General features: G+C 41.4%; 2 protein-coding genes across 6 annotated transcripts; one reads left to right on the plus strand and one right to left on the minus strand.

Moving 5' to 3' along the window:
• Positions 1–22,796: 22,796 nt before the first annotated feature.
• LOC122457973 (zinc finger and SCAN domain-containing protein 29-like) lies at positions 22,797–24,510 on the minus strand. The gene is made up of 2 exons (XM_043504645.1): positions 23,794–24,510; positions 22,797–23,127 (listed from the first exon to the last, which is right to left on the minus strand). The coding sequence occupies exons 1-2, from the start codon at positions 24,275–24,277 to the stop codon at positions 23,030–23,032; spliced, it is 582 nt and encodes a 193-aa protein (XP_043360580.1). The 5' UTR covers positions 24,278–24,510; the 3' UTR covers positions 22,797–23,029.
• Positions 24,511–25,433: 923 nt separating this feature from the next.
• SCEL (sciellin) lies at positions 25,434–109,482 on the plus strand. 5 transcript variants are annotated; one of them, XM_038387653.2, is made up of 20 exons: positions 25,434–25,816; positions 34,143–34,222; positions 47,525–47,597; positions 52,647–52,743; positions 53,450–53,512; positions 53,881–53,949; positions 57,616–57,684; positions 59,553–59,615; positions 61,016–61,081; positions 63,141–63,194; positions 69,722–69,793; positions 88,701–88,757; positions 91,628–91,684; positions 92,179–92,238; positions 95,148–95,231; positions 96,938–97,030; positions 98,788–98,862; positions 101,024–101,132; positions 104,641–104,743; positions 105,464–109,482. In XM_038387653.2, exons 3-20 carry the CDS (start codon positions 47,555–47,557, stop codon positions 105,478–105,480), a joined length of 1,251 nt encoding a protein of 416 aa, XP_038243581.1. In that variant the 5' UTR covers positions 25,434–25,816; positions 34,143–34,222; positions 47,525–47,554; the 3' UTR covers positions 105,481–109,482. The 5 variants fall into 5 exon arrangements, with proteins under 5 accessions (XP_038243581.1, XP_043360578.1, XP_038243580.1 ...); XM_043504643.1 differs by having other exon boundaries at positions 25,435–25,816; positions 52,623–52,743; XM_038387652.2 differs by lacking the exon at positions 34,143–34,222 and having other exon boundaries at positions 25,435–25,816.
• The last annotated feature ends 19,268 nt before the right edge of the window (positions 109,483–128,750 follow it).

Raw genomic sequence — 128,750 nt, forward strand, 5'->3', positions numbered from 1 at the left:
TGTAGATCTCTTCTATTTTTCCCTCAGTTGATTACTGAAAAATATCTTGGATGGAGTTCTTCTGTGGTTCTCCAAATACATGTCTATGGTAATTGATAAATCAATATTCTATGTAGCAACAGAATATTAAAAATGCCTCCTATATAGAACAAGACTGTCTCTGAGTACCCAACCCACAAGAAATTGTACTCTGTTACATGGCACCTGTAGCAGGCCTTGCATGCCCAATATGACAATAACAATACTATTGAGATTACCAAAGATCTTCTCTTATAGGTTAGAAGATACCTGTGATAATACTTTAAAAATGGTGATATTTTAATAGCTTTTACTCAAGGTAGGAATGTGGGGGGAGGTTCATAGAATCATAAAAGATTAGGGTTGGAAGAGACCTCAGGAGGTCATCTAGTCCAACCCCCTGCTCAAAGCAGGACCAATTCCCAACTAAATCATCCCAGCCAGAGCTTTGTCAAGCCGGGCCTTAAAAACCTCTAAGGACGGAGATTCCACCACCTCCCTAGGTAACCCATTCCTGTGCTTCACCACCCGACCAGTGAAATAGTGTTTCCTAATATCCAACTTAGACTTCCCCCACTGCAACTTGAGACAACTGCTCCTTGTTCTGTCATCTCCCACCACTGAAAACAGCCAAGTTCCATCCTCTTTGGAACCCCCTTCAGGTAGTTAAAGGCTGTTATCAAATCCCCCCTCATGCCTCTCTTCTGCAGACTAAATAACCCCAGTTCTCTCAGTTTCTTCTCATAAGTCATGTGCCTCAGCCCCCTGATCATTTGTGTTGCCCTCCTCTGGACTCTCTTCAATTTGGGGGGACCAAAACTGGATGCAATACTCCAGGTGTGGCCTCACCAGTGCCGAATAGAGGGGAATAATCACTTCACTCGATCTGCTGGCAGCGCTCCTACTAATACAGGCCAATATGCCTTTGGACTTCTTGGCAACAAGGGAACACTGCTGACTCATATCCAGCTTCTCATCCACTGTAATCTCTAGGTCCTTTTCTGCAGAACTGCTGCTTAGCCAGTCAGTCCCCCGCCTGTAGCGGTGCATGGGATTCTTCCTTCCTAAGTGCAGTCCTTGTTAAACCTCATCAGATTTCTTTTGGCCCAATCCTCCAATTTGTCTAGGTCACTCTGGGCCCTATCCCTACCCTCCAGCATATCTAGCTCTCCCCCCATCTTAGTGTCATCTACGAACTTGCTGAGGGTTCAATCCATCCTATCATCCAGATCATTAATAAAGATGTTAAACAAAACCGGCCCCTAGACTGACCTCTCAAACACTCCGCTTGATACCGGCTGCCAACTGGACATCGAGCCATTGCTCCTACCCATTGAGCCCGACAATCTAGCCAGCTTTCTAGCCACCTTATAGTCCATTCATCCAATCCATACCTTTTTAATTTGCTGGCAAGAATACTGTGGGAGACCGTATCAAAAGCTTTGCTAAAGTCAAGATATATCACATCCATTGCTTTCCCCATATCCACAGAGCCAGTTATCTCATCATAGAAGGCAATCAGGTTGGTCAGGCATGACTTGCCCTTGGTGCATCCATGTTGACTGTTCCTAATCACCTTCCTCTCCTCCAAGTGCTTCAAAATGGATTCCTTGAGGACCTGCTCCATGATTTTTCCAGGGCCTGAGGTAAGGCTGACTGGTTTGTAGTTCCCCAGGTACTCCTTCTTCCCTTTTTTAAAGATGGGCACTATATTTGTCTTTTTCCACTCATCTGGGACCTCCCCCAATTGCCACGAGTTTTCAAAGATAATGGCCAATGGCTCTGCAGTCACATCAGCCAATTCCCTCAGTACCCTCGGATGCATTACATCTGGACCCATGGACTTGTGCATTTCCAGCTTTTCTAAATGGTTCTTAACCTGTTCTTTCACCACTGAGGGCTGTTTACCTCCTCCCCATACTCTGTTGCCCAGGACAGCAGTGTGGGAGCTGATCTTGTCTATGAAGATCAAGGCAAAAAAAGCACTGAGTACTTCAGCTTTTTCCACATAATCTGTCACTAGGTTGCCTCCCCCATTCAATCAGTACCTTTCTCTGACCTTTTTCTTGTTGCTAACATACCTGTAGAAACCCTTCTTGTTACCCTTCACATCCCTTGCTAGCTGCAACTCCAGTTGTGCTTTGGCCTTCCTGATTACATCCCTGCATGCTGGAGCAATATTTTTATACACCTCCCTAGTCATCTGTCCAAGTTTCCACTTCTTCTAAGCTTCCTTTTTGTGTTTAAGTTCACCGAAGATTTCACTGTTAAGCCAAGCTGGTCGCCTGCCATATTTTCTATTCTTTCTGCACATCGGGATGGTTTGTTCCTGTGCCTTCGATAAGACTTCTTTAAAATACAGCCAGCTTTCCTGTACTCCTTTCCCCCCCCCCCATATTAGCTTCCCAGCGGATCCTGTCCATCAATTCCCTAAGGGAGTCTAAGTCTGCTTTTCTGAAGTCCAGGGTCTGTATTTTGCTACTCTCCTTTCTTCCTTTTGTGAGGATCCTGAACTCAACTATCTTATGGTCACTGCTGCCTAGGTTGTCACCCACATCTGCTTCCCCTACCAATTCTTCCCAGTTTGTAAGCAGCAGGTCAAGAGGAGAATGCCCCTCTTTGGTTCCTCCAGTAGTTGCACGAGGAAGTTGTCCCTAACACTCTCCAAAAACTTCCTGGACTTCCTGGTTCTAGGACTTAGACAAAAGGTGGCTTACTGGGGGGAGGAAAAAGCTAGCAGGAGAGGCTCTCCTTAGAGGAGTGCTTGCCAAAGCTTGGGGCATACCCTTGAAGGACTAGCTGGGGACATATGGCAGACCTCTTAATTGTTCTCCAGAATCTCAGCTTTCTTACTTAAAAAGAAATGCAGGGAGAGAGATCAGAGTATATCTAAACACTGGAAATGGTTACTTGTCTACATGGAGCAGTTCTGTGGACTAAGAGGGAATGATTTCTAAAGCACACTAATGTGCTGCATGCTAATTGGTCCCTATAAACCCTGCTAGTGTGCTTTTAAGTAGAGCTGTTTGAAAGAGAACTAAAATCCACAGAGATCATTACAAAGGGATTACTATTTAAGTTATTCATGATGGGGTGTACCTGGCTTTTTGAGGCCCCTTCTTGGAGGCCCCAAGGTCCTACCTCAGGAAAGGAGCAGCAAAGGTAAGTCTTTCCAGCCTGCCTAGAGAGGCTGCACAGAAGTCCAGCAATGGCCCAACAACTGCAGGGCCTGAGCAGGTAAGTTCCTGGCTGGGATGAGAGGAGCAAGGAAGGGTGCTCCTTGCTGGTCACAGGCATTCAAGGCATGCCGGAGCCCTGAACCCACCCCTTAACAGGAGGAGCCCTGAGGGCCCACCCGCAGCTGGAGGAGCCCAGGCCTGCCCACCCCAGCCATACTGGGCCGAGCTGCGAGCCCGGCCTCACTGCTGGGACAAGAGCCCCCTGTCCCCTCAAGCGTGGGCCAAGCTGCCACCCACAACCCCTGAAGCTCACCCCAGCTTGGCTGCTGGTCCCCCGAGTGTTGGACAGCTGTTCCAGGCCGAGCTGAGCACAGAGCTGAGTGCCAGGTCAGGCCAAGCTGCTGGCCCCCCGGCCCCTGAAGGCACCCCCCCGGCTGAGCTGGACCGGCTCCAGCACTGGGCCGAGCCACCAGTCTCCTCCCCAAGCCACCAGCCCCACCCCCAGCACCAGGCTGGCTCCAATGCCTGGCCAAGCCACCTCACTCCCCCACCAGATGCCCCCACCTGCTCGCTGCTGGCTTGTCTCATCCCTCCTCACTCTCCCTCCCAAGAGAAGGGATGTGGCGAGCAGCGGGGTCTTCCAGGGTTGGGGTAGTGGAGTGGAGAACTTACTGGCAAGCAGCAGCTGCAGGCAGTGGGGGCCTCGGGGAAGGAGCAGAGCCACTGCAGCCCAGGTGTCCAGCGTTGGATCGGCGGCAACTGCACCAGGGAAGGCTTAGCCTTCCCTGGCCTATTATACCCACAGCCCATGGTCAGTTCCAAGCTCCAGTACCGGGTGGTAGATGTCCTTCTTCTCCAGGAGCTCATCTCCAAGTGAGCTGGAGGGCAGCTCACGTTTTATATTTATGGTTCCTGTCCCTCCCCTCTGCTTCTGTCAGGGTAGGTGTCCTGGCTATGCCCACCAGCGGACAGTTGTGGCTCTCCCTCCATCTTTCTGGAAGGGAGGCCAGGCCCCCTCACTACAATGATTCTTTCCTATCTGTTCTTGGCTATCTTCTCTCTCCTATAGCTCTCTAATCCCTTTAGCACTCCTCTATACGTCAGCTTCTCTTTGATCATCTGCTATCTGTCCCAACTTCATGCCTCCTCTTCCTGCAATGCCTTGCTTCTTCTAAATGTTAAATCTCCCAAGTCACATTCTCCCTAGAGTGCTCACTTCAGGAAGTAGTTTTAGTGTGATTAGCAGTGATTTTCTATGTCAATGGCACATGCTTATTACCTCTGAACTATGTGCACTTTCTAAAATTTAGAAGAGCTACAGTCATAGAAATTATTCATTTTTGAATAGGTATATTTTAAACTTACAAAGCTTCAGTTGGTTTAAAAATGACATGGTGGAAGAGGACCAAGTTCTAGCTTCTCTGTCAACTGAAAACTTATATTTTATTTTAAACTGTCCCTTTGAAAGTACAAAAAACAGAGCCCTTGTAAAATGGGACTGTTCTAATGTTAGCAATATAGTAGCTCCCAGTCTGGGTTACCCAACCTCAACATGCCTTTGGGCTGAGCTCATGAATATCATAACATAGAAATGTAGGGCTAGAAGAAACCTTGAAAAGTCATCCAGTCCAGTCCTCTGTGCTGAGGCAGGACCAAATAATCCCAAACCATCCCTGGAAGGTGTTTGTCCAACCCGTTCATAAAAATCTCCAGTGATGGGGATTCCACAAACTCCCTTGGAAACCTATTCCAGAGCTTAACTACCCTTAGAGTTAGAAAGCACTTCCTAATACCTAATTTAAATCTCCTTTGCTGCAATTTAAGCCCATTACTACTTTTTTTTTTTTTACCTTCAGTGGATATGGAGAACAGTTGATCACAATCCTCTTTATAACAGCTCATAACATATTTGAAGACTATTATGAAGTCTCTGCTCAGCCTTCTTTTCTCAAGACTAAACCTGCCCACTTTTTTTAACCTTTCCTGATAGATCTGTGTAATGCTGGCAGACCAGGTACCAGATCTTACAAAATCTGTAGGTGCCACCTGAGCACCGACAAATTCATAGCTGGAAACCAGATCAGCTCACCTATATGTTAGTATTCTTTGAGATAGGTGTTGACTTGTAAGGATGTGTTTAGACTCTATAAAATGCATTAAGTTTCCGCATGCATTAATCTAACTCATAACATCTGTATCCTATGTATAAGGTAATATGAAAGTTTTGCTTTATAATTGTAAAAATGCCTGCTCTGAACTTTTGAACTCAGACAGGAGGAGTGGTTCCCCCACCCATCAAGAAGAACTATCAAAAGTAAATGGGTCATTGTAGGACAAAAACTTTGATTGCCCCATCCACCATGAAGAAGTTACCTGCAAGAGCGCTCATTCCATCGGTTTGAACTCTGGGGGATGGGCATATAAAGATGCTCACCAAAATAAATAGCTATCTCTTTGCTGTTTGGACTCTCACAAGATCTGGAACTAAGAAAAAAAAGCAGAGCTCCCCAGGGTCAACCTTGGTAAGCCCTAAAAGACACTCAGAGGATAGATTACTATATCGGTCTCCTTTTGGAATCATAGACTAACTCATTTGTACAAATATTGGCCTACTTTAACCTGTAAATAACTCTCACTCTTCTTTTTCCTAGTTAATAAATACTTACTTAGTTTATTGTAGAATTGGTGTGAGATCAGAGGTACAAATTTACCTGGGCAAGTGACTGACTGGTCTTTTGGGGCTGGAAGCAACCTGAATATTTTGTGATCTTTGGTGTGAGTGACCATTTATCACTCAAGTTGGTCCAATAAAAGATATTACCTCACCCACCTTGCCCTGCTTTTTGACAGTCTTCTCTGACGTTGGCATGCACAGTTGTGAACCACTCCAGACAGTGTGACTATCACGTTTTCAAAACCTTTTATCATTATGTTGCTGTCTTCTGGACTCTCTGCAGTTTGTCCACATCTTTCCTAAAGTGTGGTGCCCAACGAAGGTCTCACACTTCACAGTGGCATTGTACTACTGTGCAGCTTCTTGTTCCATTCTTGTGAGCCTATAGGTATTTGAAACTGATATTCAAGCCACCACATGTGGAACCAGATGCACACCAATCCTGGGTGGTGAAAGCCAGCATAGAACAACTGTGCCTGCTGCTAATGGAAATCAGTACCTCCATTAGAGAAAGGAACCTGTCAGTCTTCTTGAAAAATGCCAAAAGATCACCCAGTTCTGAAAGCCAACACTGTATAGAAAACCTTTCTATCACCTTGTTTCCAAATAGCTTATTCTCAGCTCCAAAAGAATGACATCAGCCAAGAGTCTGGATTCTTGGTTGTCAGGCTTCAGATTGGGGTACAGCCTAGAGACAGCTCTGGTAACACTAAAAGACAACCTCCTTATGGCAGTGAATGTCGCAATAGGTGTATACATGCTCTTTAGCCTCCCTGCAGCTATTGACACACATGACCACAAGGTTTTGCTGACCTAGTTGCGTGATCTGTGTATTCTGGTCTCTGAGCACTGCAGGGAACATCAGTTTTGTTAATTTCACTTACTGACTGGTTGACAAGAAGAGCAGAGAATCAGTATGACAAAGAGATGCGAATTTGTTAATCTGAATTTTGCTACATCACTTAATTAAGGAGCTAGTGTGCGTTCCAGTGTATTTACTTTCATGGGGACAGAAAATGTTGTTTTTAACTGAAGAGGAAATTAATCAAATCTGGTGTGTTTCAAACTTGACAGCATCTCTTTAAAATGTACTTGAACCTGTTTTACCCATCCCTAGTTTTCACCACTCCCTGGGAACATGCACCACTAATAGTATCTTGTAAATCAAGAAAAACCAAACTCAGCAATTTATCATCCAGCGTAGTGTGGGCATTTTAACACACACCCAAGTCAATCGTGTAATTAAGGTGCAATGCCAACTCAGTTTTCTTATTCAGCTTAAAATAGTAAAACTGAAAATTCAAGGGGCTCAAGCATTTCAGACAGTGCTTAATTTGTAATGAAAATGGTGCCGGGCCTCAAGCAACCTTTTTACTTTCATAACTGACATGGCAAGCCCAGGGGTTTCTCTCCAGGGCTATGAACTGCCAAGCCTAGAGGTGCCAGGCCACAGCCCTGGCAAGCCCTGGCACAAATTAAGCACTGAGTTCAGATCCCAATTAATTTTAAATTAGAATGAATTTAAGGACAACTTAAAGAATTAGGTTGTGCACAGTGTCATGGAGGTGCCCCTCACATTTCCATAGCTAAGGTAAAGTCCATTTACATTGGTTTATCCACAGCTGATAGATCTGAACTAATTGTCTTTGTTTAACTGCAGCCAAGACCTACACATTATCCGACAATCACTGCCTGAAAACCTAAATCTTCCAGTTATATGGACAGAATTCAAATCTCTAGAGAATGACCTGATTTATAGAAGAACCTTATTCAGAGATAGAAGGACTGTATATTTCTATGCCCATGTGTGGAGGGGTAAGTACTCCCAGGTTTGTTTATTTCCACTGTCATCCCTTTCTGAGCAGTAGGGGATGCAATGGTGCAGACCTTCATGAGATCATGGGCTGTAGAGCACATGGAGACTAAGGGAAACACAGGATTAGCAGAGGAGAATCCATTCCATATATTTTGTACACAACGAACTTGTCTTCATGACCATTCTGTTCCCCTTTCTCAGCACTTTCAATAGAAATGAAATAAGAGTCATGCTGCCAGTGTATTTGCCCTGTTTAAAATTCTTGTGACTTCTCTGGTGGAGGTCACAGTGTGAAGAGGCTACAAGATCTGCCATATTCCACCCAAAGTAGCTGTTTCCCAACCGCTCTCTGCTTTTTCCAGGCTGTTCTCCTTTATCAAGTTATAGATGACAAGTAATTTGCTCAGAAGGGCTGCTGGCAACTAATCAGGAAGGGGAGAGCTTATCATATAACCACACTTCCTCTTCACGTTCCCATGCCAGCTACTCTCCAGGACTTTCACTTTCCTCTGAGATATGTGAGCGAAGGGGCATATTGGAAAAAAATTATAAACAAACAGCAATATAAATCCCCCCAATTGTTCCCTGACCTATGCATGCTCAACTCCTACTGACTTCCTTTTGCTTGTGGATGCTTGACACCTCTGAGAATTCAGACCACTTATTTAGGTGCCTAAATCTGGATTTGGGTGCTTCATGTCAAGTTCACAAGTTTGAAAAGTTTAGAGGGGAAATGAAGGCTGCTACATACATTATTTTTATAACAAATGAAACAAAGAGGAAGTTGATAGTAATGAATATAAAACAGAAACTAGAAAGTCTAGAAAGCTGATGAGGAAATCGAGAGAAACAAAAAGAAATCTATGGCCAGCAGAATTAAGGACAATAATAAGGAGTCTTTTAAGTATATTAAGAACAGAAAGAATCCTGACAATAGTATTGGTTCATTAATAGAAAGAAATAGCAGAACTATAAATAATAAGGCAGAAGTGTCAATAAATATTTCTGTTCTATATTTGGAAAAAAACAGATGATGTGGTCTTATCATATAATGATAACACTCTTTCCATTTCACTGGTATCACAGGAGGATGTTTAACAGCAGCTACTAAAGTTAGATATTTTAAAATCAGCAGGTCCAGATAACTTGCATCAAAGAGTTTTAAAAGAGCTGGCTGAGAAGCTCACTGGGACACTAATACTGATTTTCAGTATGTCTTGCAAAACTGGGGAAGTTCCAGAAGAGTAGAAGAAAGCTAATGTTGTGCCAATATTTAAAAATGGTGACTGGGATGAACCAGGTAATTATAGACCTGTCAGTCTGATATCAATCCCAGGCAAGAAAATTGAGCAGCTTATATGGGTCTCGATTCTTAAAGAATTAAAGTTGGGTAATATAATTAATGCCAATCAAAAGGTGTTTATGGAAAATAGATCCTGTAAAAGTAAGCTGATATCTTTTTTATGTGATTACAGATATGGTAGATAAAGGTAATAGTGATGAGGTAATGTACTTAGGCTTCTGTAAGGTTTTTGACTTAGTACTCCCTGATATTTTGATTTAAAAAAACTAGAATGATATAAAATTAAAAATGGCATATATAAGTGAACTAAACGCTGGCTAACTGATTGATAGGTCTCAAAATACAATCGTAAATGGGGAATCATCATTGAACAAATGTGTTTTTTTGTAGAGTCCTGCAGGGATCTGTTTTTGGCCCTGTGCTATTTTAACACTAACCTGGAAAAAAACATGAAATCATCACTGATAAAGTTTGCAAATGACACAAAAATTATGGGAGTGGTAAATAATGAAGACGACAAGTCAATAACACATTGTGATCTGAATTGTTTGGGAAGCTGGTCTTAAGCAAACAATATGTGTTTTAATATGGCTCAAAGTAAATGTATGCATCTAAAAGTGAAGAATGTGAGCCATATTTGCAGGATGGGGTATGCTATCTTGGGAAACAGTGACTCTGAAAAAAGATTTGGGGGTCATAGTGGATAATCAGCTGAACATGAATTCTCAAGGTAACGCTGTGGCCAAAAGGGCTAATGCAATCTTTGGATACATAAACAGGAGAATCTCATGTAGGAATTAAAAGGGTATTTCACCTCTGTATTTGGCACTGGTGAGACCACTGCTGGAATACTGTGTTCAGTTCTGGTGTCCACAATTCAAGAAGGATGTTGATAAATTGGACAGGATTCAGAAAAGAGCCACAAGAATAATTAAAAGTTTAGAAAACCTGTCTTATAGTTTGGACCCAAGGGGCTCAATCTGTTTATCTTAACAAAGGGAACGTTAAGGAGTGAGTTCATTACAGTCTATAAATATCTACGTGGGGAGCAAATATTTAATAATGGGCTCTTCAATCTAGCAGAGAAAAGTGGAACAGAATCCATTGGGTGGAAGCTGAAGATAGACAAATTCAGACTGGATATAAAGTATAAATTTATAACAGTGAGAGTAATTAAGCATTGGAACAATTTACCAAGTGTCATGGGAGAGTCTCCATCCCTGACAACTTTTAAATCAAGATTGGATGTTTTTTTCTAAAAGATATGCTTTAAGAATTACTTTTGGAAAGTTCTGTAGCTGGTGTTTTACAGGAGGCCAGACTAGATGATCACAATGGTCCCTTTTGGCTTTGGAATCTCTAAAAATTTTGACCAGCATCCAGAAAAACTAGCAATCAAAACAACACCATTTATTCTTGATACTGATATGCGCTACTGCTTGATATTAGTACTGTACAAATATTAGCTAATTAATTGAGATTACTAATTGTCTGTAGTAATGTACTTCAATACAACTCATTATTTATCTATATGTTTGTGAGTATATAGTGAACAATATAAATTGAACGTTAGTACTCAGATTAATTGGTATCCAAAGAGATTCGAGCTGGTTGGAGAATGGAAGAGGGGGAGTGTCCCCTGCAGCAATTTTCAACTTTTTGGCAAAATCCTGAAAACCAAAATCTTTTGGCTGAAAACTGATTGTAAATGTTGCTGCCTTAGGGCAGTTGCAGTATGAATGCCTCATCTTTCCCCCATTCCCTCTTCTCCTCTGTGGGCTGGGCACCCTGGTCAGTTTACATTGATGTAGCACAGTTTCTTCTCTGGCTTGTGTTGCTGCAGCCCATGATTGGAGTCCCTGGCCATGATGCATTATTGAAGATGTAGAAGAAGTTGATCTATTTACAGTTGTTGGGTCTAATGTGTGGGATATACAGGAGATCAGACTAGATGATCTGGTGATCCATTGTGACCTTAAACTCCATGACCCTGGGTATATATTTTCAAGCACAAAGATACATAAAACAACTTTCATCCCCCTTGTATGGTTGTATTTTCATGATGAGTTGGAAAATGGAGTAAGAGTATGCTTACAAAATTTGCGTATGATACCAAATTGGGAGGGGTTGCAAGAGCTTTGGAGGACAGGATTAGAATTCAAAAGGACATTGACAAATTGGAGAATAGGTCTGAAATCAATAAGATTAAACTGAAGAAAAACGAAGTGCGAAGTACTACATTTAGGAAGGAAAAATCTAATGCATAAGTACAAAATGGGGAATAACTGGCTAGCTGGTAGTACTGCTGAAAAGGATCTGGGGCTTATAGTGGTTCACAAATTGAACACGAGTCAATAATGTGATGCAGTGGCGAAAAAGGCTAATATCCTTCTGTGGTGTGTTAATATGAGTGTTGGTTTATGTAAGATACAGGAGGCAATTGTCTTGCTCTACTCAGCACTGGTGAGGCTGGAGTACTTGTTCCAATTCCGGGCACCACACTTCAGGAAAGATGTGGACAAACTGGAGAGAGTCCAGAGTTTAATGATAAGGGTAGTGAAACTCTGGAATAGGTTTCCAAGGGAGGTATGGAATAACATCTGTCAGGCACAGTATAGGTTTTCTTGGTCTTGCCACAGCACAAGAGGGCTGGACTTGGTAACTTCTCGAGGTCCTTTTCAGCTCTAGATTTCTGAGATTCTATAATTCTATGATTGTTTGTCTAACATTTTAAATTTGATTAATTTCACCATCTTGTTTGCTTTAGCTCTTCCCAAGGGCTACCAACAACAATTACACACACCTGCAAATTCTAAGTTCTGCTGCCCTCCATACACATACCTTATCCAGTCATAACTCTGTCACACTCCACTATTACCTGGTTTGGAACCCAGAATCCTGAGAATTTAACCAATCTAACCTTCCTTTCTCTAGCCACACTCTTCCCACATGCTTGATGTTCATTATACCAGATGGCAATAAAACAAACAAATAAGCTGTTTATCAATAACATAAGCTACAAATGGGCTCTACCCATTCAGCTGCTGTCTAACTGATGTCTCTTGTCTCTGCCAGTTTTCAGCACTTTTTTCCTTGGACAACTATGGTTTTATCAATAACTCTCTTTGTATTCTTTTAGCTAGTGTTGCAATGATAGTGAGCTAAATGTAAACATACAAATGGAGTACAGCATGAGCTAGCTTGCCTTGCTCCTTAGTACCTTACTCATCTGAGCAGTCCCATTGATTCATGGAGTAAGGTAGTATCCAGTGTCAGCGTGGCAGAAACTGGCCCTAACTTAACCCATTTGCACTGAAGATCACATACCTTCATGAAACGTGCTTTAAAAAGGAAAATAAGAGCCTGTATAGCAGTTTTCTGATGAAACTATGAGCAATGAAGGTGTTAAGACATTTTTATGCATCTCTCTTAGAGCAGCTCCTCCTTGCTATCTCTGGTATATGAACTTCTCCACACCTTCTCTCAGTGCCACACCTTGTAGGAGAATAATACCCTGCCCGATACTTTTTCATTGTCACTGAAGGATTGCTTGGCATCTAAAAAATGTATTTGCAAAGCTTTGACAGCTCTGGCAGTGCTCTTTCTTTTGCTTAGAAAGGTGTGGTACAGATATCATGCTACATACCTTAAACTTCAGAACTGGAATGTCTTCCCTGAAAAAGGCTATGTACAATAACAGTGGTTACTAGTGATGCAACTTATGTTGCAAGAATTAATCCATGAGGCAAGGCACAGCCACTGGTGCATTTTTCAGAGTGCATTTCTTATCAATTTATGACCCCCTGAAATATATTAATTTTGATAACTGCAAACATCGAAAGCAGCCTTAACTTGTTTGCCTCTGCATAACAGCTCCTGTCACATGATATTGCTCCTCTCTCTCTACCCTTGTTAACACTCCAGTGGACATGCCACTGCAGAGGAAGACACAGAAGAGTGTGGAGTCTCTATATAGCTGGAGATTTACTTCTTGGAAAAGGAAGGAGAAGAGAGAGGATTTTTGGGAAGAGTTAAAGAAAGGAACGCTCTCAGGATAAAACAGTTGCATGGTTGGAGGACAACATACTTTTCATTCTACATAGACACATATACATAGTTATAACATATGAGAAAAGGCTGGCTTCCAACTGAGGCTAGTTTAGCACTGCTCCTACTGATTTAGGCCCAGATTTTTAAAGTTATGTAGACAATGCTGCATGAAGTGATGCCTAAATATCTTTAAAAATCTGGGCCGTAGTCAGAACCAAGGTCGCTACTGGAAAATAAGAATTTCCACACTGGATCAGGCCAGTAATCCATCTAGTCCAGTGTTCTGTCACTAGCAGTGGCAGTGCCTGATACTTTAGACGAAAGTTCAAGAAATCTCATAGTTAGGGCCCTACCAAATTCATGGCCCATTTTGGTCAATTTCATGGTCATGGGATTATAAAAACCATAAATTTCATAATGTCAGCTATTTAAATCTGAAATTTCATGGTGTTGTAATTGTAGGGATCCTGACCCAAAAAGGAGCTCTGTGTCTGTGTGGTGGTGGTGTGGGGGTGTTGCAAAGTTATTGTAGGGGGGTTTGTGGTACTGCTACCCTTACTTCTGCACTGTTGCTGATGGCGGCGCTGCGTTCAGAGTTGGGCAGCTTAAGAGTGGTGGCTGCTGGCTGGGAGCCCAGCTCTGAAGGCAGAGCTGCCGCCAGCAGCAGTGCAGAAGTAAGGATGGCATGATATGGTATTGCCACCCTTACTTCTCCTCTACTGCCTACAGAGCTGGGCCCTCAGTCAGTGTTGGATCATATTAAAGAAGTTCTGTATTAAAATCACAAATGAGTTTGATTCCCCATAGTTTAAATCCCAGGGTATTACTAATTTAGAGGTTTCTTGGTTTTCGGTACTGTTTCTATCCCTCTATGTGTGAAACTTGCAAGCTGCTAATTGTGTTAGTACATTCTAAGACAGAGTCTGTTCTCAAAGCAATTCTTTGTAACAACAACTACTCACACAGAGAGAGACCCAAAGCAATACTCTGTAACAATAGAAACAGCATCCAGAGACTCCCCACCCTTTTGTTGTATTCATCTCACTTTGTTAACAATTGTGATTAAAATAGAGATAGAGGATGTATGTGGATGGATGCTTGGTGTGGATAATAACTGAATGATCAGGGAGCTGCCAGCCTAAGAATCCAGTGTCCATCGGCTGAAGAAGGCATCAAGTGGAAATAACCAGAGGACCCCCCGGAGGGCAGACTGGAATCCACCCAACAGCCTCAAGAATGGGAGAACCAAAGAACAAGATAACATCTGGCAGCATGGAGCCGTCAGGAATTTGCCATCTGCTGATTGATTCAGCAACAGCATGATGAAGCAATTCCCATAGACCGGCATAGGAAGAAATTCCTATAAAAATGGACTCTAGAAAGTGAGAACTTTGGGGTCTGATTCTGCCAACCAACTTCCAGGAGCATCATATGAGCATCTGACAAGGCCCTGTTCCCTCCTCATGTCCAGGCCACCTGGCCAGTGGCTGGCATGAGCAACTCTAAGGCTGGTAACTATGATAACAACCTTGCAGAACCTGTGTGTGTATGAATGTGTGAATAAATATGAGATTGAATGGAATGTTATAGCTATAACTAACTGCTTACTATGATTCTTTCTGTATTCACAATAAATGTGGCATTTTGCCTTTTTCCCCTTTAATAAGATACTGCTGGTTTTTATTTTATTGGTATAACATCAGCAGCCACCACTCTCTGCTGCCCAGCTCTGAAGGCAACAGCGCAGAAGTAAGTGTGGCATGGTATGGTATTGTCACCCTTAATTCTGTGCTGCTGCTGGCAGGGTGCTGCCTTCAGAGTTGGGCGCCTGGCCAGCAGCTGCCGCTCTCTGGCTGCCAAACTCTGAAGGCAGCACAGAAGTAAGGGTAGCAATACCATGACCCTCCTAAAATAACCTTGTGACCCCCGTGCAATTCCCTTTTGGGTCAGGACCACCAATTTCAGAAACTCTTGTCTCCCCTGTGAAATCTATATAGTATAGTGTAAAAGCACACAAGACCAGATTTCATGGCAGGAAACCAGATTTCATGGTCCATGATGCGTTTTTCATGGCTGTGAATTTGGTAGGGCCCTACCCAGAGTGGACAATTATGGAACACCTGCCCACAGAGAAATTTCTTCCTAATCCTGTCAGTTGTCAATGTATGCCCTGAAGCATGAAGATTTATAGCCATTGTTAAGGTTAACATTTTGGCACAGGAATTTTTATTAAAATTCACAGGCAGGATGCAGGCAATAAACCATAAATCATGGAAATTGGAGTGCTGAAGCTGAACCCTGCACAGGGGTAGGGAACTGATTGCCTGAGCCTCGCTGGCCCTTATGGGGGTCTGAAGCGGAAGTTGCACATGGGGATCTATTAAAATTACAGAATCCTTGACCTCCATGACCAGATTGTATCCTTAACCATTGTTTATTTCCTTTCCTCTCCAATGTGACTGTGGATGTTCCTATTATCCATATAAATGTCCAATCCTTTTCTGAGTCATACTTAGCCCTTGGCCTCACTGATGTTTGATGGTAATGAGTTGCCAAAGTTAATTAGGCATTGTGGATGAAAGCCAGCCCTGTGTTTAGGACTTAACTGGGACTTAGATGTTGAATAGGTCTTATCCTGATTCTCTGGGAGAGATGGCTTTTTTAGTGGTTTGGTATTTGTTGTTTTTCAGTTTCACTGACTGCCCCCATATGATACTTGAAAAGCTGCTGCCTGCAAACCTTGTAGGTTTAAAATCAGATTTCAATTAGAAAAATGTGCCACATGCATGAACAGAGTCCAGCCACCAGATGGGGATTGCACTAGTTAGTTAACTCTGTTCTAGTGTCTGGCCATTGGCTAGCACACACAACAGAGATGCTATATGTATTTCTAGAGAATTGAGGTTTGGTTAGCACACTCACTTCAGCAACAGTTATGGCAGCACTTCTGAAAAATCAGACCCACAGTGTCTTAAACTGAGGCACCACAAATTAGTGATACTTCTGAAAATTTTGGCCATAATAATGATAGGTCCTGGAGGAAATAATGTACAAATCCAACCTGCAGGATTCTGAATAGTATGGGAATCTTTCTTGGAAGACTGCAGAAAGGAAACATTACATCAGACAAGTAGCTGCATACTCCATATTTTGGGATTGTCACAAATGATACTCCTCCTAAGTATTTTTGGCTGCAGGATATACCTGGTGAATCACTTGTCAAACCCCTCCCCCCCTCATACATTTGTGTAACAGCTGTACTGCACTAGACTATATTCTGGTGTTTTCATATGGCTATCTTGCTAACCCCTTAGCAAGAATATGGGGTGGGAACATGAATTTGTAATAGATTTTTATATTTAAAAACACAATAGGTAAATCAAGTACAGAAAATACATCTTGCTGAATATCAAGACACAGTGACCTCACAGGAAAGGATAGGTTAAAACTAACTAAACAACACAATACCATCTTGTTAACTCAGGGTAAAATAGAAATCAGGAAGCAATACAGCATATTAACACTGTATGGTGTGAAATCTTTTGCTACACTAATAGTACTACAGTGAGGTTCAATCTCTATAAAAACCCTAATGTTCCTATACTGGTGTCATTAGAGGAGGTTTTGGAACAAATTGATAAATTTAAACAGTAATAAGTCACCAGGACCAGATGGTATTCACCCAAGAGTTATGAAGAAACTCAAATGTGAAATTGCAGAAAATATCATGTTGCCTCTATATACAGTAGAACCTCAAAGATACGAACACCAGAGTTATGGACTGACTGGTCAACCAGACACCATGTGGAATTAGAAGTAACCAATCAGGCAGCAGTGGAGACAAAAAAAAAAAAGCAAATACTGTCCTGTGCCTGTATTGTATCTTAAAGGTAGGCACATCTGGGCTGCCTGTCTTTATCCCTACCCTTATACCCACTCTCATGCATGGGGTACCCACTTACAGCTAAGAGTTGAAGATGTTGAGATTCCCAGGCAAAGCTGCAAGGCCCTGCAAGGCAGGCGGAGCAGGATCAGGATTGGGGTCTGCGCTGCTTTCCTGTAAGCCATGTGTGCTGTTTTCATTCCCCTCCACCAGCTGGAGGGGAACACCACCACTTTCTACCCTGAGTTGGGAGAGGGACAAGCTTGCTCAGGCTGGGAAAGAAGCTGCCTAGTTGCTTCTGGAACCTGGCCCAGAGTGTGAACTGCTGGAGCCGGAGCTGCGTTTTGTTCAGAGTTACGACCATTCCTGAAGTATCCATAACTCTGAGGTTCTACTGTAAATCCATGGTTGGATTTGAATACTGCATACAGATGTGGTCGTCCCATCTCAAAAAAGATATATTAGCATTGAAAAGGTAAAGAAATGGGCAACAAAAATGATTAGGAGTATGGAACAGCTTCCATATGAGGAGAGATTAATAAGACTGGGACTTTTCAGCTTGGAAAAGAGACAGCTAAGGGGGAATATAATAGAGGTCTATAAAATCATGACTGGTGTGGAGAAAGTAAATAAGGAAGTGTTATTTACTCCTTCTCATAACACAAGAACTAGGGGTCACCAAATGAAATTAATAGACAGCAGGTTTAAAACAAGTAAAAGGAAGTATTTCTTCACACAACGCAGAGTCAACCTGTGGAACTCTTTGCCAGAGGATGTTGTGAAGGCCAAGACTATAACAGGGTTCAAAAAAGAACTAGAAAAAATCATGGACGATAGGTCCATCAACGGCTATTAGCCAGGATGGGCAGGGATGGTGTCCCTAGCCTCTGTTTGCCAGAAGCTGGGAATGGGTGACAGGGGATGGATTGCTTGATGATTGCCTGTTCTGTTCATGCCTTCTGGGGTAACTAGCATTGGCCACTGTGAGAGGACAGGATACTGGGCTAGATAGACCTTTTGGTCTGACCCAGGAAGGCTGTTCTTATCGTTATGAACAGTTTTATCTTAGTGCCACTGAATTTTAAAAGTCAACAGCCATTACTGGCAATTTCCCAGAAGCCATTTTAACAGCTCTTTGAAGCATAAGTATCCACTGTTCACTTTTGATCAATTATATTTAAATTGAAGCTGATTTACATGGTTTCCTAAACATCTGGTCAGTTAGGGAAGCTGACCTTTGATTACTTGTTAATAAATTCTCTATGCTGGTTATCATTAGGAAATTATGGAAAGTGTCTGCAGATAAATGGGTCGTATCAGAGACCCCTAAGTCAGATGTTCTCAAGACTTTTTCTTGATTCCTCCCTTAAGCCTTATGCTTTTGGTATACCATGAATTTTTTGGGCCAGATTCTAAATCAGCATAATACTATTAACTTCAGTAGAGCTGCACCAGTTTACACCAGGTGAGTACGTGGCCCCTTATTCATATGCTTATTTAGGGGACTGCTTCTCTTTTGTTTTCTAAGATTTCTTGTAATGTTCTAGCAATTTAACGCTAAGTGCATGCCTTAGTATGCTCCAGTCAGTGGTATTTGATTATCTCCTAAGAACAATGAACCATGACTGTTTACAAAAGGCACCAAAGTAGTAGATAGGGATCAAACGGGGGCTGTTATGAACAAACCACAGGACTTTACTGCTTGAGCTAAAGGAGAATTCCTTAGCTCTGAGTTAAATAGCAGGCTCTTGTTGCAAAACATGATCCCATGCCTTAAGCTAGTGTATTAGGTAAGAGATGAATCAGAAATTATGTCCTTTGGGGAAAAAAGCTATTGGTGGGTGACATTTAGGTATGTGATCCTCTGCATTTGTTGCGCTGCTCTATAAACCTGAACTGGGAAGAACACACAACATGTTTTTGTCCTCAAGGTTACCTAACTCTGGGAGAACTGCAGCAATTTTGAATGGTTCTTGTCTTGTTTTGGTGGAGGAGATGGAGATGCTGCCTGTGCGGTGAGGATGCACTATGATAATTGTGTGGATGGGTTTTCTTCTCCCTTCTACAGCTACTTAGGCTGGGCATGTCTACAAGGAGACCTATTGCATGGCAAGCTGGGAGCTAAATCTACCATGTGCTAGCCTGCGACGCACTAAAAGTTCCGTAGTGCACTTTGTGTACTGCTGTTTCAAATAGCAGTAGAACAAATAATATGATAATACAAATAATAATTAAATAATCTATGAAGCACTGTATACTAGAAATAAGCAGAGTTCAGAACTCTCAGTGAGCAGTCCAAAATGTCTGGGGATTTGTGATCTTGGTTTGACCTCTCATATTGAGATCCAGACATAAAATATGTGTCCTAATCTGAATTTCCTCAAAGTTTGGGGATGTTTGTTTCTGAGGATGGATTTGGATCATTTTTATTGTGTATATATTTTTAAATATTTATTTTTTGGCATACTGTGTGGGTATTTCTTGTTGACCAGATAGTTTACTTGCACATGACAGCAATAGAGGTAGAGGAGAATGGCTGGTAATCTGTGTGGTGTGCTGCTGTCCTCTGTAGAAGTGTGTAAAAGTTTTCTCTCTTTTCCTTCTTCCAGTTTCAGCCTTGAAATATGGGTAAGCCACACTGTCAACTTCTGTAGCATTCCTTTTTATCAAACAGTCCCCATTTATTGAATCTGCAGACAGCACAAGATTAATTTTTGTGATAGGTCTACTCTATACTTAAGTGAAGCCCAGTATCATTCCATATTTATCTTATATTTATCAACATTTTCATGTACAGCTTTCACTTGTTGTATCAGCACCTGTTCAGGGAAGCTCTGCTTATGGTTAACGAATAGAGCCCTGCATGGATACAAAAATTTGGATCTGAACCTGATCTGCATCCGTGGTAATTAAATTGTATCCAACCCATGATCTGCACTCCACCTTTTATATAGATCCGCATCTGCACCCACAGCAGCATCCTCTACAACAGCGATTCTCAACTGGATGTCAGTTGAGCCCCCTGTGGGGCTGTAAGCTGGTTTCAGGGTGTCCGTGGTCCCACGGGGCTGAAGTTCCAAGCCCCGGTGCTCCCCCACCCTGGCAGGGCTAAAGCCCAGAGCCACAATGTGCCCCCCCCACGGGGTTAGAGCCTGGAGCCTCAGCGCTACCCACTATGTGGGCCACCAGGGCTTGGGGCTTTAGCTCCACAGCGTCACTAGAGCGTCACTAGAGCTAGGCTTCAGCCCCGCAGGCAGACCCTTGAAACTGTGGCCCCCTTGAGAACTGCTGCTCTAGATCTGAGCCCCAATGTCTCCTCCTCTCCCATGGGGCTAAAGCCCAGAGCCCACTAGTGCCCCCCTCCCGCAAACCTGGAGCTTCAAGCCTCAGCACTCCCTTCCTGCAGAGCTCCAAGCTTTAGCCCTGTTGGGGATGCCAGCTCTCGGGGCTTCAGCCTCACGGTGGGCACCAGTGCTCTGGGCTTTGGATTGGAGCCCACATTGAGATCCACTAATCTAGAGCCCTGCACAGAATGAAAAAAAATTAGATCCACATCCAATCTGCGATCCGCAAAGATGGGAAACAAATAACCAATAACAAATAACGGATATCCGCAGATTTGCAGGGCTCTGTATGCTGTCTGTTTGTCTGTCTCTGGCGCAGTTTCTTCTCTGAGTTTCAAAGCTGTGATAAGGAGCATGATCTTTTTGAAGCTGGATGTTAATTTTTCCAAAACTCTATTGGAAACTGTTAGCAGTCTTCTGAAATTTTTGGCTAAATGGGGCAGAACTGGAAGACAGTTGAAGGTTATCTCTATGTGCTTTGTGAGCAGCATTTGACTAGCAAATGTAGAACGATGGCCAATGAATCTTACCCAGCACCTGAACTCTGAGTTAGAATCATAGCAATGAAGGACTGGAAGAGACCTTGAAAAGTTGTCAAGTCCAGCCCTCTGTGCTTGCGGTAGGACCAAGTAAACCGGTCCTAGACCATCCCAGTCAGGTTTTGTGCAACCTGTTTTTAAACACCTCCATTGACGGGGATTCCACAACCTCCCTTGGAAGCCAATTCCAGAGCTTAACTACCCCTACAGTTAGAAAGGGCATGGCTACACTTGCAGATGTAGAGCACTTTGAGTTAAACCCGCCTTCGGAGAATGCAGTAGGGAAAGTGCTGCAGTCTGTCCACTCTGACAGCTCCAAGCGCACTGGCGTGGCCACATTTGCGGCACTTGCAGCGGCATTGGGAGCAGTGCATTATGGGCAGCTATCCCACAGAGTACCTCTTCCCATTCTGGCACTGTGGCTTGTGGGAAGGGGGCAGGGCTGCGGGGCATTCTGGGTCCTGTCCCAACACTCCACGATGCATCGGTTCGCATCCCAGCAATCCCTGTGCCTCCGTCCACATTTGGTGCCATCTTTCAACGTTTTTTGTATTGTGCGCTCTGTCTGCCCTTTCAGTCTGCAGGAATGGAGCCTGAACTGCTGAGGAGTATCCTGACGAGTCTCGCCAGCACGTCACGTTTGGCAGTCGAGTTAGTCCTTAAGATCTAAAGTGACACTGAGGGCTCCATCAATGATATCGACTCGAGTAACGCATATGACACGAGTTTGCTTGTGGCATTCATGGACATGCTCACCACCATGGAACGGCGCTTTTGGGGTTGGGAAACAAGCACTGAGTGGTGGGATCACATTGTCATGCAAGTCTGGGATGACAAGCAGTGGCTGCAGAACTTTTGGATGAGAAAAGCCGTTTTCATGGGACTGTGTGAGGAGCTCGTCCCCACCCTGTGGCGCAAGGACATGAGATTGAGAGCTGCCCTGATGGTAAAGAAGCAGGTGGCTATTGCAGTCTGGAAGCTGGCAACTCCAGACAGCTACTGATCAGTCGCTAATTAGCTTGGAGTGAGAAAGTCGACTGTTGGAATCATCTCATCCTGCTCAGAAGAACCATGACTCTGGGTAATGAGCATGACATTGTGGCTGGCTTTGCACAAATGGGTTTCCCTAACTGTGGAATGGCGATACATGGCACACATATTCCAATTCTGGCACCAGCCCACCTAGCCTCCGAGTACGTTAATCGGAAGGGGTATTTCTCTATGGTTCTCCAGGCGCTTGTGGATCACCGTGGGCGTTTCATTGACATTAATGCAGGCTGGTCCAGAAAGGTGCATGATGCATGCATCTTTTGGAACATGGGCCTGTTCAGGAAGCTGCAAGCCGGGAATTTTTTCCCAGACCAGAAGATCACCATAGGGGAAGTCGAAATGCCCATTGTGATCTTTTGGAGACCACGCTTACCCTTTAATGAGGTGGCTCATGAAACCCTACACAGGGAGCCTTGACAGCAGCAGTTCAACAACAGTTGAAAGCCACCAGTAATGTCTGGTGGCCTGCACAGGAGTGAAGTGCAGCGGTTCCAATGTTAGTAGGAATCTGTGTTTGCTACACTAATTTGCAGTGCCTGTTTATTTCCGGGGCTAAGGTATCTTTTACTTTATGCAATAATAAAGAATGTTTTCAAAGGAAAAAATCCATTTATTGAGAAGAAAATGCATTTATTGAAAATAAACACAACTACTTGGGAAACAGAAAGGGCAAGAGGGTGGGATGGAGAACAGTACAATCACAGATTTGCATATGTCCTGTTATCATACTCAGCCTTCCTGTCTGGAGTGCTGTGTAATGAGTGCTGCATTTCAGGATGGCTATACAGCATGGTGATGGGGGTTGAGTGCAGTGGGTAAGGGTCATAGTTTTCAGGGCTGGGTGGTGAAGCTACAGGTGTTGGAGGCAGCTGGTGGTGGTAAGAACCTGGATGTTGGGGAAAGTGGGTTGGAGGTGACAAGGGAGCGCAAGGGAAAGAGTTTTGGGACAAGGGCTGCAGGGGGGGATGGGCGTGGTGGTGCTCCACCTGCATGGCTACGAGCGCCTGGATAGAGTCCGCTTGGCGCTCCATTATGCTTATCAGCCAAGCCGAGCTTTGCTGCTGGAGCATTGCGCTTTTGTGCCGGCGTGCCTCATTCTGCTGGCGGATCCTCCTTTCACTCTCCCTCCACTTCTGCACTTTTTGATTTTCATTACTTGAATGCTGCATTTCTTCATGCAACGTCTTCCTTGCTTCTACGTGGCCTCTTTCTGATTCTTTGGAGTCTTTGGGCCAGTGATAACATGGACGGCTGCGATCTCAAGGTTGCATCTGTAAAGGTAAAATGCAACACTTAACAAAGGCAGCCTTGTTCACACCAGACAGAGCAATGATTCCCCTGTACTTAAGGGCAAGCACAGTCTACACAACAGCATAATTTGCCCGTTCCAAAGCGAGCGCACATAACCCACAAGAGCCCCAAAATGGTGAGTAAGCACAGGGTCAAGCGTGACTGACTGTTTCACGGCTGTACTGTCCTCTGGGTTTCTGTGTCTTGGGGAGAGCCAACAGCGGCAGGGGGCCCCTATACTGAACACTGTCCCCACATTTTCCACAGGAGTTTGTCCGGAAGATATCTCGCTGCTGAGGGTGACCTGGGAAGCAAGGGAGGGTCTTCTACTGCAATGCGGATTCCGCCTTGGCCCATATGCAGCTTGCCTGTGTGCAGCAATGGTCTCCCCACCCCTCACAGCACAGTGGCGTGGACATGTTAGTCTGACTGGGACAAGGACCACAGTGGCTCCCCCATGAAACCTGTGCAAGCGCATTGCCCAAGTTCTGGATGAGACCTTTGAAGAGATCACTGAGGCCGATTACCACGATGTGAGAGAGCACATCAATGCCCTATTCCTCATCTAGGCATGCATACAGCCCTAACCCTCCTCACCCCAAGAGCCCGCACTGAATAACTTCCTTCCCAAAATAAAAGCCACTTACCGGGAACCTGTTCTGGTGTTTGTCCTTCCCCAAGCACCGGCTGCCATGACTGGCTACCTTCCTTCTGGCTTGAGAACAGCTCCTGGCTGCATGCATCTAGGGTTTCCAGCGTGTCTTCCTCCGCCTTAGCACCCTTGCTCTCACTTTGCTCCTCCTCCCCCTCCTCCCTCCTTGTTGGACTGGGCTCTGAAGTGTCCATGGTGGTACTTGGAGTGGAGGTGGGTTCGCTCCCAAGTATTGCAACCAGCTCTTTGTAGAAACTGCAGGTCGCAGGGGCAGCACCGGAGCGGCTGTTTGCCTCATGGGCTTTGTGGTAGGCATTCCACAGCTCCTTCACTTTAACCCTGCACTGCAGTGCGTCCCGGTCATGGCCCCTTTCCAGCCTGTCCCTTGATATCTGCCCGAAGGTATCGTAATTCCTATGGCTGGAGCGTGGCTGGGACTGGACAGCTTCCTCCCGCCAAACACTGATAAGGTCCAGCATCTCGCCATTGCTCTATACTCGGGATCACCTGGCGCGTGGAGGCATGGGCACCTGGAAAGATTCGCTGAGAGCCCTCCATGCCTGGCTGAGCAAACAGGAAAGGGATTTTCAAAATTACCAGAATTTAAAAGGTGGGTCTGACCGTTGGTCACCTGAGGGCAGGGCAGTAGAGTTCAAAGTGATGACCAGAGTGGCTAGAACAGGCATAGTGGGACACTTCTGGAGGCCAATCAGAGTACACTAGCAGACCAGGGCGTCCACACTGGCGCTGCAGGGCTCCAGTGGGGGCGCACAAAATGTTATTCCACTTGCCGAGGTGGAGTACCAGGAGCACTCTATCTGCAGAGTCAGAGTGCTCTACGTGCCTTTCCAGTGTGGACGGGTCATGAGCTAGTGCGCCCAGGGCTCCTTTAATGCGCCCTAACTTGCAAGTATAGCCAAGCCCAAAGGTTTTCCTCATATCTAACATTTATTTAGAAGGATGCATTCACTCAGCAGTTTGTTTGATCTTGAAAAGATAAACATACTGAATAGTTTCCCTGAACATGCCCTATCTCCTGTAAATATTTCACCTCTAGAAACCAGGTAGTTCAGAGGTATAGAAAGGCACATTAGCTTCCATTAATTAATTCTGAAGTTTGTGGTGGTTGGCAACTTATATACTACTTTTATTTTTCAAGAGCTGCTTAAAGAGTGTTTAATATGCACTTTTTGTCACCCCTAGATCTTGAGCGTGGCCGTTTCAGTGCTATAGAATCCTGTGTTCCTTTGTCCCTTGTTCATGGATAGAGCCTCTTCTTAACATACAGAGTAATGAATTGCAACAGCAGAGGAACATGGAGGCAATCTTTTGCCTTTGCCCTGTTAATATTAGCAGTAATAAAATGAAACACAAATAGACACTGATGGCAGGGATTTGCAACAGGTTCTGGCGTGAGATTTTTTTTTCTTGGCTGGTGGTTTTTCTCTCCTAATATAACAAAATGAGACAACTATTTAATGGGTGTCGGATTCCAGTGTACATTCTTTACATAACACTTCTGGAGACCTTTCCTTTATGAAAGACGGTGCTTCCTCACATACTTTTTGCATGTAAATATGTGTATTACATTCATTAAAACCTCTATTTGAGAGGCAGGTCCATTGCCCAGTGAGCTTTTATTTGCGTGGAGAATCCAAACTAAATCATGTATAGTATAGGTATCAATAGCCTGTGGGCTATTTCTGGATCCATGAAAGCATTTTTACTTTGTGAACCCAGCCCTGCTTTACGTAAAGAATACAGAAGTACAGGAGTACAGCAATCTCACAGGTATTTTTAATTGAATTAGTATTTGTACTGGGTGACGCCCTTTTCCACACCTCCCACCTCCTCCATAAGTGACTCAGCCTCTGAAGGAGAAACCTCTGAGCCTTTCAGACAGTCAGATGGAGTGTGATTCTTCTCTCTGTGAACTTTAACTACACGTCAGTTCCAGGTGACCACCAAGACAATCACTGGAGTGGGCCAGCTACAAAGGACTTATTTATCATATAGAGGTAAGCTTTATTTTTTAAAATATACCATATGTTTAAAGTGCAAGATTTTAAGAAGTGTGCAGTAATATAGGATGCCCAATTTGTGCCCCTTAAAGGGGCCTGATTTTTCAGAAAGGGCTGAGTACACGCCCTGTGAAAGTCAAGCAACTTTATGGTGTCTCAAGCTGGGAACCCAAAATCACTGTACACTTTTAGAAATCTTGGCCACAGTGTGTGCATTACATTACATATTATCATTTGTTATCTTGTGTTTTTGACTGATTTTATTTAATTATATTTTTTATTTCTCAATTGACAAACTGGCTGCTCACCCAGCTTTCAATGAGAGGTGTTTTACTGGTATTTTCCCTTTGTTTTGATGCTTCTTTATAATTACTATGGCATTTCTTCTTTAAAATGAAAATATCACAGGAAATAGAGGTGATAAAATAACAGATCTCATTTTACTTGAACTTATGGTGAATGCTGAAAACACCATCAGTAGTTAGCCTTTTAGGGGTAAATTATCAGTAAAATATCTAGAAAATACTAACACACTTGCAAAGTGTGTATAAATAGTAAAATAACTGTTTAGATAAAAGACAGTAATTTTAGTGCATCATGAAATGAAACATATGCTTATGGATAACAAGGCATTTAGTTTCTTCACTGAAAATATTTCAGAGATATTCAGGTTGCAATAAAAGGTATACAGTTGAAAAAAAACCCTGCTGCACTGTGTGAAAAATTTTAAAATTCATCTTTCATATATTTCTTAGTGAAAACAAGGTGCATAAAACTCAGTGTTCTGACCTTGTAGGGTGATTTTTCTACGAGTGACAATTTCAAAGCTTAATTTCTTTCAAAACAGAATCTTCTCCACCCATGTCCTGAAAAACCAGTTTTGGTAGCTCTCTGTGCTGTGGATTGACAACTTATTTCTGTCTTACACTCATATGCTCTTTAGGTAAACGTTTTCCTTTTTAACTTGTAATTTTTCCTGTAATTCAGATATATGGGATATTAATGACCTCTCTTAAAGTTATGAGCAACCCCTCAGCCCAATCTAAATGTTAAAATATCCTGTGAAGTACACGGACGTGTTTTTTGAACTGTGCTGTAACAACATTGCTAAAGCCTGAGTCTTGAGAAGAAATTTTGAGCCTGGGAGTCATTTTCTATTTAAATTTGTGTAAAATGTGTGTGGTTACTTGGAAGTGTGGCTCTCAACAATAAGGGCACTTGAAATAGTCAGCCCTTGCTAGGTAACTCCAATTTGGGATTAAAAAAATTCTGAGTCAATTTCTCAAGGGTGTAAATGAGGATGGAATTTAACTGTGTGTATTTATTTGCTCGGCACAACAATGTGCTAGGTATTGTGCTTACTTAGCAACTGAATTTCCCTACTTTTAGTCTCCTTGTCTCCACTTCAGAATTGAAGGCAAGGTTCTGCTCTGGTAATAGATTGGGGAAAATAGCACCTGAACAGCCCATCTTGTGCAGGATCCCAGATGAAAAGCTGGAACTCTGACTCAGGCCTTGTCTACACTACCAAGTTTGATTGACAAAAGTGATGTCGACACTCAAAAATAATAAAAATCAGAATTGTGATGGCTTGGATCACAGAAACCCCATTGGGAATTGCCAAGTGATGTGCTGAGACTACCCAGGTCTGAACCACACTCCCCAGCTACTGCAGGCTTAACTGAAAACAGCTTAGAAGTGTTCCTGTCTCCAACACTCAGGTACCCAGCTCCCAATGGGGTCCAAACCCCAAATAAATTTGTTTTACGCTTGTCATAAATATAAAGGGAAGGGTAAATTCCTTTAAAATCCCTCCTGGCCAGAGAAAAAAGCCTTTCACCTGTAAAGGGTTAAGAAGCTAAGATAACCTCGCTGGCACCTGACCAAAATGACCAATGAGGAGACAAGATACTTTCAAGCTGGGGGGAAGGAGAAACAAAGCCTCCTCTCTCTCGGTCTGTGTGATGCTTTTGCCAGGGACAGAACAGGAATGGAGTCTTAGAACTTAGTAAGTAATTTAGCTAGATATGTGTTAGATTCTGATTTCTTTAAATGGCTGAGAAAATAAGCTGTGCTGAATGGAATGTAGATTTCTGTTTCTGTGTCTTTTTGTAACTTAAGGTTTTGCCTAGAGGGATTCTCTATGTTTTGAATCTGATTACCCTGTAAGGTATTTACCATCCTGATTTTACAGAGCTGATTCTTTTTACTTTTTCTTCTATTAAAATTCTTCTTTTAAGAATCTGAATGCTTTTTCATTGTTCTTAGGATCCAAGGGTTTGGGTTTGTGTTCACCTATGCAAATTGGTGAGGATTTTTATCAAACCTTCTCCAGGAAAGGGGGTGTAAGGTTTGGGAGGATTTTGGGGGGAAAGACGTTTCCAAACGGACTCTTTCCCAGTAAAATACTGGTTAGATGTTTGGTGGTGGCAGCGATAAAGTCCAAGGGCAAAAGGTAAAATAGTTTGTACCTTGGGGAAGTTTTAACCTAAGCTGGTAAAAGTAAGATTAGGAGGTTTTCATGCAGGTCCCCACATCTGTACCCTAGAGTTCAGAGTGGGAAAGGAACCTTGACAACCCTGTGTAAAGCTTAAACAGGGCAAACTCATAAACTGTTCACCTTCTATAACACTGACAGAGAGATATACAAAGCTATTTGCCTTCCCCCTCCAGGTATTAATACATACTCTGGGTTAAATTAATAAGTAAAAAGTGATTTTACTAAATACAAAAAGTGGGATTTAAGTGGTTCCAAGTAATAACAGACAGAACAAAGTGAATTACGAAGCAAAATAAAATAAAACACCCAGGTCTAAACCTAATACAGTAAGAAAGTGATTACAGTTGAAATCTTTCCTTCTAGTCTGAGTCCAGCAATCACTCATACCCCTGTGGTAACTGTTCTTTGTTCCGGTTTCTTTCGGGTATCTTTTGGGAGTGGAGAGGCTATCTCTTGAACCAGCTGAAGACAAAATGGAGGGGTCTCCCAGGGGCTTAAATAAACTTTCTCTTGTGGGTGGAGACTGCCTCCTCTCCTATGCAGAATCCATCTGCAAGCTGGAGTTTTGGAGTCACATGGGCAAGTCACATTTCTATGCATGACTCAGAACTTTACAGGTGGCAGGTGTTCACATGCTACCTTGAATGTCCCTAGGTAGACTTCTTATATAGATTGGAGTCTTCAAAGGTTCCATTGTCCATTAAGTGTTTCTTGATTGGGCACTTAACTTACAAATTCAGTTCTTAAGAAGCTGACCAAATACCTTACTAGGGCTATTTAAAATCAAACAAGTACACAGTCAACATTCATAACTTCAAATACAAAAGCGATATATGCATAAAAATAGGATGAATATATTCAGTAGATCATATGTATGTTTACAGAGATATGTTACATGGCAAATGTAGCATAAGACATATTCCAGTTATGTCAGATATACATTCATAAGCATATTTCCATAAAGCATTATGGGGTGCAACGTCACAGGAATGTCATGTTCACACTCGCTCCCTCTGTTGGCAGAGCGGGTACCTATCCCACAGTCCAGGTCGACATCTTCTGTCGCTTGGTGTTGTGGGAAAGCGGAGTGGATCATGGTGCATCTTGGGACCAGGCTCAATGTCTCATGATGCATTGCTTTCTGTCCCAGCACTCCATGGCCTTCTAGCTATCTTTCATGGCATTTTTCAATGGCCCTTCTTTGCTGTGCACCCCAGCATCTTTGTGAGAAGAGATGGATCCCACTCTGCTCTCCTATGATCTGATAACTGTCATGAAGACATCATGGATAGCAATGCAATTAATCACGAAGTTCCTAATTGAAGAAGACTCCCAGTTGCTTGACACGCTGCATGAGATGGATAGGAGCAACTTTAGATTGCTTTTGGCATTCACAAAACAGCTGTATAGGATAGATGTTGTTTTTGGGCTGGGGAAACAAGCACTGAATGGTGGGATTGTATCGTCATGCAGGTGTGGGAGGATGAGCAGTGGCTACAGAACTTTCGGATGCAGAAAACCACTATCCTGCAACTGCGTGCAGAGCTCGCCCCAGATCTGTGGTGCAAGGACACCAGAATGAGAGCTGCCCTATTGGTAGAGAAGCATGTGGCAAACGCTGTGTAGAAGCTGGCGACTCCAGATTGCTACCGGTCAGTCACAAATCAATTTGGAGTGGGGAAGTCAACCACTGGGGCTGCGTTAATGCAAGTGTGCAGGGCAATTAATCACATCCTGCTACGAAGGACCATGACTCTGGGAAATGTGCGGGAAATAGTGGATGGCTTTGCAGAAATGGGTTTCCCTAACGGTAGCAGGGTGATAGATGGCACACGTGTTTCAATTTTGGCACCAGACCACCTTGTGACAGAGTACATGAATAGGAAGGTACTTCTCCATGGTGTGGCAGGCACTTGTGGATCACTGAGGGCGTTTCACTGACATCAGCATAGGGTGGTCCGGGAAGGTTCATGATGCACACATCTTCAGGAACACCAGCCTGTATAGAAAGCTACAAGCAGGGATTTTCTTTGCAAACCAGAAGATTACAGTGTGGGATATTGAAATGCCCATAGTGATCCTGGAAGACCCGGCTTACCCCTTACAGCCATGGCTCATGAAACCTTACACGGGACACCTGGATAGCAATAAGAAGCAGTTCAACAACAGGCTGAGTAGGTGCCGGATGACAGTGGAATGTGCCTTTGATAGATTAAAGGCACGCTGGCAATGCCTTTATGGCAGGTTAGACCTTAATGTGGATAATATTCCCATGGTCATAGCCGCATGTTGTATGTTGCATCATCTTTGTGAAGCTAAGGGTGAAAGGTTTGCTCAGGGGTTGAGTGTTGAGGCAGACCACTTGGTTGCTGATTTTGAGCAGCCAGATACCAGGAGTATCAGAGGAGCCCAGAGGGGGGAAATTTGAATGATGGAGGCTTTGAAGCAACACTTTGAAAATGAGAACCAGTACTATATCTCTGATGAGTGCTGCAATGTTACATCACAGGTAGTTTTCCTAGGAAGGAATGGTGACATTTGGGGCTTTATATTCCAGCAAGCACAGGAATAAACTGCCTGTGCATGTATTGGTAGCACCTGCAATCTCAATTTGTAGGAAACAAATAAAGCTGAGTTACCATTCAAAAACTTTGCTTTTATTGCACAAGAAGCAACACACACACACACACACACACACACACACGCCTGCTGGGAAAGGAGGTACCAGGAAAGGGCAGACGTTTAAAGCTGTGTGTAGGTCCTGCTATCGCTGTGAAAGTTGTCCGAGAGGGTGGAGTGAAGGGGAAACCAAGAAATCCCGGAAAGTGGAAAGGACTGCGTGGGTGGAGTTTTGCGGCTGGGGGGGGGGCATGGAAAAGAATTCTGAATGTGCTGCAGGGGAGGGTGGGCACAGATCTGCTCAGTCTGCAGCATTATTAAGGACTTCAGCATCTGCGTTTGCTCCATCCACTCAGTTGCATCCTTAACAAACTATTTTCTTTTCTGCCCTGCCTTTCAGCTTCCCACCACTCCTTGTATTCCCTTTTCTCTACATTGGAGTAGTGCAGTACCTCTCGGAACATGTCTTCTTTGCTCCATCTTGGGCACTTTTTTATTTGGAAGAGAGGCTCAGCCCATTTGTGGGGGGTGTTTCTGAAGGCCACATCCGTAGAAGCACAAGAAACAATACACAGAAGCATGATTGTTAAATTTATGCACAGCATTGAAACATTTCAGTAAAATACACCTCTGGTAACATAACAATCACTTTCTCACTGACCCTTGGCAAGCACACATCTCTGCGAACACTCAAAGCATACTGAGTTGGCGGGGGCGGGAAAGGGGTGCTCCATATGCGGAAGAGAGCACTCACTCTGCAAGGGTTGTGGTGCAGCCAACTAGGGGAAAAATTCTAAAATTCTCCCACACTTTTCCATAGGCAGGGGTCATTCAAGCAGATATCTCACTGCTAAGGGTAAGCAGGGAAACCAGTACATCTGCTACATGCTTGTGGCTCCTACCCTGCTCCCTATGCTGCTCACCTGTGTGCTGCTTTGGTCCCTGCACAAGTGATTGCCGAGTACCTCCAGGAAGCTTTCATAGATTCATAGATACTAAGGTCAAAAGGGACCATTCTGATCATCTAGTCCGACCTCCTGCACAGTGCAGGCCACAGAATCTCACCCACCCACTCCTACGAAAAACCTCCCGTATGTCTGAGCTATTGAAGTCCTTAAATCATGGTTTAAAGACTTCAAGGAGCAGAGAAGCCTCCCCCAAGTCACCCATGCCCCATGCTACAGAGGAAGGCGAAAAACCTCCGGGCCTCTCCAATCTGCCCTGGAGGAAAATTCCTTCCCGACCCCAAATATGGCAATCAGCTAAACCCTGAGCATATGGGCAAGATTCACCAGCCAGATACTACAGAAAATTCTTTCCTGGGTAACTCAGATCCCATCCATCTAATATCCCATTTCAGGGGATTAGGCCTATTTACCCTGAATATTTAAAGATCAATTATTTACCAAAATCATATTATCCCATCATACCATCTCCTCCATAAACTTATCGAGTAGAATCTTAAAACCGATAGATCTTTTGCCCTCACTGCTTCCCTTGGAAGGCTATTCCAAAACTTCACTCCTCTGATGGTTAGAAACCTTCATCTGATTTCAAGTCTAAACTTCCTGGTGGCCAGTTTATACCCATTTGTTCTTGTGTCCACATTGGTGCTGAGCTGAAATAATTCCTCTCCCTCTCCTGTATTTATCCCTCTGATATATTTAGAGAGAGCAATCATATCTCCCCTCAACCTTCTTTTAGTTAGGCTAAACAAGCCAAGCTCCTTAAGTCTCCTTGGAGATCTCTCTGGAGGATTCCCGTGAGAGCTCGGCGCACATCAACCCCCTGTTCCACTGTACTGATTAGCTACGCAGGGAAATGTCCAGGTCACAGAATCACTGCCAGCCTCCCACATTTCTGTGCCCTGAACCCACCTCCGGACTACACAAGCCACAGCTACTTATCATCTCCTGCTGCTTGCTCACCTGGCTAGACACCTCTGACGTGGAGAACAGTTCCTGGCTGCCTGCCGCCCCGGCCACATCTTCATCTAACTCCACCTCTTCATCAATAACTTCATCCTCCAAATTAGGTCCTCTTTCCGCCGTCTCTGTGCCCTCCAAAGTATCCATGGGGCTCTTGGCGATGGATAGGGTCACCACAGAGGATAGCGACCAGCTCCTTAGAGAACCGGCAGGTCTTAGGAGCAGCTCCGGAATGACGTTTTGCCTCCCTTGCCTTATGGTACACCTGCCTCAGCTCCTTTATCTTCGCTCTGCACTGCAGTGTGTCCCTATCACAGCCCTTTTCGCACAAGCCTCAAGAAATGTGCCCCTAGGTATCCCAATTCCTATGGCTCAAGCACAACTGGGACTGCACAGCCTCCTCTCCCAATATACTAAGCAGCTCCAGCAGCTCCACAGTGGTCCAAGTGGGACAGTGTTTGCTGCAATAACCTGCCAAGCTCACCTGGGAAGATGTGATGAGACCTCTCCATGCTGAGCTAACAGGAGATGGATTTCAAAAATTCCTGAGGCTTCTAAGAGGGAAGGGAAGACGGTTGTTTATCTGGCTGCAGGACAGTGGAGTTCAAACTGCTGACCGGAATGGTCACAATGGGCATTGTGGGACACCTCCTGGAAGCCAATGAAAGTGATAAAATCAAGCGTGGTGCCTATACTAGCATGTTGTCAACAAACATTTAGAGGAAAAAGACTTATGTCTCTCATCAAGGTGGTTGTATTTTGTTGCCAAAACAGGGCATTTTTGCTGCCAAAAATCGCATTGTAATGTGTACGCGTTCACTGTTTTGTCAACAAAACTTTGCAGTGTAGACGAGGCCTCAATTAAGGAGAAATGTTTCCCCTCTTATCACCCTACCCTTTCCAAAAGAATTAGTTTTGGAATGAGTCGGGGTGGCACCAGCGTGCCAAATGTTGCCGATCCCTGGCCTGAACAGTTCTAAATATATCTGATAACAAATAATATTGGAATGTTACATACTTTAGAAACAGTAAGTATGGAGAGGAAAAGAGGGGAAAAAGAGAGCAACCAAAATCCTTATACCACAATGCGGGAATAGGATTTCTTGGATTTGTAATGGAATAAATGTCCAGTTTCTACTCTGATTGGTCACAAGGCATTGGAGAGACAACCTAGTCTAGGGCTGAATATCGCCTCAGGGAAGTATAATTTTGTGGGGAAATTCCACATTCTGGACAAAGCAGAAAATAATTATGTCTACTTTATTCTTTTTAACAGCAAAGTTTTAAAGCTATTGAGAAGGCTGGAATATTAAAATACAATAGTTCCTGGAAGACAGATTGCTCGACAGAATACAGGTGAATAATAAAAGCAGTTTATCACAGAATTCTGCATAGTTTTATGGTGTGTAGAAGGAGTCTGCTTTATTTCATATGGGACTCTAAAAGAGGAAATACCAAAGTTAAAGTTTACTGTACAACTTTAGGGAGGACTTGTCTACACAGGGAACTGTTCCTGGTGAACTATTCCCAATTTATTTCAGAATAAAGAGTGTCCATAGAGGAAGTTAATCAAGCCTATTTAATCCATTTTAAATTCACCTAATCTTGTACTGAATGAACTTTCATGTGCAGGCAAGCCCATAGTCAGATGAGAAGAAAGATGACAGGAAAGGCCCTGAATCTCTTTTTTAACAAGGCAACAGTTATCCTCTGCAAACTGGAATCTGCAGCATAAACACAATTGACCTCCACTTTTTATGTGCTGAGTGTGTACCCCACATTAAGCCTTTAGTAAGAAGCCATATTTCCTCCTCCCCGCTTTGTGAATGGTGACATGCTCATGACATGGTGTATTGATGTGCAGTACCTTAAAGATGGAAACTGAAACCTTGTCCATTAAAAGCAAAAAAAAAAAAAAAAAAGTATCTCTAATCTAAGTATTTATAAATAAGCACTTAATCATTGTCATATCTAGATGCTAAAGAACAGAGAAACTTTCTTGTGAGTAAGTACAATTTGACATGGAGAAATGTGAACCTGATTTAGATTACTTGTATTATGAATATTTTCAGATGAGGGATTTGGATAAGTGTCACATACACGTGATGTATGGTTACATTTGTTTATGTGCAAGACGACTTGAACATCCATATTCTGAACTGGAAGCTGGCTTTGAAATTCAGCCTTGTGCGTAGAGGAGGTCTAGGAATCACTTAAGCCCTACTTTGAGGGCCTTCCATTAGCTGTCTGCACTAGGGCACATTCCACCCTCCGTGGGGAGCAGATGTGGAAGTGTCAGGGCCTCTATGCTGCCTGAGGGGTTGCAGCAGAGGGCCGTTTGTTGCCGCTGGTCTGAGAGTGATTACCTAGCAGCGTGGAGTGGCTTTTGGGCTCTGCTATGGCTGGTTTTGTACTCAGATGGGGTCATTTTGAAGTTTTGCCTGCATTTCTTTGGGATTTTATTGGGGGGTGAGGAGGAAGAGAGAGATATTTCTAAGTATTTTGAGGGTTTCTGAGTCCAGCAGAATCTTTTTTTTAAATTCGTTGGAGGCTGCTTATTGGCCTGTCTGGGGCTGTTTTCATTTTCATTTAAAGTATCCTGGAGTTGTTTTTAAGCTTGAATTTCATTGAAACTGCATTCCAGTTTGTTTGTGTAGTGCTGGTGTTTTTCCTGTTTGAGTAGTTCTGCTCTGCTGGTTGAAATCTTACTGTGAACATCTGATACTTAATTTACTGCTACACTGAAATTGAGCCAAACTTTTTTTTCTCACTTTAACTTAGTTTTTCAAAAATTCTTTCTGATGTCAAAAACATAAGAACACAAGAATGGCTATAATGGGTCAGACCAAAGATCCATCCAGCCCAGTATCCTGTCTACCGACAATGGCCAATGCCAGGTGCCCCAGAGGGAGTGAACCTAACGGGTAATGATCTAGTGATCTCTCTCCTGCCATCCATCTCTACCCTCTGACAAACAGAGGCTAGGGACACCATTCCTTACCCATCCTGGCTAATAGCCATTAATGGACTTAACTTCCATGAATTTATCCAGTTTTCTTTTAAACCCTGTTATAGTCCTAGCCTTCACAACATCCTCAGGCAAGGAGTTCCACAGGTTGACTGTGCGCTGAGTAAAGAAGAACTTCCTTTTATTTATTTTAAACCTGTTACCTATTTTCATTTGGAGGCCCCTTCTTCTTATATTATGGGAACAAGTAAATAATGTTTCCTTATTCACTTTTTGCACACCACTCATGATTTATATACCTCTATCATATCCCCCCTTAGTCTCCTTTTTTCCAAGCTGAAAAGTCCTAGCCTCTTTAATCTTTCCTAATATGGGACCTGTTCCAAACCCCTAATCATTTTACTTGCCCTTTTCTGAACCTTTTCTAATGCCAGTATATCTTTTTTGAGATGAAGGGACCACATCTGTATGCAGTATTCAAGATGTGGGTATACTATGGATTTATATAAGGGCAATAAGATATTCTCTGTCTTATTCTCTATCCCTTTTTTAATGATTCCTAACATCCTGTTTGCTTTTTTGACTGCCGCTGCACATGCGGGGACGTCTTCAGAGAACTATCCATGATGACTCCAAGATCTTTCTTCTGATTAGTTGTAGCTAAATTAGCCCCATCATATTCTATGTATAGTTGGGGTTATTTTTTCCAATGTGCATTACTTTACATTTATCCACATTACATTTCATTTGCCGTTTTGTTGCCCAATCACTTAGTTTTGTGAGATCTTTTTGAAGTTCTTCACAGTCTGCTTTGGTCTTAACTATCTTGAGAAGTCCTCTAAACAATGCTCAAAAGACTCATAGAATTACTTCAGAGTAATGTGATGTCTCCAGTTCTTCAGCGCTGGAAGCGGGAGCCTAAAGGAGGACTTTAGCATCCCTCACTTCCACCATCTATGGTTCACATTGGTGAAGGACTAGTTGAATAGTCTCTCTGTAGCATACACTGTCTCTTTAGGCTAGATCTCCTCCACACTATTAAGAGTCTGGATTCTATCTTGAGGCTGGAGGTGTAATTTCCAGCTTGGATATGTATCATGATCAGTGGAATTGAAGTCAGAGGGTCAATGTTCCTTGGAGGAACTGTTATTGATGAGACATCAATGGAACAGGCAATGCAGAGAGTTAGTCTGGGAGCAACTTATGACATGAATAGAATAGTCCACAGGGTTTATTAAAGTTTCACTTGTTCAACTTAATCTTCATTTAGCTTCACTCATTGCAAATGAAACATGGTGGCAGTATCTGAGCTGGGAGTTTTCTGAAGTGCAGCAGCTGGCAGCATAAGTCATGGAACTTGGTCTGAAGCCCCCTGGAATGCTTGATTTTTAAGACAGAAACCTAGCCCAGCAATGGACCTGGTGGAACAAGGTGGGATCTACATCTGGCCGTACAAGAGGATGGCAACAGCAGGAAAATAAAACTCTGACTTTACCTTATTGGGAAAAAAGGCAGAGAGATCTGCAGCACTTTGAAGCTCACTGTAGCCTCAAGTCTCACAGTAGTGCTAGGAGCCATGAGGACATATTGCTCCCCAAAGCAGAAGAAAACTATGGAGTGACACCGGTTTTTCACTAGACACCAATCTGAAGAGGAAGGCATACACCTCTGTGCTACTGCCTTATGGACACTGGCTGCTACATACCATTTTGGGAACTTGACAGACTCCCTCATTTGGGGCAAGGTAGTCTGTGGCACGTGGGATCACCACCTGAAGAAGCAGCTACTCCGGGAAAGTGATCTCACATTAGACAGACGCCTAGACGTGGGGCATACAGCGGAAGCCTCAAGAGAGAGGATGAAAGCCTAGAAATGCATGCAGGGAGATGACAGCAAAAGAGAGGAGCCAGGGTTCTATATCCATAGGAAGTTCCATTGGGGAAGGACAGCATTGGAAGGAATGTGGAAAGTTGAACCATTTTAGCAGTGTGTTTAAGAGTAGAGGAAGGTCCCAGCATGATTCAGTCAGACTTGTGCAAGATAGGGATGGCGCATTAGACAGTGGTGATGACATCTTGAGTCTGAGAGCATATCAGGTTCAGACTAATGGAACAGGGAAGCAACAAGGGACAACACTAACCTCTGTGCTTGCAACAATATTAATAGGGAAATCCCCCATGTGATTTCAGCTGGACAGCAGGGCCTCCTGCAATATGATTGCTCAGGCACAATCTAATAATGTACAATGAGAGCATAATGCAGTCCATAGGAAAATGTGACCTCATAGTAACTAACTTGAAAAATAACAGGCAGTACTGACTGAAGTTTGTGGTGGTGGATAGTAAGCACCACAGATCCTTCTTGGCCATACGTGCCACGGATCTGATCAGGATGCTGTAGTGCAAGAACCAAAAGGGGAGTTCCATGGATAATGGAGACCATTTTAAAAGCATATGGGGATGTTTTCAAAAGTGACAGGTGCCTCAAAGGAAAGCTGTGATGTTTGACCTGACAGTCAAACCTGTGTGCTTACCACTAAGGAAATTCCGGTGGCACTATGAAAACCAGTACACAAAGAGCTCAAAAGTTTGCAGAGCAGGACTATCATAGCACCTGGAGATGACAGTCGGGCAAATTATGCATCTGCACAGACCCAGAGTCACTGAACCAGGCATTGAAAAGACAGAAAATTACATGGTTTTCTAGACTGATACAGGGACAAGAACATAAAATTCAATCCAGAAATAATGCAACTCAAACAGCATGAGGTGGCGTACATTGGACATGTGCTCACAGCGGAGGAAGTGAAAACAGATCCCAACAAGATCAAGGCAGTCAGAGATGTGCCGGCTCCAGTGGATGTGAAAGGGATACAGCACTTTATGGAAATGATTAATTTTCTGTCCAAGTTCTGTCCACATGTGGCTGCAGTAACAGAACCCATACATCAGGTCACAAGGCAGGATGTTGAGAGGGACTGAGTAGGTCCCCAACAGGAAGCATTTGACACACTGAAACAAATGATAATGGATGTCCCCTTCCAGAACTACTACCAGCCGGGACAGCCACTGATACTCTAGTGTACTTCTGACCCTAATAGCACCCCAATGGCAGAGGGGAAGGGGCTCTTCGGTATGTAGCAGTGAGCCACAGCTGGCCAGACCAGCTCAGTGTACCCCAACTCACAGCTATCCTCTGTCATGTTAAGATATCATAAGCAAACTGGCTGGTTATTAATATTATTGTGTAGTGTATGTATTCATGATGTTTCCAGCACACATTTATAATTTTTCATGTGTTCTTAAAAGGTGTAAGGCAGGGTGGTCTTAAGTTCCCCATCCTAGACAAAGGAATGTGGTTCTGTCTGCTTGAATGTGTCTCCAATGTAAATTAAACAAGAAGAGACAACGAAATTACGTTTATATGCAAGGTGTAGACAAAGCCATCTGGCAAACCAGGGTCGGGGAGGGCCACTTAACACTCTCAAGAAGGGCAGCGGAGGGAGGGGGGAAGGGGCACGGAATGGAAGCTGCAGCTCCAGGAAACCTTCCTGCCTCCTGAAACAAGGTCATTGAACTGTGGTAGATATAAGGAGAGAGAGAGAGAGAGAGAAATTTTGGCATCCTTCATGTGAGGAAACAAAGAAACCAACTGCTTCGTGCTCTGCATGTTGGATCCTGGCTAAGGACTGGCCAGCCATACTGGGAGAAGGACTGTGGTGAGAAAATTGCTGTAAACAAAACACTCCAGTTTGCTAAGTGAGGTTTTAGTCTTAGAAGCATATTTTTACTTTTGTTTGTAACCATTTCTATCCAAATTACTTCTACTTGGTATCACTTACATATCTGTTCTTTGTTAATAAACTTCATCTCAGTAACTAGCTCAGTTTAGTGTTTCAAATGGAAAAGTGAAGCCAAATTAACAGGCTGGTGCTGTGTTCTGTCTCTTTAAAGGAGCAGTGAACTTGTAAGGTTGGTGTGTTCCAGTGAGAGGACTGGACACTACAGGGGAGATGGTTTTGGGGAAACTCGGGGTTGGAGTGGCTGTTGATGTAACCCTGCAGAGGAGTAACCAGGCTGGTGGAAGCCAGGGTGAGGCCATTGTGCTGTGAGCAGGCTGCTGGTATCAGGGCTCTGAGCCACAGCTGCCCAGAACAAACAGCCAGAGCTACAGGGCAGGCGATTACTGGACTGGTTTGAACCCCACCCTATCACAGTGATGCATCAGAGAAAGTTTTGGGTGAAGCTCCTTTTCAGAAGAAGCCAGCAGAGCCCTCTGAGACTGAATAGGGGCACACCCAAATAGAAAAAGAGCTTCTGGCTGTGGTATTTGGTGGAGCGATTATATCAGTACTTCTGTGGTCAGCTAGTAATAGTGCAATCAAACTACAGACTCCTAGAGACAATCATCATAAAGCCCCTTCTCAGTGCTCCAAAGGGATTGCAGTGCATGTTGAGGCACCTGTAGTGCTGCCAGGTAGAGATCAGATATTGTCCAGGACGATTATTGACGTTAGCTGACACCTTGAGCAGTACATATATACCCAGCATGAGTGAGTTGGGGGGAAAGGGATGAGGGTATTGAATCTATTAACATTCTAGCTCCCATTAATTCCCAGTTTCAATGGCAAAGCTGATGGGAATCAAAGAGGCTATGGGAAAGGACATCTATGAGTACAGGCGGTCAAGAAAGCAATATTATGAGGCTGGCCAGAAGACAAAAGTCAAGTACTGGTAGGAGCATGTGGAGACAAAGAAAGAAGGAAGCATGTGTTGGGGCCCTATTTCACCCTGGGGTGTTCGCTTCTTCCCACCACCCAACACAGATGTAATGAGGTGAAGTGGTGTCCATATAAAATAAGTAAGAACTACTAATTATTCCTCAAGAAAGGCTTTTAATGATTTCCGACTATAATAACAGCATAAACAAAACAAGAAAAGGAAAACCAAAGACCAGCACTGAATAAGGATTAATACAAAAGGCAGATTATATTGAAGACAAGCGCTAGTACATGTAATATTGTGGACCATTTGCGAGTTCCTGAACAGTGACTCTAATATACTGGTCCTGGCAGGTCATAATAAAAGCCCCAAAGACAAGCATAAGTAAAGCTATTATTCACCAGCTCTATATTCCTGGTGACAAACTATTTCAAAGGCATCATAAAGCTGATGAACGACAGCATGACATGCATCCACTCAGACTACTTAAAAGACAGGCACAAATACATGCAAAGCTATTATGCATCAGCCACCTACTATTGATTTTATCCTACAGTATTGATATAACTATGATCAATTTGGCTCGAGCGACCAAACTTCTTTACTCCATAGACTTACCCTGCATTTGTCCGAAAATATGTTACCCTTCAGTCAGCCTCTTTCTGCACTGGCCAGGTACAGACACTCGAGAAGTGCATGCCCCTTCGGTTCAGGGGGTGTGGGTCAGATTTACCGAAAACACACACACACAGTCCCTTGCCTTTGTTCTTTTTATCTGGGCTGACGGCCATGTTTTAGAACAGACCAACTAATCAGGGTGGGCCACATTGTTTATGTGGTTGCCTTAGTTGTATAATTGATGCATATTTAATTTTTATGTCCAATTGTTAGTTTGTATAATTGAGGCCTATTTATTTTCTGTAGCCAATTAGATCTTGAATGTGGGTAATTTGGGGTTGATAAGTACATAAGAGTTAGCATAAATTGTTATTTGGTTGCAGCGCGTCCTGGCCACAAGCTTAAGCTTTGTTTTTGCAAGGCTTACATTTTGAAATATATGGAAGTTTGAGGCCTAACATTTGCAATGCTTCTATTTCGTTCAAGCTTAACAAGACAGTTGCTCAATTTATTCTCAGAGCAGAACCATATTTTCAAAATAAAGATGTGCTGAGTGAGCAGAATGGAATCATATTTTGAGGGCAGAGAGTTGTTTTTCTTGCCTCATTACAAAAGGGTGTTGTGGAAAAAATACATACCTCACACCTGGACAGTGACAGCTATTTTAGATGGGCATGAAAACATATTTACTGGCCATTAATGAATACAAAACTGGACTCCTAGTTAGTAGGGTATGATACCTATCAGCTGTGTGATAACCACCAGTAGAAAGAGACCATGTGAGCTGCCCACCTAACCATAGGAGAAGGTGGGAGTGGACTTATTTACCTTCAAGGAAAACCAGTACTTGATTAGAGTGGATTCTACTCAAACTTCTCGGAGGTCAGTCCACTGCCTGATAAAAGAAGCAAGTCAGTGATTGGCAAACTGAAGGCCCCCTTTGAAAGATATGGCGTTCCGGACACCGTAGTCATTGATACCAGACTCCAATTTGCCTTGGAAGAATTCATGGAGTTTGTGCTCATATGGGAGTTTGACCACCACAATTTCTCCCTAAAATACCCACAGAGGAATGGTGAGATGGCCAAAAAGTCCTGCACAAGCACGATGGGATGAAGGACCAAAACCCTGCTACCTATTGCAGCCAGAAGGATGGAGATACCTCAGACAGTAGATGACCAATAATCAACGAAAGCTGGCAGTAGAGTATGACAGGTCAGCCAAGGACCTACTGTCCCTGGAGACTCCTGTGAAGATCTAACCATTAGAGAGACACCAGAAGGAGTGGATTAAAGAAGTTGTGAGGCCTGCAGAGGAACCCAGGTCAAATGAGGCAACTATGCAAGAGGGACAGGTGATCTCAAGGAACAGAAGACTCTTATAAGTCAGCCGATACAACACCCAGAGAGAGCTTGCAGAGATAAAGAGATCATCACTGAATGGAGAGACAGAGAACCATCCTGAAGCCAATCCCACAAGGAGGGAGGAGACTCCTCAGAGAGATAGAGTTGGCCAGACTCGGAGACAGGTGACAAAGACAGAAATAGCTCTCTTCCAGTGGGGTTGTCTGTTGAAGAGACCAAGCTATCACAAAGACTCTGTAACCAGCTGAGTCTGTGGTAAAGACAAGACACCAACTTAGCAGTGTGCTAGCAACATCTCACTGAAGGGACATGGGGTGGAGCTTGGGCATCAGTTATGTTTTTAGTCTTTATGTTACAATATTTTGAAAGAGGGAAGATGTGTCATGAAGTCAGAGGGTCAATGTTCTTTGGAGAGATGGTTATTGACAGACACAAATGGAACAGGGAACACCAGACAGTAAGGCTGGGAGGAACTCAGCCACATGGACAGAGTAGTCCACAGGGTCTAATAAAGGTTCACTTGTTCAAATTAATTTGCATTCCTCTTCACTTGTTGAGAATGAAACAGAGTAGGTGTATGTACATTAGCTTTGATGGAGCTAGGGTGCTAAAAATAGGAGTGTAGCTGTGGCAGCATGGGCTGCAGCTTGGGCTAGCTGCTTGAGTATAATTCCTCCCGGGACCATAGGTACTTTCTTGGGCAACTAGCCCATGCCACCACCCATGCTGCCACAACTACACTTTTGTTTTTAGTGCACTAGCTCGATCAAAGCTAGCATGGTATGGAGCTGGAAACTATACCTTCTACTTGAAATATAGCTGTACCCAATAACTGACTCCTGTGTTCCTGATTGACTATGCTGGAGAGTAGAGCAGGAAATCTTATATTGCATTTAAACCTTTAATGCAGTGGTGGGCAACCTGAGGTCTGCAGGCCACATGTGGCCCATCAGGGTAATCTGATTGCGGGCTGCGAGACATTTTGCTGATGTTGACCACCCGCAGGCCTCGCCTCCTGCAGCTCCCAGGGGCCGTGGTTTGCCACAGGGATGTGCTGGCTGCTACTTCCCACAGCTCCCATTGCTGGGAATGGCAAACCGCAGCCACTGGGAGCTGCGGAAGGCCATGCCTGCAGGCGGTCAATGTCAACAGAATGTCTTGTGGCCCGCAGTCAGATTACCCTGATGGGCCGCCTGCGGGCCACAGGTTGCCCACCACTGCTTTAATGGATATACCTTTCAGTATGCCAAAACTTAAATGGAACTTTAAGGACAATGTGATCATACACTGTAAGACTGAAACGCTAGAAAAATATCTTGGAATTGTAATTTTGCAATACTGGGCCTTTTGGAGCATGCTGAAGGTGCTAATCCTAAAGCAGGTTTCTTAAAATGGAGGCCTATCCACGGGAAAGACTGTAACCAGATCTTTAAATTGTTCTCCAGAATCTTGGCTTTCATTTTAAAAAAATTATCTGTAGCTGTTACTTTTGCAAAGAAAACGTTCAAGACATAAAATATAAATAGCCAATGCAGTGGTGTCTGTCTGAGTTTGCAGAGAGCCTGAAACAACAGTTCTGAAATGAACGGCCCCATTCATCTATACAGATAATAATAATGCTACTCTAAGAGTCAGCATTGTTAACTATTTCACTGCTTATAAAGCATGTAGGAAAGGAAAGGGTATCATATTATGAAGACCTACATCAGCATTACCCTGACATCATAGAAGATCTATAAAATTAAGAAGGGTAGGCCCTTTCCAAAATCATGTTGAGATTGTTGAGGCCATAGTTGATTTCATTTTCCTAAAGAGGTGCTCAGCTTTCAAAGGTTTGGGAATCACTTCTCTAAGAAAACTGCCTTTAAAAAAAAAATCAAAGTCTTTATTGGAAAATAAACCCAATCCCTTTCTGTAGAAACAACAGGGCTATCCCAAATGAAGCAGTGTCAGAGTTCATTGCTTGTTAAACTTGTCAAAATGTCAAACTTCCTACTATTATTCAAGTACTGGATGAAATGAAGAGCAATAGATGGTCAGCTGTTGCCATGGTGTGCTGTTGTGGGTTTTTTTAGATCAGAGTCTGTCTGGTCTTCTTGATTTTCATGTGATTATAGCAATTTAGGTACCCTAAATTATGTGACAAAACTCATTGCTAACTAGAGATGCCTGTATGATAACTTACACTGAATGTCTTTGGAATAATTCAGATATCTCTGCTTAATGTGTTGGCAGAATTTTTAAAGGGTATTTTATGTGTTATTACAGTGTCAGATAGGTTTATCCGAGCCTTGAACATATTTTTATTGAGTGGGAACTAAATAATGCAATCACATGTTTTGTACATTACACAGTGCCAGTGCGTGCTTTGTACCAACAGACAAGTCAACAGGGAAAGGGTGTTGTTAGTGATTTAATATCAACATGTTGGAATTTAGATTCCTTATTAAACAGTGAGATATTAAGAGTGTAGGAAAGTTTTAAAGATTTTCTGACTCAGACCTGATTTTTGTCTTAGAAATACCTTGTTAAATATTCCCATTTGCTGTAATCAGAGTCTTGGCTGTTTCAGTTATTATTATCATGTCAGGAATCTTAAGCGTTTTCACTGAATGACTTTGCAAAGCTCAATTAAATAAATAAAAATGCAGTAAAAATGCAATTTCTTGTCAGTGCTAGTTTTCATGAATTTTAAATAATACACTGGCAGGGCTGCCCTTAGTATTTTTTTCCAAGATCCAAGAGGAACTTTTTGTCACCCACCACCTCCCCGCAAAGTCTCTTCCTTCCCCTGGCCCTGACTCTTGCCTGTCATTCTCACATCACTCTGCCTTTTATTGTTCAATCACATCAATCTCAAATAGTAGAAATAAATAGGGTAACCATATGTCACTGTTTTCTGGGAATTTCTTTGTCATTCTTACAGACAACTGTTTTGTCCTGGTTTTTGTAAGCTCTAGCAGACTGGACACCTGAAGTAACTGCAGGCCTGCTGATGAGCTCCAGAGGGTATGTCTACATAGCTATTGGGAGTGAGTCTTCCAGCCTGGGTGGACAGACTTGTGCTACAGCACTGAAAATAGCAAAGTGGGCATTCCGGCTTGGGCTGGAGCCCGAGGAGTGGGGTGAGCTTCATAGCTTGAGCTCCAGCCCGAGTCCAAATGTCAAAGCAACATCTACACAGCTATTTTTAGCGCGCTAACCCGAGCCTCACTAGTGCAAGTCTGTCGACCTGAGCTGCGAGACACTCTCCCAACAACTACGTAGGCATACCCTTGCGGGCCACCCCAGAGAGTGTTCTAATATAATGTTCATAGAATCATAGATGATTAGAGTTGGAAGAGACCTCAGGAGATCATCTAGTCCAACCCTCTGTTCAAAGCAGGACCAACCTCAACTAAATCATCCCAGCCAGAGCTTTGTCAAGCCAGGACTTAAAAACCTCTCAGGATGGAGATTCCACCACCTCCATAGGTAACCCATTCCAGTGCTTCACCACTCTCCTAGTGAAATAGTTTTTCCTAATATCCAACCTAGACCATCTCCACTGAAAACTTGAGACCATTACTCCTTGTTCTGTCATCTGCCACCACTGAGAACAGCCTAGCTCCATCCTCTTTGGAATCCCCCTTCAGGTAGTTGAAAGCTGCTATCAAATTGCCCCTCACTCTTCTCTTCTGCAGACTAAATAACCCCAGTTCCCTCAGCCTCTCCTCATAAGTCATGTACCCCAGACCCCTAATCATTTTTGTTGCCCTCCGCTGGATTTTCTCCAATTTGTCTACATCCTTTCTGTAGTGGGAGGCCCAAAATTGGACACAATACTCCAGATGTGGCCTCACCAGTGCTGAATAGAGGAGAACAATCACTTCCCTCAATGTGCTGTCAATGCTCCTACTAACGCAGCCCAATATGCCGTTAGTTAGCTGGCAACAAGGGCACACTGCTGACTCATATCCAGCTTCTCATCCACTGTAATCTCCAGGTCCTTTTCTGCAGAACTGCCACTTAGCCCGTCAGTCCCTAGCCTGTAGCAGAACAATCCATTCCATCATCTAGATCATTAATGAATATGTTGAAGAAAAAAAATGTTGCCACCAGACCTCTAATAAAGTCCTCCAGCAAACGTCCCTTCCAAATATAGGCCCTGATTCACTACTTGCTTACATCAGTATAAAACCGGCATAAGCGAGTGATGGATCAAGTACACAGAGTGGAAGGGATCAAGGGGAAGACAAAGGAGTGAGAGAGTGAATGAATGTGATAGAGAGAATGAGGAAAGGATTTAAAGGTGAGAGCTGGAGAGGGAAGAGGAAAGAAAGTGAAGGCTGAAGCAAGGGGAAAAGGAAAGGAGGAAGGGAAAGAAAAACAAGCCAAAATCTTAAAACATAGAACATGTAACAGAAGGGAATGGTAGTTTTTCTCTCTTCTCCAGCATCCAAATCCTCCTGCACAAACTACCCTGACCCGGCCCCACTAATATCATACTAATAAAATACCCTGTGAATCCTAATATTCTGTGAATCCTGTGAACCCTTCTCCTTTTGAACAAGCATCTTATTTTCTACACTTTACAGCTGGTTGCTCTAGAAAGCTAGCTTAGTTTTAAATAAATTATTTCTCAGATTATTAAAGAATTTGAAGTATTGCAGCAGCCCAATATTTTAGATTTGATTTTTTTTGTTTGTGTGAATTCATGTATCAGACTGTTGTATTAAGATTTGGACAGTTCACATTCTACTGATATCATCGACTATGAGAGGCTTTCATGACTCCTTGAAGACCTCAAGTATTTCTTGATCAGGTTCTGATTTGTAGTGAGTATTTATTAAGATGCTTTTAAATTTTGAAATCTAGCTATTAATACTACAACCTGCTAAAATTCTCCGAGAGACAGCATGTTTCACCATCCAAAACATTTCTAACTGTCTTTGTGGCTAATTCTTAAACTCACCACAGTGTTGTTTTTTAATGTTTTTTCTTTTAGATCCCAAAGGAGGATACATCCCTGAATAAAATGTCAACTTTCACCATAGGAAAATCATCCCCTAATCAAAGTGGTATGTTGATGCTGTTGCTTTCAAGGTATTTAAAGTATAGGGGGAAACAACAAGCCCTTTTCATTGCATGTGTGCAGTATGTGAACCTAATCCAAGTGCCATTGTGCCCTCCATACAGGGGCAAAAGTAATTTAAAGGACTTACCGATACGCTGGAGTCCTGAGCAGGGGGTGGGGGCTCAAACGGAAGGGGTGTAGCCTCAACCTTTAAATTGCCATCTGAGCCGTGCTGTCGGAGTCCTGGGGTAGTGGCGGTGGGGCTCCAGCAGCAATTTAAAGGGCCTGGGGCAGTAGCGGCGGCCCGAGCCCCGGGCCCTTTAAATTGCCACCTGAGCCCTGCTGCGAGGGCCCTGGGGTAGTGGCGGCAGGGCTCTGGCGGTGATTTAAAGGGCCAGGTCCTTTAAATTGCCACTTGGGGAAGCCGGTCTGGTATGGTGTACCGGCTTACTTTCACCTCTGCCTCCATATTCTTGTTTCAACACAGTTTGAAATCAGACTGCATGCTGCCCACCCTGGAACAATGGCGGACTAGTTTTTTGATTAGGCAATGCATGTAAGGACCGGTTTGGGAGGCGGAGTCAGCAGTGCTGCTTGATCCTTATCAGCATTTTCATTCTGGCTGAAGCCCTGGGAATGCCAGCATCACACAAGAAAGGCGTGGGGGAGGGAAACAGCAGGGCTAGAGCATGGCTTCTGCTTGCATTAGTGCTGTGGTTACCCTGGAGACCAAGAAGCAGTATAGTCGGGGACATGCCCAGCAGCTGATGAGGGAAGCAGAGAGAACAGGCAGGGTGAGCAGAGCAGGCTAAGGCTTTGCAGAGAGAGAAAGGAAGGGGCGGGCTTATTCCCTGCAACATTGTCCTCTCCCCAATACACCCTGTAATTTGAGATTGTTGGAGAGGGAGAGACTGGGGAAAGAGGACTAGGGAAGACAGGACACAGGGAAAGAAAATGTAACTGATTGGTGGTTAACAGGCAAGATTTTTGTTACTGTCAACCCTGTCTGTAATAATGCCTTAGAAAGGACAAATATGGATGGTGATTAGGAAAAGATTGATGGCAAAAGATTGGGAGTTTGGGTTCTGCTTGGATAAATGTTCAGATGTTTATTAGAAGCCTAATGACACCTATTCTTCTGCATTTGACACAAGTGTGTTAAAAATCTTAAAAGATTTCAAGCCTTTCAGGTTCTGGTTTTGGCTGGACACCAAGAGTCCTGTCCTATGAAAATGGAAGTCAGTTACAATTTTATCACTGACTACATTGAAAGCAGGATCAGGACCCAGCTATGGAAAGACTCATAGCTGAACATTAGAGAACCTCAGAAAAGGCTTCGTTCGACCCCAGCTCCAAAACAAGAAAAGGATAAACGGGCTTCTTACTTCACCTGATCTATTAAAATTAGGACTGTCAAACGGTTAAAAAAAAATTACGATTAATCGTGAGATAAAAAATCATGATTAATCAGTTTTAATCAAACTGTTAAACAGTAATAGAATACCATTCATTTAAGTATTTTATATGTTTTTCTACATTTTCAAATATAATTATTTCAATTACAGCACAGAATACAAAGTGTAGGGTGCTCACTTTATATTATTATTTTTATTTCAAATATTTGCACTGTAAAAAAGATAAAGAAAAGAAACAGTGTTTTTCACTTCACCTCTTAAAAGTACTGTAGTGCAATCTCTTTATCGTGAAAGTGTAATTTACAAATGTAGATTTTTTTTTACATAACTGCACTCAAAAACGAAACAATGTAACAATGTACACTTTGTATTCTGTGTTGTAATTGAAATCAACATATTGGAAAATGTAGAAAAACATCCAAAACTATTTATAATAAATTTCAATTGGCATTCTATTATTGTTTAAAAGTGCACTTAAAACTGCAATTAATCACGATTAATTTTTTTAATCAAGTTAATTTGCTTTGAGTTAATCGCTTGAGTTAACTGCAATCAATTGACAACCCTAATTAAAATGTTTTCCTTGGTTTTAAGCAAATATATTTATACTGCCCTTTTTAATGACAGTAATATAAGGCTTTGTTAGTCGTTTCATTGCCACAGAGCAGCCATAAGGGATAGAAAGGAAACTCACTACACAAAGGAGAATGTCTCAAGCAGGAATTCTTGTGGAGCAAAGCCACCGTTACACCCTTGAAATGGCTGCAGCATGTGCTCGGTGCCATGTAAAGCTTACAGCTCAGTTTTGCCCATGCATTAAAGGTTGCTCCTTGTGTCCTCCCCTCCCTTTTGTACTTGTTCAAGGACTAAGGACAAGCTGCAACAAAATATATACATTAAATCTGTATAAGCACATTAATATATTTCATCCTTGATTTAATCAGTATAGATACTGTTTGATGCAGATAGGGCCACACATAATGTAGAAACGCACATTAACAGTAAACTATTTGCACTACAGTATTACAAGCAAACATTAAATGCATATTGTTTAGCTGCTGCCTCTAGATGGGGCTTCATTTCAAGTTAATTGGATTATTTAAATTAAGAAATACGATTATGATTAAAAAGTCCAAAATGGACTTTTGGAGTGATTTCACTTTCATGATATGCCATTGGGGAGAAATGAATGTTCCACACACTAGGCTTGATGTACTCTTGGGTATATATTGATGTGCATCTTGAAAACACCACATCTATGCTTGTGCTTATGCGTAATAGCAAATTTTTAGAGACGTGTGAGAATGTAACTGACTTTAGAGCAGAACCTTAAATGTGTTGGAAAGGGTTTGCAGGAGTTCTTTGCTTAAATTATGTTATCAATATGAAGGGAGTGCTAGGAAGATTTCCTTGCTTCCGATAGAGTTCTTCCTTTTGGACACTGCTAACCCATTCTTGCTGAAGATGGCTTTTATGCTTGGGGCTCATCCAAATAATTTTGAAGAGCAAACATTTTGCACCAGATGTAAGGTATTAAACAAAATTACTCGGGGGACCGTACAGTTCTCTTTACAAAGTCTTCAAACCTCCAACCTCAGTCAAATGTCGGAAGTTCTATTTGTCTGCCTGCCTATTGTTGTTATTCCATGTCCATTACTATACTATTGAATACTGTGATATATTATCAATACACTGAGCAAAATATACATTTTTTAGCAAGTGCATTTAATATAGGTTTGTTTGCTAATTGGTGCTGCCTCCATCTTTGACTGTAACTATGAGAAAAAAATGTTTAAATGGAAAGAGAAATGAATACTTTTCCCACTCCTTCACCCCTCCACTCTGCAAGAATTAAGGTGTAGATTTTTAACAGCGAGGGTAGTTAACCATTGGAACAACTTATGTAGGAATGCACTGGATTCTCTATCACTTGAAGGTTTTAAAAGAAAAGTGGCGATCTTACTAAAAGATATGCTATAGCTCAAACAGAAGTTATGGGCTTGCTGCAGAAATTATTGCGCGCGGTTCTTTGGCGTGGGTTAGGAGGTAGTCAGACTAGATGATTATAATGACTCCTTCTGGCCTTAAAAATCTATGTGTGCGTGTGCCTGGTACAAAGGATATACCACAGCTTAAGAGAAGGAGAAATTAGGGAGACATTTTTGGAAGCTCATATTAAAATATTGGTAACATCACTGGTCCAGTGACAAAAATCTGTACTTGGTCTGCATGTGAACAGCCTAGTTGTCCCACAGGGAACCACAGAAAATGGTAGAGGACACGTTATGGCTTGCAGTCTTTTACTGATTTTAAATGTAATACAGAATTCCATCTTTGTACTCTGACATTGTTTTTTTACGAAAGAAAATATTTCTGAAGAATGTACTCCAGGCACTCTCCCATAAAACAAACTATCAGCCCCTTCGCTGTGTTTCCTTCCTCTATCTGGCCTGTGTATTTGTGGTTCTTTATACTTGTCACTACACGTGAATTTCATGGATAAAAGGAACTTGGCTTCCTCTTTTTATAAGTCTGACCAAAATACCAGTGTGACAAATGAACACACTACTGACTGTGTATACTCTGTTTGTGAAATGATATGTCCAAACACGAAGAGCATAACCATATACTTTCAATCTGAATGACATTTAGTTCTATCTGCTCAAATCCATTTTGCGTGAAGCAAGGAGTTCTGAAGTTTTTTTCTGTGGTGCTCAGAGGCTAGGCACATTATAGAGATAATCCAATAGGCTTCCCAAAAGAAAGGATGCTGAACCCATTGTTTCTTAGCACTCCAATTTATTGAGTAAGTGGGTGTCCTTAATGAGGGTCTCATATGTAAATGTCATATGTCTAATTTGTCACCTCCAACTTAGCTTTAAAAGGAGTTTCCATGTGTCATGACTGCAGGATTGAGCCTCCACTGCAGCTGAACACACAATTAAAGGAAAGGTGCAGTAATGGTAGAAAACAAAGTGATGGTAGGGAGCTCAGATGGGGAGAAAGGGGTATATAGGCTTAAGAATGAACAGGGGAGGCTTTGCCCATGGGGCCAAACTACCACTAAAAGCACAATTATTCATCAACTGTCTACTGCACTGAGAATATGTTCTCATGGATCATGTGAAATAATATTCTTCAGTGTACCAGACATTAAGACTGTTTGTTAAGGTTCTTTTGCATGTTTGCAACACATTCCTGGACATTTTCTAATTCGCTCATCAAATCAACTCTCCTTGTGTTCGTTCAGAAATAAATCAAGCTGTTGATATTTAAGCGGAAATTGTGAATGTCAAACTGGTAAAGTGGGATTCAGGGACTTCTACACGGGTTGCTGCACTGCAGGTTATTTATTGGTAAAACACGGTAAAATACCTTAGGAAGGTAACTTCTAACACCCAAATGACCCTGCTGAATGATCACACGTGTGGCTTAACAGACTGATATTACAGAAGCCTTGATCTTGGGTGTAATATCTAAAGATTCAGTTTGTGCCAAAAATATATCTAGGTATATTGCAAACTTTCTCAGAAAAACAAGGATTTCTAATGCTACTGTAAATTTTAGACCTTTATTGCATAGTATTTTCAATAGCTGTGCTTCTGCATTGATAGATACAAATAGTCCCACTCTTACAGGGAAAAACAGACAACAGGTTGCTCATGATGACAACTGCAAGCGAAGGACCCTGTTGCAGGATAGCAGCTGGATAAAGAAAAGACCTGAGGAGGAGAGGTAAGGAAAGAATTGATTTCAGTTCAGGCAGTAAAGATCATATGCAGCATATTTTCCCTGACTGCAGGTTAACATACTCTTCCATTTTTTAAAATTTGTTCTGTTATCTAATTTTTTGCAAGAGTAATGCTTTTAGCATGTGGGTTTGCATTTACTTCACTGTAAGATCTCTACTGGCCCAACCCTGAGGTGCTGCTGAACGCCTCCTGCAAGCTGTGAACATCCTTAACTTCCACTGTTACCTCAGTAGGAGATTGGGGTGCACAGCATCTTGCCAGATGTGCTCAGCACCTCACAGGATGGGCTCAAGATGACATTCCCTTATGCTTTGATTACTGGAATACCTGATTTTCCATGTCTGGAAAAATGCCAATCATTTAATGTTGACACATTCATTTAAGGAACTTAATTGCGTCAGGACCAATACTTTAACCTATTATGGTGCCCTATTATTATGATTGGTGATACAATAATGCCTAGAAGCCCCAGCCAAGTTCAGGCATCCATTGTGCTAAGCACCATGCAAATAGATAGTAAGAGATAGTCCCTGTTCCAAAGAGCTTACAGCAAGAGCTACTGTCAGTGGAGTTAAAATGGTTTAAAACTGATGTTAGATCTGAGTCAAGACATAAATTTTTGTCAAGAAATTGGTCTTTGTTTAAATAATTTGATTTTCACCAAAGATCTGACTTTTTTTTAATTGCAGTACTAATGAAAACTATGGCAGAGTTGTGCTTAACCAATACAAATCTCAAGATAGCTTAAACAGGTACAGTAAGCAGTAAGTCTTTACATCTGTCAGATGGTATTGCCAGAGATAAAGGAAAATACACACACTAAAGTCCTGTTTATGCGAAGAACCTGTTTTGTTCAATTTGACCCTGCTCTTTCTCCCATTATCATTAATTAGTTACCTCCTATCGACTTCAATGGGAACAGGATCTGGCCTTTAACTCTGAATATATTGGAGTACTGCATAATGTCGTACATCAATATTTTCATATTGTTTTCATTTTAATCAAATGAATAAAAATGTATCTATGCTTATTTAGAATAAAAAGTCATTCTTGCAAACAAATGCAAACTTTAAAAATAGTCTATTTTTAATTACGTCTAACTAATTTTTCTTTATACCAGTAACTTGAATGAAAAGGAAGATCAGAAAGTTTTACTTGGCCGATACAGATCTGATACTACTTTAGACAGGTAACATATTCTTATATACAATATTTTGTCATTGTCATGCAAGTGGTGTTTTGTATCTGTTTTGTCTGCAAAAGGAAAAGTATTAACAAGTAAAATGATGTAAGTGGCATATTAACTTTTGCATTTATACCACGGTAGTCTGATTTATTTATTTTTTAAAACTACTGTACATGTATTTTTCCCTCCAAGAACTTTTGTCTTGAGGAGGCATAGGCGCTGACTTCCTCTGTTCCTGGGGGCACTCAACCCCTGCTTCGCCCCAGTCCCTGCCCTGACTCCATCTCTTCCCTCAAGCCCCACCCCGCCTCACCTCTTCCCACCCCCGCTCTTCCCCAGGCCCCACCCTTGCTCTGCCCTGGGTCTTGCCCCCACTCCACCCCTCCCCCAAGCCCTCACCCCTGCCCCACCTCTTCCCGCCCCCACTCTATCCCTGCCCTTCCTCTTTCCTCCCCCACCTCTTCCTGCCCTGCTCCTCCCCTCCCTCCCAGCACCTCCTGCATGCTGCTGAACAGCTGATTTGTGGCACATGGGAGGCATGGGGGGGGAGGGAGGCTCTGATCAGCGGGACTGCCGGTGGGTGCTGAGCACCCTTTATATTTTTTCCATGGGTGCTCCAGCCCCAGAGTACCCACGGAATCAGCGCCTTTGTGAGGAGGGATATATTGGTTGCATAGTTCTGTGTCCAGAAAGCATTCAGATAGCAGAATGGTGTACCAGTTTGCACATGAGTTTATGCTGATGCTTAGACTTGTATGCACGTTCAAAAGGGAGTTCCTATTTTTATTATTCTGTGTCTGTAGCACTGAATAGGTTCTCCTATAAAAAGGTATTTCCTAGTATTGTAATTGGAATTCCTTCTGATTTACTCTCATATAAGTGAGTGGTGAATTAGGTCCTCTGTGTATAATATAAATATATACAACATTTCTGACAGCAAATACAGTCTTTGTCATGTATGTGAATTAGCAACTGGCCAGCCTCAAAACATTCACATTGAGGAAGCCTCACCCAAGTTTCTCATTCCTTCCGAGTCCCTACATTTCCCTCCCACAATGGATCATAAACTCCTACTTTATTTATGAGAAGTGTAGAGGAAGGGGACGTGTCTTATTTTACCCAGATTGTTTCTCCCTTCTTACTGAGAACTAATTAGATATGTAGGGAAGAGGTGGAAGACATGCCTTAAAATCAGCTAGTCATCATGACGATCTTTATGCTTTTATTTCTTTGTAAAAAATATTACTGACTCCAAAACTGATGCGGTGAAGAATAAACGCTAACAATTGCCTTCTATGATATTTGAGCCTTGAAAAAGGCGACTGAAGTAAATAAAAAGAACACTCACACCAACCTCAGTCTTCCACTTTATTGTTGGCATGAGAGGCTGAGGTGTTGGGACATTAACACTAGGGAAATTAAAGATGTAGAATTGGATTTTTCTGCAATGTCCTCAATAAAAAGCAGAATGAAGGACAAATGTATAAGTCTCATAGTGAATAACCGCTGGTTGAGAATTATCGATACTTTAAGAAATTTTCATCCCTGTGGCCCCTGTAATATGAGCAAGCTTAGTGAGACCTCTAGTGGTCTGCTGAATAACTGCTGGCTACAGTCACAAACTGCCTGGGGCATGAGCAACTTGAACTACTTACATATCTAATTTTAAGAATTAAAAAAAAAAAATCTAGAAAACACATTGCACAAACTGGGCCCTGGAATGGCTATGCAAGAATTTCCACTGAAAGCAATCGGTGCCCCACATGCGTATCTGAAGGCAGAATATGTAATTCTTTGTTTCAGTCAGTGACATCTGATTAGTGATCCTATGACTGAACATGGCTAATTTTTGTTCTGTGTCTATTGCACTGGATAGGCACCCTTTTATAAAAAAAATTACTGGAATTATTCTCATTTTTGTATTTAAATAAATGGGTCTTGACTGACAACCATTTTTCACAGACAAGTGGGTGAGATAATATCTTTTATTGCTGTGATTCTCACCAGGGGTCCGAGGCCTCCTGGGGAGCCACGGGCAGGATTCAGGGAGGCCACCAACCAGGGCCAGCATTAGACTCACTGGGGCCCAGGGCAGAAAGCCAAATCCCTGCCATATGGGGCTGAAGCCCAGGCCCTAAGCTCCCCCACCCGAGCTTGAAGCAGAGCAATGTAGCTTTGTGGGGGCTCCTGTGACATGAGGCCCCAGGCAATTGCCCTGCTTACTACCCTGTAATGCCAGCCCTGGCTTTTAGATGCTGAAAACCAGTTATTGTGACACAGGTGGGCCGTGGCGTTTTTAATAATATGTTGGGGCAGGCTTCAGAAAGAAAAAGGTTGAGAACCCTTGTTTTATTGGATCAACTTCTGTTGGTGAAAGAAAGAAGCTTCTGTGTGCCACATAGCTCTTCTTCAGGTGTTTTTTTTTTCTTCAGAGCTCTTCAAATGCTTTCAGTTATTTAAGCCAAACATTTAAAATAAACAACCCCAACTTAGTATTCATAATCAACCTTAAAGTATATATTGTACACTTGATCTTTGTGCAGAACTCCTATTGATACCAATGGGAGTTCCACATATGGAATGAGGATAGAACTTGGTAAGTGTTACCAGTTCTGCTAGAATATTTGTGATACTCAGACTTTAACGAAAGATAAAAATGCTATCTTATACTAACAGTGAATTCACTAACAGTTTGGAAAAGTTTTAGGCAATGACTATAAAATTGATAAAAGGAATGAAAGGTCATGTGCTTGATCCTTAATGCAAATCTAATGGCTGAATAAAATAAATATTAAGTACAAATAATTTAACCCAGTGGTTTCCAGACTTGTTCCGCCACTTGTGTAGGGAAAGCCCCTGATGGGCTGGGCCGGTTTGTTTACCTGCTGCTTACACAGGTTCAGCCGATCATGGCTCCCAGTGGCCGCGGTTCGCTGCTCCAGGCCAATGGGAGTTGCTGGAAGCAGCGCGGGCCGAGGGACGTACTGGTTGCCACTTCCAGCAGCTCCCATTGTCCTGGAGCAGCGAACCGTGGCCAGTGGGAGCCGCGATCGGCCGAACCTGAGGACCTGGCTGGTAACAAACCAGCCCAGCCCACCAGTGGCTTTCCCTGCACAAGCAGTGGAACAAGTTTGGGAACCACTGAGCTAACCTCTTTGGCTGATGTTACCCTTGAAGGTCTCATGTTTGTTCCATCACTGATTCTGTACTAGAGTTTCTTCAAATCACATTTGTCTCTAAAAGCCATCATGAAAGAACATTGTGCCTCTCCTGGGACACTGGAAGAGGGGTTTGATTGTAAATATACAGTACTGCCTCATCAAAAGACTTTCTAACAATTTGATCTTAATAGTAGTCACAGCCACTTTAAAGGAAAAATTCTAATCATTTCATTTTAATGATGACTGTGGTAGTTACAGGATATTTAACCATTCAGAATTTGGACACAGTTTATAACCTTTTTTCAGTCACATGTATGCATTGAAATTATATTGGTTCCGTTACTATACTATTCTTACTCATCAACGTCTGATGTACTGGCTGTCATAAGCTATGCAGCCTCACCAGGTAATAGTTGATGCTGCCATTTTATTCTTTGTGTATTTTTAAAGACTTGATTCTAATCTAAATGTTTTATGAAAATGTATTTTGTTCTGTATTTCTGTACAGAATTTCAGACACAAGAGATGCTGATAAAGCAAATAATTCCCCACGCTTAGAAAATAGGACAACTGATAGGTAAGAGTCTGAGACTTGCTAACCCTTAAAAAGATCCTTACACATTCTTATTACTGTTATTTTATTAGTGATGCATATATCAAGGATGAATAGAGAACATAAACAATGGTGTGTGATGTGACAAAGATTTCAGAGTTGGTCAGAATTTTTTTTTAATTTAGGTGAAAAACTTTTTCATCAAACTTTTGAGCAGAAAACTTTGACTTTGTTGAACAAATGAAAACTGAAAAACTGAAAGAATTTTTGGCAGCTGAAAACTAAAAAAAAAAAAAAAAGGGTTGGAGGTTTTTGGTTTTTCAGAGAAAAATATCAAAAAGTTTTGAGGAAACCAGACACTTTCTGTGAAAATTTTCATTGGCAAAATGTTTTGACCTGTTCTAGGTTTTTTGTTGAGTCAGGGATGACCACATTAAATATATACTAGGATGACTGAACAATACTGAAAACATACCTTCTAAATTACTGTTGGCACATGAGTAATTTAAGTCTCCATTTAAGAAAATAAAGGTCATAAAAGATCAGCTATTATATTTATAAATTGAATTGGTCAAATTCCCTGCTAGTCCAACTTCATCAAAATCAGTTATATCAGTGATAAATTATGTCCAATATAGTTGGTTATGATAACCAAACAGTACACGTAAGTGTAACCCTGGGAAGTTGTGAGACCACTCTAAAGTGAAACTGAGTGACTATGACATGTACAGTGCAAGTGAGACTATGCTTTCCTATTAAGTTCTCACAACTTTGTTGTAAATCAGTATGGTAATGATATGTGAAATATCATATAAACCGGGTTTTACGTTGTGGATGAAGATAATTCTGAATATGCCTAGAGGGAAATTCAAAAGAGGACTCATGTGGAACTTAAATGGTACATAGGATTTGCACTGGCCCTCTACACATGTTCCCCGATGAATGTTCATAACAAGAATTGTGATAGATTCCACATTATATTTATCCTCACTAGTTCAAAAGTTGAAACAGTAGGACAATAGGACTTATGAAATGCAAACCTCTTATGAGGAAATCTCTATAGGGTAGAATGTCAAATAATCTTGTAGGCATATACTTAAATATACAGCATTCATCATCCATCATCATCCATCATGGCAACTCCCAAAGGGATGTAGTCTCCTTGTAAATCATGCGCCACCCAGATTGATCTCTAGTTAGGTTCTTAAGATGGTCTGGCTGGATGTTCAGTCCATGGCCATCATTGGTGATCTTATTACAACTCCAAAGCTTTTGGTGACCACGTGATCGCTGACCCTATAGCGGCATTCCTCAGTAAATGTTGAACTTTGTTGAACTTCCATCCTAATAATAAGCCTGTACTAAGAAAGCAGCTGAAATCAAACCAGTGCTGATGAAGATGGTTGCAGGCTTTGGTTGCAGATGAAGATGAAGGGAATTGAGAATGTACAGCATTGCCACAATAATAGTATCTGATTAAGAAACGTACAATTCAAAATGTGAAAAATAGAGATTTTTTTAATGTTTTGGTGGCTATAAAATGTAGTGTGGTGACATGGATGGATATAATGGTCAAGATTTTTACAAGTGGTAATGATTCTGGGTGCCCAATTTGAGACACTTTAAAGTGGTCTGATTTTTCAGAGTACCCTCTGAATATAAGGACCCTTCAAAGTATCTTAAATTGGGCATCCAAAACTGAGGCTTCTGAAATCACTAATCACTTTTGAAAATCTTAGCCAACATATGTAGCTATAATTGTACTGATTGGTGTTTATAATTCCATCCTTTAAAGAGTGCTGTGATAGTAAAGATCCCATTCCTTAGTTTATCAATTAAAATCATAACTTCACTGAAGAACAATGAGCAAACTAAGTCTCTTTCGTTAACAGACAGTCCTGGACTCCTTCTAATACATCAGCCACCACCACTACGTCTCCTGTGAAGCCCAAAAGGTATTTGGGTCACCTTTGTTTTGCTCTCCGAGGATATACACACAATATATACTGTTGTGCGTCAGTAATATGTTAAGATATATTGGAACAATGACTTCCTCTAACAATTTTGGAATTCTTTTAAAAAGAATTCTGCTCCTGAAAATTATCATTATCTGGCTATTCCCCATTGGATCACTGTGAGGGCAGGGACTCTCTTTTTATTGTCTATTTGGATGGGGTCTAGCACTGATTCTTGATTAGAGCCACTACACACTACTGCACTACCAATGAACAATAATAGTACTGTCTTCTATAATGGATAAAAACGAGGGTTAGAAACTTGTTTGATTTCAATGGCATTAGCTGGGAGATGGAGAGAATTGGCTATAGAATAGAGAACAGAGTTGCCATCTGTAAGGTTCAGAACACTGGGACACCCAGCTGGATCCCGAGTCGATAAAACTGGACAACTGGCCGTGTGTACTGAGTAACATTACAGATTTCCCCAGGAAACTTACCTCAGAAAAGGGAGATTCTGGGAAAACCTGCCCAGGTGGCACCCCTAGCAGAGAAGTGAATTATTAACTAAAAATAGGCTGCTGGTGGATACCCTTTTTCTTGTGCATTTCCTTCCTGGCAGCAGCTCCTAAATTCTGGCTTTGCTCCAGTTCTATCTCCATTCCACATATTAACATGATCAGCAATTAAATTGATGACATTGAAATTAAAGTGCTAACATTCACATCCCTAATGAGATTAGTGGAGGGCAGACAGTTTACTCCCCTCAGTCATTTTCCTTAGGCTGTCTGCAGACTTGGGAAGACACCACTGCATGAATTATATTTGGTTCACATTTGGAAGGTTTTTCTTCACAGCAATGATGGCTACAAACTTACTTTTGTTCAAATGAAAACTTAGATTCTGCAGAACCTGAATGTTTTACGGAGGCCACGTAAATACATCAAGCTGTCCAGATCTGTCAACTGGGCTTGGGTGTTTGACCCATCTGGTTGTCCCTCATGAGACCTGTTTTATTGGCACAAGGGGCTAAATTCTTACTTCACTTGATCTGCATCAAAGAAGAACTTGGACCAAAGATTGTATTTTGTACATTGGTGGCACCATTATAATTAAAGGTTTTGCTTTATGTCCACTTGCATTAAATTTCCATAAAAATGCTCTAACAGAGTGAACAGAATGGTGTGCCAAGATGGTGGTTGCTATGAAGGCACTGGAAAATAAGTTTAAGAAAAGAAAAATAATTTAGGAAATGTTATAGGCATTTTCTATATTATCTCTGATATTCTAATATTCTCCTTTCCAAATATTGTAGAGATAAATATAATTAAATTGCTGTTCATCCACTAAACGCTACATGCTCATACTCTATAATTGAATTATTCATTAATACTTAACAGGCAGTCTTGGATGCCACCACCAGTCTCCGGTTATAAGAACACCACAGTTACTGAGGAAAACAAAGGGTAAGAACTAAAAAACAGCATTTAGGTGTTTATTATTATTATTATAATATCTGATCCTGCAAGGTGCTGAGGACCCTTCATTTCCACTGAATCAGCTCTCAGTAACAGATGTTTAGGAAATTCAGAAAAACTTGTGATAAAATTAGCTGCAGTTATGTAAGAAGTGAATGTTTAGTTTTTAATGCAACAGCTGCATCTGCTTTCTGTCTGATGAATAATGAAACTGCTCACATCTCAATGTTAAATATGGATGAATTATTGAAAATGTGTATATATACACACAAGATGTAGGTGTTATCTTTATTATTCATACTAGTGAAAAATTTCTTTGTGATCTCAGTGTTTTTAAGTGAAATTGTATTTATAGAAGCGAAATTATATTAATTGAACTCAGTTGGACTACTCACATGTATAAATTTAAGCAGGTGCATACATATTTGCAGGATTGGGGCCTAAATGGCAGTTCTGCTCTCAGCTACGTGTGTAAAATTCTTCCTGAAGTGTGTGTAGCTGTACATGTCGTGGGGAATTTGGCCCAGAATGTTTGTTTTGAAAAAGAAATACAATTTAAAAAAGTTATGAGAGGAAAAACACATACAAGCAAAAAGACTACAATGAATTTCAACAGTATTGGAGAATTATTGCATTGCGATACTGCGGGTAGTCTAGTAAAGATTATATTTCCCTCTCTCTTCATCCCCAGTGAAATAAGGACAGGGGTGGATGTACTAGTCAGGAGTATATTGGTGGCTTTCACTCACTCCATTTTCTGAAGCATCATAAGGACTGATTTATTGAAAGCTTAGAGTTGTTCAAGAGAGAAGGTTTCACAGTCTCTTAATTTTTGGGCCCCTGTCTTTTTCTTCACGGCTTCCACCTGTGGGTGACTAATGACAGATTACACTACCTCCTCTGAAGCTGTAGTGAGCTAACCATTAATTCACTTGTGATGGCTGCGGGCCCCACTGAGGCCTGAAAGCATTACCTCTTAGTGACACAGAGCATGATTTTTGTTGCAGGGAAGTGAATGAGGAAGGATAGTATGGTATGGTGGTTAGAAATGTGTACATAAGCTTTATTTGTAGATATCTGTTTATATGTAGATGCATTTGTTATAGGCGGTGCTTTCTGACACTTTCCACTATAAGACTCTGTTTTCAGTTGGTTAAAACTTTGCAAACTTTTAACTATCTGGGCTGAAACTTCCTATGTCAGGTGTCTGCCTCAGACTGCAGAATTAAAACAAACAAAAAATTAGGGGGAAAATATTTCTTAGCTCATGTAAAAAATTCCTACAGATGTTTTGTTGAGATGCTCTAGCAAGTCTATGCTTTGGAGCAAGCCATTGAAATTTGATAGGGGTTGCCCTATGTCAGGGATAAGCCTTTTTCCTATGAAAATCCACCCAAACTTGGCCAAGTTGTATGCAAACACGAAAGCTTATATGAACACATGGGCCCATTGTTGAACTGCTTATAATTGTTTAAATATATTCTTGCATAGAGATAAATAGTGCACATTTCTCAGTAAAAAGAAAAACTTTGCACATACAAATTATGCATAAAAAGTATGTATATAAAATGTGGAGTTTTGTATGTATAATGAATAAATCTTCAGCCTGTCAAAAATTTATAGCTATAAGGCTTGAAATGGGATATCTGATTTACCCAAAAAGTTATTAAAACAAAAAGCCACAAACAATCAAAGAAACAAAGAAATAAAACAAACAAACCCACTAACTCTCTTATAGTAGGATGCAATACGGACAAATTTCAACTGCTTTTGTTTTGTTTTTACTAAGTTGGTGGGAGTTGTGGGGATGGCAGTCTGAAAACTGGCCTTTCATTGGAATGCTCTTTCCAATCTTACTGTGGAGGGGCTATGCATTTTTCTGTAATAACAAATGAATTTATAGTTTTTTGTGAAGGAGCACACTAATTTCACCATTCTCAGTATTCTATTGCACCTCTCGAACCTCTTTCTAAATGGTAAATTAGGAAATAAATTTTCTTCTTAAAGAAAAATGCTCAGATTCTTTTCATTGCATATTTTAATACAGGCAGTCCAGAACCCTACCAGATACAACCACCACAACCATAGTTGATGCTAAACGGTAAGAATGAGCACACTGTTTATATTATGATTAATTCTGAAACATACTGTAGAAGTGGGTTTTCTTCTGTGCTGCAGTACAGTTCCTTTCAAGCCATTTAGCTCACGACAGCAGTGCTTCTCAAACTTGTTCCACCGCTTGTGCGGGAAAAGCCCCTGGCGGGCTGGGCCGGTTTGTTTACCTGCCGTGTCTGCAGGTTCGGCCGATCATGGCTCCCACTGGCCGCGGTTCGCTGCTCCAGGCCAATGGGAGCTGCTGGAAGCGGTGGCCAGTACGTCCCTCAGCCCGTGCTGCTTCCAGCAGCTTCCATTGGCCTAGAGCAGCGAACCGCGGCCAGTGGGAGCCGCGATCGGCCGAACCTGCAGACACGGCAGGTAAACAAACCGGCCTGGCATGCCAGGGACTTTCCCTGCACAAGCAGCGGAACAAATTTGGGAATCACTGCACTACAGAATAGCAACTCTGTGATAATCCTGAGTATTCTCTGGAGGTCTTTCGCCAATGGATAAACTTCCAAATGGATATATAGATGCAATACTTCTTCTTCCTTTTGCTTTTGATTTCAAAAGCAATTTGTATCCTCGCATTTTCCTGAATTCTTCTTTTTCTTTTTCCCCCTTGCATTTTCTTTACAATGTGCGTATCCATAGAGTTCTTGTAGCTGTGTTGATCTCAAGATATGAAAGAGACAGGGAGTTCTGTGGAGCTCAAAAACTTCTTTCACTAACAGAAGTTGATTCAATAAAAGATACTACCTCACCCACCATATCTCTGTTCATAGAGTCAGCAGTTGCAGGAAATTAGAATTCGGCATGGATGCGATTAACGTAGCTTCAGTAACTGTCTATATGCACAAGACTTTTAGGGCTATTCTGGAAATTACATTACAGCCAATGTCATACACTTCTATACAAAACTGTTTTCTTGCTATAGTATAGGGTATGTATCTAAGATTTATGTCTAACTCATCATACCCTGGCTAGTGTAACTATGGGGAGAGCAGAAATGGAATCTGGGGTGTTGTCTGCTACAGTTATCCTGGCAGAGCAGGATTCCATCAGAGGGCTGCAGCTCCATGATGTGGGGTGCATTTTGCTGCTCCTGTGAGTGGAAGCAACCTGCATGCCCGTCATCTGCCATCTAGTGCTTGCTGTTGAGAGAGGACATGCACCAGCCAACATAGGGGAAGAGTCCTGTCCTCTACGCAGCAGATTAAGTCCTCTTGGGGATATGATGCATAGACATGAGCATTAGCTGTTTTGATCTCACAGCAGTCCACATCTGTGTACAATGTATTAATCATGCCCTGCTATTTGCTTTGTGGGAGGAAAGGCTCCCAACTTTTCCCTCCTTTTACAGTGGAGATGGCATGATTGTGCCCGTAGAAAGTTGCAAACAAGAAAGCAAAAAGCAACAACTACAAAACCCAACAACCAAATACACAAACACACACTGCATAAACCCTCGCCCTCCCCGCCCCCCCAACAAACAGCTTATGGCATTTTATAAGGAAATTTCTATCTTTATCTATATGGGTTTTTATGCTGATTTAATCATCTGTGACTGTCATTTTCAAATAATCTAGCCCACTATATACTTTTAGATGACTGCAGCTATGCCTACTGGCAAAAAGAGGAGTTGAACTATGACACTTCTTATTACTCCAACTCTTTTTTTGTTTGTTTTACCATAACATATTTTAATTTTTAAAGATGGGGAGAGGTATTTCTACTGTATACACATGGCATATAATATTTCTTTTATGGTTTTATCCAACCTGCTATACAAGGACTGTTTTGAGTCAAATAAAGATGTAAGCGTTGCAATGATTTTAACCTTCTTAGTTCGCTACCGTCTATCTGTTTAACCAAGATTCAAAATCACTGCTCAATAGAAGTACGGCATCTGATGCTGAAGTTTAGTTTCTGTTACATCATTGCTTGCTGCCCCATTCTCATCAAAATGATGGATTTTTTTAGAAATGCTGATCATGATGCATTTATTTTGGATTAATTTCAATATCTCACTACTGTCATGGCAATTCTAGAAGTATCCCAAGTAAGAAAACTGCAGAACGACTGGTAATGTCTTCCCAACAGACAATCACCAAGTATTGAGCAAGGGAGGAGTAGAGAGTTTTACCTGTGTTAGGGTTCCTTCCCACTCTGAACTTTGGGGTACAGATGTGGGGACCCATATGAAAGACCCCCTAAGCTTATTTCTACCATCTTAGGTTAAAAACTTCCCCAAAACACAAATTCTTTCCTTGTCCTTGGATGGTATTGCTGTCACCACCAAGTGATTTAGACAAAGATTTAGGAAAAGGAGTTCCTATTTCCCCAAAATATCCCCCCAAGACCCTTCACCCCCTTTCTTGGGGAGGCTTGTTAATAATATACCAACAAATAGGTTAACAAAGTGAGCACAGACTAGACCCTTGGATTTTTAGGACACTAAAAACCAATCAGGTTTTTAAAAGAAGAACTTTATTATAAAGAAAAAAGTAAAAGAAGCACCTCTGTAAAATTAGGATGGAAGGTAATTTTACAGGGTAATAAAAAGATTTAAAACACAGAAGATTTCCCTCTAGGATTAACTTTAAAGTTACAAAAACAGGAATAAACCTCCCTTTTAGCATAGGAAAAATTTACAAGCTAAAACAAAAGATAATCTAACGCATTTTTTTGCTATTACTTACAAGTTTTGTAATTTTAACTGTATCATTTCAGTAGGAGCTGGGTTACCTGCTTGGTCTTTCTCTTTGTCCTGAGAATTCCCAAGAGGGAACAACAAAGAGAGCACAAACAAAATCTCCCCCCCCACCCCATCCCGAGATTTGAAAGTATGTTTTTTCCTTATTGGTTCTTTTGGTAAGGTGCCAACCAGGTTATTTGAGCTTTTTAACCCCTTACAGGTAAAGGAGGGATTTTATGCTACTCATAGCTGTATGTTTATAACAACCTGTTTTGGACAAAATTGATATGATTCTATTCCTTGGCCCTCCATTCCTCTTTCCCCCTTATGCTGGCCTTCCCACTGCTAGTATATTCCCCTGCCTTCATTACTTCTCTTCTCCCACAATGCATACCCCATACACACACAATTGCCCCGCAAGGCAGGCATTGTCCTCATGAGACTTTCATGACACAATTCATTCCTGGAGCACCTCTGATTATGGTGATCATATGTCCTGTTTTGGCTGGGACTATCCCTTTATTAACTGGCTGGGACTGTCCTGGCTGTCCTAACTTTTTTGGCAAAAGTGGGGTGGGGCATGCATCCTTAGGTGGGCGCAGAGGAACATGCGGGTGCGGGGGAATGGCAATGCCAGCTCTTGGGGCGGGGGGGAAGAGAAAGGGCTCCGGCAATCTGTGGGGACACAGGTTTTGGGTGAGCAGCAACACCAGCCAAGCAGGGGGACAGGCCAGGCTTAGGCAATGTCAGACCCACACAGGGTGTGGGGGGCAGCAGAGCTTGGACAATGAGTGACACCAGCCCCACATGGGGAGCAGGCTGGGCTCGGATGAGGGCTTGCTTGGGGAGCAGGGCTGGGGCCAGCCCCCTGTGTGGCGGGGGGAGGGAAAGGGCCAGCTCCACATGTAGTGGTGGGGGGGGAGGGAAGGGAGGCAGGGCCCAGGTGAGTGGGTCAGGCCAGCCCCATGCAATATTCTGATTCCCCTTTGGGAAATATGGTCATCCTACCTCTGATTGGTGTTGCCACCCTGTACTTGGCCATCAAAGATGGGAGTGAAGTGATTAATTGTTGATATTTGTAAAGCGCTTTGAAGATGTACATGCTATTTTTCAGTGCTCAGTATTATTATAGCTAATAATAGCCACCAGTCAAAGGAGAGCTTCCCACTTTGCTTGAAGCACGAAGGCCATGAAGTGGCGTGTTGAGTAGAGTTGCAACAAGATTAAAATCAGAAGCAAACAGAGAGATGTGGAAACTACGTAAGCAGGACTACCATAACATGGCCAAGAGTGGGGAGTCAGAGCACCACTAGCTTAATTCTAGGAAAAAGACCCTCTCTGTCTATCCCATGTTTATTACTATGGTTTCTTGGAAAGCATTCAGATAATAAGCAGGTGGCCCATTGCTGGTGGTAGCAAAGGGTAATTTGCTAGACATCAGATTTTTCAAATTAAAATTTGTATTATTGCTATTAAGAGAAATCTAGAGCATAGAAATGAATCATTCCTTTGGATCTGAAAGCAGTGAGATACAAGATTGTCCTGATATCTTCAGGAAGGGAGTTACCCAAACATGGTCTGACTTCAAAGAAAGCTGTCACTAGATTTCAGGTAGTCTTATGAGCCAAAGAACTGCTCTGAATTTTTCTGAACTCACTATGTCCAAGCATGACATGAATTTCTATGGTGTCCCATTTCAATTCCATGTTAGTTAAGCACTAATTACAGGACACTTAAAAGAAACGTGCAATCCATGTTAAGTATCTTATCAGTTCCACTATAATTGAGCTTTTGGCTGCCAATTGAGTGCTGAAATCAAAGATGCATTGATCTGAGTATGTACTTTGGAGAATAGTTAATTGAGGCATGATTGTCTAAAGTACAAACAATATGTAAAAATATGATAGAAATGTCTTAGTATTTTATTTTCAGTATGTTATCTATATTGATTTATGCTTTATTCGTACACTAAGAAAACATTGTCTTATAAGGAAGGAAAAGTAAGATGGACTGTTAGATTTTTAAATACTTGTGAGGTGCTCCAATACTAGTGTTTGCTACTTCACATCTGAAGTGCTTATGGTTATCTTTCTACAGAATTGCTTCTTCAGAAAATTCAGAAGGGCCAAAGACATAAGTTTGTGGTATTTTAAATATTATGCTTGTAAAGCTCTTAAGCTTGGAAATACAGCAAAGTTCTGTGCATATTGTTGTGTACTTGCTTATAACAGAATGAAGAAATAATTTATCTGAGATTTCCTGATCACACAGGAGCAAGCAAAGAGGACATCCCACCCAGTATAAATCTCCTTATCCTTCAAATAGTTTAGAGCATTTCAGTGTACAGAGCTCAGCATTTAAAAAACAAATGACCCCTCTCCCCCACACCTCCAAACTGTTCCCTGATTTTAATTCCACAGTTGTCGTTATTACTACAACTAATGTCCCTCAATGTTGAACTGATTCTTTGGAGGCAATCAATAAACGGAAGAAGAATAAATGAGGGAAAGAGTAAAATAATGGGAGGAGAAATGGTAAATGAAGGTATTATTTAAGGTAAAGATTTGACTTACGCTAAATCCATATAAGGCCCTCTTAAACCAATTTAAGAGTGCCCACACAGAGGAGCTGTGCCAGTTTAACTAAATAAGTTTCTAAACCTATTAGTTAAATAAGTAAAATATTCACACATAAAGAACACTTAACTGACCTGTAATTTCATGGATTGGGTCTATCTACGACAGCAGTTCTCAAACTTTGTTATAGTATAGATTCCATTTTAATAGACAAAAAGAAAAGGAGTACTTGTGGCACCTTAGAGACTAACAAATTTATTAGAGCATAAGCTTATTTGTTAGTCTCTAAGGTGCCACAAGTACTCCTTTTCTTTTTGCGAATACAGACTAACACGGCTGCTACTCTGAAACCTGTCATTTTAATAGACAGATTGTCTCTTTGACCACACACACTCCTATTCCCAATCCGATAGCCCACCTTCCCTCCCATTCATGATCTTATAACATCCATGTAGAGACAACCCCACTTATTAACAATAATAATTAATATTATGCATTTATTTAAGGTATTTTAGCTGTCTTTTAATGTGATTTAGCCCTTAGATCTATATACAGCCTGCTCTCTTTGGACTAATTACAAATGTTCCACACAGCAGTTTGAGAGTCACTGGTCTCAGATCTTTCTGACATTCACATTACATCTATTCATTGCTGCACAATAAAATGTCTAACTAGTTCTTGATCCTACTAACACTTTTGCACATGCTTAACTTTACTACCACAAGTAGCCCTTTTGACTCATGGGAAAGTTATTCAAGTGCATAAGTGTTTGCAGTATCAAGGCCTTAGTCTGCTAAAGGTGTTGCAATTATTATTTTGGCGAGAGAGAAAAATAATCTTAAAAATTAAGAAAAATCGACCAGTACTCCGCTCACATTATTCTTCATATGCAAAAGTTCATATCAGATCTTAAGGGATTTTTTTACTATGAGTATTTTCAAACCTTAAACAAATCACAATTTAATACTAAATCCATAATGTTAAAACAACCAATCCGGAAACACCAGTTTTGCACAAAGCTGAATGGGTCAGAGTACTGATGTGCAAAGAAGTGTTGTATGAGTGGGTATATATGTAATTATAAAAAAATCTGTGGAAAGTAGTTGTCCTTTCTCAAAAAAACCCTAACTCATTACTATATTATAACCTAAGAGGTACAATGATGGGTACTATTATAACTTATGTATATGGAATGAGATTTATATAACTCAGGCATGTTGCTCATGGATTAAATATATATTTAATATTGTATTGCAGGACTATCTATTCATCAGAACAAACTACACCTGAGAGATCAAAAACTGCTGTAGACAATCAAACCAGAACAAGGTATTACAAATAGACAAAAGCAGAATGATTGGTACAGAATGGGATAGAGAAATATACTGTAATAGATTTATTAGACCTCAATATTTGATGGGTTACATGGGTTCTGTGGATGAGGGGAAGCAGTATGGAACAAGTTTAGGACTAGAAGCCAGGAACTCCATGAGTGCTAATCTTGGTTCTGTCAGTGATTTGCTGCATTATCTTGGAGAAGTCATTACACCTTTTGTGCTTCAATTTCCACAGCTGTCAAATGGGAGTAGTGTGGTGGGAAGTAAAGACCTCCCACAGGCAGCAGCAGATACTAAAGGGTTAATGAAGAGAGCAATCACTCCCCAGGTGCTGCTGAATGGCTAGTTTGTAACAGCTGGGATAAAAATTTGCAACCCAGACAGAGCAGGGTGGCTGCTGGAGAAATTGGGAGCCACCAGAGAGAAGTTCTACAGCATCAGATGGGGGAAAGCTATCTAGAGAGAGCAACTTCATGCAGAAGGATCCAGGAAAAGGTTCATATGGAAAATGACTGCAAAGGCTGTATGTAGTCAGCAGCCCAGGGTGGCAGCCGGGGACCTAAACAAACAGTCCTTGCCTGCCTAATGCTGAGACCCAGAGGAGAGGTCCTCCTACAGCCTTCTGGACAGAAGGAGGAAGGGACTGCTGAAGCTCCAGATTCAGGCTGGCAGCCCTAACTTAAGACTATTGGACTTTATATTTGTTCCTGTTTTAACTTTCTTTGTTCCTTCCTGATGAAGAAGAGAGATAGGGATACTGAGTGTCAGGGCTGGTTCTTGGAAGCCTATCACAGGACCTTTAGGATCCTGGGGTGAGACCTCTTACTGCCTTGAAAGGGGAGGGACTCAAATGACCCAGCCACAGGGTGGAGCTATTAAAAGAGGCTGAGCACTACAGGCCACATTTTGGAGCAGATACCAAAAAGGAAACTGGGGCACGGCTGCCTTTTTTTCAAAGGTTTGGCCATAAGGGGGCACATTAAAGGGCAAGAGGCTGGATGATAGTAGTTTATACCCACTTAACACAACTCACAGGCAGCATATAGTTAATGCCTGCACAGTGCTATGTGGGTAAAAGAGCCATGTTAGTGTTAGACAGAAAAATGTAAACACAGTTTAATGTGACAAATATTAAAATGTGTTTTAAGAGTTACTGTATGTGGTACTGTATTTTGAAATACATATAGATAATATTAATCAATTATAAAAGTTGTCAATGAAGAATGTGAAAATGCTGATTATTTAAAATCCAGGCAAATTGGGAGGCTTGTCAGTATGGAAATGATAAATTTTTTCAATGTATTCAGTAATAACTGTGCACTAACAGGTTTCAGAGTAGCAGCCGTGTTAGTCTGTATTCGCAAAAAGAAAAGGAGTACTTGTGGCACCTTAGAGACTAACAAATTTATTAGAGCATAAGCTTTCGTGAGCTACAGCTCACTTCATCGGATGCCTTGCCCTTGCCTGTAATATAGTGCCCTGACCATGCAATTCAGCTATATGGTTAAAACTGTGAATTCATTAAAATAAAGATACTTTTAGAGATGTACTGAGAATTATAGTAGCTCACAATTTGCTATTTTTAATAGGAAAGACTACAGATTTTAAATCAGTTTAAATTAGCTCAATTTAATTGATTTGATTAACAAAGTATAATTTTTGGAGATCTGGAGCCATAGCATATGTTACCTTGTATTCTCCAATAAATTCTACAGTACAAAATCAAGGAAAACACCCCAAAGATGTCTGGCAGTGTAATTTTCCAGGAAGAAAGCAATGCTTCAGTGAAACATTCCTATCCACAAATCTTGGAGATTTTACAGAATAAAATATACCAGTTCATTAACGGTATGTCACAGCCATTCCGCACTATAAAGGCTTCTTAAAGTCTTCCTTAATCCCCATTCTCATTCAGTTCAGATCCTTCCTCCCCTAGTGGTTTCTCATTAACATATCAAGTTTTATATTCCAGTTCCTCCATTGGAGGAGAGCTGTAGGAATAGTATTTGACTGATCTACTATGTTACTATGGTAACCTTGCTCTGTAGTTATTTGTGTCACTATGTAAACTATAAGTAGCCTGGAAAACAGAGGGCTAAATTTATCCCTTTATCCCTGATGTAACCAATCCTACAGTTTCATGAACCTACAAATTCTGCTAAATGTATGTATCCAATAATGCTCAACAGAAACATCATTTTCTGTTAAAAATGCTACATTAATGCTGTAATTTTGGCAAAAAATATTTATTCCACTCCAAGGAAAATTAACAGTAAATCTATTGTCTAATAATGATGAAGTTCACTAAAATAATATTAAGGTAATATTTTAGCTTCAGTGTGAAATACTTTACTATCATGTAATTTTACTCAGAACTGTAACATTTAAATGCATTTTTAAAGATACATATATACTTGGATTTTATTTTTTCTCTGAAGAGATGAAAGTATTAATGAATTAATCCCCATTTAAAATGACAGGACCATGATACTTAATTCATCTGCCTTGTCTTCCGTAGGGTACCAGAGTACAGCATTCTATTCATTCTTATGTGATTGGGTTAAATATGGATTCTTATTAATATTTATGAGGGCATGATAGCTATCAAATCCTCTTCATTTTGAGAGGGTTGTATTAGCTAGTAAAAACATATAACTGTAATAGACAAATATGCTGTTGGATACTACAGTTTACATTTTATGGCAAATCAATCCTTGATTTTCTTTGCCATCCTCATAGGATCCAAGTTGTGGTAAATCACCTCTTTTGAGGAGAACTGTAACTGACTCACTGTGGAAACTGTCATTGCTAGCAGGAGCATCATTTGGAGGGAGATTAGCTGAGATGGCTATAAGGTGCTACCTCCCTTTGGGGCAAAGAATGTTAACTCCACAGTGTAGTTTATCATGCAAGAGTCTTTGGAGCAGGGGGACTGGAATCTGGAGCTCCCAGGCTACAGAGTCATTCTTTCTCTCTGGTTCAGTGACTGTTTGAAGCAGGTTTCAGAGTAGCAGCCGTGTTAGTCTGTATTCACAAAAAGAAAAGGAGTACTTGTGGCACCTTAGAGACTAACACATTTATTAGAGCCTAAGCTTTCGTGAGCTTCAGCTCACTTGATGAAGTGAGCTGTAGCTCACGAAAGCTTAGGCTCTAATAAATGTGTTAGTCTCTAAGGTGCCACAAGTACTCCTTTTCTTTTTGTTTGAAGCAGTTGTTCAAAGTGAAACCGTGTCCACAGGAGAGAATGAGAGAGACATCCATCCTCCTCCTTCAGAATATTGCATAGCGCAGTGGTTAGGCACTCTCCTGAGTGGTGGGAGACCCCTGTTCAAATAATTCCTCCCTGTCAGACAGAGAGGAGAATTGAAGTCGAGTCTCCCACATCCCAGATGAGTGTTCTAACCACTATGCTAAAAGTTTCTGGTCAGTTGGAGCAGAAGGACCATTTTGAATGGGTCCTGATCTAATAGGCATGCACTGAGGGTATTGAATTGGGCCCCACATGCAAGATAGGCGCTCCTCCACCTATCTCCCCCCATTTTGAGGATTGCACTGGGGTTTCGGCATCCAGATCTCTAGAGTGGGGCAGCAGTGCCCATGTTCAGATGCCAAAGTTTAGGAAACTTTTGCAGCAAAAATGTAGGCATCTACAGGGTTAGGCAGCAGCTGAGTGGGGTTTTTGTGGATCACAGTGGTGCCTAAAACTGGGACTTAGATCCACAAAGGGACTTGGGCCAAAGTGCCAAATATGACTTTTTGGTAAAGTTGGGAATGAGGCCCTCACTGGGCTTCTGTGTATCTTGGCCCCTCTATTTCTTGCAAAGGACATGCAGAACCCTGGGGCTTCATTAATCTCCCCAAAAAAAAGAAAAGGAGGACTTGTGGCACCTTAGAGACTAACAAATTTATTTGAGCATAAGCTTTTGTGAGCTACAGCTCACTTCATCAGATGAATTCAGTGGAAAATACAGTGGGGAGAATTATATACACAGAGAACATGAAACAATGGGTGTTACCATACACACTGTAATGAGAGTGATCACTTAAGGTTAGCTATTACCAGCAGGAGAGCTGGGGGCGGGGGGAACCTTTTGTAGTGATAATCAAGGTGGGCCATTTCCAGCAGTTGTTAAGAACGTCTGAGGAACAGTGGGGGGGAATAAACATGAGGAAATAGTTTTACTTTGTGTAATGACCCATCCACTCCCAGTCTTTATTCAAGCCTAAGTTAATTGTATCCAGTTTGCAAATTAATTCTAATTCAGCAGTCTCTCATTGAAGTCTGTTTTTGAAGGTTTGGGTTTTTTTGAAGAATTGCCACTTTTAGGTCTGTAATCGAGTGACAAAAGAGATTGAAGTGTTCTCCAACTGGTTTTTGAATGTTATAATTCTTGACATCTGATTTGTGTCCATTTATTCTTTTATGTGCAGACTGTCCAGTTTGGCCAATGTACATGGCAGAAAGACATTGCTGGCACATTATGGCATATATCACATTGGTAGATGTGCAGATGAACGAGCCTCTGATAGTGTGGCTGATCTGATTAGGCCCTATGGTGGTGTCCCCTGAATAGATATGTGGACAGAGTTGGCAACAGGCTTTGTTGCAAGGATAGGTTCCGGGGTTAATGGTTCTGTTGTGTGGTGTGTGATTGCTGGTGAGTATTTGCTTCGGGTTGGGGGGCTGTCTGTAAGCAAGGACTGGCCTATCTCCCAAGATCTGTGAGAGTGATGTGTCGTCCTTCAGGATAGGTTGTAGATCCTTGAGGATGTGTTGGAGAGGTTTTAGTTGGGGGCTGAAGGTGACGGCTAGTGGCGTTCTGTTATTTTCTTTATTGGGCCTGTCCTGTAGTAGGTAACTTCTGGGTGCTCTTCTGGCTCTGTCAATCTGTTTCTTCACTTCAGGAGGTGGGTATTGTAGTTGTAAGAATGCTTGACAGAGATCTTGTAGGTGTGTATCTCTGTCTGAGGGGTTGGAGCAAATGCGGTTGTATCGTAGAGCTTGGCTGTAGACAATGGATCATGTGATGTGGTCTGGATGAAAGCTGGAGGCATGTAGGTAGGCATAGCTACAATAGGTTTCCGATATAGGGTGGTGTTTATGTGACCATCGCTTATTAGCACCATAGTGTCCAGGAAGTGGATTTCTTGTGTGGACTGGTCCAGGCTGAGGTTGATGGTGAGATGGAAATTGTTGAAATCATGGTGGAATTCCTCAACGACTTCTTTTCCATGGATCCAGATGATGAAGATGTCATCAATGTAGCACAAGTAGAGTAGGGCATTAGGGGACGAGAGCTGAGGAAGCATTGTTCTAAGTCAGCCATAAAAATGTTGGCATCCTGTGGGGCCATGCCGGTATCCATAGCAGTGCCACTGATTTGAAGGTATACGTTGTCTCCAAATGTGAAATAGTTATGGGTGAGGACAAAGTCACAAAGTTCAGCCACCAGGTTTGCTGTGACATTATTGGGGATACTGTTCCTGACGGCTTGTAGTCCATCTTTGTGTGGAATGTTGGTGTAGAGGGCTTCTACATCCATAGTGGCTAGGATGGTGTTTTCAGGAAGATCACCGATAGATTGTAGTTTCCTCAGGAAATCAGTGGTGTCTCGAAGATAGCTGGGAGTGCTGATAGCGTAGGGCCTGAGGAGGGAGTTTACATAGCCAGACAATCCTGCTGTCAAGATGCCAATGCCTGAGATGATGGGGCATCCAGGATTTCCAGATTTATAGATCTTGGGTAGCAGATAAAATATCCCTGATCAGGGTTCCAGGGGTGTGTCTGTGCGGATTTGTTCTTGTGCTTTTTCAGGGAGTTTCCTCTGAAGCATCTGGCACAGGCCACTGTCCGAGACAGGATAGTGGACAGGCTGGACCACTGACCAGAATGGCAATTCCAAAGTTTCTGTATATAGCAGCCAAGTATCCACACTCTCCTTCTTCAAGTCCTCCCCACCCCCGCCCCTCAAAATCTTACTATTTTTCATTGCCTACCCTTCTACTGCTAATCATATTCTGTCTCCTCTTGCTTATATCCCTAATGGGAAACAAATCTATACTATTAACCAACATGGATATTTTTAAGTTAGAGTAGTAACTGACATGGAATATCAATTATATAGGGCACTCTCTATACCATACAAAGTCTATATTATTGACATTCCCTGTCAGTTACTACTCTAACTTATAAACATTCCAGTAGGATCTATTCTACGCTATACTTCACGGTTCTCCTACTGCAGCACTTCTACCACAAACTATAATGTGCAAGATATATTTATTTATTACATTAGTAACATTTCCTTAACTGTCACATTCATTCAGCATGTGCTTGACATAACTAAAGTAAGTAATTTCAATTTAGATATATCATTTTAAAATTATATATATTTTAACAATGAAAAATTAAAACTGAAAACTAACCTTTCTAGTCATATAATCTTTTATGTTGCATCTCTTCCCCACCTTTATTTTCCCTCATTGTGTCTAAAACTTATTTGTGTGTATTATGTATAATTTAGATAGTAGGCGCCTCAGGGCAGGGGCCTTACCATCTTATACCGATACGATGGTATATAAATATTAAAGGAAATATATATAGACACACTTCTTCCTTCAGATCTGTGTGATGGATCTTATTCATGCTGTGTTGTCACTATCCTGTGCCTGTTTGTTATGTGATGTTCCCCTTTCAATGATGGGCTGAGAAGATTATTTTGCCCTTTGCCTTGAGCAATAACTTTATGATATTAGATAGTTGTAGCACCTATGATAATAGTTACTTTTTTGTTTGTTGCAAATATTTAAAAACCTGCATTAAGTAGTATGTTCAACAGGCGATACAGTTTGTCTATTATAAATCATCCTCAAGGTTCCCAGTATAATTTTATTCAACTGTCTATTAATGATCTCCTTCAGTAGGCAAGCAACGTAGGTGTCTTAGGTTAGGTAAAGACTATACGTAAAGTCCACACACAGTGAAACCTATCTAAAAGCATCCGTCAGTATTGGATACACTGGGCCAGATACAACTCTGATGCACCTCTGCTGACTTAATCTGAATTACACCAGGAATGAATTTATGCCAGTATGTTTAAAATAATTAATGAAGGGATTGCCACAAAGAATTTAAATAGAATATAATGACTCAATAACAGAATAACTTCAATTATTAATCAGTTCTAAAATTCACAAGCTGTTTTGAAGTATTTAAGAAGGCACTCAGACACTATGGTCATGAGAGCCTTATAAAACTTGGATAGAGATCTTACTCAGCTGCCAAATTGCCTCTAGTCCTGCTGGCTGCTGCCTTGAACTTTAATGTCAGACTGTAGGAGTACAGTAAACACTGGAGAGGTGTTAAGCCTGTCTTTTTTGCAGGCTGTGTAGTAAACGTGGGTTGAGTAAGATGTTTCAGTGGTGTAGTATGTGAATGCAGGGGGGTACTTTGAGAGCAAGTCTACAAAGAGTAGTCTTCCTAAGTAACTTTTGTCTTGGAGGGAGATGGCGGTAGGGGGGAAAGAGACCAAGCTCCAGTTTTCCATTGTTTATTTTATGCAAGTGTTTTCAGCATCTTTCATTGTTCAAGCTGCCCTAACCACTGCTTTTCAAAAGGAAATGTAATGCCACAATTTCAGAAATCATGGGGTTTGATTCTGTCTAGCTAATGATCATTTCCATAGTCATCCCATTTAATATGAGAAGAAAGTTTGTAATTTAAAAAAAAATGCAGTGAAACAATGAAAAAATGTAAAAGTGACTTTCTGCTTTTTCATTGACTGCTGCCACTGTTTGTAAGGTGGAGGTTGAAGCTGCCATGGATAGGGCAATACTTGGGCAGGGATGTGCAGCTACCCAAAATATGTTTGCAAAGGGTGATGTTCCAATTACATGCAAACAGCATATATGGAGAGTGGATTCCATTATGACATGTGCCTCAGTTCTTACAACGCACAAGTGTAGCTTTTCCACACTGATGTATGTGTCCTTCCCACTGGCTATTTATAACAGCCCATGTACTTAGTTAGTGACTTATGGTTCTGAGCTATGTTTTTGAGTAAGTGGCCTATATTTGCGTAGTTACATTTTACTTAGTAGTATGTGGTGAGAGCTCCTTGCCTGATTTGAATGGGGGACTCGGGTAGATGAGCGATTAACCTTTTCACTTTCAACATAGGCTGAATCATATTGAGAATTTCTTTCTCCATTAATACTGGCTGGAGAATTTCTTTCTCCATTAATACTGACATATGGTCATCTGAATGTTAGTACTTCTGGAGGGACGTTGGGGCCTCCTTCAGGGAACGTGAGGTAAATACTCCTGTCAGGCAATAACAAATTTAGATGGTACCTGTATATATCTATATATTCCATTTTTGTAATATTCTTGTTTGGGAATTAAGATGCATTGCCAACTTTCCTTTAAAAAAATAAAAGTAATTCATAAAAAGAGCAATGCGTTCATTCCCTCTTGTAATGGTGGTGTATTATTTTGTGAGAACATATAATATATGGAATATTACCAACAAGCCACAACTTTGACAATAGGAATTTTTTTAATCTTTCTGCAAAGTCAGACACCCTAATTTTTCAAATCATTATTATGAAATCAACAATAGCTTGGAGTTCTTCCAGGCTGATGGAATTGAGAGTCTATGGTCTTGTCTACATACAAGTTGTACTGCTTCAAATATACTGGTATAATTAAGGTGGTACAACTTTCCTAATGTGGGTGCAATTATGTTGGTATAAAAATGCTAACACTGGTGTAGCTTATACTCATATGGGAAAAGGAATAAACTATCCTGATATAAAGGTGTCTTATACTGGCATAACTGCTTCCATATGAAAAATTGTACCACTATTTTTGGTCAAACAAAAAACCCCACACCTATCTCTGACATATTTACACCAATACAAATACTTACACTGAGATCCTCTATAAAAAAGTTAGCTATTTCTTGTGCTCTTCTGCTTTTTTCCTAGTATTTGTACTTGATGGTAATTATCCCTGGCCTGAAGCCTTTAGTAAACTCTATTACTATATATAAATAAGAATCTTTCAGTTGTGTCTAATCTAACCTCTCACCCTGCTTAAGTACCGCACTTACACATCACTAGGTCTTCCTTTCTGGCTGCCTCACTTTGATATCTTCCTAATCTATCTTCCCTTTCTAGGTAATATATTTGGGTAGACTACTAGAATGTGACATGGGACACCACTCACTCACCCAGAAGACTGTTGGGTACCTAGTTACTAAAAAGTAGGATTGATCCTGGAGCAGGTGTAGAGTGTATGGTGCTAATAACTGCTGTCACATCTGGGTTTGGCTGAAAAGGCTGATTGTTGTTATAAAAAATAGCTTTTGACTTTCAAGACTGCTTTTTCTTCTGAAAATGAACACAAATTTCTGGTGAGAAAGTTTTGCACCAAAGCAAAATACGAAAAAGGCCCCATGTTAACTGCCTTTATACTGAGTGAGAGATTCTGCACCTCATTTCTAGTATACATGGCACCCGATAGTTTTAAAGTTAGCAATGCTGGTTTGCATCTCTTCCGTTCAATGATATAAATAATTTGCCATTGCAGAGCTGCTGTGAAGAGATCCAAATGCATTATTTCTTGTAGTGTTTACAAGGTCATACTTCTCCTCAAAGCAGAACTGAATGAATTGATGTCCTTTCTTCAGTGATCTTTCCCAGTCTACATACCCTCAAAACATTCTAAACAACTTTTCCTCTGCATTTAGCTCTGAAATTCTCTGTGTTATGCAGCACATTGTGTTTTGGCACTTATAAATGGGTTTTCACAGTCAGCTGCAGACCTCTTCAATTTCATCATCCTTGGCTTCTGTTGGTGCAAGGCTTAAATGAGGACTCCTTTGAAAGAAACCTGGCGTTGATTAGTCTGGATCGCAACAGGAATGAAAACTCAGGCTAATTCAGAATAAATGCTGTTCCTTTCTCAACTTACTTTTTCTTTCTCATTTACACATCACGAAGTCTGTTACAGGAGTGTTGAAAGAAAAGGAGTACTTGTGGCACCTTAGAGACTAACAAATTTATTAGAGCATAAGCTTTCGTGAGCTACAGCTCACTTCATCGGATGCATTTGGTAGAAAAAACAGAGGAGAGATTTATATACACACACACAGAGAACATGAAACAATGGGTTTATCATACACACTGTAAGGAGAGTGATCACTTAAGATAAGCCATCACCCACAGCGGGGGGGGGGGGGAAGGAGGAAAAACTTCCATGGTGACAAGCAGGTAGGCTAATTCCAGCAGTTAACAAGAATATCAGAGGAACAGTGGGGGGTGGGGTGGGGGGGAGAAATACCATGGGGAAATAGTTTTACTTTGTGTAATGACTCATCCATTCCCAGTCTCTATTCAAGCCTAAGTTAATTGTATCCAGTTTGCAAATTAATTCCAATTCAGCAGTCTCTCGTTGGAGTCTGTTTTTGAAGCTTTTTTGTTGAAGTATAGCCACTCTTAGGTCTGTGATCGAGTGACCAGAGAGATTGAAGTGTTCTCCAACTGGTTTTTGAATGTTATAATTCTTGACGTCTGATTTGTGTCCATTCATTCTTTTACGTAGAGACTGTCCAGTTTGGCCAATGTACATGGCAGAGGGGCATTGCTGGCACATGATGGCATATATCACATTGGTAGATGCGCAGGTGAACGAGCCTCTGATAGTGTGGCTGATGTGATTAGGCCCTATGATGGTATCCCCTGAATATATATGTGGACAGAGTTGGCAACGGGCTTTGTTGCAAGGATAGGTTCCTGGGTTAGTGGTTCTGTTGTGTGGTGTGTGGTTGCTGGTAATTATTTGCTTCAGATTGGGGGGCACAAAGTCACAAAGATACTGTCACGGCTAACCTGGTGGCAGAACTTTGTGACTTTGTCCTGACCCATAACTATTTCACATTTGGTGACAATGTATACCTTCAAATCAGCGGCACTGCGATGGGTACCCGCATGGCCCCACAGTATGCCAACATTTTTATGGCTGACTTAGAACAACGCTTCCTCAGCTCTCGTCCCCTAATGCCCCTACTCTACTTGCGCTACATTGATGACATCTTCATCATCTGGACCCATGGAAAAGAAGCTCTTGAGGAATTCCACCATGATTTCAACAATTTCCATCCCACCATCAACCTCAGCCTGGACCAGTCCACACAAGAGATCCACTTCCTGGACACTACGGTGCTAATAAGCGATGGTCACATAAACACCACCCTATATCGGAAACCTACTGACCGCTATTCCTACCTACATGCCTCTAGCTTTCATCCAGATCATACCACTCGATCCATTGTCTACAGTCAAGCGCTACGATATAACCGCATTTGCTCCAACCCCTCAGACAGAGACAAACACCTACAAGATCTCTATCATGCATTCCTACAACTACAATACCCACCTGCTGAAGTGAAGAAACAGATTGACAGAGCCAGAAGAGTACCCAGAAGTCACCTACTACAGGACAGGCCCAACAAAGAAAACAACAGAACGCCACTAGCCATCACCTTCAGCCCCCAACTAAAACCTCTCCAACGCATCATCAAGGATCTACAACCTATCCTGAAGGACGAGCCATCGCTCTCTCAGATCTTGGGAGACAGACCAGTCCTTGCTTACAGACAGCCCCCCAATCTGAAGCAAATACTTACCAGCAACCACACACCACACAACAGAACCACTAACCCAGGAACCTATCCTTGCAACAAAGCCCGTTGCCAACTCTGTCCACATATCTATTCAGGGGATACCATCATAGGGCCTAATCACATCAGCCACATTATCAGAGGCTCGTTCACCTGCGCATCTACCAATGTGATATATGCCATCATGTGCCAGCAATGCCCCTCTGCCATGTACATTGGCCAAACTGGACAGTCTCTACATAAAAGAATGAATGGACACAAATCAGACGTCAAGAATTATAACATTCAAAAACCAGTTGGAGAACACTTCAATCTCTCTGGTCACTCGATCACAGACCTAAGAGTGGCTATACTTCAACAAAAAAGCTTCAAAAACAGACTCCAACGAGAGACTGCTGAATTGGAATTAATTTGCAAACTGGATACAATTAACTTAGGCTTGAATAGAGACTGGGAATGGATGAGTCATTACACAAAGTAAAACTATTTCCCCATGGTATTTCTCCCCCCCACCCCACCCCCCACTGTTCCTCTGATATTCTTGTTAACTGCTGGAATTAGCCTACCTGCTTGTCACCATGGAAGTTTTTCCTCCTTCCCCCCCCCCCGCTGTGGGTGATGGCTTATCTTAAGTGATCACTCTCCTTACAGTGTGTATGATAAACCCATTGTTTCATGTTCTCTGTGTGTGTGTATATAAATCTCTCCTCTGTTTTTTCCACCAAATGCATCCGATGAAGTGAGCTGTAGCTCACGAAAGCTTATGCTCTAATAAATTTGTTAGTCTCTAAGGTGCCACAAGTACTCCTTTTCTTTTTGCGAATACAGACTAACCCGGCTGCTACTCTGAGAGGAGTGTTGAAGGGGCCCTGGACAGTCAATCAATGCTCAGAAATGCCTGTTATGTCAATCTTCGTCTCATGAAAATCCTGAATTATGTTTCAGGGTGCGGTTCCTTTTGATCCAGAATTTGGATGTTCCAGCTGGCAATTTGTAGTTGTTTTTGTAACCTGAAACTGCCCTTGTCAATGCTGATGTTATTAGGACGGAGATGTCTTTTAAGGTTTTAGTTCAATTTCATTATTGAAGTGTCAGTGTATTCAAGGGTTTTGTCAATCTTTTCTTGGTTGTATAGTGACAGACTTAAGACCTGAGAGGCTTATCTCTTAATGGCTGCAAGTCTTCTAAAATTATTGTGGCTGTTGGCTTGCTGGACCAGAAAGCCATATCTTTTGTAGAATAGTTTTCACCTTTGAATTAATGGATGTGCTAATACAAGCAGAGCTTTTCTACTGTGGAAGTGGTAAAAAAAAAAAAAAGTACTGTAATATTTAAAGCCACAGCCTATTTGCGGGTATTGTGCAAAAGGGATGTGCAGCAATAAGAATTCATGGTGGCCTTCTGGGTAACTCCGTGAGAATGCCTTTAGGAACTATGCAGCAACACACACCAGCTGGATGGGTTCTGCTAGACTTCTACAGGTGCAGTAGTTGTCCCCAATGAACTGATACAGAGGGGTTTGGGAGCTCTGACCACAAACACTCCTGCTCTCTTTGGGAGTGTAAGAGGGTAGCTGACTTATTAAATGAAATTGGGTCTGGTTCTTTTTCAAGGCCAGGGGTGCTCTAGTATGGTGTAATTAGGACAGAGGAACTGCCATTGGGAGCTAGTAATGGGAGAGAGCCAAAGGATAGAAAGTTCAGAGTCCTGAGTGTCTAGCTCCTAGAGCAGAGGCAGCTGAGAAGAAGAGCAGAGCTGGCTGGGAACTTCAGGGAGGGAATGCCTCAGCACTTGCAATCATCACTCAGCAAGATACATCTTAATTTAAGCAGTGTTTACACTGAGGTTTTTCTCAGTCTCTCACTGTTATACGCCATAGCTGGAGCTACACTGGTAGTAGAAATGGTGAAAGCACTACAGTAAATAACTGCCAGACCTGTTCTGAGAGAGATTAGATTAGACAGTGGCATGAACGCTGGCAGATGCTTTACAGTACATTTTTGCTACCATAGGTGTAGCTTCATCAGGCAACTGTAGGAGTTTTTAAGAAAAAGCTCACTGCAGACAGTCTGGGTCTTGCAAATGCTGATTCATCTAACTAGTCCTGCAAGTAATCCCATTGAATTCATTATGCTATGTGTCTTTATAAATAACCATCAAATCTTAACTGTAGTTGTTTTTAACCTGGGCGGTATTTGAACCAGTGACCTAAAGGATCTATAGCCTATTACCACTTCCTTCAGGCAGCCAGTTGCCCTAACTGAAGGAATTTGCAAGATGTCCGTCTTGATTACTTACTTTAATCCTGCCAAGCAGATGCTGCATGAGAGAGAGAGAGAGAGAGAGAGAGAGAACTAAGGAAGTGTTACCTGTGTAAAATTTAATATATCATCCAGGTTTCATTTTATGGAAGAAGTGTTTGTTCCAGGAGAACCATAAAGCATAGCCAAACAGATCAGTCACATCAGAATGTAGATCACAACATATATAATTTATTAGGATTATTCAACTTTGTTCTATAAATCAGAGTAATTGACAGGATGGGTAAATACAGTATAGAACTCATATTTTATTCCAGAAGAAGTATCTCTTTTTTTGTTCATGTCCCTTTAGACAGGAAATGAAATTACATCCTCCTCCCCAAGCCAATCAACACTCTATTCCCCACTGTACTGAGAATGGCTTATAAGGAAAAAAATGCAGTTAGCTGAGGAGGTAGTTAATTAAAATATGAACAGCAGAGTAAATTTAAGATTAATTAAATGGATGTTGGATGTTGTCTGAGAGTTGCCATAAGTTTGGGTTTTATTTTATTGTCATGATTTCCAGATGGAAATAAATAACTCACCCTGCCAGAGAAATGGCATATCTGTGATCTGTTTCTTTTCTTAGCCCAGACTGCGATTCCCCCGCAAACATCCTTCTTCTCAATCTGCGGCCTGATCTCACCTACCCTCTGCTCTGAGTGTAGTAGGGTGAAGATTTCTAAGGGAGCATTGGTGAAGAATAAAGGATAAATAATCTGAAGGAATTCTTCTTTATCTGAAATTTCTGGACACTGTCTGGGAGTACAAGTTAGCTAAAATAAACTATATTTACCTGGAAAGAATTTTAAAATACCTATTGAAATTTACCTAAACCAGGGTTGAAAATCTGAAGTGTTTTTAATGCAGTTTCTTTCTTCCCCATTAACAGAGAAATGTCAGCCACTAGGGAAAACACTCAAACATAGAAAAGCTGTGACTTCAAGAAACCCTCCCCCTCAGTTTATACATGGCCAGACCTTAGAATAGCAACAACAAAGCTCACTTTGATTATAGTTTTGTGCTATTCTTAAATACTGCGTTATGATACTCAGACAATGTATCTCCAACAAAACCTGGCATATTTGTTGCTGAAAGAAGAATCACAACAGAAAGAACAGCAAGGTGGGGCCGACATACAGTTAATTGTAAATTGTGACACAATTTTTATAAGGCAGAAGTGGCCAAAATTTTTTATATTGCAGATTTTGGATACAATTTTTCAAAAACATTTAAGTGAGTTAGACTCCAAATGGGATCACACCAACGTGAACTAGGCACCTTTTTAGTTTGCGCCAATTAACAGTAGGATAGGCCAGCAAGGTCTATGTGGGGCAGTTAGAGCACAACATGGTAGAGCACTTTGCAGTTCATACCCCTTGTAGAGCACTCCGCAGCACTGTGTAGACAAGCTCTAAGTCTCTTTAAAAGTCAATGGGACTTAGGATCCTAAGTTACTTAGGCACTATTGAAAACTTTATCTTTCATCTTAATAGTGAGACTGTCTCTTGGAACATTCTTGATTGCTCAGACCAACTTGTCTCTTACTGATGACCAAATAACATTCGTGTGGCAACTAAAGTAATTACATGGAAAAGTAATAGAAAGTATTTAATCTTGCTTTTAGCTGGCTTTTTATGTTACTTAGCCTTTTGAAACAAGCAGGAGAGTTGGAATCATGTGACCAGCAAGCTCTCTCTGGAGAATAGTTTAAGAATCACAGCTATATGGAAAATAATAATCATATATATCCTATCCTCCCCCTCTCCCCCCCACACTATATTCTTGAATACTTTAAAAAAAAACCTCACCATCCAATGCCCTGTCTTTAGGGATTACGTCACAAAGCAATGGTGAGGATAAACTGCATTTCATGTGTAATCTCATGACTCCAGGAGCTGCAGCTTTAAGAAACACACCAAATATCAGGAGATGCAGATAGAATCATGATTTGGCAACCTGGCAGCACAAGCACTATTAGCTGCTTTCCTCCTGCAGGCTCCCGTCCCTATTCTGTCCACCCATTCTGTTTCCCCATTTGCTCTTTCTCCCTTCAGCAGCTCCTGCTCCTCCCTTACTTCCTGTCCCCCTGTAGTTCTTGTCTCCCTTATCCTCCCCAGTACCTTGTCCCCATCTCCCCACCCTTCAGTAGGTCCTGCCTTGTTTCCATGGTTCCTGTCACTTCACACATCCCCAGAAGCCCCTCACCTTTCCTGCCTGTGGAGCACTCATGTCATGTCACCAATGCTACCTGTTTCCCTTTCTGTTGCTCCTTGTGTTTGAGAAACTGCAAGGCAATTTGAAAGCAGCCAAAGGGGAAGGCAGAGAGGTCTTCAACATGCACCTGCATGCTTCATCAGGCACCACAGCAGCCCCTGTAGTGGCAGCAGTCCAAGCCCTCCTGCTTTCTAGAGCCCAAGTGAATGTGTAACATTCATTCTGGGATGCAGGAATGCGTGAAGGTCTGCCTACATACATTAGTGTCACATGAGATCTGTGACACTTGACTGTCTTCAGTTCCAGGATCAGGGTTTAATTAAGACAAGATGCAACAGGTGCCTGACTCCCATTGACTTCAATAGGCTTTGGATCAGGCCCCAAGTAAGTTAGAAACAACTAGGGCTATGTGTACACTAGAAACTTACAGCAGCACGCTATCAGCGTAATTAAACCATCTCAAACGAGCAGCGGTAGCTATGTGGGCGGGAGACCATCATCATGACATAGGCTTAAAAATAATAAATTTTGGATTCTTTTAATCCGCCTTCTTTTTTGAGCCTTAAGGTTTGTTTTCAAGCATTTCTCTACAACTAGGGCCTAGAAACTTACTTTTCTTTTAATGAAAGCTGAGATTCTCACATAATCAAATGAATCCAGGATCTGGAGCTTTAAGAAAAACATTAAATATCATGAGACTTGTGATAACATAGTAAGAGTTGGCAACACTGTGTTAGTGGCCATAAATATATCAGAATTACAAACATAACAAATTTAAACTTATTAGTGATTCTAGCAGTATATGTAGATTACATATTTATTAATAGTTCGTACTTAATGTTAGACAATTGATGTTGAATGTCCTCTGACTCCCTCATGCTAATTTTGTTTGATCCTTAAAGAAGACAAGATCTTGGTAATCTCAAAGTGAATCCCACAGCTGATAAATGACAAGGGGAAATCTTGCAATGCCCTTTGTCTTTATCTTTCACTAAATGTGTGTTTGAAGATAGAACTGTTTAATGTGCAGCTATTGGAATTTCAGGTAATGAGACACATGCAAAACTGTGCACTAGGAGAATAAGACTGGGCTCTACAGGAAGTCGGAGTGGTTCTGTAGTGGGAATTGCTGTTTTCTTATTATCCTCTATTTAAGAACAGCTTTATACTTCCAACCTTGCATAATGACAGGTTTCAGAGTAGCAGCCGTGTTAGTCTGTATTCGCAAAAAGAAAAGGAGTACCCGTGGCACCTTAGAGACTAACAAATTTATTAGAGCATAAGCTTTCGTGAGCTACAGCTCACTTCATCGGATGCATTTGGTGGAAAAAGCAGAGGAGAGATTTATATACACACATCTCTGTGTGTGTGTGTGTGTGTGTGTGTGTATAAATCTCTCCTCTGCTTTTTCCACCAAATGCATCCGATGAAGTGAGCTGTAGCTCACGAAAGCTTATGCTCTAATAAATTTGTTAGTCTCTAAGGTGCCACGGGTACTCCTTTTCTTTTTACTTCCAACCTAATTTCCTTCACAAATCAATGATACAAGATATTAACCTAATTAAAGTGTACAGGCAATGTTAGGACTGATTTTTAGGTAGAGCTGGTTGAAAAAGTTTTTGACCAAAAATTTTACATTAGAAAATGCAGTTTACTGAAATGAAAACATTTTGCAGACACATGTTGAAATAGGAAATTATAATAAGGTAAAAATGTTTCATTTTGACTCATTTCATTTCAACATTTATTATTACCATAATTTATTATTATCATATGTTACATTATTTTATATTGCTTCAACATTTTTGAAATGAAGTGATTCAATGCTACTGAAACTAAATATTTCAATAGCTCTATAATCAGAATTTGTCTGGAATTTTCATTCTGCAATAAATATTAAAATTTCAGTTTTTCTTTCTGATTTGGAATGAAAATACATTTTGACAAGTGACAATTTTCCATGGAACAGAAATTCTGTTTTCCAACCAGCTGTAATTTTATGGAGAGCAAACTTAAATTGTGAAATGTCAGACAATGGAAGTGTTGTCTGCCAGCTAGAGACTAGAGGGTCTAGAATGAGTGGGTTTATCCAAGTAACATGCCTCCCAGTTCATAGCTGGACATGCTGTCCCACCAACACAGTGAGAATTAAATCCAAATCCTGGTGGTCCAGAGGGGTGACTGGTCTTCAATAAAAGCCAAGAAGATTCTTCCCATTGATTAGCTTCTTCTAATTTATGCTATGTTTTTTTTCTCAGCGGGGACTCATTCTTCATACATCATAGTAATATTCTGCTGATTTTATTATTCAGTAATCTCATGATTTAAAGCTCATTGCTGGCTAAAAGGAATGCAATTTTTTTAAAGTTATTGAAGTAAGGTTTTTCAAATCATGATTATGAATGCTAAGAAGGCATTTACCCTTTTGTCGCATATGTTAGGTGTAGTTGGTTGTTTCTAAAACATAATCAGGTATTGCTTGGGTCAAATGGAAATACCTGAATGGGTATATATTTACTGGTTGTATATCATTGAATTAGCAATGTAGGCTTTCAACTTTGCCATCAATTTAACTCCATCTTTCTTGAAAAACGTGTCAATAACCTCTTTACTTTAAGCAAGTTCTTAATTTTAGCTAATGGACAGTTGTATGTACTGACTGTGACCTGCTCTGGTTTTGCTTTATCTTTTATAGGAGCCAAGATCAGGATAATCTCAAAAAAAATCCCACAACTCACACAAATGACAAGGGGTAAGACTCGGAAGCATCTCGGTTTCTATTTTTCTGATGCAGTGGTAGTGTATAACTATTGGAGTTTGAAAAAAGACTAATATTAAAATCCATAAAGTCCTTAAAGGACTAAAAAGTAGCACCAGTTGTTCAGAAGTACAGGATGGCATGAGAATGAAAAAAATAGCAATGATGAAATAACACTTATGTACTATTAACTAATCAGTCAGCACCCAGGCTGGAACTAGGGATGCTGAGGGTTCTGCCATACCCCCTGGCTTGAAGTGGTTTCCATTATATATAGGGTTTACGGTTTGGTTCAATGGCTGTCAGCACCCTCACTATACAAATTGTTCCAGCACCCCAGCCCAGGAGGGTGTGTGTGTGTGTGTGTGTGTGTGTGTGTGAATCATTGGCAATCTCCATGCATGTTTATAGCTACCTCAGAGTTCATCAGTGTCCAGTAGAACTTCCTATGGAACTTTAGATATATTTTGTAGGGGATTAAACAAAATTGTGAAGAATTTAGAATAGCTGTGTTTGCTAGAGACAGAGCAGAGTTAAGCAGTTAATAAATTGCCCCACATTCTAAAGGGACTGACTTGTGTGTTGCACCTCAGTGTCAATAGAGAGAGATTAAGACCAAGGTCCTTGTTGTCCATACACCATTTTATGGAATGAGCTAACAGGAAGCTGCCATGCTACTTTGCTAGTAGGAGCTACACAATGATCTCCACACTTAGGATCCAAATTCTGCCTACACTTACAAGGATGATGCTATGTTACAGTGATGCCCTAAATTTATAGCTATGATGTAACCCCATTATTTTACTTCCCTTCCCCCGCAGTCTGGGCATAGTTATAACTCCCTGAGCATCAGTGCTACCATATCCAGTCCAAATTTTAATTTAAAGGGAAATGTAGCTTTCACATTGAGCAGGAGTCTGAGAGACACTGAGGCCTGGAACTACAAAGGTACTTAAGGGTTTAAATTCCAGTTTTAAGCTCCACAGAACTCCTGCTGAACCCTGTAGATGCCTAAACTTGCTCAGTGCCTAAATTTTCAGGGTAGAAGTTTTCTGCCTTTCGGCATGCAAACTGCCACTTCCCTCTAAGTACTCGGATACCATCTCCCACCTAAGCCTCAGAGCAATCCACGAATTGGAGAAAGATAGGCATCCTCCACCTAATTTGTGTGCAGGGCCCAATCTGGTAGGTGTGCTCAGAGGCTGCCTACTGGATCAAGTCCCATTCAAAATCTAGAAGGAGATGGAGATCATGGTGCCCACCTTATAATGTTTAGCTTAGTGGTTAGAGCACTCACCTGGGATGTGGGAGGCCCCAGTGTAATTCCCCCTCTCCTCCCCAGCAGAGGGAGACACAGGATTTGAACAGGGATCTCCCACCTCTCAGGTGAGTGCTCTAACCACTGAGAGGTGGGATATTCTGATGTGGGGTTCCCTCAGTCTCTCCAGTTGAAGCTGTTCTTCTGTGGGTAAAAAGTCATTGGAGCAGGAGGACTGGACACTAGGTCTCCTGTCTCCCAGGTGGGTGCCCTAACTACTACTGGACATTCTGTCTCTGGCCCAGTAACTAATTATTTGTTCACAGTGAATATCCACAGCATCACAATACCTAAGTCCCTTTGTGGATCTGGGCCTGCATGTCACTGACACAACTGGAAGTTGAGGTGCTCAGTGACTCTTAGGAAGCATCCATCATTTTGCAGGATTAAGCTACTATGAGTAGACTCAGTTAACTATGTTCCCCTTTGCAGGCTGAACTGTGTGAGAGACCTCCACATCAAAATGAAATCCATACTAGCACCTTCTTGGTCCACAAAGAACAACTTTAACAAACAAGCTAAAAAAGAAGTTTGTAGTCAGAGCTAACTGGCTAGTTGGAGTGAAGTTAACTTTATGGTTTTACTCCCCACCTGCAGCCCTAGAAAGGATCTATCCTTTTGTTGTACTGGTTACACATTGTTCCATTTTTTTATATCAGTAGAGAAAGAGAGAGAGTTATTTAAAGTCAAAATAAAGTTCTGTATTAAAATTCAGCTACTTATTTAATCTTACTTGTAAAAGTGAAAGTGTTTCTCTATATTTAAACTAATTGTGTTGATTTGTAATACAGTCATGTATTATAGTTTAATTCTTCATATTAATTTAAGGACGGTGGTATTAAAATACTTCACAACATAAGATGATTAGCACAGCTTTAAATCTACCATAATTTATTGGTATAATAATTTAATAGAATAAGTGGAAAGAATCGATGTTTTAATTCTATTTTTGTTAGTTTTTAAATGCTTAAATTTTTAGTCCAAGGATGGAAATTTTAAATAAAGCCTCATTCATCATATATGACAGTAGATCACTTCTGTCATTCCAAAAAACACACTAACTGGACAAATGTATATTTATTCAGAAGTTCCTTAGCAGAATGCAAGCTTCTTTAGTTTTAGTGTTCACAATATTTCTTATCTTTGTGAACTAATGCTAGAAACAGAAATCTATGCCCTAGAAGACTGTGAATTAGTGTCAGAATTCTTCAGAAACTTCATTTCTTTTTTCACTGGCACATATAATGTAGAGTAGGAATCTAAATCATTTGATAGTTTTCATATATTTAGATCCACAAAAGGGAACACTTCTGTGGGAAGCATTCAAATTTTTCCTCTTGCAAATGGAAAATTAAGCATATTTTTATGACTATCAATAACAATTTGGCATAACTTTTTGTGAACTAATAACAAACTTATTCAGTATGCATTACTTCCTGGGGAATGTGCATGTTTTTCTTCATTTTTTAAACAGAAATCCTACTTATGTCCAATTTTATAATCAAGCAGAATATTTTAACATCACTCTATTTTTGTTGTTTCACAGAGGAAAAGACCTGGATGATCTCACTGTTGTAAATACTGCTGCACAGAAAAATAAGAGGCAAGGCCTGTAGTGAGGTTTCTCGCATATTGTAAAAGGGTTTGTAGTTGGGTAGCTGCTTAAGTGTGAGTATTGTTACTGAGGGTTTATTTCAGTAAATGTGGTTACAGTGATCAAAACTAACAACAATTAATTTACTTGGTCTAGGTTATTAAAGTAAAACCCATGTTAATTTCTTTTTAACTTCCAAATAAATACAAGATAGTAAACGGAAATAATTCAATATAGATATTACAGAGGATTTTATTTTCTATTATTGACACTCAAAATGCTCAGCATACATCTGCTTTAATAAATAGTAAAGATGGGGGACTCTCTCCTGGAAAGTAGTGTTTGTCAGGCAACCAGGACAATGGTGCAGGGTAGTCAGCAATCTCTTACTTGTGGAAAAATTCTATGCTTTTTCCTTTTTAAAATGCAAGTCCATCCTTATAGCTGATTTATAGTTGAATTGAAAATTTTGACTAACACTAAGGTATATTTCATTTTCACAGAGGCCACGATCTTGACGATCGCATTGAAGTAAAGGCTCCTGAGGAGCAAAATAAAAATTGGTGAGACTTAATTCATAGCGCGGTCTTACAGTCATTGAAAATTAAAATGGTTTGCAGTAGTGGGGCATTTTCCTGTGCAGTAATGTTCATGAGAATGTTCCTTACCATTGTAAGCATGTCAAAGTTTCAGATCTTTAGAAAGACATATGAATTTATTTATAAATTTGCCTAATATAATTAATATATAGCTGTATTGATTTATTTTTTTAAAAAGCCAGAACACATTACTCCTTTAGTACATGCAAATGTCTTGGTGTCACAAAGCAGTACTTGTAGGTGTATTAAGGTGTTTGATAGTTTAAAGCATACATCAGTGCTTCTAGGGTTCCTGGTCATTTGAGCTGTTGAAGTCTTGATTCATGTAAAAGTGGCAAAGAGTCCTGTGGCACCTTATAGACTAACAGACATATTGGAGCATAAACTTTTGTGGGTGTGCATCCAACGAAGTGGGTATTCACCCATGAAAGCTTATGCTCCAATACGTCTGTTAGTCTATAAGGTGCCACAGGACTCTTTGCCGCTTTTACATGAATCAAGACTAACACGGCTACCCCTCTGGTGCTTTATTCATTTAATGTAACTAAATTTAGCAAAAAGTCAGTCTTTCAGGGAAAACATTCATGGTATTTTGTCTTCATTTAGAGAGAATCCTTCATTAAACATTATATCTAAATGGAAACCCCTCCCACCCCCACTCTAAATATTGAAGAAGAATAAGTCATTTCAGTAAATTAATAATTTTAATCCTTTTCTTAAAATAGAGGTGTTCACATCACAAAAGTCCCTATCAAGATACTACCCTGGCTAGCAGTCTCATCAGAGAGGCAAAGACTGAAAGTATATAGAGAATCAACTTCTCTCTCAGCTCTTAAAGTAGTTCTGCCACATCAAGTTTGAGGCACAATGGAGGGTACTGCTTCATGCTACATGCTGTGCATGTAAAACACTGAAATGGAGGAAGATTCATTTAGTGGAGAATCCAGACCTTGGCAATCTCACTGCAACAAGTCAAACAGCAGGCAAAATAACCAGCCTTCAGGCTCCTGGTTATTACTTTCTCTCTGAATGTAACTTTTGGCAGAGTTGTAGCTTTTGACACATGGTTATAGTGGCCTTTTGTTTGAGCTTCACTGTTAAAAAAAATCACGAATATTGTTAATATTTCCTATTTAAATCACTGCATTAGGTTGATGAGGTTAAGTTTATGCTCTGTAGAATGTCCTGTTTACAGCCATGAAAACTCTAGGAAACTGGGATATGTATACAGGAATCCTGGTGCTGCTTGGTGTGTCTATCTAGCAGTTATCTAGTCATTTCTAATGCACCCATCACCGTATTACACCAAAACATGTTCTTTTGACTCTGTTTTCCATGTGGCTTGTTCTTGAACTGAAATAAAACTCTAGTTTTAAAAAAAATTAACCCCAATATTGATTCCTTATTTTTTTTTGTTAAAAATCTGTGTATCTGTTCTGTGCTGGTATTTTTAAAGTCCCCATTTAAAATGTAATATGTATCCAAAAATCCATTGCCAACATTGCAGAAATACAGATAACATATAAAAATTCCAAATCAAAACAGCAATTTGACAGTAGAAATGAAAACTATCAATGGGAACCTTACAGAGTTTGGCATTCAATTAATAAGAAAAACATTTAAAAGTTTGGACATGTATCCAAGTCTACAGAGGTCCCCAACTAGACCCATAGCCTTGTATCCCCACACAATCCCCTTGCCACAACAGGTCTTGTGATAAACCTTCCTTTCCAACATCTCCATACCAAACTAGCTGCTGTTGTCATCTTGGCATGAGGTTCTGTGGCCTTTTGGTGTCTTTAGTGGCCTCATTTTCAGATTCTGTGTGTGTTTTTGTGCACCCTGTCTGGTGGAAGCACAGCCTCTTTATCCCCCCACCCTTCCCAACTCTCTCCCTCTTCCCCTGTTATCCTCATTCACAAACCCACAAGGGATTCTTCTTGCCCCATCCTTGTTGACCGCATACCTGCAGATGTCTTGTTTTAGTGTGGGTAGTGGTCTTTATAGCTTTCACCCTCCTGATGTCTTCAGGGCAAGAGGGCTAGGTGGTAGCTCCTTATTAGCTTCTTCAAGGATTAGGGAGCATTCAGTGAGCCACCTGAAATGGCTGATAAGGACTCCCTGAAGTTATCAAGGAGGAGTAGTTGGTAAAAGCCACCAAGCTCCTTCCTCAGGTAAGTGACATCACTGGGCATTGGACAGGTGGCAAGAGGGGATGTGCCAGGGAGTGGGCTTGGACAAAAGGATGGAGGTGTGTGTTGACCAAACTAGAGCCAGTACTAGCTCCAGACAAAAAATAGACCCAAACCACTAAGATCAGTTTGGATCTGGGTCGTTTTCAGCTGAATAACTCTTTCCAAAGTTTAGGAGTTGTGGGGGTGAATAAAATGGTTCTTGTTTTGACCATCCTTTATTTGGAGGTCTTGGTCCAGTTGCCAATTGATAAACGTCCACATCACAAAACCACCACCACAAGGCACTAATTGGCAACCTTGTCACCACTCTCATTAGAGTTGCCAGGGACTGTTTGGGGATGGACACTGAACAACTGGCTCACAACCTAGAGATGGTCCCTCCAGATCACCATAGAAGCTATATGAGAAAACTTGCATGGTTGCTGCCCCCACAGCTTGATATGTTTGGGGGTATGCAGAAGGATTTAATCTGCTGGGCTGCCATTCTGCCATATTTCATGACCTCTAAATTCATACCCTTTTTTAAAAAAAAGGAAAGAAAAAAGTTTCCTGTTCACTTTCTAATGTTAGTAACACAGGGCCACATTCAGGTATCACTGAAAGTGGTCTGACTGTGCATGATTTAAAAATATACTTTGTGTCACAAATCTTTGTCTTGTCATTGTTTTTTTTTTTTAGGACAACTGAGCAACCCTCTGATTCTGCTAATGCTCCAAATAACCGATCTGACACAAACTACTTTTATGACAACAGAGGATCCAGGTGCTGTAGTCAATGAGTTACAAAGTTTAAATAAATAAATAATGCCTCAAGTACTCTTCCTTACACAAAATCCAGGTAAACAGGCTTTATGTGCAGAAGTTCCATAGAGACTGGAATCCTCCCACCAACCTGTGGAGTGGCAAGGAAAACAAAGGACATATTTACTGGTTGTGCCCTTACACTCTCTGCCCCACCCAGAAACCTCCTTCCATGCTGCTATGGACAGTACCTCCAGGTCACACTGCTCCAAGGCACCTGGTGGGCAGAGACACCTTGTGTCATCTCTCACCTTTCTCAGCAGAACTGTACTGAGTTTTCTGCCTTATAGGCCATGCACAGACTGAAGCAAAATAGATTTTTTAAAAGATGCTTCCCTTTCAGTGCTGGAGTCTCTTCCTTTAGCTAGAATCTGTAACTACAGACACATATATTGTAAATCTCAGTGAAAATTGACCAAATTTACATGTTGGACGCCTGGAGAAAGTACCAACTTGCCACTTATTGAAGGGGAGCAGGAAAGCAGGTGAAAATAAGAAATAACATGTTTTTCTGCACAAAGTCATAACAGGATTATCAAATAATTAAAAACCTTTTGACAACAAATAAACAGTATATCATTCTGCCTGAATGAAAGAACACTCTGGATGAGGAAATGAAAGGCTCAGTGACATTTCTGTTTAAACATGAAAATGAGTATAGTCACTCTTCAAGAGCAAACAGCACAACCATATTACTAACACAGGGCTAGACTGTGCCTTTAAGCATAGTCCTGTGTAAGTGGCAGTCCATAACTTCACATCCCTAGGAGGAGTAAAGGGAAGGAACTGTGACTTTGAACCATAATTCCTTCACTCCTCCTCACTTGCTTCTTGTCAGGGAGGAGCGTGGAAGAATTCTGCTACTGACCTTTATCCATAGCAATGCAAGATGCCATTCAGCCCTGAGGAATGGGATGTGCATTGTGTCAGCTGGAGCCAAGGCTCCACCCATCCCTGCCCTCTCCACCCACTCCCTGCCTCTTGCTTAGAGGGAAAAGAAGAACCAGCTGTACAGTCCCTGCTCTTCTTCCTACATCTGCAACAGGATGCTGAGGGTTCTTGCTTACTCTTACACTTGTGCATTGCCACATAGGACTGGGTGACAATTTGGCCAAGAGTGAAAGGAAACATAACTTCAGGACTCAGAATAAATATTCAACACACACATTTATCTACATTTTGCAGCTGGCATACAATTTCTCAATTGTTATGGCTTTTGTAACATTGTGACTAGCTTTGAGTAGTGTAATGAAAATAAAACCATAATAGCAGGCAAGGAGTGAGCTGCAGCATGTAGTGTTCCCTTTAAACTTGACAGAATATGTATTAAAGGGAAAGTGGCAGGATTGAAATTAAAAACAATTCTTCAGAATATGAAATTTCCAGGGAAAGGAGGATTGGCTTTCATCCCAATGTTAATTATTTTTGTACATCTCTATTATATGTAGTGAATATTTTCCTGCTATCATATGAAAAAACTCAGTTGCTGACTGAGGCCCCGGGCGCCCCGGAACTTTGTGAGGGTGAGATTGGAGCCTAAAATAACCAGTGAAATTCAGGTTTAGGAATTATCCTTGTTATTATTTACAGCCTCTCATAATTGTTTTGTATATAGTATAATTAATCTTTTTTAAAAGATGTAGTTATACATGTGTTTGTGTATTTCAGTAATAATACTTCAACCAGTTACTCAAGTCCAAAGGACAAAGTTGTGTACACAAGAACATATGAGGAGACTAGGTATGGGAAAGATACGTCCAGGTATTTTTCTCTATAGTTTTTATTTATGCAATAGTTTTGAAAATATCAATTTAAGCACGAACAATGTTATTTTCAGGTATAGTACACCTAATATGAAAATTATGTTGAGTGCTGGATGCATAGTACATATAATGCCATCTCCATCCCTGATTTAGTTTTAAAGTTTGAACTATCATAACATCCCAATATCAGATAGGGCATCTTAATGTAAGGTAGTTGGAGAGCAGATTGGAGAGAAATAACTGGAACAGCAAAGAGAAGTTCAGAGAGGCCAGGTACAACTGAAAAATACAGATATAAAAATGCAGAGATGAACAGGAGACTCTGACTTATATGGATGTTTACACATGCATAGCAACCTCTCTGACTTGGCCACTTGTGATTAAAGTAAAGACCATGGCAAGCTAAATTCAGACCTGGTTTGTGGTGGCTTGGTGTAAAGCAGGGTACAGGTTTCTTAGCAGAGGGACGCTCACTGGAGAGAGGCTGCAATGATGCAATGCTACCACAGCCTCCCCTCAAAAGCAACACAACCTGAAAAGTAGGTAGCACTAGATGAGTGAAGTGTTATGGTCATGCAGACTGTGGGATGCAGTTCATTGTATCCCTTTGGGGCAGCCTCTGCCACCTGGGCTACTGTGGAGTTTTCTAGTGAAAATTAGAGATGTCCTGCCATGGTGGAACTCCCATGAGAGTCTGGAAGTCTGTGGCACAGCTAGGCATGGAACCAGGTTTTCCTGAGTCCCAATCAGTGCCTTAATCGCAAAACCACCCTTACATTCTCTGAAAGAAGGCATCTAAGACAAGTAATCATGACTGTAAAGTTACTTTTTAACTGAATTATAAAATGGTGATACAAACTATGTAATTATTACTTTATGGTAATACCAATGTAGTCCGAAGGAAACAGGGTTATTAAATAAGTTCAGAAAAGTTCAAAAGCTGTGAATTTGCTTGGCAGGTTGACTTTCTTACCTGTCTCCCAACTGATGGTTATTGCTGTGTTCAATGAAATTATTCTTGACAATAAAGTAGCCAGAACAAGCTCTGTTAAAAAACTGAACATTTAGCTCCCAAATAGTTAAATTTACTACAGTATTTCCTGTTCTCAGTATAAGGAGCTTTACAATTATTGTAGTAACTAGACATACCATTCTGTAATAAACAACTTTATATTTTAATGGTGCTCACTGTACTTCTAGGGATACATCACAATTTTAACAAAAAATGATTGGCTAGTACTAAAAGGGCAGCTCTTCTAGCACTGGCAGAAAAACATGGCATTTCTCTTGCTCCTGATGTTTTTTCTAACAGATATGCTTTAGTTCAAACAGGAATTAATTCAGGGGAGTCCTCTGGCCTGGGTAATACACCAGGTCAGACTAGATGATCATAGTGTCTCTTCCGACCTTATAACTGATCAATCTATAACATTTAGATCACATGCAGTCAAAATATCATTTTTCAGATTTTGCTTGATGGGTTTGTGATTTCAGTTTGAAATGCTAAGGAATTATAAAACAGCACAGCATAAAACTTGGTATTTTGTTTTAATTTACATTAAACTGAGATTTATTTTCTCAATTGAGTGTTAAAACAAAAAAAGACAAAACTCATCTCTCAATTTATTTTTACCACGTGACCACTGGTTCGGGTATATGTTAGCATTTGTGAAGTGCACATTTTCCTTATTTCAGTAAAGCCTTGAAAAGCCAAAAGTATTGCTTGCTAACTATGAATCATTCACTACATTACAGCAAATCACCCAATGATGCATATGAAGAAAATGTCGCTGGAAAGTCTATTAAAACTGTTTACTCTACTTCTGATAGGTAAGTATCTATGAATAGTGCAGTGTGCTATCGAGGAACACTGACATTTTACAATAGCACCCATATCTACAGACAAACAAGCAGAGTGGAAACCACAACAATCATGATCAGACTGTCTACTCAGACAGGCCTGCCTTTCAATGGAACCTTGCCATTTCTATGGCCTTGTGCTTTGCATTATAAGTTACATTACATTAGGGCTTGTTTATACAAACACTCAGTTTGCGACAAGTTGAGGTGCAAATTGACCTCAAACTAGCCTGCTGCACACTAACTGTTTGTGTAGATCCTCCTGCCATGCACTAAATGTTCCCTAGTGCCCTTTGATCAACAGATCCACACAGACAGTTAGTGCATGTCAGACTAACGCGAGGTAGATTTATACCCCAGTCTGCCATGCACTAACTGTTCATATAGCCATGCCCTTAGTCTTGCCAGTGCTGACATTTACAATCTTTAATAAAACAATGGCCAGTGCTTTAGGTGATAGAGTTGGCTCTGAGCTTCTGTTTATATCTACTTTTGGCAGATGTTGGTTTTGGACAATTCTCTTTGCTATAGTGGAGACAGAGTCTGTAATGAACAAATGTTCAGACCACAGAGATGGATAAATAGGCTGATGTGGGGGTGGGAGATGGTGTGTACTTAAAAGTTTTATTTGTAACAGTAGGTATTATTTCCAAGTACAGAGGGAATACCTGCTCAAATCAGTAATACCTCACCTATCAATAAAAATAAGTTTTTAACGGTGCCCACTATTTTATATTCAGATAATATTCACATGCCCATTATTTGGGCATAATCACATTCAGAAAAACTCATAATGAAAATAGGGCTAAAATGTGAATGTTTAGGGGTGTAGGAATGGATAGCCTTATAGAACAAACAGCAGCAGTGAATGGGAATGGATACAGGAGCATAACAGTGTGTGGGTGTGAGCAAAATTAGTTCAATTTATGCAGCCAGCACAGCAGCAGCAGATGAAGATGTCTAGAGAAAAGATCGGGGACAATAAGACAAGAAAAGGTAGAGAGAACTGAGATGATGAGTTACTACAGAAAATTCTTTCCTGGGTATCTGGTTGGTGAATCTTGCCCATATGCTCAGGGTTCAGCTGATCGCCATATTTGGGGTCGGGAAGGAATTTCCCCCCAGGGCAGATTGGAAGAGGCCCTGGAGGTTTTTCGCCTTCCTCTGTAGCATGGGGCACGGGTCACTTGCTGGAGGATTCTCTGCTCCTTGAAGTCTTTAAACCACGATTTGAGGACTTTGAAAGCTCAGACATAGGTGAGAGGTTTATCGCAGCAGTGGGTGGGTGAGGTTCTGTGGCCTGCGTTGTGCAGGAGGTCAGACTAGATGATCATAATAGTCCCTTCTGACCTTAATATCTATGAATCTATGATCCAAACAGTACACATGTTAATTTGACGGCAATGAGAGCAGGAAACTGCTTCTAGCTGCTTTCTGCACCAAAACTCAGTGCAAGATTGGGCACTTGACTGAGAGTCTAAATCCAACCATCAAGTTGCTGGGAATGCTTCTCTGAGACATTAAGTTCTCCTAATCACTAGCTTCCATCCCTGCTCCCTCCACTTAAGGTATGTCTGTACAGCAACTTCTTGTGCTAAAAATAGCAGTGTGGCTGTAGTGGCATGGATAGTGGCTCAGGCCAGCTATCCGAGTACAATCTCGTTTGTGTGACCCCTCCAGGTACATATTCAGGCAGCTAGCCTGACCCACCACCCATACTGTTGCAGCCACACTGCTATTTTAGTGTCCTAGCTGGAGCAGAGATACTGTCTACCTGTGCTGAACAACACCCTCTCAGCTACTGGGTACACTAGCATACCTTACTGTGTACACTCCCAGGTAGCCAGCAAGTTAGTACCTTCTGACTGCTATTTAGAATCATTCAGCTCACCAAATAAGCCTAGTATTGTTGCTACCTGGTAAATATATTAATCAGGTTGCCCATCCCTGAAGTGCATACATCACTACCATTAATTAGAACATGGATATTGATGCATCATTATTACATTCCTGAGTGATGTGCTGTATACTAATGGCCTTCCACAGTAATATACTAAATTAATCAGTCCTCCCGCTTGATTTCAATGGGGGCTGCTTTTCTGACAGTTGATGTTATATTATGTACACACAGGAGTATAATTGAAAAAGATATGTGTACATACTGCCGGAAGCCATTGGGCATAGATTCCAAAATGATCTTAGATGCTTTACAGATTTGCTGTCACTCAACTTGCTTCAAGGTAAGAAGGGGTTTCATTTCCTGCCATGAAATATAAATAAAAATATATCCTGAACAACATGAATTATATTACATATATCATAAAACAATGTGTAAGCCTTAGCACTTCTCCCTCCAGGAGCAGAACAGAGCCTTCACTGGGAGAGGGAAGTTTTTGCCTAGGCATCATGCACCTCTTTCCCCCTCTTCCGGTCCTATGGGTGGTGAGGGAACCAGGAGGGCTTCTTCAGATTTTCCCACCCACTAATCCTGCAAGAGAAGCCTTCAGTTGTATTGACTTACAGTCTTATCCCCTACATGTCATAGACCCCTCCTGCCACTCCTTTCTAAGAGGAGTTCAGGTGACATTAATTGTTAGGATGCTCTGGAAATCTTATGAAGGAGCTGTATTTTCCAGGGACTAGTAGGAGTTAGTGAGGCTGGGCAGCACAGCATAGGTAAAGTTACCCCTTTTGATGTGAACAGTTAGCCAAAATGTGGAATCTTGTGGGTTGTCTCTATTAGGAGAGAAATTGATGATGGAATCAGATATTTCTTTCACGTAATCATGTTTATTTAGAAATGTATGTAAAGTCCTGTTTCCTTGAACACAGTAAGAATCAAGCAAGAGACAATTTCACTGCTCACAGTTCCAAGCTCTTTTCTAGTTAACGCTTTTAGTTTTTCCTCAGTGGCAAACTATCAGTGCTTCTGTGTCTTGCTGCCTTTTTTGGTCTCCTTTTGTAGTGTTTCTGCATAAACCTTCACCCTCGCTCTTGCACTCAGAGTTCAGTTTCTATACCAGTCTTGCATGGCCTGTGTTTTGGGAAATGGATCCTGTTGTTTCAGCTATCTATTTCATAAAGGTCAAGATTGTTAAACAGCACACTTATTTGAACCACCCTAGTGGAAAAGGGAATTAAGAATATTGGGGAGGAAAATCTACAGTTTGCAAGGCAGAAGGTACTGAACCTTGGGCACCACATGAAAATAATAATTTGACTATGCCGATTAGGATTGCTATTCCTTGGGGAGATTGTGTTCAGTGACACTGAAATACTACTGGCCACAACTCTGTCCTTGGATGCTTACATGCTGGAACTTAAATAAATATTAGACAGATTTTTGGATGTGTTTTTTACATAAGACTGGTTTCAGAGTAGCAGCCGTGTTAGTCTGTATTCGCAAAAAGAAAAGGAGTACTTGTGGCACCTTAGAGACTAACAAATTTATTTGAGCATAAGCTTTCGTGAGCTACAGCTCACTTCATCAGATGCATTCAGTGGAAAATACAGTGGGGAGATTTATATACACAGAGAACATGAAACAAGGGTGTTACTATACACACTGTAAGGAGAGTGATCACTTAAGATGAGCTATTACCAGCAGGAGAGCGGGGAGGGGGAAGGAGGAAGAAAACCTTTTGTAGTGATAATCAAGGTGGGCCATTTCCAGCAGTTGACAAAAACGTCTGAGGAATGGAGGGGGCAATAACATGGGGAAATAGTTTTACTTTGTGTAATGACCCATCCACTCCCAGTCTTTATTCAAGCCTAAGTTAATTGTATCCAGTTTGCAAATTAATTCTAATTCAGCAGTTTCCCGTTGGAGTCTGTTTTTGAAGTTTTTTTGTTGAAGAATAGCCACTCTTAGGTCTGTAATCGAGTGTTATGTAGACTGGCTATGTAGACTCCCTCCTCAGGCCCTACGCTACCAGCACTCCCAGCTATCTTCAAGACACCACTGACTTCCTGAGGAAACTACAATCCATCGGTGAACTTCCTGAAAACACCATCCTGGCCATTATGGATGTAGAAGCCCTCTACACCAACATTCCACGCAAAGATGGACTACAAGCCGTCAGGAACAGTATCCCCAATAATGTCACAGCTAACCTGGTGGCTGAACTTTGTGACTTGTCCTCACCCATAACTATTTCACATTTGGGGACAATGTATACCTTCAAATAAGCACTGCGATGGGTACCCGCATGGCCCCACAGTATGCCAACCTTTTTATGGCTAACTTAGAACAATGCTTCCTCAGCTCTTGTCCCCTAATGCCCTACTCTACTTGCACTACATTGATGACATCTTCATCATCTGGACCTATGGAAAAGAAGCCCTTGAGGAATTCCACCATGATTTCAACAATTTCCATCCGACCATCAACCTCAGCCTGGACCAGTCCACACAAGAAATCCACTTCCTGGACACTACGGTGCTAATAAGCGATGGTCACATAAACACCACCCTAAACCGGAAATCTATGACCGCTATTCCTACCTACATGCCTCCGGCTTTCACCCAGATCACACCACACGATCCATTGTCTACAGCCAAGCTCTATGATACAACCACATTTGCTCCAACCCCTCAGACAGAAAAACACCTACAAGATCTCTATCAAACATTCTTACAACTACAATACCCACCTTCTGAATTGAAGAAACAGATTGATAAAGCCAGAAGAGTACCCAGAAGTCACCTACTACAGGACAGGCCCAACAAAGAAAATAACAGAACGCCACTAGCCATCACCTTCAGCCCCCCAACTAAAACCTCTCCGACGCATCATCAAGGATCTACAACCTATCCTGAAAGACGACCCATCACTCTCACAGATCTTGGGAGACAGGCCAGTCCTTGCTTACAGGGAGCCCCCCAACCTGAAGCAAATACTCACCAGCAACCACACACCACACAACAGAACCACTAACCCAGGAACCTATCCTTGCCACAAAGCCCGTTGCCAACTGTGTCCACATATCTATTCAGGGGACACCATCATAGGGCCTAATCAGATCAGCCACACTATCAGAGGCTCATTCACCTACGCATCTACCAATGTGATATATGCCATCATGTGCCAGCAATGCCCCTCTGCCATGGAATTGGTCAAACTTGACAGTCTCTACGTAAAAGAATAAATAGACACAATTCAGACGTCAAGAATTTTAACATTCAAAAACCAGTCGGAGAACACTGCAATCTCTCTGGTCACTCGATTACAGACCTAAGAGTAGCTATTCTTCAACAAAAAAACTTCAAAAACAGACTCCAACGGGAAACTGCTGAATTAGAATTAATTTGCAAACTGGATACAATTAACTTAGGCTTGAATAGAGACTGGGAGTGGATGGTCATTACACAAAGTAAAACTATTTCCCCATGTTATTTCCCCCCCACCCCCCACTGTTCGTCAGACGTTCTTGTCAACTGCTGGAAATGGCCCACTTTGATTATCACTACAAAAGGTTTTTTTCCTCCCCCCCAACTCCCCTCCCCGCTCTCCTGCTGGTAACAGCTCATCTTAAATGATCACTCTCCTTACAGTGTGTATGGTAATTCCCATTGTTTCATGTTCTCTGTGTATATAAATCTCCCCACTGTATTTTCCACTGAATGCATCCGATTAAGTGAGCTGTAGCTCATGAAAGCTTATGCTCAAATAAATTTGTTAGTCTCTAAGGTGCCACAAGTACTCCATTTCTTTTTACATAAGACTGTGCATATAATTATGTGTTAAAGTGTGAAGTGTGCAAAAGACCTCTAGAAGATCTGAAAGCAGGAGACAGCATTTGGATTTACAGAAATACTGTGCATTGTGAACCCTGCTATTTCAAAATTAAAGGTAAGTTGCAGGAACATTACACTGTAGCAGATTGGATTAAATGCTCTGTTTTCTCTCTCAAATTTCCAAAGTATCTTTCACAAAATGCAATACCATTTTTGTTTCAGTGACGGTTTCTGGTGATATCTGTCACACTGTCTAGAGTGGCTCACAGCTGTGAGTGCTAACATCAGGGCAGACTGTCAAGAAGCAGGGCAGAGACCCCAAACTAGTTGTATGTTCTATAATTAGATTGCACCAACCCAGTAACAAGCGTGAATTCGTAACACATTATAACAATCTTACCATGGAGTCACAGACAGTCCTGTTGGGCAGTCCAGTCTATCTTGCCACCCATGCAAGCTAGACTTAGTGATACAGTAACTCTCCACTTAACATCCTCTCACTTAATGTTGTTTTGATCTTACGTTACCCTAAAACTTGAGCTGGGACTGCTACCCATAGGAATGGTAAGCCTAGCCCAAAGTCCCTTACCCATAGAAACTCTAATGCTAGGGAGGAGATGCCTACCCATAAGAACTCTAATGCTGGGGTGGGGATGCCTACCCATAGGAAGCCCAACCTTAGCACAGGGATGCCTACCCATAGTATCTGACCACTAAGTATCTGGCCCCAATATCTCTTTACAACAATTTAATTGCCTTCATTTTTGTGTGTTTAGAAAGTGTTGATTGTCTATTTGCTGTGATGCTTCTACTCAGTCTTTTCTTTGTCTTGCAGAAAAATGGATCTACTAGTTTTGGCTTCCAGAAACTAGGATAAAGATACACCAGGATTTAGTTAAATACATTTTCCTAATACTTAAACCTATGTAAAATGTTTAATTTTTTTTGTTAAGACTGACATATTCTAAATATAATATTACTAAATAGTCTCTATAGGAACATAGTCTATGAGACTTAAAATGACTATAAATACTTCCAGAAAGCAACAGAATGTATGGTTCAGTATGTCCATCAGATGTGTGAAAGTTATTTCTACATGTGATTTAGCAAAAGTAGAAATGGATCATATGGAAGGACATATCTCTGCCTGTGAATTTTGAAGGAACTGTTTTCTGTTTATCCAAAATATGCCTGGTAACAAATAAAGAATTGTTATCTTTATATGCTATGTTTTTAACATTGATACATTTGTAAACAATGTGTTTTTTGAAAACCAGTGGTCTTATGGTTATCCAGTACAGTTATAAAATGTATACTCTACACGACATTACTTTCTTATATACAGTATACACTTTTGCAAGGTGGTTATGCAAACACTTTGTGACTGCTAATTATAAAGAACATAAAAAGCACTTTTCTTGGCATAGAAAATACATTAAATAAATGAAAAGAACTGTTCATTATTTGTCACAATACATCTGTTCACAAAGAGTCAGCAATATTCTGCATTATTCTCTGAGAGTCATAAAGTAGTTCAGTGATTTATTGAGCTAGAGTGACTGGTTTTGGCTCCTGCATTCTGTCTTGGGATCTTTGCTTGATCTTTTACATCATTAACATTATTTTACATTATTAACATTCATTTTTCTCCTTTGTATCTCAGCAAAAAATCGTTGATCAAGTGTGACTATGAAAGAATACTTTTTTTCAAAGGGGTAAAAAAAATAAAAATGCATGTGGAAATCAACTGATTCCCAGACAAAAACCTACTGGTGAAAGGAGTGTTTAGTTGAAAGAACTACCTATTTCTTATTCCTTCTCTGCTGTTACTTAGAAGACAACTAGGTAACGCAGATCAAACAATTTATTTGAAGAAATGTTAAACTTAACAGGCTAGATCTTGCAATGTGGTCAAGCAGCATGGAGTGCACGTCATGTATAGTCTGTGCAGGGGTGTGGCTTAAAGTTCACCTTTGCAGTCCTATGATCTTGCTACTATTCTGTGCAGTTCAGTCCCCCTGCAGTGTGAGGGCTGCTGCAATTTAAGCAAAGTTGCAATGGTCACATGGGACTAAAAACAGATGAAGATTAGCATAGTGCAGGGTGTTCTGTCCATACTTCCTTCCTCCAGACATGCCCGCCCGTCTTTCCTGTCAAATCTGTAGCAGTAGGGGTAATAGGCATGAAAGTCCCTCAGCTCTACCCTCTTCCAGGGCCTAGTTAAGGTGGCTTCACAGGCAGATTGTGTGGGGCAAGGCAGCCCTTACATAAAAGATGATTTGGCCTACTGGTTTTTATGAAACCTTCTTGTGAATTAATTAAAGCAACTTTAATAAACATAGGTTTCAGAGTAGCAGCCGTGTTAGTCTGTATTCGCAAAAGGAAAAGGAGTACTTGTGGCACCTTAGAGACTAACAAATTTATTAGAGCATAAGCTTTCGTGAGCTACAGCTCACTTCATCGGATGCTTATGCTCTAATAAATTTGTTAGTCTCTAAGGTGCCACAAGTACTCCTTTTCTTTTTAATAAACATGTTATTGTAAATATGAATCCTGGTTTGAGCAAACTGCTGACAAATACTTTAAAGAGTGCTGGGACGTCTCTGCTTCATAAGGGAACAATGTCCACAATGATGTGGAGAGAGTTGGTCCAAAATATTTAACACTAGAGGATACATATTCTGTCCTGGTGGAAGGCTACACCTGGACCAACTGAGATTGGCTGTGTGTGGTTACAGAAGAAGCTATGAATTAGAAACATAGCACTGGGATCTAGAGGCCAGGGTTGTCCACATCTGATATTTTGTTTCAGTCCATTGCAAAGGTTAGGGGCCAGCAGTAAATCTAAACAAATGTGGGGGCAGTTAGATCTGAGGATTTGATTCAGGTCCATCCATAATAAAAATGTTTAGTGGCTGGGAAATTTTTATTATTATAAAAATAATAATACATAATTCTGTGCTCATGAATTCATACTTGATAAGCAGCCATGGTAATTGTGCCATATGTTTTATTGTTGTTTTTATTATATGTACATATGTGCTGAAAAGTAATAACAGTTTTTTGGCACTTGAAGTTTAGCACATAAAAGGACTGGACAGCAGTATCTATTTAAAATATCATATTAACATCTCAATGCTCATGTAGCAAAATGAAATCTCTTTTTGCATATCATTAGCATATAATGTTTAATTTTTCTTTGCCTGGTGCTTCATGGAAACATCCAAAGGAACAGTTTTGCAGGCAGCTGTTTTAATGAATCCTTTATCTTCAATAATGCCTTAAATTAGACTGAAAAGCTGCATTGAGGGATGCTATAGTAAATTATGTGGGTTTTTGTGATTCATCAAGACCATTTTCTCGACATGTAATGGATACTTCTTTATTTTACAAAGCAGGGGCACACCTCCAAAGAAGGGGAGGAATCAAGCAATAAGGAAAAAATGATACAAGCATGGAGAGAGAAATAATGTTTATAGAATGGGAAAGTAGATATTAATAAGTTTCAAAGATGTAGTTTACTTGAGGATTACTCACTTATTGAATAACACAGGTGTGACAATCAGGGTCCAGACACCCCAAATAGAGAAAAGCGTGTCTGAAACCCCAAAGAACAAGCAACTGAATCAACAGCTTGTATATAATGTTATGTATAAACATGTCTCGTAAAGTCTCTGCTGAAAGCTTGTAATGTTCTGAACTTAAGAGTCATTAGGAGATATGTATGCAGGTTATGGTTATGAATGTATGCATGTATAGAATATAGAAAATGGCAATTGTATATGTGTATAGAAAATGGCAATTGTAATTGGGGGACCTTCCAGGCTAGTTGTTTACACAAAACTCCCAGCACCTAGCATTTTACAACCCAGGGAAAATCAGTGATGGACCATTAATGTTAATGGAAAGACATTGACACTGAAAAGGAAACACCAGTCTTAAGGCCTTGTCTACACTACACGATTAAGTCGACGTAACAGATGTACAGGCATTGCACTAATTACTTTGGTTTTTCATGTCCACACTACAGTTCCCCTGCCAGTGGTGCTAATCCTCACCACAAGCGCTTGCACCGACTTAAGTGTGGCAGTGTGAGGCACTGACAGCCCGGGCTGTAGACTCTGCGTGAATCCCTCAGCTGGGAGTTCCACTGTTGGATGCTGATAGCCCAGGCTGTTGGCTCTGTGCAGAGCCCCACTGCCTGATGCTGACAGATTGGGCTGTTGGCTCTGCGCAGAGCACCACTGACCAGTGCTGACAGCCTGCATGGAACTGACAGGCAATGTAAATAATGCAGGGTCTACACAGACGCTGCATTGTCCTAACTACATTGACCTAAGCACTACTCCTCTTGTGGAGGTAGAGTTATTAGGTCAGTGTAGTGGGGACTTATAGTTGCTGCGTTGTGCTGTAGTATAGACACTTACAGGGTTAGGTCGACATAAGGTTGAATTGTAGTATAGACCTGGCCTTAGAAAACTAAGGAGGAGGAAGTTTCCCCTGCTCTGTGTTACTATTGTTCGAAAGAAAGAGGAAAAAACCCTGCAAACCCTGTTACAAAGGAAGGGAGGATTTTGAAATGAAGTCTATCGAAACAGAGGGCCAACATCTAAGTGGGGCGCTGTTTGTGAAACACTGGATCCCCTTTCAGACAGAGGGCATGCTGGGAAACTGTTCAGAGGCAGTGGTTACTTTGTATTAGAAAAGGGAATTTAGCTAATATAGACGTACAATGCCTGATGATGTGTCTTTATGGTTATTTTCTGAGTAACTTGTATGTTTTTGCTTTTCTGTACTATTTCCATCTTTGAATCTGTGATTTTTCTGTTAAAATAAACTTTTTGTTTATTTTTACCCCAAGCAGGTCTCTAGTGTGCAGACTGTGTGTGTGCCAAAGTGAACTGATATTTGGGGCATTTCATGCCATTGGGGTGATGAACCAGAGGGGAAAAGCCCAAGTGTCTGGTAGTTAAGAACTCTGGGACACAGATTTGGGGAGACCTCGGACCAGAAGGTGTTGTTGAGGGCACTCTGCAAGGAGTAACTTGGCTGCAGAAAGCCAGGGTGAAACCTTATGCTTGTACTCAGACCTCTGAACCATAGCAAAATGTCATGGCCACTTTATTACACCTTTCATAGGCTGTGTAGTTCCCTTGTGCGCAGCCCATTTACTTGGACTGTATATAGATGTCTGGATCTGGTTCTTTAGTCTGCTCCCTCATCCTTGCTCTCCTGACACTTCTAACATAATCTGGTCACTTTTCCTGCTTCTTAGGCCTCTTTCCTCCCCAGTGATTTGTTCTTGGCTCCCTACGTTGTGTGCTTGGGTGGCAGGTATCATAGGCAAGGGTAGGCTGTACCTTCCCAAACAGCCTAGCATGGCCCTGTCCATGCTCTGCCCCCAGGCCAGGCCCCCTCCTGCGGTTTCCAAAGCGCACTGCTTGGCTGGCCCAGGCTGGCTGGAGCTGGCTGGCCTGCTTCCCGCAGGAAGTCAGGGCGGCTGGGTGCTGGGGCCGTGCCGCCTGGAGCATGGGGGCTGGCCATGCCTCCTGGAGCACGGGGGCCAGGAGCACTGCTGCCTGGCACACCAGGGCTGAGACCTCACCCTCTGGCTGACCAGCGCTGAGGCCGGGAGCCACGGTGGGGGTGATCTGGGCTCCTGCAGGTAGGGAGGGGGGCAGATGGGAAGGGGCAGGACTGGGCACAAGGAGAGGCACTGGAGGCTAACTTTTCTAACTCTCTAATATATATATCATTTTTCTACTTACTTATGAAATCTCTATATACCCCCCACCACAGGTCTGATTTTGCTCATACTTACCATGATGTAAAATCAGTATAAATCTATTGACATCAGTGGAGTGACTCCTGATTTATACAGGTGTGAGTGAGTGGAGAAGAAAGCAGATTCCCCAGTTCCCTGCACCTTGTGAAATCATTTATAGCGATTCAAAGCTGAATGCAAAGTGGGTATGGAACATACCAAATTGGAACGGTCGCATTTTACCCCAATCTGCATGGATGTCAATGACTACACGAGGTGCAGAGCCATGAATAATCATTCCTATATCAATATATGCAAAGCCTCCTATGTTACCTGTCTCACCACTCATCCCTAGCATGTGCCTTATGATATGTGCCTGAAGCAGAGTGGGTGGGATAGAGTGATACTCTGATACTGCTGCCTCAGGCACTGTCTGCAGGCAGCATCATTTAGAGAAATCTTAAAGCTGCTGTAAGTTACACCAGGGGTTGTTTTGGTGCAAGGTCAGGAGAATGGAAAGGTAGCACCATGTTGCCCACTCCTCAGCTGCACCAGACACAGGCTCCTCCTTCCTCATTCTCCTGGACATCTATGTGGTATCTGAGCCCTCTTTTCTGTGGACCTCCCCCAGGGTCAGTTCTTGGCCTGGTGGTTCTTTTCTGTGTAAATTCCCCCTCTCTCATTTTATCTCTACTGCTAAAAGGACAGTGACAAGTGGCTCGGGACTAAAATGGAGGTTTTTGTTAACTTTTTTGTAACAAAACTAAAAATTAATAGCAATGGCACCACATTGAGATCCCACTTCTCATTCTAACCTTTGAGACTCTTTACAATGCCTCTCCTTACTGGTCTGCTCTTATTTCTTGCCTCATCATCCTTGCTGCCTTCCTCCCTCTTGACAGCAGTGCCAGCCCTGCTAACCCAATCATCTGTTTCTCTGACAATCACCAGCATGCCTCTTTTAATGCTAACTCTTACGTGATTCGTAAGGCCACTATGTTGTTCTTAAGATCTCTCTTTAAGACCCACATCTGTTGTGGTGCTTTTAAGAACTCAGCCAGTGATGGTTTTCAGGGCACAGGCAGTTTAGTTAGCACTTTATTTCTAGATAATTCATCATTATTAATAATATAATAAATATTTACAACTATTGAAGTACAAATATATGTAACAATTTGACTGAATTTCTCTTTTCTCACCCTTAATATGCACTTGTCTTCCTAGACTGTGAGCTATTTAGGGCAGGGACTTTATCTTGTATATCTTGGTGCAGTGCCTAGCACAATGGGGCCCCAATTCTGATTGGGGCCTCGCTGCACTACTACCATATCAAAACATAATTCATAACTATGTGTATGGATCATGACAAAAGTAGAACATCTTCCTCAAACTAACTACCTTGTAGTTTTAATAACTGGCTAGGAGCTTCAGTGACTTATCGCAATTATACATTAACAGCTACATTCTCATTCTCTATGCCAAGACTTGCAATTACTTGGTTTTGTCCTATAAAAGTCAATATCAGAGTTTAAATCATGCAGACAACCCATGGGTCAGTCATGACACTATTATGCATTCAAAAGACACCTATTTTCAAAGTAATCAGCCAGTTAGTCAATTTAAAAAAAGGCATCCAGAACTTAAAATAAAAAAGTTAATGACAAGTAGAAGCAGAGCTTTTAAAAGTGGAGGATGAGTATTTGGAAAGCAATAATAAGCATACAATCTCAGGACATGTCCATTCATGGAGTGTTGGCATGTATTCTGTTGCCACTGAAGTTAATGGTAAAACTTCCAGTGATTTCAACAGAAGCAGGCTCCAACCTTTTGTGCTTAAAACTGGGGTCCTTGTAAACATTTGTTTTATCCTTGTGGGCAAAGTACAGCCCGGGGGCCGCATCTGGCTCTTCAGACGTTTTAATCTGGCCCTCAAGGTCCTGCCAGGGAGCGGGGTCAAGGGCTTGCTCTGCGCGGCTCCCAAAAGCAGTGGCACATCTCCCCTCCGGCTCCTACATGTAGGGGCAGCCAGGGGGCTCCGTATGCTGCCCCTGCCCCAAGCGCTTCCCCCGTAGCTCTCATTAGCCCGCAAAAGGAGCAAATGGGAAGTGCAGGGGTGGCGCCTGCAGACAGGGCAGTGCGCAGAACTGCCTGGCCACAACTCCATGTAGGAGCCAGAGGGGGGACATGCTGCTGCTTCCGGGAGCTGCTTGAGGTAAGCACCACCCAAAGCCTGCACCCCTGACTCCCTCCTTTGCCCCAGCCCTGATCCCCCTCCTGACCTCCGAACCCCTTGGTCCCACCCTCCTGCACCCCAAGCCGGAGCCCTCATCCCGCCACCCACACCCCAACCCACTGCCCCAGTCCGGAGCCCCCTCCTGCACCCTGAACTTCTCATTTCTGGACCCACCCCAGAGTCCGCACACCCAGCCAGAGCCTTCATCCCCTCCCACACCCCAACTCCCAATTTTGTGAGCATTCATGGCCTGCCATACAATTTCTATACCCAGATGTGGCCCTCAGGTCAAAAAGTTTGCCCACCCCGTTCTATACCATTGTCTCTGTAGGGAGCTGGCATCTATTGAATTTCAATGTATTCCCTTTCTGTACATGGCCCAAGTTTTGGAATGAGGATAGGAAACAACTAGCTGTACTGAAGTTCTATTATTATGATTTAAAATCATCAAATATTTTGAATTATAAAGTGTTTTGAAGGTGTACAAAGTAGCGTAATTGGTGTTTGCATTTTACTTTACTGCAGGGAGTTTGGAGATAAAGCTATTTACAAGTGAAGGTGGTGTGTATTCATACTCTTATGTTAGCAATGTGTATATTCCCATATTACATGGTGCTTACAGGTTCAAGCCCTATTCTGCATTGGCAAGTGTGTCTAGATTAGGGTTTTGTGCCCATGTGATTACATTGGTGTAGTTATAGCAGTTTACACTAGGACTGTCGATTAATCACAATTAAAAAAGTTAACTCGCGATTAACTTTAAAAAATTAATCACAATTAGTCACCATTTTAATTGCACTGTTAAACAATAGAAAACCAATTGAAATTTATTAAATATTTTGGCTGTTTTTCTACATTTTAAAATATATTGATTTCAATTACAACACAGTATACAAAGTGGACAGTGCTCACTTTATATTATTATTTTTTATTACACCATGCAAATATTCGCACTGTAAAAATGGCAAACAAAAGAAATAGTATTTTTCAATTCAGCTCATACAAGTGCTGTAGTGCAATCTCTTTATCGTGTAAGTGCAATGTAGATTTTTTTCTTACATATCTGCACTCAAAAACAAAACAATGTAAAACTTTAGAGCGTACAAGTCCACTCAGTCCTACTTCTTGTTCAGCCAATCACTAAGACAAACAAGTTTGTTTACATTTCCAGGAGATAATGCTGCTTGCTTATTTATAATGTCACTTGAAAGTGAGAACTTGCATTTCCATGGCACTTTTGTAGCCAGCATTGCAAGGTATTTATGTGCCAGATATGCTTGTATGTCCCTTCATGCTTTGGCCACCCTTCCAGAAGACATGCTTCCATGCTGATGATGCTTGTTAAAAAAATAATGCATAAATAAAATTGTGACTGAAGTCCTTGGGGGAGAATTGTATGTCTCCTACTTTATTTTACCCACATTCTGCCATATATTTCATGTTATAACAGTCTCAAATGATAACACATGTTGTTCATTCTAAGAACACTTTCACTGCAGATTTCACAAAAAAACAAAGAAGGTCCCAATGTGAGATTTCTAAAGATAGCTACATCACTCAACTCAAGGTTTAAGAATTCGCAGTGCCTTCCAAAATCTGAGGGGGATGAGGTGTGGAGCATGCTTTCAGAAGTCTTAAAAGAGCAACAATCTGATGCGGAAACTACAGAACCTGAAACACCAAAAAAGAAAATCAAGCTTCTGCTGGTGGCTTCTGACTCAGATAATGAAAATGAACTTGCTTCCATCTGCACTGCTTTGGATGGTTATTGAGCAGAAACCGTTATCAGCATGGATGCATGTCCCCTGGAATGGTGGTTGAAGCATTAAGGGACATATGAATTTTTAGTGTATCCGGCACATAAATATCTTGCGACAATGGCTACAACAGTGCCATGCGAATGCCTGTTCTCGCTTTCAGGTAATATTGTAAACAAGAAACGGGCAGCATTATCTCCTGCAAATGTAAACAAACTTGTTTGTCTGAGTGATTGGCTGAACAAGAAGTAGGACTGAATGGACTTGTAGGCTCTAAAGTTTTATGTTGTTTTATTTTTGAATGAAGTTATTTTTGTACATAATTCTACGTTTGTAAGTTCAACTTTCATGATAAAGAGATTGCACTACAGTACTTGTATTAGGTGAATTGAAGAATACTATTTCTTTTGTTTTTTTACAGAGCAAATACTGGTAATCAAAAATAATAATATAAAGTGAGCACTGTGTATTCTGTGTTGTATTTTGTATTCTGTGTTGCAGTTGAAATCAATATGTTTAAAAATATTTAAATAAATGGTATTCTATTATTGTTTAACAGTGTGATTAATCGTGATTAATTTTTTTTTATCACGATTACTTTTTTTAATCACTTGACAGCCTTAGTTTACACTTCTCATTAGTCAAGCCTCTTACCCCCACTGTGATAGTTTGGGGAACACGTCTGTGCCCAGTTATGGATTTCATTTGGTTTTATTAATGTTATTTGTATCATCACAACAGACTGGTGTCCCTTGAGAGAGCAGCATTGGAACGATGGTTGTGACACCCTATCTTTTTGAGTTTCCATAGACTGACCGTCACTTTTTTTTTTTTGGTAATTCAGTCTTTGATTATAATACATCTAGTGATGAGCAAAAAACTTTAAAGGTGAGATGCTTGGTTTACATAAGAATTCAAACTGTTGCATCCTTAGCTAAATCTCTGTTGAGAAAGTGGATGGGAATTCTCACAAAGATGGGTCATAAATGGTGCAGGAAGAGTTATTTGTGTAGTAGTTCCTGTTCTAATCCCATCTAGATTCAGGAAATGTAGTGGTTCATAAAAATACATTACACAAACATTTCTGGAAATTCAGAAAAGTTTTGTGCCTGGTCCAATTTGAATTTTGAAAGAAAGTTTAGGTGGTTTATTTTTTAACCATCGGTCCCTTTATATAGATTCATAGATTCGAAGGCCAGAAGAGACCATGGTGATCATCTAGTCTGATCTCCTGTATAACTCAGGCCATAGAACTTTCCCAAAATAATTCCTTTTAGAAAAACATACAATTTTGATTTAAAAATGGCCAGTGATGGAGAATCCACCACAACCTTTGGTCAATTGTTCCAGTGGTTAATTGCTTTCACTGTTAAAAATGTATATCTTATGGCCAGTCTGAATTTATATATTGGTTTATGTTTATTCCCATTTATTCCACCCATTGAATTATGTTATACCTTTCTCTGCTAGACTGAAAAGCCCATTATCAAATATTTGTTCCTCATATAGGTAGTCAAGTAGTCAAGTCACCTTGTAACCTCATTTTTGTTAAGGTAAATACATTGAGTTCCTTGAGTCTAATACTATAAGGCATGTTTCTTAATCCAATTCTTGTGGCTCTTATAGAATCATAGAATCATAGAATATCAGGGTTGGAAGGGACCCCAGAAGGTCATCTAGTCCAACCCCCTGCTCAAAGCAGGACCAAGTCCCAGTTAAATCATCCTAGCCAGGGCTTTGTCAAGCCTGACCTTAAAAACCTCTAAGGAAGGAGATTCTACCACCTCCCTAGGTAACGCATTCCAGTGTTTCACCACCCTCTTAGTGAAAAAGTTTTTCCTAATATCCAATCTAAACCTCCCCCATTGCAACTTGAGACCATTACTCCTCGTTCTGTCATCTGCTACCATTGAGAACAGTCTAGAGCCATCCTCTTTGAAACCCCCTTTCAGGTAGTTGAAAGCAGCTATCAAATCCCCCCTCATTCTTCTCTTCTGCAGACTAAACAATCCCAGCTCCCTCAGCCTCTCCTCGTAAGTCATGTGCTCTAGACCCCTAATCATTTTTGTTGCCCTTCGCTGTACTCTTTCCAATTTATCCACATCCTTCTTGTAGTGTGGGGCCCAAAACTGGACACAGTACTCCAGATGAGGCCTCACCAGTGTCGAATAGAGGGGAACGATCACGTCCCTCGATCTGCTCGCTATGCCCCTACTTATACATCCCAAAATGCCATTGGCCTTCTTGGCAACAAGGGCACACTGCTGACTCATATCCAGCTTCTCGTCCACTGTCACCCCTAGGTCCTTTTCCGCAGAACTGCTGCCGAGCCATTCGGTCCCTAGTCTGTAGCGGTGCATTGGATTCTTCCATCCTAAGTGCAGGACCCTGCACTTATCCTTATTGAACCTCATTAGATTTCTTTTGGCCCAATCTTCCAATTTGTCTAGGTCCTTCTGTATCCTATCCCTCCCCTCCAGCGTATCTACCACTCCTCCCAGTTTAGTATCATCCGCAAATTTGCTGAGAGTGCAATCCACACCATCCTCCAGATCATTTATGAAGATATTGAACAAAACGGGCCCCAGGACCGACCCCTGGGGCACTCCACTTGACACCGGCTGCCAACTAGACATGGAGCCATTGATCACTACCCGTTGAGCCCGACAATCTAGCCAGCTTTCTACCCACCTTACAGTGCATTCATCCAGCCCATACTTCCTTAACTTGCTGACAAGAATGCTGTGGGAGACCGTGTCAAAAGCTTTGCTAAAGTCAAGAAACTTGAATCCTCTTCAATTTATCAACATCCTTTCTAATTTTTGGACACCAGAACTGGATGCAATATTCCAGCAGCAGTCATACCGGTGCCAAAATAATGGAGATAAAATAACCTACTTGAGATTCTCGTTTATGCATCCCAGGATTGTGTCAGCCCTTTTTGGCCTCAACATTGGACTAGAAGCTCTTGTTTAGTGATAATTCACTACCACTCCCATATGTTTTTCAGAGTCACTTCTTCACAGGATAGAGTCCCCATCCTATAAGTATGGCCTACATTCTTTGTTCCTAGATGTATTCATTTAAATATAGCCATACTGAAACTCATATAATTTGCTTGTGTCCATCTTACCAAGTGATTCAGATCGCTCTGTATCATTGATTTATCCTTTACATTATTTATCACTCCCCCAATATTTGTGTTCTCTGCAAACTTTATCAGTGATGTTTTCTTCCATGTTATTGATAAATATGTTAAATAGCATAAGACTAAAGAACCTATCCCTGCCCGTTGCCACTGGAAATACACCTGCAGTTACCCGCACAAAATTCTATTTTACTCACACACTCTAGGGGCATCCACCCTTACCCCGTTCCTCGGGCTCAGGCATAACCTTAGGCTCTGCGAGTTTGCAGGGTCTTTTACCAGTGAAAGAGCCTTACACAGTAATATCCTACCTAACCTCTATTTATTAACAATTAGCAAAACAGAATGCACATGCTAAACATACAATGCTCACTGCTCCCAGTATGACAGATGAACTTTTCTTGATGGCCAATCAGGATCAGGTCATCTGGGGGACTCTAGCTTCATAGAATCATAGAATATCAGGGTTGGAAGGGACCTCAGGAGGTCATCTAGTCCAATCCCCTGCTCAAAGCAGGACCAATCCCCAACTAAATCATCCCAGCCAGGGCTGTGTCAAGCCTGACCTTAAAAACTTTTAAGGAAGGAGATTCTACCACCTCCCTAGGTAACACATTCCAGTGCTTCACCACCCTCCTAGTGAAAATTTTTTTCCTAATATCCAACCTAAACCTCCCCCACTGCAACTTGAGTCCATAACTCCTTGTTCTGTCATCTTCTACCACTGAGAACAGTCTAGATCCATCCTCTTTGGAACCCCCTTTCAGGTAGTTGAAAGCAGCTATCAAATCCCCCCTCATTCTTCTCTTCTGCAGACTAAACAATCCCAATTCCCTCAGCATCTCCTCATAAGTCATGTGTTCCAGTCCCCCAATCATTTTTGTTGCCCTCTGCTGGACGTTTTCCAATTTTTCCACATCCTCCTTGTAGTGTGGGGCCCAAAACTGGACACAGTACTCCAGATGAGGCCTCACCAATGTCGAATAGAGGGGAATGATCACGTCCCTCGATCTTCTGGCAATGCCCCTACTTATACATCCCAAAATGCCATTGGCCTTCTTGGCAACAAGGGCACACTGTTGATTCATATCCAGCTTCTCGTCCACTGTAACCCCTAGCTCCTTTTCTGCAGAACTGCTGCCTAGCCATTCGGTCCCTAGTCTGTAGCAGTGCATGGGATTCTTCCGTCCTAAGTGCAGGACTCTGCACTTGTCCTTGTTGAACCTCATCAGATTTCTTTTGGCCCAATTCTCTAATTTGTCTATGTCCCTCTGTATCCTATCCCTACTCTCCAGGTATCTACCTCTCCTCCCAGTTTAGAGTCATCTGCAAACTTGCTGAGGGTGCAATCCACACCATCCTTCAGATCATTAATGAAGATATTGAATAAAACCGGCCCGAGGATCGACCCTTGGGGCACTCCACTTGATACTGGCTGCCAACTAGACATGGAGCCATTGATCACTACCCGTTGAGCCTGACAATTTAGCCAGCTTTCTCTCCACCTTATAGTCCATTCATCCAGCCCATACTTCTTTATCTTGCTGGTAAGAATACTGTGGGAGACTGTGTGAAAAGCTTTGCTAAAGTCAAGGAACAACACGTCCACTGCATTCCCCTCATCCACAGAGCCAGTTATCTCATCATAGAAGGCAATTAGATTAGTCTGGCATGACTTGCCCTTGGTGAATCCTGACTGTTCCTGGTCACTTTCCTCTCCTCTAAGTACTTCAGAATTGATTCCTTGAGGACCTGCTTCATGATTTTTCCAGGGACGGAGGTGAGGCTGACTGGCCAGTAGTTCCCAGGATCCTCCTCCTTCCCTTTTTTAAAGATGGGCACTACATTAGCCTTTTTCCAGTTGTCCAGGACCTCCCCCAGTCGCCATGAGTTTTCAAAGATAATGGCCAATGGCTCTGCAATCACATCCGCCAACTCCTTTAGCACTCTTGGATGCAGCGCATCCGGCCCCATGGACTTGTGCTCATTCAGCTTTTCAAAATACTCCCGAACCATTTCTTTCTCCACAGAGGGCTGGTCACCTCCTCCCCATGCTGTGCTGTTCAGTGCAATAGTCTGGGAGCTGACCTTGTTCGTGAAGACAGAGGCAAAAAAAGCATTGAGTACATTAGCTTTTTCCACATCCTATGTCACTAGGTTGCCTCCCTCATTCAGTAAGGGGCCCACACTTTCCTTGACTTTCTTCTTGTTTCTTCTTCTTCTTGTTGAAGAAACCCTTCTTGTTACTCTTAATATCTCTTGCTAGCTGCAACTCCAAGTGTGATTTGGCCATCCTGATTTCACTCCTGCATGCCCGAGCAATATGTTTATACTCTTCCCTGGTCATTTGTCCAATCTTCCACTTCTTGTAAGCTTCTTTTTTGTGTTTAAGATCAGCAAGGATTTCACTATTAAGCCAAGCCGGTTGCCTGCCATATTTACTATTCTTTCTACACATCAGGATGGTTTGTCCCTGTAACCTCAATAAGGATTCTTTAAAATACAGCCAGCTCTCCTGGGCTCCTTTCCCCCTCATATTATTCTCCCAGGGGATCCTGCCCATTAGTTCCCTAAGAGAGTCAACGTCTGCTTTTCTGAAGTCCAGGGTCCATATTCTGCTGCTCTCCTTTCTTCCCTGTGTCAGGATCCTGAACTCGACCATCTCATGATCACTGCCTCCCAGGTTCCCATCCACTTTTGCTTCCCCTACTAATTCTTCCTGGCTTGTGATCAGCAGGTCAAGAAGAGCTCTGCCCCTTGGTTCCTCCAGCACTTGCACCAGGAAATTGTCCCCTCACTTTCCAAAACTTCCTGGATTGTCCGTGCACCGCTATATTGCTCTCCCAGCAGATATCAGGGTGATTGAAGTCTCCCATGAGAACCAGGCCCTGTGATCTAGTAACTTCTGTTAGTTGCCGGAAGAAAGCCTTGTCCACCTCATCCACCTGGTCCAGTGGTCTATAGCAGACTCCTACCACAACATCACCCTTGTTGCTCACACTTCTAAACTTAATCCGGAGATTCTCAGGTTTTTCTGCAGTTTCATACCGGAGCTCTGAGCAGTCATACTGCTCTCTCCCCCACCTTTTCTGCCCTGCCTGTCCTTCCTGACAGTTTAGTACTCCAGTCATGTGAGTTATCCCACCATGTCTCTGTTATTCCAATCACATCATAATTTCTTGACTGTGCCAGGACTTCCAGTTCTCCCTGCTTGTTTCCCAGGCTTCTTGCATTTGTGTATAGGCACTTGAGATAACTTGCTGATCATCCCGCTTTCCCAGTATGAGGCAGGAGCTGTCCCCTCTCGCACTCTCCTGCTCGTGCTTCCTCCTGGTATCCCACTTCCCCACTTACCTCAGGGCTTTGGTCTCCTTCCCCCGGTGAACCTAGTTTAAAGCCCTCCTCACTAGGTTAGCCAGCCTACTTGCGAAGATGCTCTTCCCTCTCTTCGTTAGGTGGAGCCCGACTCTGCATAGCACTCCTCCTTGTTGGAACACCATCCCATGGTCAAAGAATCCAAAGCCTTCTCTCCGACACCACCTGTGTAGCCATTCATTGACTTCCACGATTCGACGGTCTCTACCCAGGCCTTTTCCTTCCACGGGGAGAATGGACGAGAACACCACTTGCACCTCAAACTTCTTTATCCTTCTTCCAAGAGCCACATAGTCTGCAGTGATCCACTCAAGGTCATTCTTGGTAGTATCATTGGTGCCCACGTGGAGAAGCAGGAAGGGGTAGTGATCTGAGGGCTTGATGAGTCTCGGCAGTCTCTCCGTCACATCGTGTATCCTAGTTCTGGCAAGCAGCAGACTTCTCGGTTTTCCTGGTTGGGGCAGCAGATAGATGACTCAGTCCCCCTGAGGAGAGAGTCCATGATCAACACCACCCGCCTCCTTCTCTTGGGAGTGGTGGTCATGAAACCGCCATCCCTAGCACAGTGCATCTCATGCCTTCCAATCGGCGGAGTCTCCTTCTGTTCCCTTCCCTCAGATGTATCATCTAGTCCACTCTCCGCATTAGTACCTGCGGAGAGAACATGAAAACGGTTGCTTACCTGTATCTGCATTGCTGGTACATGGACGCTCCCCTTTCTTCTTCTGGAGGTCACATACTGCCAAATTTCTTTACCATCCTCCTTTCCCTGCTGGGCAGCCTGCTCTGAATCTTCAGAACATTGTGTCTGTAGAAGCATATCCTGACGTTTGTCCAGGAAATCTTCAGTTTCTCTTATGCAATGCAGGGTTGATACTCGTTTCTCCAGACCTTGAACCTTCTCTTCCAATATGGAGACCAGCTTGCACTTTGTACAGACAAAGTCGCTTCTGTCCTGTGGAAGAAAGACAAACATGGCACATCCAGTGCAGGTCACAGCAGCTGAACACTCCCCATCCATATTATCGTCCTTCTACGAACTTCCTCAGGAGTTGTAGTGACTACTCAGAGAAGCCGGCAAGATGTAAGCCTCAGTGGGCTCTCCCCAGGCGAACTCCCTCTGTTAGCCTCTCTGCTGTTCGCTGCTCAGCTGGTTCACAGTTGACTGGCTTTTTATAACAGTCAGGCCCACTCAAGGCTCACCTGGAATAAAGCACTCCCAATTCACACTTTTCAAACCACCAATCAAGCACACGGTCAAACTGTCCCCACAACAGACACTCAGATACTCACCAACACAGCCTCCCTAATGCAGCCCTTAGCGTACCTCCTCTCAGGCAGATCCCAGGCACTTCTTCAGGCACTGGTTGGTAGGGTGTTGAGATTTGGCAGCTCTGATCTTGAGGCTGTGTCCTGGAGTTGGTTCCCAAGCATTTCCTTTTGGACCCCAGTTTATATAGTGAAACTTAATTCTTGCTTAGCTGTACCTTAACCTATCATTTTACTAAAATATTACTAAACAATTTTCTAAGCAATTCTAACAGACTGTAAAACAGTCCTTTAACTAATTATACCCCACCACCTTTATTGATTTACACCAGCAAAATTAATTATGTAACAGACAGAAACAATCAAGAACCAGACAGAGACCATACAGATAAACAATAGAGAAGTGGAGACCATAAAGACAAAACAATAAAGAAATGAGGATTTCACAACCCAACTATTGATAAGTGATTTCTTGCCAGACAGAATGCTATCAAACTAAGTTTTCTTTAACTATCTTAAGATCTGTTTCTTTATCTGGTGATGATGGATGCTATTAGGACAGGATTGCCTTCTTAACAGCCTGATATTACATTGTTTTAATGTAATTTAAATGGAATGTGAGGTTGTGACTTTCTGCTTCTTGGCTAATGGCTGCTGCTCTCCTAATATGGCTGCAGACAAAGGCCTTAGGCCTTCTATGGTTGATTCCTTGTTTACAATTGTATTATGGGACCTATCAGGTAGCCAGTTTTTAAGCCATTTCATGTGTGCCATGTTAATTACATATCTGTGGTGTCAATTGAAATGCCATACTGAAGTCTACCTATATTTTAGCTACGCTATTGCTTTTATCAACCAAATTTATAATCTCATTAAAAAAATTAAATTAGTTTGACAGGTTCTATCTGCCATAAACCCATGTTGATTGGCATTCTATATTACTCTCCTTTAGTTCTTTATTAATCAAGTCCCATATCAGCCATTCCATTACCTTGTCCAGGCTCAATATAAGACTGACTATAATTACCTGGTTCATTCTTTTTACACTATTGGCACAAATTAACTTTCTTCCGGTCTCCTGGAACTTCCCCAGTGTTCCAAGACTTATTGACATTCAACATTAATGGTCCAGTGAACTCCTCAGCCATCTCTTTTAAAACTCTTGGATGCAAGTTAACTGGACCTGCTGATTTTAAAATGTCTAACTTTAGTAGCTTCTGATTAACATCCTCCAGAGATACTAGTGGAGTGGAAAGAGTGTTGTCACCATCATATGAATGACTACATCATCTGTTCTTTCAGAAATACAAAACAAATTTATTGAACTTTTCTGCACTATTATGGATAATTCCACCATTTCCATCTAGTAATGGACCAATACCATTGTTAGGATTCTTTTTGTTCCTAATATACTTGAAAATGCCTTCTTATTGCTCTTAACTGTGCTGGCCATAGAATTCTCCTTGTGCCCCTTTGCTTCTCTTATCTATTTTCTACCATTGCTAGATTCTGATTTATATTAATTACTGTTAACTTCTACTTTCTTCCACTTGTTATATATATATTTTTATAGCTACCTTCACTCCCCTTTTAAATCACGTCATTTTTAAACCAGTATGGCCTTCTTCCTTGACTATAGAATTGTGGCTTTTGGGGCACCTAGTAAAGTAGTCTTAAACAATTCCCAATAATATGCTTATACAGTTTTACAGCAAGAAAAGGACATCCAACCTAAGATACGATGTTCTTTGGGGGTTTTATTCAATCACAATATCCTGTTTTTTCGCCTTGTCCTTCAATCTTTTCCTTCTCAGGAAACAAATCTACTATAGGGACTGATGTGGTGGTGTGTGAATTATTTAGATGTTCCTTGTGTGACACTGCACCCCAAATTCTTCACAGTGATATCATGATATGATTATAACACAGTTATGATGTATTTTATGCAAGATAGGTCTTGTGAGATATCATTGAAAAGATTATGATTTACTGAATATGATATCCTATTTGTATGCATATATCATTTTTGTATCTGAAGTTAGGAATATTGACTCTGTATCTGTATTACAAATGTGTTTACACATGGGGAATGCCACCAAACGAGATGCTTTCATTCTGAAAATCTGGGTGGAGAAGGGCCATTAAAGAAAACAATAGGCCTTAGAAGAAGCTTATGTCACACCCGGGGGCCTTTCTGAGGAGGCTACAAACAGCCTCCGAGTAATGGCTGCTGTGACACTACAGAGACATGTGACAGGTCACCTGGTGCTGGACTCCATCTTGGGATATCAGTATTTTTCCACTGACTGGCATGGGAACCAAGCTTTGAAACAAAGGGTTTCCTGCCAAATGCAAAAGCTATATAAGGCAGGGAAGTGACATCATCTTGGTTCTTCACTGACTCCTCATCCAAAGAGACTCCTGGAAGCACCTATGGAACAAAGACAGAACTGGGGGAAATGCTAGACCCAGGCTAAAAGTATTTTGAGCCTGTGAATGGAACACCTGGGGATTCCAAGCTGTAAGCAAGTGCAGCTTACCCCTTAAGCATCTGCAGCCTGCTTGTATCATCACTTAGGGTAAGACTTTGCTATTCATATCTGATCTATATAGTATATTAAGCTTAGTCGCTGTGTTTTGTTTATTTGCTAGGTAATCTGCTTTTATCTGTTTGCTATTCCTTATAATCACTTAAAATCTATCTTTTGTAGTTAAGAAATTTGTTTTTGTTTTGTCTAAAACCAGTGTGTGGGAGTTATAACTTGGGATAAAAAGCTGTTGTATATTCCTCTTCACATTGAGGGAGGAGGCACATTTCATTACGCTGTGCAGTTCCCTGTGCAGCACAAGATGGTATAATTTTGGGTTTACATTCCAGAGAGGGTGTGTGCCTGAGTAGCTGGGAAGTTCTCTAGCTGGAGCCTTCCCATGCAGGGCTGATCACAGTGTCTGTATGTAACAGCAGCTGGGTGTATCCCTGCCTGTATGGGTGCTGGTAAAAATGCAGCCTGGAGCCTGGAGAGAATTTGTCACAGCAATAGAGTGTAAAGGGAGCCCAGCCTGGTGGGTTGGGGGGAGGCTCAGTGGTAACCCAGTTCCAGATGGCAGCCCAGAAGGAATCCATCACACCTTGATGCATCATGTGGCCAATGCTAAATAGAAGGTTCTTTTTCACAGTCTAAGTTTTAATTTCTAAATACATTAAGGTTAGTTAACATTCAATTCTATTACCCTAAATTCACAGGAAAACTGCAAATTATAAAACTAGGTATATTTATCTGAATGGAGGAGGTGCTGACATAGTTGCTATCAAAATTGTTCTCATCTTAATAACAAATATGTTGATTTTATTAAATCAACTTCCCTAACCAAACACAGACAAAGAAATAAAAAGGAAAGGACAGAAAAGGAGAAATCAGGGAAGAAAAACTATCACTGTGAGTTGTATGTAGTGATATTTTACATCATGATGAAGCAGGGAGCACATCTTTTGGTTAAGCAAAGGCTGTGGTGTAGGGTTAAGTCAGGCTGAAATCTGGTTTAAAGGCAAAATGCATGGGCTTTAAATCTCTCTCTTTAAGTTTCTGTTTCCAAAGGTAGGCTGTATGGGTTGGTTCATTGTCATGACAGATCATGAATAATCTTAAACATGGATACTCTAACAGTATCAGTTCATTAATGATAAGCTGTAACCCCATCTGTCCCCAAAAGGCACACCTGGAGGATTGTGTTCTTTACTTTTCATGCATCTGTGATACAGGCTCTGTGAGTCAAATTATGCCCTCATTTACAGGTGTACATTAAGCAGCTGCACAAGTGACCCTAAGAGCGTAATTTGGCTTGTGCAGTCTTTATTATTGGTGATGATGATGATGCATGAGAAGGAAACAACCCTCTGTGACTTTTAGAATTTTAGTTTTCAGTTGTAGCATTTAGAGGGCGCGTGGGAGGTTAAAGAAATTATTTTAAAATTTGATATGGAATTGATGAGACAAACTAGAACCCCCCATAATCCATTATTGCAATCACTTTTCACAGTGGAACTGTACTTTAAGAATATCAGCAGACCTTGGTCTTACCTTCTATGTTCTGTCTTTAATGCAACACATCCCTTTGTGTATTTAAGACTGGATTACTGCAGTGCCTTCTATCTTGGGTTGCCTAAGAAGCAGCTTCAGCCTGCAGCTATTACAGAAGAGAGCAACATGCTTATTATCAGGGATGGGCAGATGGGACTCAGTCCCCCTGCTGCTTTGTTCTTTGCAGTGGGTGTCTATTGGCATGTGTTTTGATTTAAAGATTTGTACAATACTACATGAAGACCTAAGTAGTTTAACTCTACCAATGTTTTGACACCCTTTGGGCTATCTTACTCTTTCAGGATTGAGAGTAGCAGACGGCAGGCATATGCTACAATATTATAAGTTTGAATCAGACAGATTGATCAATAAATAAAAAGGGAGGAAATATGAAATGACAAGGACTTCATTGTCGTATGTAACTAGCTGGTAACATTTTTTCTATTATCCACCCTTGTTGGCAAATATTGAGTTGCTGACCAAAGCTGTTGATCCCTGTTGAGACATTAGTCACGTGAACACTGAAAAAATGTGCCAGGGTAGAAAATGTGTTAACTGCACTGTTAAAGAACATGACAGTAAATATGATTTTGTCATGAGTGTAGAGAAGGACATGTGTAGACAAGCACTGAAGCCACCATAACCCCTGCTATAGCACATGCATTTATTTTTGTTTATAAAAATGTGCCCATTCACAGCTCTGAGTGCATGCACAATATTATTAAAAATACATGCACATTTAAAAGAATGGTCACTAAAGAGCAGAACCTCTTCCTTACTCAATGCACGCCTTTAAGGAATGCCTGGGGAAAATAAATAGGCTGGCTCTGTAATATTCCTTAATGGTCAACAAATTCAAGCTCCATCCAAGCAAGGGGAAAGGGTAGGACAATGAATTCCAAACTTGAGGACCCTTCCTGGAAAAGAACCTGCCACAACGCTCCTTCTGTTTAAACTTGGGGGCTTTTACCTCCAATGCCTCTCGCTGCGGTGTCACATGAGAAGGCATCTCCAAGGTTCTGTCTGCAATGGTGACAGCATTAGTACAGTCCAAGGGGGACAATTGGTGTCATGTCCATACTAGTACCTCTCCTTGTAGCTGAACTAGTGGTAAAAATGGTTGGAAAATTTAGAAAATGTCTAGTGCAGAAAAGAGCTAAGGTAGTCAGGTATTCAATAACCTATTCTCACTAATTGACTAAATTGTTTTGGTTGTCTGGTTCAAGGAGCAAAGTTCATTTTCTATTTCAGTATCTCTATCCACACACACACCTTCCTGTGTGTGCACTGCTGATGTTAACACTGACATTTAGTTTGCCATTGACTCACATACACTTCTTGTTGTCTTGTGATAAATCCTACTGAGTTAACACATGCATACTTCTGAATGTTAGTGCTTACTGCTTTTGTTAGTGGTTAAATACCTAATGGCAATTGGTGCGTTCCTTCGTCCTTGAATATATTTCCATTTCTGCTTCTCATAGAAGTGCATGCATAACTGAACAATTTTAATGTTACTTTTCGAGTTAGTGTAGAACAAAGAATAATAGCAAGTATTATAAACAAAGAGGTGCTTGCTTTGGTTCTCATACTAAAAATGGCTAGTTAACACTTTTAGAAAATTTATGAAAATGTGTTGATTATTTCTTAGTAATTTAGTAAATTACTTTGACATTCTTCAAGTCATTTGGCCTTAGTTATATTAACACCTGCTTTTCCAGATAGGATTGTGTATTCACTAATGTTGATTTTATGATTTGGACCCTAAATGCTGCAGGGATTTTATTAAAGCAATTCAGTCTTTGAAGAATTGGTTTAAACTCCCTACCTCTCCAACCTCAAGCTTTAAGATGATGAAATTTGTTAACTGTCAGACCAGTTTAAAAGTTTCTAAAAGTTAGGAGCAAATTTCATGACAGTATAAGTGGATGAGAAAGAAAGACCGTCATATGAGACATTTCAGAAAAAATAGAAACAATATACAATTTGCCTTTTAAAATTAGATAGCAACTGCGGGATAGATTACTTGAAGATAAATGAGAAAATCAACAATAAAATCTATTGCAGTATAATGAGAGATCAGTAATTTGCCTGGGGCTTGCATCTATGCATAGACAGATATGTAGGAGCTTCTTCTTCTTCAGCTAACTGGAATAATGATTGTACCTATCAGTAGCTGAGAAAACTGGCATGTATTATTCACTGTGAGTAAAGAAGGCAGAATTGGGGCCTCAGTAATTTTTTATTCTATTAATATTTTGAAATGTCCTTTATGTAATGGGTAGAGAGTACAGGGGAAAAAACCCCTTTTCATTTGCTTGTTTTAAAGGGGATCTTGGTACTGTCCCCTACATTGGGCACTGTATTAATCCTACAACGAGAAAACTTACAGTATCTGGAAGTCAAAAACGTTCAGAACCTGTCATATCTTCCCTTCCATCCAATTACAATTACTGTTGTTATTGTGATGCAAATAACAATTGTGCCTAGGAGTCCA

Source organism: Dermochelys coriacea, chromosome 1 (genome assembly GCF_009764565.3).
Source record: "Dermochelys coriacea isolate rDerCor1 chromosome 1, rDerCor1.pri.v4, whole genome shotgun sequence".
NCBI classification, from domain to species: Eukaryota; Metazoa; Chordata; order Testudines; family Dermochelyidae; genus Dermochelys; species Dermochelys coriacea.

What these genes read in the sequence shown, in the direction of transcription:
- LOC122457973 (XM_043504645.1), bottom strand. Translation starts at nt 24,277, where the DNA reads ATGCTGGACCTTATCAGTGTTTGGCGGGAGGAAGCTGTCCAGTCCCAG. An exon ending in AACACCAGAACAGGTTCCCG is followed by an intron (nt 23,128 to 23,793) that starts GTAAGTGGCTTT and finishes TTACCTTTACAG; the next exon opens with ATGCAACCTTGAGATCGCAG.
- SCEL (XM_043504643.1), top strand. Translation starts at nt 47,555, where the DNA reads ATGTCAACTTTCACCATAGGAAAATCATCCCCTAATCAAAGTG. An exon ending in GTTACTGAGGAAAACAAAGG is followed by an intron (nt 61,082 to 63,140) that starts GTAAGAACTAAA and finishes ATTTTAATACAG; the next exon opens with GCAGTCCAGAACCCTACCAG. An exon ending in GCTGCACAGAAAAATAAGAG is followed by an intron (nt 91,685 to 92,178) that starts GCAAGGCCTGTA and finishes TCATTTTCACAG; the next exon opens with AGGCCACGATCTTGACGATC.